The sequence below is a fragment of the Embiotoca jacksoni genome, unplaced genomic scaffold, assembly GCF_022577435.1.
Source record: "Embiotoca jacksoni isolate LCO1_2020_lvr unplaced genomic scaffold, fEmbJac1.0.p SCAF_10, whole genome shotgun sequence".
Taxonomy (NCBI): Eukaryota; Metazoa; Chordata; class Actinopteri; family Embiotocidae; genus Embiotoca; species Embiotoca jacksoni.
In genome coordinates, this window is record NW_027185230.1 from 8,956,117 (window position 1) to 9,091,615 (window position 135,499).

Below are 135,499 nucleotides of genomic sequence, written 5' to 3' on the forward strand. Positions count from 1 at the left end.
AGTTATTCAGGCTGGTGGTCCACTCCCCCTCCGGTGGGGACGGCCACTCAGGTTAATCAGTTCACTCGGCTGCAGTCGGGGGTCATCAGATGCCAGCTGTTCACAAGTAACAAGACTCCACAGAGCAAAATAAAGCACATTTTATCAGAGTCTGGTGCGCTCACAGAAGCTAGCATTGTCTAATGTGAGTATGTTGCAACCTGCATGCGGTGAAGGGGCCATTTTGCGCCTGAGCGCCTGATGCTGCTCAGCGATTCCTGTGGATGGAGCGAGGACAGACTGGAAACTCGAGGAATAAAGACTCGACACACCATCAAAGCTGCGTACAATCCAGCTGATATTGAAAATGTGTCAGGAACAGGAAAACATAGGGATTTTAACATACACTTAACGTCAAGCAATCCAAAATATTATGAACTGCAACTTGATCTCCTTTATCTGCGTTTACCAAAAGAATATAAAATCACATGATTATGATCCCCAATGTAAGAAATCCACCGTGGTCATTGAGAAAGTCACTTTACACGAGCACAAAATCTTTTTCCGTGTAAAAAGCCATTTAATCGTCAAATATATATCATTGGCTATGCCGTGAGTCTGAACACTGCTTGGACAACAATTTAGATTTGCAGAAAAATTCTAAATAATGAATATACTGTCTAAAACGGCAACGTGCAATCGAGACAACATGCTCACGAGACTTACAACACTATAATGGTTCGATGAGGATGCAAAAAGAGTGTATTTGATGTTGGAGACTACAGTTTCTTCTAAATGAATAGCTGCTTTTTAGCAAAAGCTGCAGTGGTTGAGGGTAAAGCCTGCCTGTCCAGCAGCAGCAGGATCAACCCTATTCAGACACCGCCTCTTCCCCACCCCCTTTTACCCTGTAAATTATAGCAGCACTTTAGCTAATGAAACAGTTGAAGACTGGGCACTAATAAAAGCCATTAAGTGAATAAAGCACTTCCCCCTCTAACAAAATTAAAGAATCTACCCATTTGGAGAGGGAGGACTCTGTATTAATATTTATGAAATGCGGAACCAACGGCCCCCCCAAACTCCCCAACCTACGTCCAATCCCAGCCTGACCAAGTCCTCCTTGCCAGTGCACCTATCCCAAGAGAACATCACCAACCCCTCCTAGCACGAAGGAGGGGCAGGAGATGGGGACTTGAAGGGCTCCGAGGACGCAGTCAGGACAGTCTGTCTCCAGTCGAGCAAGCTGGAAGACCCCAAGACACAGCTCTGAGCGCTCAGCCGGCTTCGTCGCCCAACAACCGCCTGCAACTTACATCAAGCCAGCGGATGGAAAGGTGAGTTTCCTGGAAAGACCAGAAGAGTAGAAGTGACCTTCCAAAGAAAGATGCTGGAAGTCAGTAAAATACAGAGTAAGTTAAAAGTAACTTTAATATTTGTAGTGTTTTATGGACAGTTTGTTCGGTTGGTCACTGTGACCTTTGGTCTGAGGAACGTTTGATGTCTTTTTTTTTTTTTTTTGCTTTAAATCAGATCATGCTTCAGACAGATTTTGAATTGTACCCAAGATTTATAAATGACTTAACGGCAACTCCCGAATGAAGGTGAGCTAAGCGATCTTTGAAGAAAACACAAGGTAAGAAAACATAATATTGTATCATAATCATCTGTGAACAAAAAAAAAAACATCCCACCATCCCATCAGCAACATTGCATCCCTTTGAAACATCTTCATTGTTCTGGAAAAACAGAAGTCTGTTTCACTGCCACCGCCCACCATTTCCACCCAAAGTACTCCCATTTCCGTACCATTTGGTCACTGCAAACGCAGGGTTTCTCTTTGGCGCATTAATATGCATCACGGTGCCATTTCATCACACAAAGTGGTTTAGTTGCCTGAGCTCAAAGTTGATTATCATCCCGTGCTTTGTCATTTTAGTAAGATGTCCCTGGGGAACTCACAGAGACACAAGAGAAGGTAACAAGATTGTCAAACCTTCTGGAGGAGCAGCTCTCTTGGCTTGATGGTATCATGACTCTTGACATTGCACTCTGTGACCGTTAACGCAGTTAGGACTAAAATGTCAGAAGCGGTTGTGTCTTTGCTCTTAAGAGATAGCGAAGGTCCCCAGATGGACAACAGCGATATTGCTCAAACTCTTAACTCTCGAGGTAATTGGTGTCTCAAGCCACCAAGGCAAGCATTTAGTCAATTACTAGCAAAATTTCAGGGACGGGACTCAATGAGATGCTGCAGCTCTTAACAAGATCACAGATCAATCACCCAAACTATGTTTCCATTGATTACTTTGAGAATGCCCAATGGACTGACTAGGAAACAAATTGAATTAAACCACCGCTTCTCAGGACTGAGATAAATCTGTTTTTGATAATGTTGAATATTTAATGTTCGAAGCTCAAAATAGAGGTGAAATTCTTAATTTTTGGTTCAATTGTGTCTGTTAGAGTCGGGCGTGAAGGGCGAGAGGGTGGGGTTTGACGCAGTTTGTGCGCAGGAAGGGTGTAGCCCTTTTTTCCGCAGTGAGCACGACCTATGACTAATCTTTTTTTATTCTGTGACTGTTTTTAATTGCAATTTGTTACAAATCTTTTCTAATCCCCCCCCCGTATAGCCAGTGGTAATTGTTTTAATACAACCTACTCATAAACCTGGATCCCTTCCCTCACAGATTTTGGACTTTTTTTGATCGTTGCATTGCGGATGCTACTGAACGGTCGGGGACCGTTCTTCAACAAGAACTCAGAAAAAACAACGCTGCTTTTCTTTTGGGAGTTTTGATAGTTAACAACACTCAACTGAGGACGAAACGAAAATGAAAAAATATTTTCTGTTTTACTTGTTTTCTCCGCTCACTTATTAACATTTAAACCAAGCCAATAAGCTTTCGAGTCCTTTGGATGCCTTTGACTGTGTTGGGTTTTTTGTCTTTGCCCAGGACCCCATTGTGCTTGATCTAACCATGCAGTGCGTCTTCTGTCCATGGTTGTGCCAAGCACCTTGGAGGCTTGTGAGCACTATCTGCCTTCTGTTGTCAACTGCCAGCATTTGTTCTTTTAGTAAACTCAGCTTTCTATTTTCAAGTTACAGCATTTTTTTGACATTACAAAGTATCAATAAAACTGACCGTAAAACAGGGCAAGAAAACTTGATCAAGTTGATCAAGTAGAAAACAACTGTCCTGTGTGTTAAAGACACGAAAAATATCAATAAATTCTAATGTTGTTTCATTTCATGATGTAGGACTGTGACCAATAAATATCATTGAAACATCTTGCGTGTTTTACTGGCAATATATATATTTTTTTTTTATTAAGAGATTGGGGCTCAAAGGGTTCATCCCATTTATAGGGATAAAGCTGTCGTTTTTCACAAGCTGGATGGTCAGAATATGGCAGATTTGTGGAAACGATCCATTACAGTAAGTGCTCAGTGGCTTTGTGTCGCCTGTAAAGACTGCGGACACATCGCAGACCTGTAAATCAAACCTCGAGACGCCGCACAGTGACGGAAACACAGGAGCCGAAGTGCCTCAGTTTATTTTCTTGAAATGATGATCAAATTATAAACCTCTGTTCTATATCGAGAACTGGGCTATCTATCTTAAATGCAGCTCGTGTTCTCCGATGAGTCAAATCACGTCTAGTGCATCGAACCAATAAATTTGGAATGTGAAAACCAGACTCCTCTTTTCTTTATGACTCTTACTTAAATCAATACTGGGTTGGGTTTTTTTTCCAACACTTCATGTGCTGCGGGTCTTACATGATGATACACTATAATATATTCGGTTAAATGTCATAAATTCCATTACAGCAATCAAGAACACCAACAGCCTTGACTTGTAACGCTAAACTGAATAAGTGGGCTCTAACCTGGAGAAGTATTTATCCATGCATTTGTGATATCTAACATATCTCAAGAAAAGTTCTCCCTTCTTTGAATCATTATGTGCCAGACTTCAAAGGATCCACACTGTCATGGTTGTTTCTGCCTTTCCCACCATGGATGAGGTGGCGTGCTATTCATAATGCCTCGGTTGTAGCCTGCGTGTCAAATTCAGATAATGAAATGCATAGCAGGCTTTTTTTTTTTTTTTTTGTCAGGAAAACCACAGGTGCTACTTGAAACATTTACAATGACAGGTTCTATAAAAGTGTCTCAATAGGCAATAACATGAAGCAGCTAATTCAGTCATCGTGGAATTAAAGTAAGACAAGAATTCATTACTTACAGCTTCCGTTGTCCGATAAGTGAAAAAGCCATTAGAAGTTTCTCTGGTCAGACTGGGCATCCTAAACTGAAAGTCAAAAAGACAATAGCAACCAGAGTTGCTGGCACACCTTTCTGTCAGCCATAAACCACAGTAACACCTTTCAAGGTAAGTCACTCAAACAAAACCCACAAGCAAGAGTTGATCAACACTAAAACGATTGTGTTCACACAAGAAGTGACAGTATAGTCAAATCAGACAGGAAGCACACTACTGTACATACAGCTGATTATGGACAGAGCTGTTAATGCCCACTGTTTTCATACACTGCAGTGTATTAAGGATATGAAGGACCGACTATCAGCTGGCAAACATTAATAATGAATCTTGAGAAGTTTGATTAGCAGCTGCTTTCAAAAGTCAAGACTGATTTCCTTTTTTTATAGAAGAAAGCTTCTTTTTTTTCATATTAACTGCTTCAAAAGTACTAAGACAATTAACATGTAGTACACCAGTATGGTTTTGAGACGGCGTAGTTTTTGTCCCAACATGACCAGTTGGTGCTTTCAGTAAACTGTGGAGCCTTTCTGTGCAGTCTGTCACTCACCCTTAGCCCAGACAGGGACTACAGGGTTTACAGATTATCCCATTAGACTGGACCACAGCGGCTATTTTGCACAAACACAATGCTAATCACCTTCCTCTCCAGCAGTAAAGCATCAAAACCAAGAGCTCCGTGCAGTCAACAGCTGAACACAATTAAGATTCACATGAAGATCTTGTTTATTTGATCCGATTAGTCGCTCTTCCATTTCGATCACTTTTTTAAATCATACGCGTTACATGTGCACACGCTCGTATCCACACAGTCCCTTTACCTGCTCCTGATGTATTTCACGTCTGGTAGCTAATCACAACAAACGTTACACTGCCTGCAAAAAAGGGAAAACAAAGTCGTTTAAGTGACGACGCTTTTGGACTACTGCAGATGGCACGCAGGTGGCTACAAATGACAGCATTAAACCGTTACATTCACACACAAGCGAAACATTAGCGAATATCGCATAATGTTTTATTGGGTTACAATGCTCTCGTAAGTTGTTTGACCATTAACATCAAAAACGAGCATATCCTTTCTCTGTCACATTTTCAACAAGTTTATCTCATCTTGCGCGGTCATTTTTTTTTTTTTTTTTAAATGAAATGTCAAGAAATTCTTCACGAAAGGATATAAATAGATATATTTGTGACACACTGGGAATATACTAATATTCACGTCATAAAAGTGGAACCGACTACACTGGTTTTGAGACAGCTGGTTCACTCTGATGTACCATACATGCAAAGTAGGACATTAAAATTTAGTAGATGATTTTTTTTTTTTTTTTTTTTTTTAACACGAAGGATTTCAGGGTATTTGTGCCAGTCTGTCAGGCTGTAAACAGTTTAGTTTATTAGGCGGTTTTATTCCACATCTTGTGGTGCTTTTTGAACATTCATAACACCCCCCCCCCCTGCGTACAGTTAATTACAAATGCAATAAGGGTGAATTGGAAGGATGGCGTCTGTGGAGTTTCAGTAGGACTCACTTGAACGCAAACTGTAGAATCACAATTCAGGAGAAAAACATTTCAGAGGTTGATGGATTCATAAAAACAGAGATTTCCAGTATTCAGGTTGTGTTTCTATGAATGTACAAGATCTACAGTAACACACAGAAAATACAAACACCCATAACGCCCAAGAGTGCAATCCATGTTGATGAACGCCAGAAAAACAAAACAGACGGAGCTGAAATGGGACGACTTCACTTCTTTAAATCATATGAAATGTTAACGGTTTTATGATGTGGCACAAATGCTCTACATTACTGTGAAAAGGGCATTGGTTTATTAAAAACGTGTCTCGGTGTGATTGCCATGCTAGAAGCACATTAGTACCATTGTATCTGAGGATTTATGTGGTTGTTGTAAGACACTATGCCCCTAATGCTGAAGGACTGGTTTATCTTCAGAAGGCTCGCAGCTTCGACACTCGCATGGACATGGAAGGTCTGAAACGTCAACTGCGCTGACAGCAAACCGATGGCATCACCAAAGCATAAAAGAAAAGCCCTACATTTTTTTAAATATATATATATATATATATATATTCCTTTTTTTTTTTAACATGTATATATATATATATATATATATATATATATACATATATATATATTTCTTTATTTTATTATTTTTTTTAATTCTGTGGATATTTTCTCCAGAACTGGTGTGATTATTATTATTATTATTATTATTATTTTTTTTTTTTTTAATAGTGCCCGCTTTCCAGTCATATGAATCGCTCATGCTGCAAGTTAACGGGATGCCACTTGCATTAAATCTATGAACCCACGAACCATGTTACAAAGTGTTCACATCAGAGGCCTCAGTTCTTCCTCTGTCAGTGCATAATATGGCCATTGCTTTACATTTCAGTGATACTGTCCACCGGATGCCAGGGGTTAAAGTTGAGCGGTCAAACAACAGAATACCAGCCATACAACGGTAAAATGAGAGAAATCGTGCTTTGGCAAAAATATCTCTACAGTTAGGAAATTTGGCTTGATCTTACTAACGGTTGCAAGATTTACATCTTTGCCAAAGAGGGCAAAAATGTAGTGTGGCATCGGCTGAGTAGTAATAGTGTCAGGACCAGAAACCTAAATGATAATTTCCATAGCAATGTTTTCACCAAAGGACAATAACGCTGTCAACAACACGGTCCATTGTTCTTCTGACATCTCATCTCTGACCAGTATCACCACATCTATGGATGGACATGTGTCTTTAAATGCAGGTTGCAACCTTCATTTCCAGTTCATATAAATGTACTCGTACAGTCGGGGTTGGAGGGTTTGATTTGGACTCGAGCACAGGTGAAAAACCACACCAAAGTGAGCCCCGGTGTATAAAAATCTCCATCTCAAGCGTAGATCTGCCCAGGACCACCTGTATGCGTGTTTTCTCCAGTGAGGCGCTCCTGGCTCGGCTGCCGGTTGGAGTCGCTGGATTTGATGACACTTGTGTAGTCGTAAATCCCCACTTCCAAATTCTTGGCCCGCAAGGCGGCAGCATGCAGCTTCTCCAGAAAGTCTGGCATACCTGACGAGTATTAAGGGAGAGCTTTGTCATAATCAGGCTAAAATATGCAGTCGAAAGACGTGTAATGTATACAAGGCCGTATAAAAATACACAGAAATGGAAATGTATGCTAAACATTTGCAGGTTCCAGCTTCCAGTGTGAAGACTTGATGCTTATAGCAATTGTAAATTGAATATATCTGAGGTTTAAGACAAAAAAAAAAGAAGCATTATTTAATCCGTAATTAAATATAATTATGAAAATAAACATGACATGCAGCCCCAAACAATTTAAACCAATGGGAAGAGCTCACCACTTGACACCATCCAGCTCACACAGTATCGGGGAAAGACAGTTTGAGGGTCGTCGCTGTAGGTCAGCAGGTAATCAAATCCATTCTGTGAAGAAAAACACAAAACCAAACTCGGCATCTTCAAAACACAGAACCCTGGATGAAAGTTTAATCGTTTGGGTCGCATCACATTCAGCACAAACCTCATCGAAGGACTTGTGAGGGCGAATGACCATCTGTGACTGGTATGAATGGACTCTGACAAAGTCCTGAGTCTCTGGGACTCTGGGATGCTGCACAGCTCTACATAACAGAATTATACGCAATAAAGTCTTTAGTTTTCCTTATACAACTAAATGTATCAAACACTCAAACATAGCTGGCTCCAAAAACACATCAAGTCCCACCTGGATATCAAGATCATCAGGTTGTTGTTGAAGTCAACATCATAACGGCGCACGTACACATAGTCCCTCGAATACATGGGATACTGTGGAGGGAGATCGAACAAGATTACATAACAGTTGACGGTCTAAAACACAAACTGATGAATATGACGGAACTCTTACTTGCCCTTAACCAAAAGGTAAAGGTCAGTGACACTTTTGCTTGCACAATACAAATTAAAAAGTGCCCAGTGATCACACATTAAGTAGCACATAGAGCCTCCTACCTCGATGTTTAATAACAATCAAGAAACTCACAGGAAAGTGTGTGGCCCAGTGCACAACTTCAGAGCCCGTGTTGACATCTCTGTCCACCACTTCAAGCTTGATAACCAGAGAATCCCACTTCTTCCTGTACTCCGTGTCCAACTGGGGAAAAGGAAACGGAAATAAATATGGCACAGAGTGCTGCAGCTGCTGCTACGCAACACGCAGACAGGAAGTGCAGCTTGGTTATGAAAATCCTAAACAATCTAAAAAAAACAGTCTATGAAATCACATGACAAAGTCTGACTGCCACAAAAACAAAGATGCTGCTTGGTTCAGAAGTTCAGACTTCAGGAATAAAGACATTGCTGCACATCTAAATTCCTGATGAGGACTTACAAGTGCAGCTCTCTCCAACCTTCTCATGACTTCGTGTTGTATGCTGGTAGCCAAGTCGCTTTCACTTAATCTCTTCAATAGTTGAAATTAAAAAAAAGATTTAAGGAGTGTGTACCTGTACATTGAAGAACTGTCTTGGTGTGACATCGTTGTAGGAGCCCAGCACTGCAAGTAAAACACAGAAACAGAGGAGGCTGACTGATCAGAAATCACACCAACTGAGTGTTCAATTATCTGCCTTTTGAAGCCCCAGTAATACGCGTGTGATTGTGAGTGTGCCGACCTCTGTATTCATAGAGGTGACTGTTGGGAATGGGTCGCTTCCACACTCTGAAATCCTTCTTCTCCAGGACAACTTCCCAGCCGGGTACCTGTTGTGCAACCTGAGACCCTGAAGATGTGCCCAGATGTTTGACAGTCTCCAGAGCCTGCAGCTCAAGTCCACACCTTCAAAGGAATGCACATATATATATATATAGGTTTAAGCAGACTGCACAGTTCATACTACAAAGCGGTCGTAACAAAATGCAACGCTGTAAGTGCATACATGACAAATTAAAGGAAAAACACGATATTAACTGTTTTAGTAACGTGTACAGCGACCAGAAGTGTGAAAATGATCCTTTACAAAGACGTAAGACCCTATCGCTCAGTCAAATCATTGATGGTATGTATGAAAGCTGTATTTGTTACGCGCGTGTCAAAGCACAAACGCATCCACACGTGCATTTAAAAAGAGATGTTTCCCACCTGCGTATGTCCTCATCTTGGATCTTTTCGTTCTCCCACATGAAGACACCAGCCAGGGCCGCGATGAGTTTCCCAGTGGGGGCGTGCTTGCTCTGAAACCTGCGCCAGATGTTGACAACCAGGGTCCTCCTGGTTCTCTCGGAGTACAGGTCGGAGTACAGCTCGCCGATCTGGCAGGCGCGCCGAACCCTCTGACCGGTCACAAAGCTGCAGTGGTCCGCAAATATGGAAAGCAAACCTTTCCTCTTCCGCCCGGGTCCCGCGGCCTCGCCGGCACCTGCCCTCTGGAGCCAAGACAGCAGCAGGCCCACGCTCTTGCCCAGCCACGGGACCCTCTCCGGCTTTCCGCTGCCCTCCTCGGCCGCGATCCGGAGGGACCTGCAGCTCCGGAGCCTCATTGCGTTTACGCCGATGTCGCAAATCGGACGACGGGACACGGAGTGAAGCATGGCAGCTGTGACCGCGACGCGCGTTTCCAAAAGACGCAACGAAACGCCAACGGCAAGCAGCGAGGTCAGCTGACGAACTGAGTTGTTATTTACCTCGATGCGGATAATAACGCTGACTTTTAAAGGGTGAAAGTCATAACTTTATTTGGGTTATAAATGCTAGCTCTCTGCCAAACACGCGACATTAGCATTAGCTAACGTTGTCCGCTCGCTCGCTCGCGCGCGCGCGCTCACAAAAAAACGACCGCTCTTATCACCGAGTCAAAACTGGAATAACTGCACGATATTATCTATCTTTCTACTTTAACTGTCGACCTGTACAGCCTTCCCAGAGACTCCTTTACGCTTTTCAAACTCCAGCAGTGCATTTGACCTCCTTTTTCATACTGCCTCTCACACACACACGCCCCCCTCCTGAAACCCCGCCTTACAAAATATAACTCGGACGTTCATTGGTTGTTGTTTTTCCCCCCCGAGACATTGTCATTGGTCCGAGCCGGAGTCTGTCTAATCCAGCAGCTCAGGCATCAGCAAGTGCGGTTGCACAGCTTCACGCCGCTACCAAAACTCACCGAGGACAGGAAGTTGGTGTCGCCCTCTAGTGGTGCCACTCGGAGACAACGTGGTGGCGGAGGTGGAAACATTTAAGATAAACATACCTGCCATCTCTCGCGGATTCAGACGAAATCACACCGCAGTCGTTGTCTTTACATTTCGTATACGTTGATCTTGTCAGACGACCTCCCTGGTTATAAAAAACAAAACTCAAGCAGTGCAGAGCAGCACTTTGGAAATGGCTTGGAAGTGACTGCGGGTTAAAATGTCGTCTTAATGGGCCCCGTTTCAGTCACTATTTCAAACTCATCCTGTGGTCTGTCAACAGAAACAGAAAAATATGTGAATGAGCACAGCATTATTGGATGTTCGGCTGTATTAAAATACGTGAGGCTATGCTTTAGGCAAGCTTGATTTCAGAAGACAGCGGTGTAAAAAGAAACGATTTGCTGTAATAAACATGGTTTCTATTGACTAAAGTTATTATTAGGTCATCTTCCTTCATGTGAAAATGAAATGGCTATTTATTAGCTAAACCGTTATTGCCTATTATGACTTATTGTTCAATTTTCCTTTTCTTTGTTTTGTAATCGACCCGATGTCATTGTAAATGAGGGTCGCCCTCAATGATCTCTCGGGTAGCTGAATAAAGCCTTAATCAATTAATGAAAAGGAGTGATGACTTCTATCTTTGATGTAGGAAAGAAAGCCTAAAATGTAAGATGTTATTAGAATAATGTTCGCCAGATGACGCTATTTAACCACGCAGAGCGTGATAGTGTTAGATAAGTCCAGAAGCCTGGATACCTGATTCATCTGACTTCTTTGTTCAAAGTTAGAAATACAGCTGAAAAATAGGCTTATGTAGGCTACACCCGATAATCTGGCTGCTTAAATGAGCAGAGAAATTGTAAGCACTGGACTCAACCAAGAAAAGGCCCTGTGTGCTCCCCAAGGAACCAACAGCACATGTATTGTCCCCTTTGTCTGACGCTGTCACATTCAGCCATTCATTAAAAAAAAAAAAAAATTTGTGCAAAGTCACATCAAAAATATGTATTAAAATAAGTCAGAGGCTATGATATAACCTCAATATAGGCCCAAGTAAGCTATATTTACTAGTGATGAAGTAAGTGTATCAGAATCAGAAATTCTTGATTGGGTCATTTTACAATTGCTCACATAGCAAACCAGCAGAGAAATTATAAGCATATTAGAAAATAATGAGATAAAGAGATATATAAAAAGTAGGCGCATTATATTACGATATACAGCAACAATATAGAAAAATAAGAAAAAAATTATATATATATATATATATATATATATATAGATAGATATATATCTATCTATATATATATATATATATGTGTGTGCTATGTAAAACATAAGCTACAAAAGTGTAAAATAATGAAAATGTGATGTGATTTGTAAATATGTGTAAATACAAAGCACACTTAAAAGCATAAGCATACTTAAAATATACAATAGACAACGTACTAACTGTAACTGGGGAAGATACTTAATTTAGGTAAAAACAGATCCTGTCTTACTTGTGAAAGCTGTGAAGGATTTAAGTAGGCTTATCATAAAACCATGAGACAAGATGTTTTTGGAGAACAGATCCCTACACAAATAGTGGTTATATCCCATCACATGTCTGTCCTGGGAGTCTGACATTTGATCATTGAACAGAAAATCCCACGTAGTATTAATTCGAATATTTTTCTAATTAGATCTGTGTAACAGCCTATCGGATATACGTAGGAGTCGAGGCTGTTAAACAAACAGCTGTAACATGACCTCCTTGTCCTTTCCTGACATCGATGGCTCCACTGGTCACCTTACTGTAACAGATATCGTGTTAAGGGAGTAAACAAGGATGACTGCTGGGTTTGGCTGAGGTGGGAGTTAAAGAAGACGCAGATGACATCTTTAGAGGTTACGGTTGGACATCTGGTTTAAAAGTCCTGGACTGCTAAGTTTTGATGTAACCGCCTTTAAGAAATGCTGCCTTCAGGTGCTATAGAACAATAATTAAAATGACCACGACCGATCCTAAAAATTGTCCAATACACAGGGGACCGCCGAAATTTTCCATGACTTTCAAAGAGGTGACGTCAAACAGGCAGAGACAATAAAGGGAGTGGGCTCCAGTGGTAATAATGTAGCGTCTGTGCGTCTGTGCAGTATTGTCATTAACACCCGGTCAGCTACGCAAGTGACGTGTTTAGAGAAGCCTCGCTGTTTTCTACATCGTGGTTGACATGCAAACACAAAAACACGTTTGTCCCAAACTATTTATCGGACCCCAACATACTTTGCTATGCTTATCGAGCACTTCTTCCATTCAGCATATCACATCTCTCGATTAACATAATAAAAGAATGGTGACCAAAGAAAACGACTTTTGTTCGAGGGTGAATGTTGTTATCCGGTCGGGTGCACTTCAATGTGTGACAAGTCGTCTGTAATGCAGTTAACATCACCACCACCGGCTGTTTTCCTGCAATGTTTTGATGCGACATTGTTTCCCATCGTTAGGAAAGCTGAGTCTATCATTTGTGTCTGTTTCTGTGCAAGGTTTAAATTGGTGATAATTTATGCAATGATTAAAAAAATGTACTTCATGAGATAGATAGATAGATAGATAGATAGATAGATAGATAGATAGATAGATAGATAGATGGATGGATGGATGGATGGATGGCTGGATGGATGGATGGATGGATGGATAGATAGATAGATGGATAGATGGATAGATAGATAGATAGATAGATGGATGGATGGATGGATGGATGGATAGATAGATGGATAGATGGATAGATAGATAGATAGATAGATAGATAGATAGATAGATAGATAGATAGATAGATAGATAGATAGATAGATAGATAGATAGATACTACCTAAATTGGCCTATAAGTGCAGTTTCTGAATAGCCTACTTTGTGACATGTATATGCTGGTATGTTAAAGTACAGACATGTATCTACTGGTAGTAGAACTACATATTATTTACTAAAGTAAACGTACAAATATGGAAATGTAAAAATATTCCATATCAAGTAAAGTCCTGCATGATCTAAGTAAAAGTAAGACAGCAGATCAATCTGAGCTGTCATCAGATGATGAGGTTAATGTAAGAGGAAAGAAAAATTCTGATCCACAAATCTTTTTTCAGTTGTTGGACTTTTTTTTTTTCTCTCTAATCCTTTTTAGTTTTGGTGAAATATGGGATCATTTATGTGGAATCAAGACATGTGAAATGTGACCCCAACTAAACACTGCTTTGTAAACTACTGATTTAATCTTTAACAATGTTTTGTATTTTGAAATTTGGTGGTATTATCAATTGTGTCAAATATGTATCTGAGAAGTAATTAAATGTAGTCGAGGAGAAAGCACACAACGTCTCCTGAGATGTAGTGGACTGGAAGTTTAAAGTAGCATGAAATGGTAAAACTCAACTGCAAGTACCTCAAAACTGAACTCAAGTAGAGTATTTAAGTAAATGTACGGAATTGCTTTCCACCACAGAATGCATGTTCTTAATATGCAGGCATCCAAATCATTTACTGCTTAATCAATAAGGTCTGATTCTTGTTGTGCACTTATTGTAAGTCGCTTTGGATAAAAGCGTCAGCTAAATGTAATGTACAGAAGAAACAGTGAGCATTATTTTAGTGGTGTTGTATTACACTCTGTAGTGTTTGTAGGTTGTCAGCTTTACGTATATAAAGAGAAAAGAAATACTATGAAAGGAAAAAAAAAAAAAAAGACTCCTCAGTGAGTTTTTTCGACGAGCACCACGCACTGATCACATGACGAGCTTTTCTAACAGCTGGGGAGGTGGGGGGGGGGGGGGGGAGGGGCGGGGCTTATCGAAGGGTGTATCCAATAAAAAAAAAGAAACTCCTCCAGTTCCGTTCAGCCGGAACAGAGACTTCTACACACATGCGGCTCCGACGCGTTCATTCAAACTGAGACCTTCACGGACTTACTTTACATCGAATTAGACAGTCGTAAATACCGCCTTTGACGTAGTCACTTTGTTGTTTACTCGAGGCAGCTTCTTTTTTTTTTTTTGGACCGGGATCTATTTCATTATCAGTTTTATTATTATTATTGTTTTTTTTATTATTATTATTATTATTATCCCGCGCGCGCTACCGTACCGTTACGTCGTGTGGGCGCGCAAATTAGCTTCCCGGCTAACAAGATCTATTCTCCACAGGAGTGACAACTGCAAAGGCTGGTAAGTTTAAACCATTTTGATTTTGTATCTAATTAAAGAGCTAAGTTTTTTTTTTTAATTTTTTAATTTATGAACACCGTAATTAAAGGCTTGCATCGTAAATGTTCGTGCAAAGCTAAGGCTAAAGAGTATTGTATTTACGTTTAATTCAAACTACGACTGATGTGTTTTTACTGGGTGAAAATACAAAACACGGGGAGTTTAAACGTGTTTATTAATTCAGGGCCGATTACGGTCGTTGATTACGGGCTTCCGTGAATAGGACTCGGTAGTTCACGTAATGTTTACGGCCCGTGAAAACGATGTCCTTTTACATTTTAGTGGTCCCCTAATTGTTTAGCGGTACCGACCACATGCCTACCCGGTGTCTTTGGGACATCGTTAAAATTGGGAGCACGCGAAAACGACGATTGACACCCGGCGGTGCCGCATCTGTGGCGTGGGTTCCCTAAACTGAGTCACATCCGGTTGCGTCGACGTTTACGAGGAAAAAAAAAAAAAAACCCACACGATCGAAAACAGCGCTTAAAACGTACGACAGCTTTAAAACACGGCCGCTGTTACGTTGACGAGACATTTTAAAAGACTTTCGTCTCGGGTCTTTAACATGTCCTTCTGCTCTACAGGCGCGCGAGAGCCGTAGTGGACAGGAGGAGCTCGTGGTCAGGTCCGAATGGATGACGACACGTGCAGACGTAGGAAAAAGTCACGATGTTTTGTGCCGATGACGGCACTCCTTATCACGCGCAGCGCCCCCTTTTTTTTTTTATTTATTATTATTTTTTTTATGTTCACGAATAATCACCAGGACGGTAAACCGATGAAAGGAGCGAAGCGTGTGGGTCAACATAAAGGACGCCGGTTTAATAATAATCGCGGTCCTTCGTGCGCCATTTACTAAAAAAATGGCCTCGCGTTGACATCTCGGGAAAGACAGCAACAAGAGGTCCTCCCTCCGTTTCAAGCGTTCACTACTGATCTCCATCGCTTCCTTTTCCGCTTTTGTTGTTGACGTGAATGCCGGCCATTCCTCGTGTGAAACCCTCTTCGTCCTTTCCTTTGTGTTGCGTTGACGTGTCCTTATTTTATTTATTTATATATATATATTATTTTTTTTAATGAACCTCCACGTGGAGGTGAAATGAGGAGAAAGTAGTATTAATACGAGCCTTTTCTGTGTTTTCTTTCCAGGATGTACACATCCGCAGTCACGGTTGCACAATGGCTGGCTGTTCACTCCGCTTGAAGGCGAAGCTCCCAAAGAACAACAACAGATCTAGTATAATTACAGGATAGCAATAAATCTGCACTATACCTCTTGTTTACCTTAATTGTTTTCTGGTCATATCCAGATAAACCTTTTTTAAATATTTGCACTGCTGAATTCCTGAAATCCTGTTAAGACAGGTGGGCCTAAGGAATAGCTAATTATTTATTTTTATTTTGTACCTCTATTATTTTATTAGCTGCTGTTTAGAAGTAGTATTATATAATAAGCTATTTAAAAAAAAGAAAAGAAAAGGCATTCATTCCCTTTAAGATTGTGAAGCAATTCCTATATAGTCTACAATCATGGTTTCGACAACTATGACCGCAATAATACTGGCCGCCACGGTGGCAGCCCCCACTGCTCTCACAGAGTACATGTGGCTGCTCATTGTCGGCTTCGTCATTGCCTTCATCTTAGCCTTTTCAGTGGGTGCCAATGATGTCGCGAACTCGTTTGGCACAGCCGTGGGCTCAGGAGTGGTCACCTTGCGACAGGCGTGCGTTCTGGCCACGGTGTTTGAGACGCTAGGCTCCGTGCTCCTGGGTGCCAAAGTGAGCGAAACCATCCGCAAAGGTATCATCGACGTAAACATGTACAACGGCTCCGAGCACGTGTTGATGGCTGGATCCGTCAGTGCCATGTTTGGTGAGTATTTGCGGCTTCTCTCGCATTTAGTTACGCCTGCGGTCACTGAACCCTTGCAGACAGATCTTGGCGTGGGCTTGTCTCGCATGCTTGAAGTAGAAAATTGAGATGTCAAGCCGACACCTTGGAGTTGGGCGTCTGCCTATCGTTTCATGAAGAATTGCCCAACTTACTCTGCTTTTTTTTTTTTTTTTTTTTTTCTTCTTCCCCCTATTGAAACAAGAGCTTTAAACACTTTAAAACGTTTACCAGTTTCTACGCCACTTTTTGACCGCTGATCGCAATTTGTTGATTTATTGTGGCGTTTAAAAAAGCTGCGGTGATTTCAGCGTGTTGACTAATGTCATCAATTCATTTGTTCTAATTAGGTTCTGCTGTGTGGCAGCTGGCCGCCTCATTCCTTAAGCTCCCCATTTCTGGAACACACTGCATTGTTGGTGCTACTATTGGCTTCTCGCTGGTTGCCAAAGGCCAGCAGGGAGTCAGGTGGTTGGAACTCCTCAGAATTGGTAAGGAAGACACAAATCAGCTGACCTAGAAATGCCCTTGCAACAAAGACTGTGTCACTGTAACGACGGGTTGTGATTGGTAAAACAGCGTTATAATAACACTGCAGCCAGTGTTTTGTCTGTGTGAGGACTTTCAATATACGGGTTTAAAAAAAAAATTCATAAACAGCCTTTGCAGGTTCAAAGCTACATTCAGAACATAAAAAAATGTGGCTTGTATAAATTGTGAGGGATTCTTTTAGTCGCTAATGTTGTGGAAGTTTGAGTTGGGCTGCACTGATGAAAAAGACTTTGACAAGCTTGCAACACTACCCAGAAAATGTGAAGCAGTTTTACAATTTGGGAATATACAGAAGCAGACAGAATTTCACCATTTATTGCACTTGATGGTGTTGTTTTTTTTTTTTTTTTTTTTTTTTTAGGTTGACAAGATTTAGGCCAGTTTTTGCCCTTTTTGAAAAAACAACCTAAAAGAAGTCACAAATTATAAAGGGTTGTGCGCGAGACATGGAGATATCAACGAGAAACCATATTGACTGATCAGTTGAGTGTCAAATGATCCATCTTTACTGTCCATGAATGTCCACTTTATCAGGAAAATGATTCTAGCTACTATTTAGTACAAAATAGTGACTGTGACGGAAACTGAGTCAAGATTTCCTGTTTAGACCTGACATTATTATTGTTAATAACATGTGCTATGGGGGGGGGGGGGAGATCAAGGAATAGTACAAGACACTTTCAGTTTTTTTTTAAATGTCATCACAGTTCAGATTAAAAAGGTGAAAAGGAAAATGTTTTTTCTTCGAATGAGGTGTATAATTTCAAGAGTCGCATGCCTCCGTCAAGATGGCTCTCTGTTTAATTTTTGTGACAGAAAAGTCCGATATTACAGTTCCACTAAATAATAATGCTCCTATTTATTCCATTTGCAGTTAGTTCCTGGTTCCTGAGTCCCCTTTTGTCTGGAATGATGTCTGGCGTTGTTTTCTACTTTGTGCGCATATTCATCTTACACAAGGTAAGCCTGCTGTTATCAGATTGAACACAATACAGGAACTCTCTGGAGCAATGGGTTTAGCGTAGTGTCAGTGCTGCCCCGGTCCGCGCCCAAAGTGAAATTGAAGACATTTTTTATACATGGCCATAAACAGCTACTGTCCTCTGAAGCAGCCCCTTGTCCACGCGTGGCTCAGATTACCGCCATGCTCCTGTTGTGCCGCCAACTGTAACCTGACAGCGAAATGGGGCTCTTCCGTTTGTACAGTGGAATTTGTCTTTCTGAATCGGTACTCTGTTTGGTCCCTGTAGAAAGACCCGGTTCCTAATGGACTGAAGGCCCTGCCCGTCTTCTACGCCATTACGATGGGAATCAACCTGTTCTCCATCATGTTCACTGGCGCTCCGAGTGAGTATCATTGTTTCATTCTGGTCTGCATGCCTGCCCACAGCCACAGCTTAAAATAAACTGCTCCCTCAGACAGCCGGATGCCCGCACATATTCCAGACCGAACCAGACTGTTTACCGTTTTTCACAGAAGCCGTGTTTATTTTCACATGTTTTTTTGGGGCTCTCTTGCTTGTGGTTCTATGTGGGTCATAGCTGGAATGAAGTTTTTTTTAGAGTGGAGCACAACAGGGAGATGGAAATAAGAATTCACTTAACTCCTGACGTCACTGTCTGTCGTTCAGACATGGAGGAGGAAAAGAGAAGTAAAGAGGATGTTGTTGAAATAATTGCCTGTTGCTAAGTTGTTGTACTGCTGCTCAGAATTTGCGTAGTATTTGTGAATACGTGTTGGTTTTCCCAGAAACTCCCTATTAAACGAGCCACTTTTGCTCCTTCTGTTTTCTTCTCTCTACAGGGCCTAACTGTTCAAGATGTTAGCTGGCCTGGGCCTTTAAATGGCGGCTACAGGCCAGAGTTTGACCAGATATGGTGCGCTGATGTGTGCATGCACATCAGCACACAGCACAGAGAGGAGATCACTTGCAGTTCCAGCATAGCCCGTAACCCTGCTTAGTCAGGCGCATTCTGTAGAGCGGTGTGACGTCCCTCACGCCTAAACGTACAGGAGGACCTGTAATTGGGTGCCTCGCATAAAAAAAAGGTGCGAGATTATTCTGTAGACACCTTGGTGTTTTTTTTTTTTGTTTTTTTTTGTATTCACACTGACAACATCAATACATTCGAGCCAGTTTAACCTTTTGGATAATCTTCAATGGGTCCTCTGATCATCATTTGATAACGAGTTTAAATGAGGGTTTTGTTTTTAATCCTCAAAGTCATGTGGTGAATTCAGGTTCTGTTTTGGATACTATGCTACTCCGGCAGGCGGGGCCACGGCAGCTCATTACTGCTGATATATGCGCTCTAATGCAGCAGTATCTACTGCAAGCAGAGTACAGTGTGTTTGGATTCCTGTGATAGGACTCGCCGTTCCCCTGATCTACATGCTAGCGTAGTGGTGCGATTGGACACCAGGCGTCCCGCAGCACATTCCCATACTCAATATATATATATATATATATATATATATATATATATATATATATATATATATACACACACACATACACACCAGTGCCAGAGACCTCAAGTCAGCATGTGCAAAAAATTATTGCAATTTGAGTGTCAGCTGGCGAACCTTTGCCGATGAGGCTCGGTGTGACTTGGATGTTCACACCCCGTAAATCACTCGGCTGCTGCCACGCCACTGCAGCCCCTTTCATTTATATAATGAAAGCCTACCCTGAAACACATTTAACATTTGATTTCGCAGTCTTTAAATGTTGGTCGTCTGACTATGAAGGCGGGTGGTTTTCCAAGTCGGTAGACAAATTGCTGTCAACTCTAGCGTGGCATGTCAGAGAGACTAGAAAATGTTTCCTACTTCAGCCGAGTTTACCGTCAAGCCTATCCATGTGGCTGCCATCAGAGAAACGTCCCACCGCCTGCTTTGAATGCAGGTCTAAACTGATTTCTTTTGTTGCTGTTGTTGCATAGTAGAGTGTGTGTGTGTGTGTTTCAAAGTGCTGAGTGTCACAGTGACGGTACATTTTGGCCTCCTCACTCCAGCCTCAATGGACAAACTTCAATGTGTTTAGCTGGATACAGATTTTCTGCCTGGGTTACCCCTCTGAAAAACAAACACCCCGTGGCGTCGGTTACTCCGGCGACGCCAAACAATCGGCAGCATCCCATTCATACACGATTTGTTTTTAACCCGAGCCGTGGACCTGAAACAAAGTCTTCAGCGGCCGCTGTCGTCAACTGTAGTTTCATGAATATTTATTAATTGTCAGGAGTGAATGTTAAGCTCACGGATCTCGTCGGTACTTAATGCAGCTGTCGCTTAATCCTAATACTGTTGGTAGGTGCGCGATTTAGCTCGACACTAAAGTAAGGACAAATAACCGAGGGCTCCTCCCCAATTGAGTCATAAACGGACACTTTTAACTGTCACGGTGATGGAGGTCGGTGGTGAGCTGCACGGACACCACTGGGGGAGGCGGGGGAGGATGGGGGGGGGGAGAGAGAGACAAACTATGTTATTGTGTAATGTAGTCCAGGGGATACACAGGTTTCAGGGAGGAGTTTGGAACGCAGCTGCGGTTGAATTTTATTTCCTGTGCAGACCCACTCATCCCACTGCATGGTTGTGGTAGAAACTCACCCCTTTGTGTGGGAGTGTTGATCAGAGTTCCAGACCAGAGTAGTTTTTTTTTTTTTTTTTTTTCATTCTTACTTGAAAGTCTCTCGCAAACAAGTCGCCACGCATGTGGATGCTCTCATGGAACCTCGGTCAGCTTCGGGGAGGGTTTTTATATATATATATATATATATATTTTTATTTTTTATTTTGATGAATCGTGGCGAGCGTAGCTGCTTGGTGACGTGTAGCCGAACCACACCTGTCTCTGAACGTCTCGCCACACGTGAACCGGTGCACTCCGGGAGCCTCAGCTGTTACGGAGCCGTCTCCGGGGGTTTTTTTTTTTCCTCTTATGCCTCTCCCGTCCTCAAAGGACTGGGCTTCCATTGCGTAACTAAATAAACATCAGTTCGGTGCTCTGCAGTCTCATGCTGCAGCGTGACTCAGTGGAGAGAGTGCACTGTGGACTCTGCTCTCAAATGAAGACGGCAACCTACTACCCATATCGCCTACCCTTGACTTCTCATTTCCCATTTGTTTATCTTGAACTTCCGAAACACTCCCAAGCTAGTGGACATGTTGTTGTTTTTCTTCTTTAAAAAAAACAACAAAAAATGATATATGGTCAAGGTCACTCCGCCAGAGATGGTGTTTTCTGCAGCTGCTGTTTTGTTTTCATCTAACCACACTGTTGACTTGAATTGTGTCAATATACGAAGGTGACCGCTTCCCCAGGGAAATTTGAATAGTTACTTTCAGCCAGCATGCACTGTGCTACAGCCACCTCTGCTGCACTAGCTATGCTGCAGTGTTGGCAAGAGGGTGCCATTATTGCTAGGTCAAACACCCACCCCCCACCCCCACCCTCGCCTTTTCTCCTGCTTTTTCTACCCAAGTTATGTCTCCTTATACGGAGCTCATTGTCCACATTGCGGTTGTTTGCCGGACACCTGGGGGCGGGGGGGGGCCACGGTGACATTCGCGCTCTTTCATCTATCAGGTGTTACATAACCGTTTACAACTAGGGGTACACTCGCTTTCCTTTTTTCTTTTTAACTACGTGGCACAAAGAAAGCGACGCAGTCGAGCTTGTTGTTAACAACCAGAGTCGGAAGATGGCACGTTGAAATGACTGCCCTGTAATTAACTTTCATTTATTGGTGCCGTTTATGTGGTTTCTTTTCAATGAGGAAACCTGTTCCTCCTTATATGACCTCATGTGGACTTGTAAATACTATTTTGGCCGACGTTTTTACGAGTTTATACAACTTTCCACTTGTATTTGGGGTTATTCCAGTCTAAATTCAGTGTGTGTTGTCCGTCAAGAAAGGTAGCACCTGCTGCCTTGTGTTTTAAAACTGCCTCTCTCTATTTGCTTTTGTGTGTTGTGTGTGTGTGGCACCTGGTGATCCTTCAGTGCTGGGACTTGACAAGGTCCCTTGGTGGGTCATCCTGCTCATCTCACTGGGCTTCTCTCTGCTGACCGGCCTCGTGGTCTGGTTCATTGTTTGCCCTTACCTGAAGAAGAAGATTGAACGTAAGTATTATTTATGTTTTTAAACCGTACAATGACTCGGGTTTTCAAATCTCCGTCACCAGTTGTTTTTAAAAAGAAAAAAAAAAGATGGCTTCCCTCCTTAAACCATTGGACAAATGAGGGATGTAGTGTTGCACATGTAACCTCTTTACCGATTCACACAGAGGGATCATATTAATCCAGCAAATGGAGCTCAGTGATATTTTATCATGATGAAAATCATCCAAAAATACCGTTTTTGTTATTTAATCCTGGATTAAAGTTGAAATCCAAGATTTATTTGGATTTACGCACCAATAGCGTTATTGTCTGTTGAAGGGCATCGCCATTCGTTTTAACCTCTGTGAATGTGTTGTAGCACAATGCTATTATACTCACAGATTCTCATGACAGCTCTAGTCTCGCTACTTATTCTGTTACTTCATTAACAATCTGTTAGGGCAGATTACAGAATAGCTGTGTCTGACCCTATGAAGGGAATCAGGCCTACAAATTCCCATTAGTTTTTTTATTAAATTTGACACAACCTTTGGATTCCAAACTTGATTAAAAAAATGTATCGTCAGGGATGGACTTTAAAATTGTTTGAGTGACACTGACCTACTTTTCACTCCGATTCTCTTTTTAAAAGCAGCAGGTTTCTCTGACCAAGCACAATGTTTCTAGTTCAGCGTCTGTCCAGGAGACCGGCTGACTAATTGGGTCACAGGGATCCACTAATTGGTCTTTACCTCCTTGACTAAAATAAGCCAAGGTTGACTTAAGGCATTGACATGGCATTTGGATAGAAGGCCGTCTGCTTCAGCTCTGGCCTTGACCAGTTGTGATGATGCAATGCGGCTAAACGGCCAGAGCACTCCCAGGATTTATTTATCAAATTAACAATATTGGCACCGAGTGTCTGCTTCACTTTAAAACCACAAACAAATGTTACGTGAGCCTCCGGTTGTGTGGAGTCTTAACATCTTCCATAACTTAAGCTGCTAGCGGTAGTGTAAATATGTTCCTTGTAATCCCATTTATCTGATCCTGTGAACGCAGCAGCTCACTTCTGAACACCGGTAACGTTACATTTGTACAACAAAAGGTTTTCCGAGTCTGGTTATGCAATTCGTACGACTCCCTGCAGCTGTAGTTGAGAGGAAAAACGCGTGCCGTGCCAGGATTCCTCTGCTGTACTGTGTAAACGTTTGGACATGACCCGAGGTATATCTCGCTTCCCAACTCCTCCCCTACTAGGAGATATCAAGTCTTCCAGCCCCTCGGAGAGCCCCCTGATGGAAAAGAGAGAGCTCAGAGAGGCCCAGTGTCCAATTCTGAAGCCGACGGCCAAGGAGACGTCTACACCTATCGATGCAGCTGTCAATCAAGACTCCCCTGCTCAGCCTCAGGCTGCCCCTGAGGAGCGCAGGGTCGCGTTTAACATCGGGGATTCTGACGACGCCGACATTAATAAGGAACAGAAGGTGGCATTTGACATTGGAGATTCTGACGACACGGACTACAGCAGTGCAAGTGACGGTAAGTACGCCAAAAGACAACACTGGTAATACTTTTATGTGCAATTAAAATTACGTACTGACAGCTAAATGGTTATGGGGTGTAAAATTCCACAATGAAGAGCATTTTTCAAATGCAACTCTGCTGCCAACTGCTACAACTGACTGCAAGTTGTAATCAGTCTTTTCTTGTCCTTCCTTGCAGCCCCCAAACAGGTTCAGTCAGACAGTCAGGTCAGCAACCAACAAGTGCAGCAGAGCAATGGCTCCACAAACGCCACCAATCAGGTCCAGTTCAACAACCATGCTCAGTTCAACAACAGGCCGGCACAGCTGCCAAGTAACGGTTACAGCCAGTACCACACGGTCCACAAGGACTCGGGCCTCTACAAGGACCTGCTGCACAAGCTCCACCTGGCCAAGGTCGGTGACTGCATGGGCGAGGGCGGCGACCGACCCATCCGGCGCAACAACAGCTACACCTCCTACACCATGGCCATCATCGGCATGCACGGAGACTTCAAGCACAAAGAAGGGGATTTCCGCGCCAGCGAGGACGGCGACAAGGGCCCCGGGTCGGGCGTTCCGGAACGGAAGCGTGTGCGCATGGACAGCTACACCAGCTACTGCAACGCTGTGGCAGAGCACACAACCCCGGAGGCTCTGGGAGAGGGTGACGTGACGCTAGAAATTAGGAAGGAGGATGCCGGCAGCAGCCGTAGCTCTCTGGATGACGACCGGCTCGAGGCCGACAAACCAGAGGTCTCGACCCTGTTTCAGTTCCTCCAGATTCTCACCGCCTGCTTCGGCTCCTTTGCCCACGGAGGCAATGACGTCAGGTACGTGCTCTCCCTAAATGAGGCTCGTGTTTGTTATCGGTATTCAGGCTGTTGGGGACATTTTTTACTTGCCACAACTCTTTTGGCCACTGAAGTAAACCCCGTTCTCACCTCCTGCAGCAACGCCATTGGACCATTGGTGGCTTTGTACTTGGTTTACCAAACGAGCAACGTGATGACGGATGCGCAGACACCCATTTGGCTGCTGCTCTACGGTGGTGTGGGCATCTGCGCTGGACTCTGGGTGTGGGGTCGCCGGGTGATCCAGACTATGGGCAGAGACCTTACCCCCATCACCCCCTCAAGGTACAGACTCCACAGACGGCACACAATCCGTTTGTCCCGGTCATTCAAACCACATCTTTCTCAGACACTACCCAGTCTTTGAATTTATCAGGCTGCTCAGAAACATCAACCTGAGACTGTTGTGTTTTTTTTTTCCCCTGCAGTGGTTTTAGCATTGAACTGGCCTCCGCCTTGACTGTTGTGGTTGCATCAAACATTGGCCTGCCTGTCTCCACCACCCACTGCAAGGTAAGCACTGTGGTCTGGGGGAGGGGGGGGGGGGTCTTTTTAATAGGCTCCAGTAAACAGTCTAGTAGGAAGTCCAAACGTGGAGCAAGTTTGTCCTCAATAAAACTTTCCAGTTCAGATGTGCAGGCAGATAATTTGGAGGAGGACGAAGGGGTTTATCGGTGTACCCCTGTGTTTCCCAGGTGGGCTCCGTGGTGGCAGTGGGATGGCTGCGCTCAAGGAAGGCCGTGGACTGGCGTCTGTTCAGAAATATCTTCATGGCGTGGTTTGTGACGGTGCCCATCTCCGGTCTGATCAGCGCCGCCATCATGGCCATCTTCATCTACGTCATCCTGTGAGCGTTCGGCCGCGCCCCAGGCGGGGGAAGGAGAAAGAAGCCGCTCCAGTGCGCACCAGGAGAAGAGGAGTAAAGTTGGAAGGCCAAAATATATCGCTTACCTCAAGCCAACAACTTCGGAAGAAAAAGGAAGGAGGAAAAAAAAAAAAAAGGTTTGAAAGGACTTGTGACATGGGCCTGTGGTTCTTGACTGCATCACTTTCAACCTAGAATTTGCTGTTTGTTCCATTTGGTTCACATAACTTCCAGTTGGAATCTTGTATTTCTTTGTTCTTGACTTGCTTTTTTTTTCCATATCACATCATTCTGTAAAGATTTAATCTAAAAACATCAGATTTTTTTTCTAATACTCATTTTCCATGTTTTTTTACTTTACAATTATGTATATACAAACATGCTGTTGTTAATTTTGTTTTACACATTAGACAGAAACGAACAATTAAAATGCAGTATTAGCCTTCTTAGAGATGTAACTCTCCCATCATAAAACACGCTGAACGTAACGTAGACGCACAAGCAGTATTTTTAGGTGAAAACAAGGTTATTGGTGTGTATGTGTTTGCCCGTGAAATTCCAAGAGTTTGTTATTGATGATTTTGTATCACCAAAACTGGGATGTCATTTTGTTTTTTTCCCCCCACTCTGCTAAAGAACAAAATGGATTTTCAGCCGAGGTTGGTGACCATGTTTTCTACCATATTCTGCGAAATGATTCCACCATGCTCAAAGCGTTGCGGTTTCATTAACTACGGTCGAACTAACTACGAGAAATACTGTATAATTAGTCCCTAGTCGGTGGATTATCCGTCTACACATCCGGTTCTTCGTGTAAATCTCCTGAGGCTTTACACTCGTCGGTGCAGAAGTAAACTGCCCGAACTTCAGTTTGAGAAATGAAACGGCAGAAAGTCAACCAGAGCAAACAAAAGTGCTCACAAGCAAGACCGTAAGTCTCCTGTTAAAACTTGATTGCATCATCCTTGATGGTTAAATGCTTTTCTAGTTCACCATGTACCAGCTACTTCCAGTATTTTTTTGTTTTTGTTTTTGGGTTTGTTTCCGTAGATTGCACCTGCCGAGGCAGTTGGCTCGTGCTACCTTTCCTCTTTCTCTGAATATCATTAACTAAGGAGGAACAGGGACCTTTTTAAAACTGGAAGTTGTCTAACCGGGTGGTTTGATGTTGAGCTGATCTGTTCTCTCGTTTTGAATGAGCGCAGCTATAAGTTGCATGCCACCATTGTGTGGTCATTTGGCTGCAGTACTAAATGCATTTCAGACCTATAGATGCTGTAGTTGCCTTAATTGTTTTATTTTCCCTTTAGGTACCAAAGAAATGGTTGTTTTTTTTAAAATGCACATCAACATAATCTGCTCCACATTTGTGGATGGAAAAAATGGAAATAAAAAAAATGGGAAAATACTGGTTTTTGAACTGTTTTTTTTGTGGTAAAATAATGTACAACTGTGTTGCAGCAAATGACATGAAACAAAAGGAGATACACAGGTTATACAGACAGGGGGGATCGCTCCCTTTTTTTGTTTTATTGTTGGTAAGCAGCTCAGGCACCGGGTGATGAGTGAGCGCCGGCGTCCGAGTGCTACTGGGCTCTCTCACTCCAGTACATCTGTGATGCAGAGACACGGGGAAGGATTCCTTTACGCTAGCTTTACATTGCAAACACAACACAATGCAGTAGTTTTCCAGGGCTCTCGATGAATCTCCCGAGTCTTTTTTTTTTATGATATGACTCACTCCTCCTGTGCAGGTACTGATGAATGATGGCCGCACCGGTGTGTAATTTTACAGCCATAAAGCACAAAAGCACAACTCCCTCCCCCCCGCCTACTTCATCCCCAAAGGATCAGGATTTACTACCACAGGTTGAATTTCTCTTTTTTTTTTTTTTTACTCAATGAATTCATTGAATTAGACTTTTCTAACCACAGTTAAAAATGAGCTTTTCTGGCGCACCAATACCCACTGGACCAAAATGCCTTGAAAACAATTCTCTCAGCATCTTTTAGGACAGGGACAATGCATCCTTGGTCCTAAAATAACCAGCAGCAGATGATATAGTATAAATCAAGCACAATAAGCACCTGGGGACAGGCGTCTCGGAGTGCCCTGGATTTTTTTTTTTTTTTGTCCTACATTTTACACACATACGTTCAAATAAACAAATCTTTTGTTTTTTTAGGTCAAGCTGAAAACTCCTCTCTGCGGTGAACTCTTCAGAACAACATTGTTTTGACTGAATTAAAGTGATAAAAATATCACTTCGAGGACTTTTTACAGGTCGTAAATTTTATAATTGGACTTGAAGCATTTTACTGCCGACTTGATTGAGCAGACAGTCTATAAAGGGTTTTGACACCGTTTAAGGCGAGCCGAGACCGGCTCTGACTGGCTCTGGTTTTCACAACCCGACTCATTGCATAACCTACAATTTAAATTTCCCTCTTCCTCAAAACAGTTCACCACATCTTGCCTCAGCAGGTACTTTCGAGTCGGCCTCAAGAACTCTGAATCATCTGAACTGGGCTCATCAACTGTAACAGTTGATGATACATTCAGACTTGTGTGTATATTTTTATAGTAAATATTGACATATGGAATAATTTAGAGGTTTTCACCTTGTTGCTTGGTTGAATCCTGACTGACTTCATCTGCAAGGGACAAATGAGAAATTACAGCAGGCAGTCGCACTGTTGAATTCACGCGTAGTGTTTTTTTGGAATACTGAATCTTACCCAAACTGCTCACAGTCTCGGTCACGGCCTGGTCGTGCTCTAGGAAGACATTTACATGTCCTTTATGTCTTGACTTAAATTCACACATTTGTTTACAAACAGCCAACAACAAAACTAAAAGCCTACAGCGCGAATTGAGTTCATGAAAATTTTGGTTGAAAAAAAAAAAAAACAATCAGACTTCCGTTTAGTTCAAAGTTCATAAAGTAGTGTTGGATTTACTACGAGGTGTTGTAGTAACACTTACCCCGCCTCTGTCTCCCTGTCGGAGTGAATAAAACAGAGATTAACATTGATTTCAGGACAAAAGCTGATTTTGCAGCTTTATTGTACTAAAATGAGCCACCTAAAGAAAAAAAAAAGAAAAAAGCACACCTTCAATTTCCTCAGAGGATTCAGACTCAGATTCTGGTGAAAGAAAGGTATGCATTTAGTGATATAATATTGCACATGTGACTGTACTGAGGTCTGGTCCTGCAGAGTTTTTCCTGAACTGTCCTTTGCTGCCATCTACAGGCTCCTTTAGTAAAACCTGCTCACCCTCAGGATCTGCAGCGTTCCCGCCTCCCTCTGCTGGAGGAGGAGGAGGAGTTCACAGTTATGTAAATGTTGAAGTTCAGGGTTGACAGATCACGTGTTGTCTGTAAAGGCCAACAGGATGTTTTACTTTTCTATTTTTTGTTTTGTTTTTTTGTACACACCTGTGTTGTTCTTCTCAGCTTCAGCGTGCTCCTCCTCCACTGTGGAAAACATTAGAACAGGTGATTCCGGTGTTGGTGACAGTCAGCTCAGGCGCTGATCACACGATGAAACCAGAACTTACCAGATCCATCTTGAACAGCCTCTGTAATGTGAAAAGATTAGAGAGATTTCATTACCCAGTGAACCCGGATCAGCCGTTATTAATTTTGGATGAAGTCACTTTTTGCTGCATCTTCTCACCGAGGTAACGGGTATCTTCATTCGGTTCCTCCGTAACTTGATGGGAAAGTCAAATTATTTTAAATTCTGCACTTCACAAAATGAATTTTAAAAAAGTGTTCTTCAAATCATCGTTTTTTTGTGTTTTTTTTAGGCTCGTCGCGCTAAACGTTGATCACTGTTTTACAAACTTACCATTCATCTGAGCTGCCTGGTTCTTCTGAGCAGCCTCAAACTCAACCTGATCTGAAGAGACAAAAGTGATAAAGTTACAGAAAACAAGATACAATAACGTGGACAGTTCCTGGAATACTGGAAAATAAACATTATACAGATATATATATATATATATATTCATAAATAAACCAGCAAAAAAAAAAAAAAAATGAATTAAATGAATGGTGAAATAAATCTTAAAAATTGAAACAGCTGGTTCCTAAACGGTAAAAGACTGGACTGGAGTGCTGTACCGATTTTCTGCAGTTCAGCTAGCCCATCTGCATGAAGAGAAAAGAAAAAAAGTTTGAGGCACGCAACAACCATCAGCTTTAACAGATTCAGCATTACTGATTTAATATTGATATAAAAACTAAAAATCCTCACCGTACAGAACAACCTTTTCCTCTTTCTCCGCAGATCCCAGAGATGCTGACAGCACTAGAAGTCATCACAAATACATCAGTCGGGCTTTAGATAACTACATGACGGAAGTCAGTAAACAATTAGCAGCTGGTTTCTGTGCACTTACAATCATACGTATTATCTAACAGATATGTATAAAGACAAACACATTTTGACCTCTCAGTCTCCATCATTGGAGAGAAGCATATTTTGTATTTAAAAATTATTTTTTTTTAAATCAGGAATTGCTCTTACCCGTGTGAAATGCTGCCACAGCAAGGAATACAAATAGAGGCACAAGAAATCTCATCTTGGCCGCTGGTCTGGTTTGCGGATGATTTTGGGTGTCACTCCAAACAGCGGTGTGGTGTGTTGTTTGTCACTTTGCAGCCTCTTATATCTTCAGTCACATCACATGTTCTGCATGGACAGGCGGCTCTGGTACCATTGTCCCTCCCTACCTGAGAGGACAGCTGGGTGACACATCACCACACAGACGTATCCTTATTCAGCCCCTCAATGTTACCCATTGTTGACTCCTCAGTCACATGGGCCTCTATTGGGGATGTTTGATGGAAAAAAAAAAAAGGGACTCCATGTGTCTGAGCTGAAAACAATGTTCGCTTCCTTTTAGGAATTGGAAGTGGTGATTTCACCGAGCACACTTGGCTGATGAACGACGGGGTCACAACGCAGCTCGGCGAGACAATTGCTCAGTTAATCACACGGATCAAAGAGATCCCGAACAACCTTATAGTATTCATCGTCGACCAACAACCACCGAGCACTATGTTCCAGAACAAGCGTTTGCGCTCTTGAAAATGTTCACACAACGTTCCCTGGAGAACATTCGCAGAGCATTCCCTAAAGAACATTTCTTATTGAATGTTTTCCCAGAGAACATTCAAATCCCCCGAGGAAATCCTGGGTTGTCACATTCACAAGAGTGGCCAACACTGAAGGCATAATAACATTACAAAAGGAGTTCAAGGTTTCATCACTTTATTGTGATTGTAAACACTTTTGAAACAGTACGGTTTGGGAAGTTTCAGTATTGTTTGAAATCAAATATATTCTGACATCAATGTGTACACCGGATTTGTTTTGTTTTTTTTGTCCATTAGAGTGCACAATTAATATTCTTAGTTTTTGTTTGATGTAAAAAAAAAAAAGCACACTTCTAAATGTGCTTAAGGAACCATTAGTAAACTATATATATATATATATATATATATATATATTTTTTGTTTTTTTATCCCAGAGTAGAAAGTGGTATTAGGAGTGCAGTTTCTTTAAGCAACATGACATCTGATACATCACAGGTACACAATATTTAAATTCTCCTCCTTACAAAATCCAGAAATGCATCACACTGGTTGCAGTTTGGTCCCGGTGGTCAGACTGCAGAGGACATTTTGTCTTCAAAAATGACACGGGAAGACCAAAAGACAAAAGAATTTACAAAAATTACTCTTTATCGTTTCACATGAGCCAATTACTCTTGATGTATTTAAGGCACAATCATAGTTTGAAGAAGCTGAATTTATCCATTTGTTACCTCGTGTGTGGCGTGCTTACACCGTTCAATTAGTGAAGTTAAATAGCGAGAAAGGGACTTTTCATAACTGATGCCGGTATCGTTCAGTTTACAAAGAGAATGTCTCCGCAGCAGGACTCTCTCGCTGACAGCTGCATGTCCTCACTTACAACGTACGCAGTAGTCTGCTGAGGAGGTAGAGAGACCAGGAAGTCATCAGAGGACACCAATCAGCAAAGGGATATCATTGAACACTATGCAATAATCTGGTTAAAGGGTAAGACGAGCTGATTTAAAAAAAAGAAAAAAAAAAAAGATGTATACACTGTTGTATCACTGTTGGTCAGTAGAGGAGCAACACACAATAAAAAAATAATCAAAAATTTGCTCAAGACACGTATAGACAGAGGGACAATTGTGTGTCTGCCCTGCAGTGCAGCGTTGGTTCACAGTGACTATAAAGTTCAGCAAAGTACAATGTTGTTCCAACTTGTACGGTCGTTTGTGCTGCTGTTGCTGGTGATGCATTCAGTGTCAACACGGAGAACAAACTGTGGCTTCTGTAGCGCTCGGTCGTTCTTCTTTGCTTACCTGTCGGTAATAATAACAATTGTAGCTGCTGAGATCCGGGAGATCAGCAGCTTCACCAAAAAGTAGCAGTCAAATAGGTTTTTAAACAAACCCCCATAGGTTAGATCAAACCGGAAAAAGTACTGCCCAAACTGTCAGTTAAAAACATCCATCAGAGCACGGAACAAGATTGAGATGCAAGCCTACGACTTATTTAAATTCGTGGGTCTCCATTAAATGTTTTTCTGTGCAATGAGGATCATTATAAACATTTCAGGAGCACTCACTTCTAACTTTTGGTTTGATCTCCAAATAAAGCTGCTTTAGAGAAGCTGGTGAAACCGCTGACTTGTTTGAAAACTCTTCTGACTGTTCGACTGCTCGTGTTTGTTGCCCTGGCAGACTGTGTGTCGCATCGTCACCCGCAAATAAAGATGATCCATTAATCTGCATTTATGGGCAGTATATAAAACAGCCCAACGATATATATATAAAAATTTTTTTTTTAAAAAGTCAAGTTTTGTTGAAACCCGATGATATTCAATTTACTATGACGCAAAAAAAAATAAAAAATAAAATCTAAAATCATTTTAGAAGCTGAAACCATCAAACATTTGGCATCTTTGCTTCACAGTTGCTGTAACGGGGCAGTGTGTAGGATTTAGCGGCATCTAGTGGTGAGGTTATAGAATGCAACAGACTGAGCACCCCTCCCCCAACAGTCCTCTTCCACGTGCGCAAGAGGATCGCATGAAAAATGTGAAAGGCCCTCAGGAGAGCCGGGGTCTGGTATGTCCAACATGGCGTGCTCCGATCCCTATTGGTATTAGTGTTGGGACATGGTTTTCAAATAGTCATTGCATATATAAAAAAAAACAACAACAATAAGTATAAAGCAACTGCCGTCCCTCTCAATTTACCCTGTTTTTACCGATGCCTGGCCGTAATGCGTCACTCCCGTCAGAAGGTGGCGGTAATGCACACAAAAGCTGTCTGCCAGAACACGTTGCTACCAGACTCCGTTACCACTCGACCAAGAGTCGATTAGGTCGTAGTGATTTTCAAATAGTACTTTTGCTTGAAATGTCAATCTCTTACAGGCATGAAGCGCTCATTCCAAGGTAACAAAAACACAACGATTCTTAGTTTCAGGTTATTATAACTAATGAAAACATCATAAATACTCCATTTCTGCCAAAAGATCCTCCTAAATCCCACGTACGGGTCCTTTAAATGATGAATCCATTCATAAAAACAACTGCAGGTGAATTTTCTTTTTGATAGATTACCGGACTAACGTTGCGGCTCTACGGTTGTCATGTTCCCAGAACAGTTACTTTGCCGAGTACAATGTTATTAGTCCGGTGGAAACGATCGGCTCGATTGGTGGGGGTTTTATTGCTTCTGATTCCCGTTTCGGGTGGCTCTCTCTCTCTCGAGTTCTCACTTCTCAGAGTTCCCCTCTCAGCCGGGTGTGCAGGTCTTCCTGGTCGATCTTGCCGACCTGTTGGTGCCAGCGGTGGTGCGCCAGCAGGGCCACGTTCCTGGCAGAGATGGCGCTCATCTCCATGGCGCTGGCTGCCCACTCCACGGCGTTGAGGTAGTACAGCCGGTTGTGCAGGATGAAAGGAGGGGTCTTACGGTGCGGCGGGCGGTAAGCCGGGTAAGCCAGCCACGGCGTCTCGGACACCGAATCGTAGGAGAGGAACATGTTCTCCAGCTGCGCCTGGGACAGAGGCTGCGGGGAGAACACCTTCCAGACTTTGGCCTGGTCGGCCGCGGGTCGCTCGTACCCGGCGGGGATGTGCACGGGGTCGATGGAGCTCAGGCTGTTGATGACGGAGTTTTTGGAGTCCATGGTGAGGACATCGGACACGGAGAAGTCGGAGGCCGGCTCGGCCGTCCCCAGGTAGGACACGTTCAGCAGGCCGTGGACCAGAGTGGAGACCGTCTGGTGGTAGCGACCGGGGTAGTGAGACGGCATCGGAGGGGAGAAGCCCGAGAAGGCGATGTCAGATTTTCCCGGGTGAAGTGGTGTCGCTATTACCACGATGTCGTACAGAGAGTGTGCCGAGCCGGAATCACCAACGTAGTTAAGCTCGTAAAAAGTGACCGCGTCGCCTGAAATTGAACGGAAGCGGGGATGAAATGAAATGTGGTTCATTTAAAAAAAAAAAAAAAAAAAGGTGCGGAAATAAAAACACGAGAAACAAAAGAAAAAGAGAAAATGGGTGGTTCCGTGGATAAAAGAAGAAATGAGAATGTTACCCGTCTTGGATGGTCGAACCTTGACTGAAATGGAGGTAACTCTGGCGGCGATGAGCTCGCTTTTGCTGTGGTACAGCAGGCCCGAGCACACTCTCTTATTGCCTCCGTCCACTGCCCACAGGGTTGAATCTGCCCCCGCTAGCGACACCGCCCCTACGCAACAAGACCCGCGTTAGCTCGGCAGCAACAACAACAACAACAACAACAACAACAAAAATGGCTACGTGATGAACTCTCCTGTTGTAAAACATACCCACGAAGCCATTGATGCGGACGCTCTGGCCGTAGTTGACACGAGTGATGGGTGCCACGATGTTGTTGAGGAAGACCTGTGAGAATCCTTCTCCCATCATGGTTTCCTCCAGAGTCTGATTCATCAGGGTCAGAAAACCATCGCCCCCCATAGCGTGCAAGAGCCTCTCCACGCTGGAGAATGAGTAGCCAAACTGCTGATACTGGTAGATTCTGCGAATGAAATTCACACGGTCACGAAGAGGCATTAACGGGCATGAGGAACGGCGAGTCCGTGTTGACATTCCTTGATCTGGAGACTGCTTCTCCTCCTCACCTCATGAATTTGTCCAAAATACTCTCCACCCACATCTGCATTCGAAGAAAGTTGAACCCGTATCGCCACAGCATGCGCAAGAAATTAACTATGAACCAATTACTCTCTTCAAACACGAGCTCCTTCCCATCGAAGATCGCCATTTTTGACGGGACATCTTTCCTTGGAGGAATACCTGAAAAAAAAACACAAAAAACAAAACAGGGAACATAAGCTGAACTCGAGTTTCAAATATACTAAACTACACGCTAATCACGGTTTTAACCACTGAATGTATTTGAGCATTTCATATCTTTGAATGCAAGAGGTTCGGGATGTGTTGATGTTACCTAATTTTTCAATGAAGTGCTTCATGTGCAGGTTCAGAGAATGGATCACCGAGCCTCCCGTCTCGTACTCAAAATCTCCGATCTTCACCGTCCCCAGCCGCCCGCCGACGGAGCCGGGTTCGAACACGTCGATCTTCACCCCAGCTCCAAACTCCTGCCTCAGGTAATACGCCGCGGCGGTGCCACCGATGCCCGCTCCGACCACAGCTTTAAAAAGTAGCGAGGAAAGCAGAGTAAACCAACGAGAACTCGCACGCATGCCCAACCCACAATGTCTCCTCGCGTCAGGAAAGCTGTTATTCCTCCCTCTTTCCCACCCGCGACGTGGGACGGATGCGTTATTATCAACACCGGAAAATCTGCGGTGGAAAAAGCGGCCCCGTCGTTACAGACGTAGCCCAAATGCACAACGGGGGGCAAAAGTTCACAAAATGTGAGTCAATATTCACGTGGATGAATTTCTTCATCGGTACCCCATAGGACAAAAAAATATGGCCAACACGTCAAGATCCTCTAAGAACTGACAAGTCTGAGACAAATGACAGTATTTTATGATGTTATTTGGATCATTATATCACATCACATTTTCTGGATTTTTTTGTTTTGTTTTGTTCAGATAAACTGTAGTTGAAAGAGAAATAAAAATACCCACGAATAGACGCAAAACAATTTCACGACTAAAATAAGAATAAAAAAAAACAAAAAAACAATTGAAACGGACGTAAAACAACTGGAAACTGATTCTAAAAATGTAGAAACACAATGACGCAAAACAACTTGTTAGGATGTCGAACAACCAAAGACAGCTAGAAACAGATATACAACAACAAAAGATATAAAATAATGAAAAAAGGCCCCAAAAAACATTAAAAAGACATTACAAGGACAACGAAGAGACACAATTATGCAACATTTAGTGTTCAGATGCCAATTCACTGAAGACATTAAAGAACTTTAGAGACGATCACAAATTAAATGACCGTGAATTGTAAAAAAAACACTTTAAATCAGAGCTGCCCAAATGAAGGGCCAAAAGTTCATCTGGACGGTCACAGGCCAAAATAAAAGGGTCATGTTATGTGAAATTACATTCCATTAAAATGCGATATATTTTTACAGAAAGGTAATGTAAACCTAAAATAAAATCTTCAGAATAATTAAAACACTAATCTTTAATCTCAAGTCGTCCTGCTAATTTTTTTCTAAATTTTTTTCAATGACGAAGGACATGGGCGTTAGCAGGAAAGAGGATATAATCATTTCTTCTCTCAATGACACACAGGCCTACGACATTTAAAAGTGAAGCCCGAGAGCACCGTGCTGTAAATTGTTTGTAAAACGCATTAATGTACTTTTTAGCTGCACAAAATCTACGGTGAGGATTTTATAGCAGTTAAAGAATAAGGAGAATAATCAACGAGCTTGTCCAAATGCCAAGGTGAGCAGAGATGAAGAAGGTCGAAGGCCAACCTGGGTCCACGGGCCACAAAAAAAACAAAAAAACAAGCGTAAATAGACAGGATGTGTAGTTTATAGTTGTTCGGCGTCTGTGTGGGTCTGTCAGATATGCAAAAGGCTTGCCGGACCTGCCTTTACCTATCTTCTTGGGCTGCTCCTGCAGCTGTGGAGCCGAGGCTAGACTTCTCCTGCCGGAGTGCCAGATCCCCAGGAACAGCAGCGCTCTCAGGGACAGGCGGTGGAAATTCATCGTGGGCATCTACAGCTCTTCACCAAGAAGCATCTGCACAGGAAGAGCAAACAAAAAAACAAACAAACAAACAAACACGTGACTCACCGAGAACTCAAAAAGTCTCTTATCAAGTCGGGGTCAAAGGTCGCAATCGAGGTTTCAAATAAATACCGAAAAAGGGGCAAAGGAAACGTAAACTTGAAACGTCGTGTCCGTCTCGCGTCATGTTTTAAACTTCAGAGAGAAAGTGTTTGGTTTCAGCGTTGGACTCACTGTTTCAAAAAAAAAAAAAAAAAAAAAAAAAAATCACTGTAGGAGTGCTGCTGTGGTCCCGGAAGTAGCCTTCACACTTTCAGGATCAATTTAAAGCTTCCGAAAACTTCCACCTGAGTGCTGAAACAGAAAATGAACCCTTGACAGACGCCTGATTGAAACCTAGAAGAGGAACTAACTAAACCAACTCAACCAACTCAACTCGTTTAACAGTCGAATCACGTCGGCGCACCGTGAACGTCGCCAAATATTGTGACGCGCTTCCGACCACGCGGATGCTCACATCGACTTCCACAATAAAAGCATAAAAAAAAGTTCATTTCAAATGCAACTGAGAAACGTCTGCAAAAGAAAAAACGCACAGAGCAAAGGCTTCATTAAAACCTTTAAACACACATTCAGTCAAGATCTCAAGAGTTAAGACACGGTGTCAATTTTACTGTGGTTTTCCTGTTTTCAAGAAAGGAATATAATTTGTTTTTGGTTTATGTCTCAGGTTAAAGAGTGCGACTGCTATCTTACCAATTTCCAAGATGTACTTTTTTAAATTATGTTTTATTTCGAAAGGAGAATTAATAGTGCAGCAGGCCCTTCAATTTTTCTATTGATATATTTTTTATTTTTACAAAAACATAAATGTATATCGAGAATAGTTTAGTTAAAAAGCAGTGTTCTACTACAGTATATATTTCATATTGTGGACTCTTTTCAACCCTGTTTATGCCGGAAGTTTATTTAGAATCCGTGAACCGGAAATCTTTTTTTTTTGTAAAGTCGGTTGCGGAAGAAAATCGGAAGTGACGCAATCATCTGTCATCTTGAACCATGCTTAAATGGAGGTGACCTTAATTATTAGAAAATCGTAAAGTAAAGAAACAGCTCGGCCGTGGACTCCGCTGGCACATCCCCCGACAGTCCGGTCCGGTTTACATGATACACTCGTCCTGAACATTTGTGAAGACGCTTTGAGGGAGCAGCGCGAGCAGGGATGGCAGACGCACATCAGGCACGCGTGCAGGTTGTGATCGAAGGCATGGTCCAAAGCCTGGAGAGGGAGAACATCCGCAAGATGCAGGTAGGTTGTCACATCTGCGGTAAAGTGTTTTGCACACGTGCACCAGCAATGACCGCTGCACAATCGGCACGTGTTCCTGTCTGGATGCTTAACGGTCGCTGTGTTGCCGCTTGCAGGGTCACATGTTCAAGTGCAGCGCAGACTGCTGCCATCGCTCCACAGACTCCATGTCTCAGGTGCATCACTGCATCGAGAGGTGTCACGCTCCCCTGGCCAAAGCTCAGAGCCTGGTGACCGCGGAGCTGGAGAAGTTTCAGGTGAGGGACTCCTGCAGTACCTGTCGACACCCGAGAGTAAAAGTAACGACAGCTTTTCCACAGGGATATATGCAGCGACGATATTCAAATTTGTACTTTGTCGAGGTAGGTCTCCCAAGTTAAGTAATAATGCAGGACCTGTTGTCATTTTGATATTAGTTCACATTGTAATTTAATAATGTGTACAAATCTGTAGAGTATTAAAAAAAAAAAAAAAAGTTGGTGGGTTTTTGGGGGCCTGATTCTCAGGGGTCACTGAGCCCATAGTATACTTTCTCTTCACAGAAGTAACTGAAATGCTGTTAAAACTACAAGTTAAGAACGAGCACCTAATTATACATTAATTGATTCCCAAGGCTCAAGATTTTGAAAGTACTTGGCATGTAAATTGTACCGAGCATCCTGGAGAACTTAACTCAAATTTTTTTTTTTTTTAATTTAACCTATATTTAACCAGGTTAAAAAAAAAAAAAAAAAAAAAAAAAAACAGTTGAGATAAAATCTCTTTCCCACTGGTGACCTGGCCATGAAGGCAGCAAAGTTAAAGTCCTGTGGATTTAGGCTGTGTCTCAGTTGCCTGTCTCTTCATGTAATCCCAGACCTGTGGGTGCCACACCATCTGTTTCAGGACTCCCTTCTTCTTCCTGTGGCTGAAGCCATTTTGTTATGACTCTTGCTGTACGTTTGGGGTCGTTGTTTTGCTGCAGAGTGAATTTAAGATCAACTAGATGCCTCCCTAGATTTTGTAATGCGCATCTAAACATGTAATGTGCCTAAAATCGTTACATTTCCTTGACTGGCTCGATCCTTTAGACATTAAAAAAAACAAACAAAAAAAACTTTTTACTTTCAAGTCACCTTCTCGCCTCTCTAAATCTCCAAACATGTCAACCAAGACTTACCTCCGTCTGTTGTTAGCAAGTCTAAAGCCTCCTCCACTCTCCCCCCCCCCCCCTCAGGACCGTCTGACCAGATGCACGATGCACTGCAACGATAAGGCCAAGGATCTGTTTGACTCCGGCGCAAAGGATACAGCTGTTCGGTCGCTGATGGACCGCTGCGTGGGAAGTTGCGTGGACGACCACGTCAACCTGATCCCCAGCATGACCCGAAGACTCAAAGAGAATCTGGACTCTATAGAGCAGTGAGGAGCAGGACGGGTGGCTGTGCTCCGTCCTGGGCTCATTAAACGCATCATGCGCAGGAATAGTTGCCTGACGAATAAGAGGGCTGGAACACCGTAACAAGTGAGGAGAGAGACATCCGTCACTCTGAATGTTCATGTTGTGGAGATGTAAGACAGCCCACTGTGATATTTGCTATTGGAGCTGAAAGGTTTTGGCCCGTTAGGTCTTGGTTTATCTGCAACGTAAAACAAATTCAGCAATGCAGCCAGTTTGAAGACCTGCTGGTGTGGATTTTTTTTAATTTAAATGGTAAATTGATTCATTGTGGTGCCATTACCTTTTCTCAGCCATATTTAATCGTGGAAAACCTTCACCATCGTGAGCCCTCGCGTCCCTCCTTCTTTTTTTGTCATTTAATTGTGAGCTGTCGAGTATTTTCTGTGACCGTCTTACCTCTGAGGGTCAGTGTCTGAATTAAAAGAATGCAAACAGTTTTTGTCTTTGTTACTGCAGTACTCTAGTAATACTATGAACAGAAGCTCTGCATGCACACGGTGACACAGGGTGACGACAAATACCAACACATTTGGGTTTTTTTTACATGTATTTTAATGATGACAGGAATTTTCTCAGTTATATACAAATGACGGTACAAGAAAGGCAACACTGTCAGGTGGCGGCCTGAGTAAATGGTATAAAAATGTACAAGGAAAAGTAAACACGCTGCAGACCGGATGTGAATCCCACAATCAACGTTGGAGGTCCAAATCTACGATATTGTCAGCGCTCGTTTAGCACAGATGCTGAAAGCGGTTTAACTACGCAGCCAGTGTGGTGAAGTGAGAATAAATTCAAGTTTGCAGTAATGACTAACAATGATACTAATAATAAAGCCAACTGTTGAGAGTGATAATTGCGATATGAAACAACTGCGTGGTAAGCTCACAGCTTAGCGTCTTTTGGTCCTTTACATCATATAAAAGTAGAATAACGAGATGAAGGGTACAGTTGTGATAAAATGGTTCACTCTAAACTTAATTAGATAGAAGCTCTTTGGTGGCCAAGATTATTTTTAGACTTTGGACATTTATAATGAATATTCAGACTTTATGTCTGAGACCGACACACTGATCTTTGAGACGTCCTTTAATATTTACTCCAAAGATAAGTCAGTTTTCATCAAACTGTTTTCATCTCTAACAAGCATCAGCTGTTTTCAACAGAGATCAAATGATTCTGAAGTTAATATGTTGTACAGGAATGTTTGTTAAACTTCCTCAGTGACTGATGGATATAATCAATAACGGAGTAATCGGTACAACAGTCGTCTATATATCGAAGCGATATGTGGCAGGAAATGTCACAAAGTAGGAAACGGACTTCAGCGCCGCAACAAAAACTCCATATTCTGTTCAAATTATGGAAAATTATATTTTGGGAGATGCCGCTACAGATAGATAAACACATCAGTGAGAGTGCAGCTGCAGTGGAGACCTCGATCGGAGGAGATGGGATCGTGTGATGGTAATATGGGCAGATAGTAACTGCCCACGTGAAAGGGCAGTTTTATTGGCAGTGGAGAATTTTATATTTTCTTCTGCAAAAATACTTCCAGACAAACACAAATAAAGTAAAAAAAACAACAAAAAAAAAAGGACAAATAAAATCCCCCTTAACTTTGAACTCAATGACAGTTGCAGCTTTACAAGCGAGTCATACCAACCAGAGTGAGCCAGCAGTACGTGTCTGCTTTACAACAGAGAAATCCCAAGATTTATTCATTTTCAAAATAATATGAGGTAACAACAGATTTACAATATCCGCAAACAAATATTGACCAAAATTAATAACACAAAAGGTAGTTCAAGTGTTGATGGAAGCAGTCTAAACAGTTCGGGCCACGTGTGCCAAACAGGAACCGACTCCACTGTCAAAGAAGAGCAGGTCGCTGGCTGAACACCAGTGAATGGACATTTGACAGTGGAGCTGGTAAATACTGCAGAAAACATCAGGAAATCTGAGGTGTATTAATATTTCTGTGAGTCTCCATGAAGTAAAACGGTTTATTGACCTCGTCATTTTGGTTCGCTGAGATGTATCATTTGATCGTGATGTTTTTCAGGTTTTACAAGTTGAATTTTTGTAGTTTAAATGAGGTGGTGGACAGAAGGCCTTAACAGAAGCTGCTCCTGAGGAGAACAACATGGAGACATGACTAAGTGAGACTGTCACAGTGTGATAAAAAGCACACCTGCTTTTACTGCACCTGTCAGTGACGTCTGACTGGTATTGTCATCGGCTGCGCTCCTTTTGACACTTTTTACAGAGCAGCGACGAAGAAGAAGGACGGATGCGGAGTTTACGTTCAACCAGACAAACATAGATGTATTTACTGAAGAATCCAACGGACGTCCACGTTAACACACAGTTCCTGTTGCCAAGAGTGGGTCAACGTCGTGGAAGCACTCTGAAATGTGATGAGACTATTCGGTTTCACTCTGTGGTGCTCCTCTCCCAAGATGCTCCCGTATTCCAAGAGGATAACGCCCCCCATACACAGCGACAACCAAATCCAGGGTGCTTTCATTGACATGAATGTAAAGTCAGACACTTGTTGTGGGCTTCTCAGTCACTGATCCCAACACCATGCAGCCATTCTTTAAAAGTTTATAGGCGCAGAGTCAAGAGCAGATCTCAACCCTCTCCAAACATCTGGAGGTTTTCCATCTTTAAGAATGATCCAGCATCCCGACTATGAACTCCATGTATAAATAGTTATAACGCATAATGCTGAGTGGACAAACATTTTCCCCGAACACCTCGCTGAGTTGAAGCGCATGCAGACGATGTGTCCGGTGTCACAATGGTGTTGACGATATGTTCAATGGTGTAAATGTGGCGGTGGATTGTACGTACAAGTTTGGGTCAGTGTCTCTGCGTTACCAGAGGAGCGGGAGCACCGAACGGCTGCTCGCCAGGCATCAAGACACACTGCGAGGACTGCTGTCTGGTTCTGAGGAGTCTGGACGGTGGTCTGACTGGGGCTGTGTATAGAGGAAGTTACAGCACACGTAGAGGGGGAATGATAACAACCGGCTGTCCAGGTTCATCACCACACACTCCTGAGGGGTTGAAGGGAGAGCAGAGGAGTTATTAGGGAGTTTATGAAGGATAATGGAGAGACAATACAGCGATCTACGTCCGCAGGTTCTCACTGACCTGGTCTTTCTCAAGGATGAGAAGCTGGTAGCCCGTTGAGCGGCTGCAGACCAGCTTCCCACGGCTGTCAAAGGAGGCAAGACGTAACCTTGACAAATAAAAACAGACGGAGGTCATTTAGAGGAATAGAGGTACTCAGAAGGACACATGGCTTCTAGAGAAATAAATGGTCCTTCTGGGGAATTATACATATTTGCTTTTCTTGCCGGGAGTTGAGATGTTTTACATCCCTGAGAGGTAAATGAAGCCTGAAAACAGAAGGAAACAATGGTAACATCTAATCTAATCGTATTAACTCGGCTCATAAACATATTTCTCAAAATGTCAAACTATTCCAAGTTCAGTTCATTATATTTATTTACAACAACCAAATAAGCTCAGGTGCATAATTCAACTATGATCTCAAATGCCTCACGGTTTCTATTTTAATTTCAGTAGACAAGATAACAGACTGCTGATCATTGCTTTATTATTATTATTATTATTATTATTATTATAACAACAACACATCACTTTTAATTCCAATGTAGCTGCTGAAGTTCAACATGCATCCTGAACTTTCTACAGTCAGTTCTCAGCAACTTTAACAAATGTGATGACACAAAATATTTGTTTTGTTTCAGAGTCAGCTTGTAGGCTTATTTATCATATTGATCGTACTAAACGATATCTATAGATAAGGAAATTGATTTGAAGCTACATGTTCCTGTGTGTGGTTGAATGCACCACTGACCTGTAGGCCAGATGCCTCCGAGGTTGTAGGCTCACAGCGCCCCCACATGGCTGACTCAGAGTATTCCTTTTAAATACGATGAAGCGGTTTGTGTAGGTCACCAGCAGGTCGAAGCCAAAGTTAAAGCCCGTCCACCGCCAGCAGTACTGAGAAAAGGAAAACATCACCTTTTTTTTTTTCTGCAGAAATGAATCAAAATACATAAACTGTGTGGAAACAAACATCACTGCAACTGCAAGGCTGTCCAACTCACATCTCCATCCTTCGTCAGTTTTCTGCCACATCTCATGCTGCTACGCTCAAACTCCTCTTTGTTAGGCTCCTGAGGACTAATGACAAAGACAGTAATGTCATTAAAATAGCATTAAATGTTCACTGTATATAATATTAATCCACAGACTAATTACAATGTTTTAGTTTCAGGTTCTCACCCGTTGTCGTTCTCAAATTCTGTCCGGAGCATCGCAAACCACTGTTTTTTGTAAACAGACGTTAGCCAATCTAGAATATAAAGTGTGAAGAGAAAAAACTTTAACAGTGCATAAAAGATAATACAGGGATGTTACGATACATAAAACAATATACTGCAAAAAAAGAGGATGCGGAAGCACATTCATTACAAAACTGTGTCAGACAGAGCCACGTATTACCAGGAGGCAAAATGTTGTCTCTCTCCAGGATGCGAGCGGACGCGAGGTCATTGATGATGTACTGGAGTCGCACAAGCTTGAACACGGGACAAAACGGTTCGCCCTCCTCGGTGTTCAAGAAGGGCTCTTTCTCACACAGGTCTGTAGGTGAGAGACAAACACGTGTAGGAGTAGCAGCAGTCAAACACAAGGTGAAGGTACAATCCGGATGCTTCACAGCACCTGTCCTGCGCTTGCAAAGCCAGGCGTCAGCGTCAGCCAGAAGCTGCTTGATGGGGCCGTCCCACGACGGATTGAGCTGCAGAAACATCCACTGCGGGGAGACGAAATGACGGGGAGTCTGCTTACAACAGAGCTGACAGTACAGTGACTGTATCGGAGCAGGATGACGCGTGAATGATTTCCTACCTTTTTCAGAGCGGTGTACACGTCCATCTCCACCTGCATCACGAACAGGTCCGAGGACTGGATGAGCAGCTCCATCACTTCGCTCCTGTGAACGCGGTTCGGTGACAAACGGAGAGCATGATTATTAAACTGTTACCTTAAAAAAAAACCAAAAAAAAACCCAGTCACAGCACTGAAACTGGTCGCAACAACAACATGAATTTGTGTGCTAAATATATAACAGTAACGAATCGACGCAGAATAATGTTAGAAAGAGCTGTGGACTGACCTCATGACCACGAAGACATAACAATGAATCTACTTGTTTAAGAATCTGTTACTTTTTCCACATTTTCAACAAAATGCTCCAAATGTTTGTGCTTTTATTGCGTCAGTCTTCTACATCATCCGCTGGCTTGGCAATTTCACCAAGTCACGGCAAAAGTCAGAAAAACAGCAAAAACAGTCGGTAAACCGTTAGGAATCACGTTACCAAGTATGGAAAACAGATAGTTTACACGGACAACCAGATTAATAAGGCAAACAACATTGTAGCAAACAAAAGGAACCCTTCATTTACACCGTTTCCATCTGGGCGACGATATTGTCCCCCCTCTACTGACCAATAACAGATCCAGAATTCATGAGGATGCCATTGGTCATTGTGTGACAGTGGCTCAGTGATGTTGTGATGAAATGCCTTGTGATTAGACTGCAAACCAGTTTCACCACGGGGACAAATAAAGTGTCTGTCCACCTCGAAACTGAAGACCCTCACAGACGTACCCAAGTTCTTTCATCAGCTCAACATTTTGGTGGGTCATCAGGTTGTTAAGAAGCCACTCAAGACACCTGCAGATAGAGACACACATCAATACATGTGTATATATAATCAAAGCGATAAGAGTAATTCAAATATATCTCAAATCGGACTTTTTCATGACTGAATCCAGGCCATAGATGCTCGCACAAGCGTAATAGCCACACACAGTCTTCGCACTGATGTTTTCCTTCATGGTTTCTCCGCACTGCTGGATCAAGCCATCCTGTCATAATTAACAGAACGAGAATTAATTAGGTTACTAATCATACGACTGCAGCATATTTTTCACATTACTCATTTCAGCTGACTTCCTTTAAAATGTACTGACCAGCTGTAGCATACAAGCCGCAGCGAGGATACTGACGACTCTGCTGGGCTTGATCAGAACATCGTCGCGGTACAGAGATCCAAATACGACTTGTAGACCTACAAGGACGCAGAGCAGTAAAGAGCCAGCGGCAAAACAAAGACAAAAAGCAACCCAGTTAACATCTTTTTTTTTTTCTGTGATTCTTACCTTCAGTATCGATGTTCTGGTCAGGGATCTCCAAGTTGATCTCCATCATGTTGGACTCCTTCCAAGAGCCGCTGAACATACTGGAGAAATACCCTGACTGAAAGATGCAAGCAAAGAAAAAGGGACAACAAGGAGAAACAGAGGAAGGAAGAATATTAAATGATGAACAACGATTACACGCATGAAAGACTGCATCACCTACTCTATAAGATGCTGAGGTTTCTTGGTTTTACCTGACACAGGTACACTTTGTGGAGGTCCCACTCCTGTCCCAGAGCGCAGATGCGAATGTCACTGTTTTCCCCATTCAGGAACAACGTTTGATAAATGTACTTTGATGTGCTTTTCAGTTTCTTCCTGCTCAAGGTTGGAAACCGCAAAACAAAACCAGAAAGAAGAAACAAAAGCGAGAGTAAGACAAAATCCTGCCACCCTGAAGATACGCGATACGGAACTTATTACTGGTCCTTGCCTGCGAGGTGTATCTAGTATGGCATCGTCCTCCTCTTGTTCACTGTCACAGTCACACTGAGCATTTCGTTTCCTCTTCTTACACTCACAGCTGTGTTTGCGGCTGGTACTTGCACCCTCTGCAGCCTCCTCTGGTCCCAGAGAGGGAGACTGGAACCTGCTGCCCAGACTTCCCATCTCTACCCTTTCAAAGAGACGTGACACAAACAGAGCAGCTCTAACGTATCGTAACATTGCAAAAGAGCTGTAGAAGTCAAAATCATCAGAACAGGTTCTGTGTGTGTAATATTGTTTTATAGCTGGTGTTGCGGTTGTTCAGTTACTTTCCTTTCGGGGTCCAAATAACAGTACATTTATTGCCCAATTAGTCGAGACAAATCATTTGTTTTGTTCAACAATCCAACATCCAAAGTTTAATCGATTAGTTGATCAACAGAGAATTAATCACCGGCTATTTTGATCACGGATGATTATTTTCTAGAAAAGCAGCGCTACAATGTGAATATTTTCTGGTTCCTGTAGTCATTCATGATGATAAACTGTACACATTTGGGCTGTGGACTGCTGGTTGGGACAAAACAAGACCTTTAAGCTACATCTTGGGCTTCGGGAAACACGGGACAATATTGGGTCACCATTCTCTAACATTTTTAAGGCCTAACAGCAAATCAATGAATTAAGAAAATAATCAACAGAGTAATCAATAAAAAAAAAAAAGAAGAGATAATTGTTATTTGCAGCCCATATACAGTTTACAAAAAAAACAAACTGTTTTGACTGTTCATGAAAGGAATAAAAGCCTTGGACATCACACACCACATGTTGGGATACATTTCTCAAAACGATATTGGGATATTTTTGAAATCACCACTAAACATCACCAACATAAGAACAGCACGTGTCCCTGTACAACCACGAAAGTCTTCATCAAATAGGGATGAACTCCAGTTTAGAAGCAGGCAAATGGCATTAGATTGAACTTGTGAGTTTTTCCTGGCCCTACTATTTGTAAGAAAGGCCTGACAAGGCTTTGAGATTTGCGTGTGCTTGTATTTTATTTAGAAACTGATGAAATAACAAGTAAATACCTGAGTGACGTTTATGCGTCCACAACAGAGTCTGATGAAAGGTCACAAACAAACAAACAAACAAACCAACCAGACCCACCGCATTATGACCAAAAAGCGACGACTCGGATAACTCACCTGTTGATTATCGCCGGATGTGGTGAGGGGAAAGCGTCGGCTCCCTTGAAACGGTGACCACCGGCTGATTTGATCCGGTCGGACGGTGACGAGCCAGCTAACCACCGGAGCTAGCTTAGCTGCCAGATTCCCAAACAAAAGCACGTCTGAAACCAGTAACAGCGTCTCTTTTCACCGGCCGCTACTCCACGCAAAGCCCCCGGAGTGCAAAACTCACTCTGGTTCCAGTCACATCTTTCACAATTGGAGCGAAAGTAAAGGCGGAGGCGGGAGATGATGTGTTACCCTGAAAATCTGCGGCTGCTTTTGTTATTCTTCTTCTCCCGGTGGTTACTAGCAACAGTTCTACGTCACACAAGCGGCAGCTGTGCTCAACGGCGCCCCCTACCGTGAGACGGAGGAACTACACCAACCTGGAGAAAGTCGGTCAAATATATGACGAATCAACCTGTTTTGTTAACACACGTCTAATTGTGTTCAGTGTGATAGTGGTACCTTCCATACCTTGGATTTATCGCAAGCCTTTAGTCAGATACTAGTCATCCCATGAGACTTGTAAATATTAAAACCTGTCCTCCAATTCTGCACAATTAAGCAGCTGAACCCTGTTGATTGGTTTATCTGTGTGAGTCCAATGGGCAATACCAAATCAATAAGCTACGGGTTCACTCTGGACGCAAACTTAAAAAATAAAAAATCTGGATTGTATTCAAACAGCCAAGACTCACAACTATCGCTGAAAATGTTTACCTCGACATTTTATCCTGTAAAATTGTGCAAAAATATTTCGTTAAAATGTGTAATTTTCAACTCAATACTTAAAGCAAAAGAGGACCAACAGTTCCGTATACAAAACACAACAGCAAGCATGCTTTGAGCGTTTTTGTAACAATTTAAACTTTCGTTAACGACATAATTTGGTACACAAAAGTACATGTATTTTCTTTCCAACACATGGGTGGTGAAATGGACAGGCAAGTGAAAACTAGTAACACAGTATGTTTAAACACAGCCTGCACGAAAAAAGCAAAACACCATGCAACTTAAATGTGTTACATTGCCTATAAATTGTGTGTGTGTTGTCACATTTTAACTTCATGCCAAATAAAAAAAAGAAGAAGCAACATGTTTCCGTGATGCGAAAAAATCCTAAACAGCCTACACCCAGTTGTCTGTCTAAGAGGTCACAAGTCCACAAGTCCTTTCTGTTTCAGACCACTTCAAAGCCTCTTACATCCACTTACTCTGAATAACCCAGGTAGACTGGAACCTCAATGAATGGAGGCTAATTTAACTTCTGAGTCAGATAAAGTGTTTAGTCTAAAGTCATCTACAACGGCCAAAACCGTCTCTACAGCCAACAGAGACCAAAAGAGATTGTCACCTTTCAACCCTTAAAGAAATAATCCCAAACTGTAAGGGATACAGCATTATGAAACAAAACAAACAAACATTAAAAGATGTATCTACACGGCTTTAAAGGCAGTTCTATATATAACAGGATTTTGCAAAGGATGTGTGAATTATTTTATTCATAAAATAGTATATTATTTTGTTATATTCAAAATAAGGAAATAGCCTAAATATATTGCTAACAACTCTCCAGTGAAATTCTGCGGTGTTCGAATCAAGTCAGGCTTAAAATACTGCAAAAAAAAAAAAAAGCTGTCACAAAAGACATCAGAGTTAGTACCATTGTAAATTTAGTGTTTCACAATTTTTTCATAATTGCAGGAAATTTTGTTGCCAGAAGTCACTACCAGACTGAAGCGTAAGATCCTGTGACCCTGTCTGTCAAAGAAAAATAACTAAGCAGCCTCTTGCCGTATACTATCATAGGTTTTTGGAAGATGAGGTATAACTTCTTTGTTGGTCATGTCATTTTTCTGTGAAAATATGAAGTGCAATTTTTAAAAAAACAACAACAACAACCAATCAGACCAAAGGGTGCACAAGCACTGTTATTAAATAATGTTACTGTTGAAATACCGAGCACTTCTATAATATCTAAGTACATATAAATTATGATTAAACATTACAACCAAATTTGATTAATTTACGGTTTTTTTTTTTTTTTTCAAAAGGAAAACAAGATTCTGTCATAGCTAAATAAATAAAACAGAAACCCAGTACATTATATTTACTTTTCTGCTGATGCTTTGATTATTTCCCATACAGGTGGAAAATATTTTATTTGCGACGACTCAACCAGGATATGACGTAGGAGAAGTGACTTCTGTTAGGTGGGACCGTCGTCGGAACCAGCCAATAGACGACGAGCACCTCTTTCACAACATTCCAATCCCTCCCAAACCATCCTCCTCCTCCGGACCTCTGTGTGGGACTGTGACACGTAAACCTTGTCCGGTTCATTGACTTGACCAGGCAGGACACCTCCGTCTGGGGCAGGGCTACCAGAGAGAGCCCCTGTCCCGAAGCAAAATCCTGCGTTTTTTTTTTTTTTTTAAATCATGGAGGCGAGAGACGCTATTGGAGGTGAGGTTGTTGTTAGCAGCGACAGGCAGAAGGACGCCGTGTTGTTGTTTATTCAAAGCAATAAGCATTTAAACCAACGTGTAACTGGATAAGCTGTTATCGAAATTACCGCCGTATTTATGGTGTAAATAAGAGCTGAACGTTTTGTAAATCGCTTTTTACAATTTTTTTTTTTTTTTTTTTTAAATAGAGCACAAAGACTTCGTCCACAACTTGGTACACCATATGTTGCTTTTAGTCATAAACACTACTTTATATCGTGTTTGTGATCCCTAGGTGCTCTTGTGAGCAGCGATGGAGAGGAACAAACTGCAAAGAAGGATGCAACTCCGAAAGCTGATAAACCGCAGACCAAAAGCAAGATGGAGCAGATCTTTGGGTTCAAAAAGGAGGACCTGACCTCCTGGGAAAGCCTGGTTTCCCTCCTGAACCGCCCCACTGACCCTGCATCTCTGGGCATCTTCCGCTGCTTGTTTGGTAAAAAAAAAAAAAAAAAAAAATCATTTCTTCAGCCTGGCTACTGGGAATGCAGCTTTTCTCCAATCCGTTGCAAAATAGTGCCCCATTTCATCACATGTCTTTCACGCAGGGTTGCTGATGGCTATTGACGTAACACAGGAGCGAGGCCTCAGTCACCTGGACTACAAGTACCTAGACGGGGCCCCTGTGTGTCGCTTTCCCCTCTTCAATTTCTTACAGCCATTGCCGCTGGACTGGATGTACCTCGTCTACGTGGTAATGTTCCTCGGTGGGTCACACTTCTTGTCTCATGGCAGAGATTACAGAGTGAAACGTTCCCACCTCACTGATTACAGAGGCTACACAGGAGAGGAGACGGACCCCGGAGTGTTTTTTTGAGCAGTTATTTTATAGGAAACACTCTCCCTGGGAACACTTGACTGTAGTAAAGATTAAGGCCAGTCCTGCAATTTTCCACTTACCCCCCCCTCCTCCCACACACACACACACACACACACAAAAAGCAAACAGACAGCAGAACACAATGACACCACAAGTAAATCAGTACTGATGAAAAAAAAAATCATTCAGACTACGAAGCTAGTACTTTACTAAGCTAACGCACCAGCCCGAGTACAAATCCATGTTCTACTTATATTCTTAGCATTTCCAGTATTTAGCCAATATCTTTCTCTAAATATTCCACTTTCTTTCTAACAGATAATTAAAGTAAAGCTAACTATGTTGTAAATAGTAGTTTGTTATATAAATATATGTATATAAATCCCTCTATATATGTCACATGCAACTTTTAACTTTATTATATTTCTATTTGCGTACAACAGTGTACATTACAATGCCAGACTAAATTATGTCTGAAAAAACATTTTACGTTCATATCCAAATTGTATGTGTTACACTTTTAGTTCTTTTCTATCGATTATTTATTTTGTGTCAACGGTAAAGCGTTAGTTGGCAAGTTGAACATGCACATTCCTTCCACCTCGTACGTGCAGACTGGATGACCCTTGTTTGTAGAGAGTCGCTGTGATTGGTAGTTACTTGCTGGCCAACCCTGATTGATTTGTTTTTATTCAGACCAGTTCCACTTTTTTAAACACTGAAATTCAGATGGACGGGTGCTCACAGACACGCGTATTTAAAGGAACCCTTCCATTAAATATTGTTAGTGACATGCAGTGGTCAAAATTAGTTATTTCAACTAATATTATAACACGATACTATTGCCTACTGCAGCTTTAATTTGCAAAAAGTACGTCTTAATTTCCCCCACATTTAAACTAAGTGTTGCAGCTCCATAATGTGGGAGGAAATCTAAGACATCTTTAAAACCAGTAAAGGCTGAGATATCCTCACTTTTAACCCCTCATAACAGCAAAACTCCAAAAACGATGGATCCTATGTCACCAACTCCAGGCCCCCAGTTTTATTTATCTTCTTTGTCGTCACTTAAAAAAAGTATTTAACAGTAACAACAACTTACTATTATTATTGTTAACCAACGTTATGTGTTTAATCAAAGGCGCCTTGGGCATCATGCTTGGCTGTTTCTACCGCCTCTCCTGCCTCATGTTCATCTCGACGTACTGGTACATCTTCTTTCTGGACAAAACAGCCTGGAACAACCACTCATACCTCTATGGCCTCATTGGGTTTCAGCTCACACTCATGGAAGGAAACAGATACTGGTGAGGCGATGCTTACTGATCTGCCTGCCTGCGTGTGTGCGCGCTCGATCGTTTCCGTCATTTATATCCGTGTGTATCTGTAGGTCCATCGATGGATTGCGGAGGCCCTCCATAAGAAATGCTCATGTGCCTCTATGGAATTACACGGTGCTGAGGTCACAGGTGTGCACATAACTGACTTTCCTGGTTTCCAGTCAAACATAAAGTCTATTTTTCAACTTGTGAATTATTAACGGACACCTGCGATCTAACCACGTCTACATTTTGTGTTCCTAAAAGATATTTATAGTATACTTCATCGCTGGAGTAAAAAAGTTGGATGCGGACTGGGTGGAGGGATACTCGATGTCATACCTGGCACACCACTGGCTTTTTGATCCTTTCAAGTAGGTATTATTTAGCCGCCTTTAACCACTGATGGTTGTATCTCAGCACTTACGCTCTGATTAAGGTGCACCCACATTTTTTCCAGATTGATTCTTCCTGTGGAGTTAATAAATCTACTGGTGGTGCACGGAGGCGGTCTGGTTCTGGATATGACTGCCGGCTATCTGCTCTTTTTTGATGCCACGCGGCCCTATGCGTTTTTCTTTGTGTCCTACTTCCACTGTATGAACTCTCAGCTCTTCAGCATCGGTGAGTCTGCAGCCGTGTTTCATTCAAAACATAAGGAGCGCTTTTAATTCTACCGTTAATTTATGCTGCGCCATTTTAACTTGTACGTATCGTCCCCAGGGATGTTCTCCTACACAATGCTGGCCACTAGTCCTCTCTTCTGCCACCCTGATTGGCCAAGACGATTCTTCGCCCGTTTCCCATCGTTCCTCAGAGCTGTCCTGCCGTTCACCTCACCGGAGCCCCAGCACAGCACGTCCTGTGTTTACCAGGAGATCTGCAGCACTGAGCGGCAGGAAACCCCAGCTGTTCCCACAGCTCCCAAACTGAGACTAAAGCAGAAGCTGGGAGCCATTTTTACAATTCTCTATATAATTGAACAGTTATTCCTGCCTTACTCCCACTTCATCACACAGGTACGTCGTTCTCGCATGTCTTTATCAGTAAAAAAAAAAAAAAAAAAAAAAAAAAATGCTTCTATAGATTAAATAGACAATGAAAAAAAAAAAACTATTTTCACACATTTCTTTCACTACTTTTCTGCACAGTGATCCTCAGAACAGCCTTTTAAACCCTCTCTGAGTTAACACACGGATAGTTTCTTAATCAGAGTTAACAGTCATTGGTTCACAGCAAACAGCAGCTCTAAAAAAAAAAAAAGTAGAGACTCCATCATTTAGTCTCCAAACATGTTTTTTTCTTCTCCTGACTCATGGTGAATTTAAAGTGGGAAAAGAGTAAAGATGGTGATGAAATGATCCTGATATGTTGTTTGTCTCCAGGGTTACAACAACTGGACCAATGGCCTTTACGGCTACTCATGGGACATGATGGTTCACTCCCGCAGCCATCAGCATGTTAAGATCACCTACAAGGATGGAAAAACTGGTGAAATCGGATATCTGAACCCCGGGGTGAGTTACACGGAAAACACTGACACGGTATAAGAATGACACATGAACTACATATATTCGGCTTATCTTAACAATGTATATAAAGTATATCTGACATATATTCGACATAAATGATAGGTTTTGCTTTTGTGGCAAAGTAATGTTGTTTGGTTTGGACCTTCAGACTTTTCAGTTTGGTCGTAACCAAAGTAGCGGGTCTGAAAGGTGCCTCGGACCTGTGAAAACACTCTTTGGACCAATTACAGGAAGTTGAGGCAGGCTATTGACATCCATTAAACAGTATATAAGAATAAATAGAACTGGAAGAGAAGTGAAAAGGGGTCGCAGTACAACAGGTTTTTGGAAGAAGTGGGTCTTCAGGGTTTTCCGCCTGAGAGTGTTGCGGTTGGTGAAAGTGGAAAGGAGTTGTATTCTGTTAGAGAGCCACGAAGGGAAACTTCTTGTGGTAGCACATTGGGAAAGGAGGAAACAACATATTTAATTGTAGTTTGGTCTGTGAAGAAATCACATGAACACAACGTAACAAAAACAGGAACCCTGGTTCAAATTTCAGTCTAAACTTTCAGGTGTGAAAACATCCTTAAATCACTTTGCTTTTTTAACACAGTTCTTATCACTGCTGTCTCCTCTTTCTGACTTGACCTTTGGGATTGTAATTGCCTCTTAATTTTAGCTAAGACAATTTACAAATAAATTGGGAATAATCTCGTCTGTGTACTGCAGGTGTTCACTCAGAGCCGTCGCTGGAAAGACCACGGAGACATGCTGAAGCAGTATTCTACGTGCCTCAATCACTTCCTGCCTCGCTATAACATCTCTGATCCAGAACTCTACTTTGACATCTGGGTGTCCATCAATGAACGCTTCCAGCAAAGGTACGAGAGCCTTTTGCTTGAGACGAAAAAGCCGTTAATGTTATGTTCTATCCATCATGATGATGGTATTGATGAGTGTTAGTCTTTGAATTTGCTCTGGACTCTTCTCGAAGGATCTTTGATCCTCGAGTGGACATCGTGAAGGCCGATTGGTCCCCTTTCCAACCAAACCTGTGGCTCATGCCTCTGCTGGTGGACCTCTCACCTTGGAGAACCAAGTTCCAGGAGATCGAGGGCAGTTTGGACAATCAGACTGAGATTGTCTTTATTGCCGATTTCCCAGGTTACAAACCTCTCCTTGTTATTTCTCTCTTGCGGATGGAAAAGTGTAGCTGTGAATAATTGCTGCTACACAGGCTGCCTTTGTGTTAACTGAATGTGTTACTTTTTAGGCCTCCACTTAGAAAACTTTGTGAGCGAAGATCTGGGCAACACCAGCGTCCACGTGCTGCAGGGCCAGGTGAACGTGGAGATAGTGGAGGAGAAAAAGAACCACACTCTGCAGCCTGGTGAGCAGATGAAGGTACAGTCACACACCACTATCACTGTTGATGAGCTGCTGTTCAACCTGGACCCACTGAAGTGTTGGTAACACGATGTGAATGCGTGTAGGTGCCTGCGGGGGCCTATCATAAGGTGTACACGGTGTCTGAGGGCCCCTCCTGCTACATGTACATCTACGTCAACACCACAGAGGCGGCGCTGCAGGAGAACTTCACCAAGCTGTTGGACCTCCAGGAGCGTGTTCGCAACGGAACAGGTGAAAACACAGCAGCAGTTCAAAACTGACTTCAGCCGACTTCCTTTAAGACAGGCTCAGCTCTACTGGTACACTCATGCAGCTTTTCAAGGTACTCGGCAGGTGAGGTTGTTCTGAACATCTGGGACCTCAGTTCTTCTTCATGTAATCCCAGACTGACTCCATGGTGAGTTCAGGGCTGCGGAGGGGCCACACCATCCTTAACATACATTTTGTATTTTAAATAGTTATGCAAGTAATTTACTTTCGTTTCCTAAAATGTTCTCGTTGACTTTTCTAACAGAGTTGAACATCGGTCTTTTGGGTAAAAGTGCTGTTTGTTTTACTCAATCACCCCTGACCTCCATCCTATGCAGACTTTGTCACTCTATTTGGTCACATGACTTCGTTATCTGACCCGGTTGGTCAGATAAGCGTTTGATAATGGCAGAATAGAAGAAAGGGCCCTTTGTGCGTATCCCTGACACCAAATGCTTTGACGAAACGGCAGTATCTGACGCCCTGGAAACAAGAACGGGCTGGATCCATGACAATGCATTAACCTGGCTTGATAACTCAAAAAAGATTCATCAGACGTTGACTTGTCCGTTTCACCCACAGAAACTGAGCCTCTTCCACCTGAGCTGCAGCCTCTTATGGCTGCAGAAGGCGATAAAGGGTCGGAGGTCAACGCCACCGACCCCATCGTGCGTCTGTTCCTGAAGAGGCAGCGGCGGATGAAGGAGGTGAAGAAACGCAGGGAGGCTGGTGCTCTGGAACGACTGGAGCGCTTCACTGTGAAGAAATATTACACGATACGGAGAGGGTGAGTTTGTCCGAAAACACAGCAAAATTCCAGGTTTTGCAACCAAAAACTTTTTTTTTTTTTTTTTTAATCCGTAACTCCGGCCCTTTGTCTCCTAGAGTCTTGATGACCGCCATCGCAATGCGAAACCTGGCGGTGGGTCTTCCTCCGATGGAGCAGCTGACGAGGGAAGTCGCCTTCGCCAACATGAGAGAACCTCAGTCAGAGGCCAACCAAGACGAGCGGCTCAAAGATGAAGTTGGTCACGGAGAACTTTAAAGCCAAAAGATTTTCGTTGCTGAATCACACATTTTCATGAAACGTGTGTGCTCTTACAACTGGACTGTTACTACACCAGGACATCGGCACCCAGTGATCAAAGATTTTTTAATTTTTTATGCCCCTGAAATATTTGGGTTTCCAGATAATTTCCAAATGTGAAGTCAGCATTTTGTTTTACAATTTGTTTATGAATCTGAATTTATTGCAGAGGATGAGTTTCTGTTACAGCGGCACATCAGTATCTTTCCCTATGACTTCAAGGCATTATGCAATCTGCCGAAGATTATGTTATAAATATATGCTAAAGTGTTGATGCTGCTTTGTGTTGGATGAAGATGAAGAACCGAGGTGAAAGCATGTGACTGAACTTAGGCTTTATGTTTAAAGGGAACAGATTTCAGTGACCCTGCTGACATGAACGGGATTTTTATTAATGACTCGTCTTTTTGGTACACATTCAGTTTTTAAAGCAGCTCTAATCAGAACAAGTTTGAGATGCCATTATTACAGATTTACAGGATATGTGGAGATTTCATTGAGTTTACGGTTCTGATCTTTTATGTGAAAAAATGATGTTGGCTCGTCTATCAAGCAGCCTTTTCTAATCATTTTTCTAATAAAGAGCCCATGGTGTCCATAAATGTTAAGTTTTTTTTTTTTTTTTTTTAAATTAAAATAAACTTGAACTTCTGAGTTGGACCAACAAGGTTTGTGGAAATAATGAATTTTATTGGTGTCAGTATTTCACACACCGCCCGTCTTAAAGTGCTACAGTAGAAGTTCAGTGTTCCCTGTAGGTTATGGCACAGAAATTACACACACAATATTACACCATATAAATACATATAAATCTACTAGATGGATTCCTAGGAAATTATTTACTTTGTTAAAACATAGAATCATGATCTCTACTGTTTTCATTTCACTCAGCACAGACGTGTAGTTATCAGTGTTGTGTCGTGGAGGTCCAGTCACATAAGAAAGCTCTAAAAGGCATATCACAAAACTGCTGGGTCAACAATTACTGTCCACAAAGTGACACGCAGCGACGTAATGTTTCACGTAGGCTACAAGTAATTTGGAGTGTTGACAACTTTTGTAGTTTTACAGATGAAATTCATCTACAAAAAAAACAACAAAGAGTGTTTGTATTTTATTTCATATTGCACAGTATCTTACTGGCTTTCAGTCTTTTAAATCTCTCTTTTAAAAAGATTCTCTGTACATGATCACCTCAACTGTGTCTGTACATGATGTGTGACTTCAACATTAAGTGTAATACGACTGGTGTGAGATACTGGCATTTACTTTAAGTGTTATCAGAACTAAAGCTTTTGATGTGAAAATCTACTTCACCTGCAGCTTGCTGTCACTGGTCAGTGTGTGTGCAGAGTCTGATGAAAAATTTTGTGAGATTTAATAGGGACAGGCAGGTTTCTATTCAGTTTTGTTTTTTTCTAGTCAGGTTTTGATCGACAGATCAATAATATTTTTTTTTACATTGTTTTGCCCAGATTTGAAATGGATTCAGATATTTTAGATTTTTGGGAGCGGCAAGCCTAACCCTGTGATTAATTCCAATGAAGGCTCATACCTCACCGTGTCTGTAGAGAGGCGGAGCTGCAAGTGAAGGAAGTAAAAAAAAACTATAAATAAGAAATGAAGAGTCAGCCTAAATTTCCACTAATCTTCTCTTCGTCAGCATGTTTTCTAAAACTCCGATGACACCCACTTCTTCTTATTCAGCTGCTCCTCCAGCAGCTCTCTCGAGCACCGCCGTCAAATGCAACAGCCCTTCTCCACAAACGTCTACATCGCTGCCACCATCTATTTATGAAGCTCAAATCACTTCCACCCTTCAATGCAGCACAGAGCTATCAGTGCCACCAGAATGCACAAACACCCTCTTCAACCCCTGGAACGATCCGCTGTGCCACTCAGTCCCTCAGCCGGCTCCAGTTGGCAGCTCAAAAAAAAAAAAAAAAAATGAAAAGAAAAACCCACATCATTGGTGGTATAAAGGGAGGGGCACCTCCCCATCTGCAGCCCGTGATTCATCCAGCGCCAAACTCCCTGCCCTCTGTGCTGTGTCCTTGCAGGCCAAAAATGCGCCTCTGCCTCTGGAAAACTAACCCTCAGGTCCAGCCGCCATCAGCATTTCCTCTATAGTGTCCCAGAGTGAGAAGGTCATTCACCGTCTTGTACTACACACCCACTAAAATAAGAAATAAAAAAATTCCCTTTTTGATGAGCCTCTCAGTTCTATTTCCAATTGACCCTTTATCTTTATTCAACTCATAACCTTCCTAAAAAAGAAAGAAAATATAATTTCATTCAATGCAATGTACTGAGCTCTATTTTTCCTGAAAATAATCTTCTTAATCCTTATGTGATTATTTTAGCTGCTCTACCCCAAAACATCAAAGTTAACCTTTAAATCCGTTTCATTTTATAGCTGACAGAGGTTCATAGCTCATACTATCATGTAACAGTTTGAGATCATAGGGACAAAACATGATTTAGTGTTTATGCTTTAAAATGTGGTTTCAGGTGTCCTTTCTTTCTTCTCAATAATGGGTTTTTGTTATATGTTTTTTTAAATGAGGCTCAGTTGATCTTTGCATGTTATGTTCTTCCTGCTGCACACCTAAAATGGTGTAAAGATATGAAGCATCCGTTTGTAGTGACGTGCAGTCTGCAGCTCTACCTCGGCTGAAGATCTGGGTAGAAAACTCCGTGTACCACACCTTCAATCACGACATTAGAAAACGCATCTGAAAGTAAAGAAGACATTTATTTGTTTTTGTTATAAGAGGTAAGATAAATAAGCCTGAAAAATATCTGTGCAGTAGATTTACAGCAAACTTACAAATATGTAATCATTTTTTTTTAACTGTGCAGTTTGAATGATTGTTTTAAAGGTGGAACAAAAGGGGATTTTAGCCTGAACGCACCGTGTGCAGGGGGCAGCAGGTAGGGGTCTCTCAGGAACAGCAAGACCGGCTGATGGGACAGTTTACTGAACAGAGTCAAGTAGGTTCATGGGCAGCATGTAAAAGAAGAGACAGGCGGCGTCACTGACACGCTGGGTGAAGGTCAAACGCAGAGCAAACAGTCACGGGAGGTTTAACTGGTTAAAGTGCAAAACAAGCACGTAACCTGCTGTTTTCAAAACACAGGAAACTAAACGACTCACCTCGACTCCTCCGATTCTGTATCAAATGACCTGAAAGAGGAAAAGTTCAAAGTTATGCCACATCCACTGTCCTGGGAACAAAATCTGCAACAAACAAAACAACACCACAAATTGTGTGTCTTATTTTGTGAAAAAAAAAAAAAATAAAAAAAAAATCCTGCAGTTTCAACTTACCCGCAGCTTTCTGTTTTTGGCACTGAAGGAAAATGGCGGATATTCAGGAAATCCAGGAATATCTTTGGAAGAACCTCATTTTCCATAATTATAGTCTGACAAAACAAAAGCAGGTTTCAGTGTGTGGACGAAGCAGCGACACAGAACCGAAGAGCTCTGGATGACCTCTTTTTTAGGGAACACTAAACAATCTGTTTAACCTCCCCACATCTGCACTCCATTTTAAATGTTTATACAAAAATTGTATTTGGTAAATGGGGAAATATGTATGATCTAAAATGTTTTAGTTCATTTAAGGGGAAAAAGTCTGAGCAGGTGGGGTGAAGGAGTGTCAGAGTACCTGCAGGTAGAGCTCCAGGCCGTGCTTCCTCTGCTCCAGGACTTTGGGAACCCAGTTTCTCACATGTTTTGAGGGGATCTCAGGCGGCTTTATGCTCTTCTTCAGCTGGAAGAATTGAAAAATGTTAGAAAAAAAATGATTTGGACAGTTAAACTGTCAGCAAATGTCCACAAGGTTCAGACAGATATTTAATCAAATATAAAACCAACCGGTACTTGATCAATAATAAATAAAAAAAAAAAATCAGATTTAACCAGCTGATATTTAGACCTATAATAACATTAACAATGGCTCTGTTGTATTCAGGTGTCCCTGTAAATCATGGCAGTGTGAGAGTGAGGCGGCATGTGCGATACCAGGACCTTGAAACTGGAGCAGTTAAACACACTTCAGCTGTAATTCATTTTTTTACACACTTGCAGTCAAACACAGTGTGCATTAATGAGCAGAGCAGGAAGAGGAAGTCATCTGTAAGACTGCAACCCGAAACAAACTAGCGTGGTCAACATGGTTAACCAATATGAAGCAAATTGAATATCTATTCTCTGCTGTGATTTCCTGTACACACTTCTTAGTTTTACACAGGAATTCCATGTAAATAAATAAAAAGTTAAATGTTTAGTTAATAAAATGTTGGAAAAAGGCCTAGCTCATTTTTTGTTTCACAGGTTAAAATGATGCAGGACAAGCTTCACATCCCCACAGTGAAGAGGCTGAAGTATGACCTGAAATATTACTCGCTTATTAATATAATTGTCAGCTGATTTTCAGTAGTTTGATTAACAGACATTTAGTACTTTATACGCCTGCACAGACGGCGAAATGATGTTGCAACTCAAATATCAGCACCGAACCCAGTGATTAACGTAGAGAAATCGTAGTTTTCATATTTTAAAAGGGAAAAAGTTAGGGATGCCAATAAATCATGGTAAAAATCTGTATTAAATCTCACCATTTTATGCAAAGCGTGGAACTCACTGTAGCGCTTCTCCAAAGTATGTTGTCTGCCATTCATCAGCACGTCAATTTTAAAGACCTGAAAGACAGAAGAAATAAAAAAAAAAACCCTGTCAAGACTGCTTGTTGAGGGAATCTCTCAGTCAGAAACGTCCCCTCTCTGTACAGACAGTTAATGTCGATGTCAGCGAGAGGAAACATCTGTCAGGGTTGATCTTAACATCCCTCCATGGACCGTTTCCCACTTCCCTCACTCAGTTGGTTTCGTCAGTGAAAGATTCACAGTCACTGCACACATGTCGCTGTTCTCACCAGCGAGGAAATTTACCATAAATGACGGCAGTGCTGTCATTGCATTTCTCTACGGGGAACATGAACACAAAGGAAAACAACAAGTAATAATTATCAACACATCCTGAACACCTCAAATCTCAAGTCTCCGTTTCTGGATCCATGAGTGATTATTAAACATCTAATCTAAAAACCATGGGCCTTTTTAAACTGCTGTAACCTGCACTCTTTAAGGAAGGCTGTCATTTCTTTACGCCCTCACAGCTTTGTGCACTGAGCATGGTGACGTTGGAACAGGAAAGAGCCTTCCTCAGTATCCTGCCACGAAGCTAGACGCAAACTATTGCGCAGTGGTTCCCAAAATGGAGGTCAGGGCCCCTCGTTGGGTTCCCAAGATAAAAAAAAACAAAAACAAGAAAAATTACAAGAAAAAGGGGCCACCAGAGCTTCTGAGAGTTCAGACAATATTTTAAGCTTTTACAAGAGAAAACAAGTAGTGTAGTTTACAAACAGCCGCCCAGGACTCTCTGCCTCCCTGAAGCACTGTACGGACTAAAAGTCAGGACATTACAGCCTTTGATTTTGACTTTATTTTATTTTATTTGTCTCTCACGAGTCTCCCAGTTACATAGAAGTTCAATCAAACTGAAAGCCACAGTGTAGCCTTCCAAGAAAAAAAAAAAAAAGGATTTGTGTCATATTTAGGTCAGACTTTCTTTTCTATTGTGTCAGACAGACAGCTGGGGGCCTGCAGGGCTGGCTGGGTTGTTTACACGCCCGGTGGCTCTTTACTTAGACACAAATTCAAATGCCAGTGTGAGTTTCGGCTCTTTAGCTTCTTTGATTTGAATTTGAAGGCTGAAATGTTGTCAGTGTGAAACAACAAGGTGAATTCAGGGCAGATCTGTGAACTCAGTGAGTTCACGATACAAACTGATGACAGCAATAGAGCAGGCAAACACACACACACACACACACACACACACACACACACACACACACACACACACACACACACACACACACACACACACACACACACACAGGCATGCAGGCAAAGGTTATTAGTGAGCAGCTTACCGTGTATCCTTTCTCCACCGAATTGTTTTCTGAACGAAACGACGGGATCGACACTCGGACAGGATGCATTTTCACGTTTAATGTTTTTACTCGATCCTGTGGCGCTCACACACACAAACACACACACACACTCACACTCACTGCTGGTGGTAGTTTACTCCAGTTTGTCTGTCTGACAGCTGCATGATAAAAATCAGTTTAAATTAGATGAACAAAGTGTAAGTGGCGCCACCTGGGGGAGCGGAGGACACACGCGCAGGACAGGATTATAGACTTTATGAAAGGACAGGACCTTAATGTAGGACTTTTTTTTATCCAGTCCATGAACAGAACTAATGGTTTATTTTAATGGACAGGTAAATTATACAATTATTTATTATAAATCTGACTTTATAGACATTGCAAATCTTCTTTCTCTTCTTTATTCAATTATTGATTTAGATTGACTGAGATGATAAACAAGCTGATTTAACATTTAAAAGACATACTAGGCGATTTATGCACATTTGATAAATGGTTTAAAACACACTATAATGTAGTTACTGGCAGCTACACAGACATTTGAGAGTGTTTGTCAATGTAAAATATTTGTCAGTGAAAGTGCTGGAGAACTTTGTTGTTGTTTTTTTGTTTTATATCACTATCACAAATGAAGTGCTGGGCATTTTGAACTGTTTTTAGATATTTTATCCACTAAACAATCAATGGATTCATCCAAAATAATCAGCTGATTCCCCGGTGAAAAGAACAATCATTCGTTTGTAGCCCAACTTGATATTGGCCTTTTTAAAATGATGTGTATGTTTGTGGGTGTTTGTGTTGAGTAAAGACAATAAGATGTTTGAAACAAAGACAAGACAAGGAGAGAGTCGTCACCAAATAATCAGCCTAAAGCAACCATACAATATCACAAAGTTTTATTCAAGTAAGTTTCTTCAAAAGCTTTTGAGTAAAGAGAGATTTCATCAGTTGCATATAAATATAACAAGACATTTTCCTTTAAACAACAGGTTCCTTTTAAAATTGTAATATATTTGATATTGACTTAACAAGAAGGGCAGGCTGGTTTATGATTTTACTTAACTTTTCTAGGATCCTACATGTCATGGATTTCATTTTTTACATGTGGCCTGAAATCTACCAGAAGTAAGAAATTTTCTAAAGAAAAGTTGAGATAAGGAGAAAAAAAACCTGCTCTCCCACGCAAGCAAAGAAGGATTCGACATTATTCGCACCATGATGTCAGATGGTTCCTACTTGTTTTTCAAATCAGGAAGTATTTCAATTATAAAATTAATGTATGTCTTACAAAATCTTATTTTATATTTTTCTATATAGTTTCATATGCAGTCCTCTTCATTGTTATTTACACAGCGTGTCTGTAGAGTCGCTGTAAGTGACCATCGTTTCTTAATATCTGAAAAATGAAAATGGAAAAGCATTAAATAATTATTGGAGGACATGAGAAATCCCAAAGATATATGTGTCACCTCTAACGTGATACTTACGATGACATGTGACAACCTGACACGTAGGCATAGTTGCCCGTGTACCGAACATCACAGCGCACAATGTTGTTGCTGTAGTCTGATTCTGGGACTTGATAGGATGGATTTACACTGACCTGTGGAGGAAAAAAGTATAATACAAAATAAGAATTTGGGAAAATACAGTCTACAAAGTAAAGAGCATGGACTCAAAACATTTTGTTTTTGTACACATTTGTCTACGGTCTACAAAGTAAAGAGCATGGACTCAAAACGTTTTGTTTTTGTACACATTGTGATTCCACTAAGTGTTACTCCTTTTAAAGGGATTAAAGTGGGGACAACATCTGGTATTTCAAACAAACCTTCAGGACATAGTTGCCAGGTTTCACATCTGTGATGTCAATCCACTGGCAGTCGATGTCTGCGTTGTAGGTATCATAACATCCCGGGCTCAGGCCCTGCACATTGGACAACATCCTTAAAAAAAAATCTACTAAACTTCTTATTAAACTATAAAAGGTTCTTTAAGGTAAAAACAGTAGCTAACCGTAACCTTGACAAAGATTTTAATGTTATTACAGTCTGACATCTGATGATAGGAATAATAAAAAAATAAAAAAATTCAGAGCAATAACTATGTTTTTGGTTTAATCCTGGAGGTTATTTTTGATTCAATGTCAACAAAAAGAGAAAAAAATGAAAACAACAACAAAACATCAGGTCAAAATATTGGGAAAAAAAAAATGGATGGAAAATGAATTCATGTACAAAACAACTGAGTGGAAAAGTTCGGGCAGGTGAAATCATCTCAGGAGAAAACGGAAATCATAAAACTATCATCACCACTGGCTCACGCAGAAAGGAAATACTGAAGCTCAAATGCAGCTTCCTCAGTAAAAGAGCACTTGTTTATGTTAGCTCCACTCTCCTTTTTAGAAATTTAGAAACCAATATCTGATCTGACAAATCTGGTAAGAATTATTCCCCGCACTATGGTCTGAAGAGTTTATGGCTATCTTTATAGTTAGATTCCTCGAGGTGACCTGACTTGACATGTTCCTGTACTAAAAGCACCATTAATTAAAGTAAATTAATGTTAAATTGATTAAATTGATTTGAGGCCCTGGTGTTGTAAATGCTGGCTCATGGTCACACTGACTGGGGACACTTGAATTTACTGGAGATGTCATTTCTGGCTGTGCTTTTTCTACTATAAAAAGTCAAAATGTGTTCTGTAAAAAGGGCCCAATAATACAAATATGAAGAACTATGAATATGTGTCAACAGATTAGCCTCGTGCTGGTAATTTATCAAAAATGATGTCTTCTCGTAAAAAAATAATCCAGGTATAATACAAATCAGAGGATATAACTGCTGTTTCTTCAGATAGTGGTGATGTTTTTAGGCTTTAAATGTGCAGTAAATTATTTTCTGGCTCGTTAGAAATCGAGTCTGTGTAGTCACTTAGAACAGCAGATAGTTGGACTCAGAAATACTCTGATACTGTTGCTGTTCTAGCTAACAGGAGCTAACTGGCTATAGAAGCATTTAGCCTCTTGGCGGCAGCCAAAACAAACTGTAAACAGAACACATTTTATTGCCTCATAAAGTTGATACGATGAATTTGTCAGGAAGAAGTTGCACATCCAGAAAATTAGCAAAATAATTAGCATTCGTTGTGTTCCTGTCCACCTGACAAACAAAAGTCCAATATTCACTCTATTTTTTAGCTCTGCTTCTGCTCCACTTTGCCAAAAGCCAAAACAATGACCTGAAGGAAGCTAAAACGCTCCGTGGTGCAGAGGGGAGAGGGTCCCCTTTCCCCTTCCTCTGTGGATTCATCACTGCAAATGACACCTTCCACATACAACTAGCGATGTTTGTGACCCACTGTTAGTGTAAAAATAGTCAGTAATGGTGATGCACTGTCGTTTTCAGCTTTGAGACCTGAGTATGTGCGGTGCAGGCAAACCGCCTGTAGTATCCGTAGTCACAGGAAGTGTCCTCCAAGCAGAAGCTTGCCTTGTGGCCCTCTGCTACCGAGTGCTGGTAGGTGGCATCCAGCAGGTCGTAGTGGCTGAACTCATCCATGCTGTGGTAGTGCCTGCAGATCAGCAGCACAGCGTTCAACGACTCAGGAGACATTTCAATAAGCTCAAAGAACTCCACATCAATTTAAAGACAGTTTAAAGACAGTTTTTTTGTTCACTAGATACAATTACATAAATACTGACTAACATGTAGCCTAAGAATATCTTATTCAAATCCCTGCAGGTCACTGACTGAAAACATCCCAGGAGTTTTTTTTTAATTTGTCATGGCTGTGTGGACCTACCGTGAATCTATCTCTGGTTTAACTCCACTTCCTACAAGAAAGCGTTTGTTTAATGAGACAAAAACAGTCTGGATTTTACCATCAGTTGACTTTCAAAACACACTGACAAACAATCTATAGTCTACATCAACCGTTCACTGGATCTCTGCCAAAGGTGCTCCATCTTGGGCAGTATCGTTCAGCGGCTGCCTGTTTCACGACATAACTATGGACTGAGGTAGTTTCTTTGGAGTTGAGAAAAAAGAGTAGGCACTTTTCCATTTGCTCAAGAGGGACAAAAATACCAGCAGGTTTTGGTTAGGGCTCATTATCATCATCACAGAGCTTTACTTCAGCATGTCTGGATTTTCAGGTGTAAATGAACTACATTCAAACTCAAGTACAGTCATTTTCTTCACGTCTTTTGAAGGGCTGAAGACAGTTTTATAGTATCAACGATGAGATTGTCAAAATAGAAAATTACATATTTAAAAGCCTAAAGATTCAAAGTAAACTCTTAACACATCTCTGGTTCACCAGTTGGTGCCAGGCCACAACAGCAGACTGCAAATGGCAAATAATGATTGTAATGTCTGGGAAATTTGTTCATTAATTATTGGTACATACTGTAACTGAATTACAAACACTTCTGTCTCAAGTTTATAGTCTGAATAAATTCATAATCTTATCATTGTGTTGTTGTCATCTTAGAAAGCGCCCTTCACATCTATATAGCGAAGGGTTGTCTTCTATGGCGTACAACATCTTGCACCACCATGTTTCTACAGTAGCCCAGAAGGGACAAACCAAACACTGGATCAAAGGAAAGACTTTAAGTTTTCTTCAAGTTTTGTGACCACCATATTTTCTTTTTTGTGACTGGAAGCTGAGGGGTGTTCAGTTCGTTGCATTTTGCAACCTCACCACTGGATGCCACTAAATATTTCACACTGCTGCTTTAGAAAGGCACAAAAATGAGTTAAGATGAAAACCACTTAAAATCTAAATATGTAGTATTGTTGTTTGACTTTTCTGCAGAATAAAGAACTTTTTATAACAGTGAAGTGTTCTATAATGATTATTTTGAGGGATTGTCGCTCAAGATTTGTACATTTTTATGAGGCCTCATGTCCTTTTCTTGTATTTGGGGCTCCCTTACATTTTATTTAACTGGTAAATGATAAGTCGGACTTAGGCCGCACAAAGGAAACCACACATGTGGGGTAAAGACAGTTCAAAAGGTGACTAACAAAGACGAGAAGGAGGGAATACAGTCTACCAAAATGAACCAAAATCAAAGCTGACACTGGAGGGTTAAGGCCACGAAAAGTCCAACAGCCTCTTTCTGTGTGTGATGGTGAGGTGGACAGCACTGACATGACATTATTATACTCACTGGTGACAGCTGTGCCACTCCCAGGAGTAACGTGGCCTGCTGGGGAGGAAGTCGGCCGCCCCTTGGTTCTTGACTCTCTGAGGAAACCTCAGCAGCATTCGAGTGTCGTAGTCCCTAACGTTTGATCTATAAGCTGAGCTGCAGGCAGGATGCAAAGACAAAAGACATGTTTGCAGAAAAACCACACGGTCATATGTGGACACAATGACACCACGAAGGCTGTTTTGCTTCCTACATCCCCTCCTCTTAGTGGAGCAGACTGTCAGTGTCTGAGTGAGGCCAGTCTGTGTAAATGGTGGGTGGAAAAATCCTCTGGAGACACGTGGTTGTTTGGGTTGGTTTTCAATAATGTGTTTACCATTCAGGCTTTCTCTCCCGGGGCAAACTATGATTAAACTTTTACAGAAATCCACCACTCCACCCCACTCCACCATCAGTGGCAGGATCTGGTTAATTTGACCTCATCTTAGGCTTCCACTGCACAGCTCTCACCCACAAACACTTTGGATGGTTGTTATGATTCAAAGCTTTCTGAATCACACTCAGACATGGCTGCAAACCCACTTTTTTTTTTCTTTCTAGTCTTGACAGAAGTCTACCTTGACAAACAGTTTTCCTCAGCTGCACATCTCAGGTTATACATCGGGACTCTCTGGACATAGGCAGAGGCCTGAATGTAGTATGGATCAGGGACCAGATCAGGGAGACCTACAACAACATAATAAAAGTAATAAAAAGATCAATAAGACAATACATGAAGCTGGTAAATAAAACAAACAAAATAAATGAATACTGATAAATAAATCAATAAATATAGGGCTTAATGTTTCCCATAGCTTAATTTAACAGATAGATTAAGTAAACACACTAAATGATCAACTTATTTATTGTTTGTTTGACTTCAAGCATTTTTCCACCATCATAAAGACAACTTTTATCTGAATATCTATTTATTTATTCTGAATGAGATGTTGTCTTGAATACTTTTTCCACTCTTACCGTACTGATGATACCTTGTGCCATATCCGGGTCTCGATCTCGGTCTCGGTCTCTCGTAAGCGTCATGGTAATTGTAATATGGATTATCACTGTCGCTGGATTTGTAGGGGTCGTATGGATCATCCCCGACCATCATGTCCTCCCTCCTGGGCAGAGGTGGACTGACAGTGACCTTCTCCTCGGTCTCATTGACCCTGCGGGTCGTCTGCATCCCCATGCGCTCACCGGGACGGTCATTGTGATGCTGGCGGTTCTCGTGCACTCTCACGAGCCTTTGGAGTGGCGGCGGGAGGCCGTGAGAGTTGGACGCGGGTTGGGGAGGCTGCTGCTGCTGCTGCTGCTGCTGTTGGTGCTGCTCGGCCGCCGGCTGGCTCTGGGCGTCCGGATGCCTCACGTCCGCATCACGAATGATGGTGACAGGTCGCGTCTGCACTTGCTCCTGCTGAGCACCCCTCCGCCTCGGCGGCTGATACTCCGAGCCGTGACTTAAAATGCTAAAAATCTTGCCGTTGTGTGACCACTGGAGCGTCTGCCGGAGAGCCGCTCTTTGCTCGTTTCCTTGTTGTGTCCCCGGAGTCCTCTGAGAGTGGGCACCTTGCAGGATAAAAATAAATAAATAGACGCACGCGTATGCGTAACGTGGTGTGCCAAACACGCGTAATCCCATTATGAGCGCAATTAAAGGAGACTGAATGTGACAGAACGAATACAAAAATAAGCAGGGGTGCCACTTAAATATCCTTCATCTCTGTTTGAAGGATATCCAGTGAACAATGAAGAAAAGCTAAGTTTGAGTGTATCCTTGTAAACTCATATGGCTGTGCTCCTGCAGCCTGCAGATGCGCCCTGCGAGATGATGAGGAGGAGTAGGAGGAGTTCAGCATTTGTAGTTTCTGATTCTGTTATACAAGTCTGCTGCTGTTGTTCATATAACCAGTGGATACGGGATGTCCAGCCAACTGTGTTTGATAACTGCTCAGTCTGGCCCTTTAAAATGTGCTTTAGTAACACAGACAGTGAAACTTCTTTTCTTCATCAGTAACAAAACAGACAGTAACAGATGCAAACTTCTTATGAAACCTACTTTACTTTGTCAAAGTTTACAAATATGGCCCATTTCTTATAAATGTCTGTATACTTTCCTAATTTTTTCGTTTTCTACCAGATCAACAACATGTCATGATAAATAGCTTTCCCCTTGACTGTTGGATGAACTCCCAACCAAATTGCAACACCCTTCGCCAGAAATCTCAGCACTCATCAACTTTTTCAGAGGAAGATCTCAAGAACTTAAACATAACTCCCCGATGGTACTGCAACATTTTCAGATTTTTCTGGGAAACGTTCTCCCACAACCCCCCTTCCACCTCCACCTAAGTGCCGTCTGCACTGGAGCTTTGCTGAAAATGTGAAAGGCTCATCACATGCATCACAGTATTCTCCTATAAGGTCATAATTACTCTGAGTAAAAAACAACATGAGGCTGTGGTGATACTTGATATCTACTTTACTGCGTCTGGTGCAGACGGTCAACCCCAAGAACTTCTGCTGATAAATCAAAGTCATTTGCTGCAGCCCAGTCAAATCACTGCTCTTCTGCTCCCACCACATGTATAATACATAGCTTGGGAAACTTAATCCAAGGTTTTCATTTTCATCTGTCTGGCAAACCAGGAAATTCTTTCTAGCATGTACACAATTGACCATAGCACGGCTGCTAAACCACAGCAAGGATTTTTACTGATTCTCAAATCACAAAGATTTGTGAGAACTACCGACTTCAAAGCAAAGAAATTGGATTTTATAGGAAGCACCAAAATCAATAAATAGAACAATAAATAGTAAGCTTCATTGGTTATAAAACACATCTTGATTAATTTAGATGGAACTGAAGAGAAAATAAAAATCTAAACGAGGCATTTACTGACAGATAAATGACCTCGTGGCAGATGTAGGATAATAAATACAAGAGAAAATTAAAACTGCAAGCAGGGATATACGGGCCCTCGCACTCTTCGCACCGCCTCCCCGAAGCCGGCTCCCCAACGTGCAGCGCACGAGGGACCGCATGTCCCCGCTTAAAGTTGCTATTTTTTTCTCATTTCCTGTCTCCAGCAGGGGACGCTATGACTATGACGGAATATTACTATCAGGTGTCTTCAGGGCGGGACTGCAATCAAAGATTTAATGTTTGAGGAAGATCGGAATATGTATATAAAAGTTACAGTCAGTTGCATGTTCATGGCGAGACGCTCAAAATGGCCACCACGACACGGTCACACTGATCGACGAAAACAAATTCATGATGCCGAGACACTTTTCGGTACATCTAAGTGTGATACGCGTGTCCAACGAATTTGGTGCATGTAGGTGAAACTAGGTGCCGGAGCTGCAGTTTAGGGGGCGCTGGCGAGCCGTTTGGCCACGCCCACTCGCAAAACACATCAGATGGATGGTCTCACCACGTCGGACATATGTCACACGTTTCGTGAGGTTTCAAGCATCCTTTGACCTTAAACATCAACTTCCTGTGTCACGGCGAGACATCAAACTTTGCCGCATCGTCACGGCGACGCCCATTGGCAAAGTCAAACGAATGTCTCAATATATCATCAACTACATGTTCAGGTTATTGTGACCCGACTTTACGTTCACGTGATCAACCAGCTTGACGCAGAATGTGAAAGTATGAAAAGTGTAATTTCCAGTGTCCACCAGGGGGCGCTATGACTATGAGCGAATATTACCCCACAGGGGTCTTCAGGGCGGAGCTGTTATCATACCTGTAATGTTTGGAGAAGGTCGGTCCATGTACATAAAATTTAAAGTAACTTGTAATTTCATGGCGAGGCCCTCAAAATGGCCGCCACTTAATGGGCACACATATCTACGAAAACGAATAATTTGGATAAATTTTAATCCCAAACATGTTAACTATCCATAGAACAAATTTCAAGTCGTTTTGAAAAAATCCCTCGGACAAGTTCGACAAAGTACAACATGTGAAAATCGCCCAAAATGGCGACTAAATTCAAAATGGCGGACTTCCTGTGGAGTTGACGTAATGGTGCAATGTAACTTTTTTGTGCGTCTAGGTGTGATACACGTCCACTGGATTTCGTGAATTTAGCTAAATGTGGCCATCGGGGCATCTCTTTAGGGGGTGCTCTCGAGCCACTTGGCCACGCCCACTCGCGACTCCACTAGAATACGAAATCTTTCGCCGGGAGACATGTGTCTGTCAACTTTCATGAGTTTTTGAATACGATAAAGCCTCCAAAAAGGCAAATCACTTTACGTCAGAATAATAATGAACGAGAAAAATAATTCCTTGAATAACAATAGGGCTTTCGCACCATCGGTGCTCGGGCCCTAATGAAATAGAGATCGCCTGTGTGATAATCCCAGATCTATGACAGTGTCCTATATTCTGACACTAGGAGGCAGATGACTGCAAATAATACTGGAGTGCTGTGTGACATTTCCTCAACAGTTGAGTCATTTAGAAAGCAGGTGATTATGGCCGCACCTCAGACAAACTCCATGCTCTTATTTATTTCTTTGGATTTTTCTGTGAATGAATGAGTCCAGAATAAGATCCTGAGAAACCAACATTTTTCCTGAAGCCAAAATTGACTGCTGGTACCTTCAACCGTATGAAGTTAAGTGGCTCTCATTATCTAGAAATATGAAACAATGGTAACAGCCCCATTTAAAGCATTATTTTATTTTTTTACTTCAGGAAGGCTGTGATCAGAGACATATATTTAGCCACATTTATAAACTGCAGTGGTCTGATCTATTTGCAACTGAGCTCAATGATGATGAGGGAGGGGCAAGCGCTGCTCTTTTACTTTCACTACTCAAAATTTTACCCAATTAGTGCTGTGGTTTAGGCGTTAGTATGCTTCATACTTGACCTTTTCAGATAATCAAACTTGATCTTGAACCTCCTTCTAACACTGCTGTGTGAGAAAGTGTATTTAAATCTCTCTCTCTCTGAAGATTTGTATTCTTTCGTCCCACAATCATTCATGTCACTTGTCACGTGAAAAGGAGTCAAACATTTTTCAGAGAAAGATTGTCCTATAGTGCCATCCACATTTTAATGATTATCGTGTGCCCCCATTCTCCATAACAACCAACATCAACCAACCCCCAAACTTTAAAAGATTGCACTCGTAGACTGTATATAAACGTGGACGTAGCTTCTGGGTTTGAAAAATTAGGCCGATGTGGAAGTGCCAAAAACTGCAATACCACCGAGGGCTGCTGGAGGTTGGATCCAAAGAGCCTCTGGCTCCATAGACTCCCAAACTTCTTTTATGAAATACAGTGCCGATCATTTTTTCCATGAGTTATATTGGTGTTGTGAGCTAAAGTCCCTTCTTCTTATTTGTTTTTCTGGCGGATCATCTGCAAGTAATCCCATTAGAAATTAAGCCTTAAAAAACTTGTGTTTTTGGCTGAGAGTCCTGTTTGAATGACAGGCCTATAGTGCAGTCAGGTTTCTGGTGTACGTGGACAGGGCATAGTGTCCTCAGGTTCCCAGTCAGATCAAGTCAGAGCCACCGCTCGCTCTTCCCCAGATCGTCCAAATATGGTCACGTCTGGCTCCAGAACAACAACATGGTGACGGACAAAACCTGAACTTGAGGCTTCATCACAGCAGCACACAAACCAATGGGTGATGTCACTGTAGGTTGCCCCTTGGGTGCACTCTCGAGGTTTACTGTACACAAAGTTTCGGTTTACATGTACAATGTACATTCTCCTGCTGCAACAGTTTCAAAATTAAACTGAGATCTACAACCATCAGGACACAACTGGAAACAATTTACCATCGAGAGTACTCAGACCCACATACTCACGTAGTGAATTGGTATTGGTCTGGAAACACCAGGCAATCAACTCTTACAAAAATATGTAATAGTTACTTTGGTCCACAGCACAAAAAACAAACAATTCACAATAATGGTGCTGAAATTTTGAGAAGCCCATGTTTGTCTTGGTCTAATCTTTTTTATCGGCGTGTGTCCACGTCACATGACTGTCCGACCGTTCTCATTGCTCTATCAGGTAACATCCATCATTAAAAAAAAAAATTTGTTTCAAACTCAGGGATCTCACAATTTTACACTTATTACTGTGAAACTTGTAAGTTTTGCCCTGTGGACCCTGTGAAAGAAACATTTACATATTGTTCCAGTGAAAATCGAGTCTGCCTCAACAGTAGCTGAAAAAGACATCAAGAAAAAGAAAGCATATTTTATAACGTGAGAATGAGTTCTTTTTAATGGTAGAGTAAACTGATTAAACCATGCTGTAAGTTACAGTTGAGCCAGTTGTATTGTTCTTGGACAGCGGAGGGCACACATCATCTCACAGTCACGTGAGGTCACATTGATGCTTGTGTAAACTGTGAGGGCGAATCAGAGCCAAGTGGACTTTTTTCAGCTCCAGAAAATACAGCAGATCCTCCCTGTAGATTTACACGAGAGGCAAAGATATGATGTTTCATACAAACACTAGATGCCAAAAGCCTGTTAATCCAGACAGACTTAAATGATGCATTTGTAAAACCAAGACTTGGTTTGGCAATAATCATTTCCTGAGGATCAAACAAGATGAAAATAAATGAATAAAAATTCAAAACTCTTTCCAAACCGAGTTACGGCAATCATCAGCAATGAAAGCCACGACTCTTTTGCAAGTGTTTCCTGTTTTGTCTTCAGTGATGCCGTAGAGCACTTTTATTTTGAACTACTTTTACCAGTATAAAACAGCTATGGATGCCTCTTTTTTGGCCACAGCAAGATTCTGTTTTTGCTTTGAGGCTGACTAATGCAGACGACTGGGATTCTGCATACCAACAGTTCCTCCAGAGAGTGAAAACTATGTGCATGTGTATCTTGGTTTGCCTCCTCTTTCTTCACTGGAACACCAGACAGACAGTCAGAACCAGCTGTACTGGGTCACTGATGTATTTTGCTCGTAATTCATTGAACCTTTGCCATGCGGAGTCCTCTGTCTCCAGCGAGGGCAGCACAGTGTTCCTTCACACAGCTCGGAGACACATCTGCAATGAATTAGCCGAGTTCTTTTGTCCACGTTGCTGGAATTCACCCCAGTTCCTGAGTTTTTGGGCACTCGATTGAGCAAAAAGAATTTGAATAAATCAACGTCTGAGATGCAGAAAAGGAGAGAAAACAGTGACAAGGTCTCCTGCATGAGACACGTCATTAAGTAAAGAGTAAAAAAAAAAAAAGATAGCCATCCTTTCATAGTGCTAAATTTACCATAAAACCAACACCAATTTTTTGTGCCATTATTGAGTCAACATCTGGCAAACATTTGCCACTTTGCTGGGGACGTTAAGCGTATAATTAAGCATTTACAACGCCCTATGTCTTGATTGAAGGCAGCTATAAACATTTTAATAAATATACTTTTATAGGTGAGTATTGCTATGATATAAAACCCACACTGCCACAAATTTGGTGGTTTGAATGGCTCCTTCAAACCTGTTCGAAATCCAGCTTCACTGTGAGAACAATTAGTATTATTTTTTTCCAGTTTTTTCCATTTGCAGTCGATTATTATTTCAATGTCAACATTATGATCTCATCACATTAAAACAGGACCACACACATCTTTGAAAACATCTGTGGCGAAACCTTCTTCCTCTGATCTATTCCCAGGACTTTCACATTGCATCCCCAAACCTTAACCCCAATCCTTTATAGATCTGAATAGATCAGATTTACACGCTGACGTTTCCTTTTAGTAGCACATTTTCCCTCAACTCGCTTTCATAACGCCGCCTATTCCAACAAGGTTCAGCTCAGCTCAAACCTCTATAACAGAAACAGACAATTCAAATATTTTCTCCTCTTTCATAAATACTGGGTTTCCATTACTCTTGAAGCACCCAAGCTGAAGCTTGCACCACACACACACACACACACACACACACACACACACACACACACACACACACACACACACACACATACAGTCTGGTGGACTACGTGGCAATCTGCACATGCACTGTAGTTTCTGCAACCAGGAGGAGGAGCACTTTATCACGACGGAGCCCAGTAAACTTTACATTGTGCAGTGAATCATGAGGATTTACCACATTTTCTCACACTCCCTGTCTCCCTTCTTATCCCACAACCGAAGAGATACAGGGAGAGATTCCAGTTACTCCAATAATCTCTTTATTCACCAAGACAGTAACAAAATAAGCAACATTGAAACTCCACTTCAGATGATTTCAATGTTCTGTCTGGAACTCAGATTGTGATTTGCCTGTTGCATTGTAGACATAACCATGCAAAATTGTGAGTTTAAGAGAATTTTTTGTTTTTGTTTGCCCTTTTGGAGGCAGTGACATATTACCACCTTTTCTCTGGTGACCTGGCAAATCTAAGTCCAAAATAAATGTTCTTGTCACTCTGTTTTTGGTGTCCACCAGTTAATGAGGAAAATATCTGTCTCTTTAGCTGCTAAATGCTCTACCGTATCCACCAGCTGATCACTAACTACGTCTGGCTGCTGGTTTGGGGGCTAAACAGGTGGTGTACGGTGAGTTTTTTTTATAGCTTTTTCCTTGAAAACAGCTGCCCACTGTGGCTAAAAACAAAACTATGAAAGCAGTGTGAGTGAACCGAGACAGTAAATTTGTGGGCAGGAAAACAAAAACAAAAAGCTCAAAGACGCTGTTAAAATCTGTAAAGCGAAGAGCAGGGCAGTGTTGGGTCTCTATGACAAGTGACAAGTAGTCATGTAATCCATCGTTAACATATAAATACAGAATATGGAAAGCAGCTTCAACTTTGTAATCAGAGAAGAGACAACCGGCATTCATTTGCCATCCATCACACCACGTACTGTTTCTCTGGGAAATGTCAGAATAACACGAGTGAGTAGAATATATTTGGTATGCTTGTCATGTGCTTGAAAAACACTGTTGAAAAATTTGAACTGGACACGGTTTCACTCTATGGTCCTTCCACAGTGTGAACACATGGAGCCCAGGTGGGCTGGAGAACATACAGCAGATAACCACAGGTGTAGATGTTAGTGTGTTAGTTTGTCTATTGGTCACCCCCCACATCCAGCTCATTGTGGGCAGGTTCAAAGCTCCTTCATACCTTCATCATTATGAAAATGCTGAAAACAGTTAAGACACTGATGAATGTTCAAGTGCATCAGAAAGTAAACTGAGCTTCATCTTAGAAATAGAACTTTAGAAGATGTAGGTCAGATTTTCACCCCAGCGACAGAAACAGACTGAGAGAGAACTTTTATGTTTTTCCAAAAAGTTGCTTGATGTAGTTTGAAATTTTCAATGTTGGGTTTTTGCTTGTAGGAAATGCTTCAAAATGTACAGAACAACAACAATTTACTTTCAGAGAGGGGAACGAATTGCAGAGACAGAAATCGTAAATTTGATGCAGCACAAGGACTTTAGAGTCAAGCTCTGAGAAAACCCCTAAAAAATTAAAGACATTTTACAAGTTTTCAAAGGCTTATTATTACTCTGCTTAATGAGTAAATTGACCTTGAGTCTTGACCTTGAAATCTGTGAACTGCTCCTTTAAGAATGAAAGAGTTAAAAACAGTGAAACAATGACTTTGATAGAAATATTAGACGCAGTGCTTTTATATGAACCACTTATTTCACTTCACCTATCGTACATTTATTCTGTTTAAAATGGCTCCATCTACAGGAGACATACAGTTAAATCATTCTCACTGATCACTGACCTGAGCTCTTTTCTTATGATGATCTGTAGTTTAATGCCACTGCTTGAAAGAATAATTATGAAGCAAAGCTCGATCTTCCTTCAATAGTAAAATGAATACTGTATCGCCACTTATGAGGACTGAACATGAAGTACAAAGAGAAAACCATTAGGCGAAAAAGAGAGGAACGGCAGGTAAGAAAAAAAGACCACCGGGTTTGTGGTGAATTTCTTCCTGCAGTTAAAGCAAAGTTTCTTTAAAGGAATCCTGTAGCCGAGGATGATTTTAACAAACACAACTTTCCTATTTTAAATAGTTTCCAACTTCTTTCAGTTTCTTTTTGGCACAAATGGAGCCAAGAAGACACTGACACAAACAATTTCATTTTTGGCTATATTTCTCTTTTCTTGCAATTCACACAATAAATTACTTGCTATGGCTCACCAATAAAAGAGTTGAACACAAGGTTTGGTGTAACTCACTTTATTTATTGAATTCAAAATGCAACACAAGATAAGACAGTTGCAGTGAAACGAGGCCTGCACAAAAAGCACCACACAACATTTTCAAGGCGCACTCACAATTCATCTGTGCATAAAATATTCATAATAATACTGGAAAATCCTACAATCAAAGTTGACAAATGACCAATTTTCAGTCCAATAGATTGCATGTTGTAACAAAACTCAATAAAGTCGCAGCAATCGCACTTCATTTTTTTTTAGGTGAAATTTAAATTTTATAATTTTTCAGTAAAACATAAAACATTAGACAAAAGGAAACAAAGGAATTTACTAACAATGGATATGACCTGATTACAGTAAAGTGAAGTTCAGTACAGAGGCTGAGAAATGAAAACAGATCCTGAAGCCAACAGATTACTGGTGTAAAAGGTGGCAGCTCAGTCAGGAGAGGAAGTGTTCACACAGCGAAGAGCAGGTGTCCTGAGAAGAAGCTTGTGGTGGTCAGCCCGGTGATTCCGTCAGTGGCCTCCAGCCACACTTTGTCCCCCGTCTGCAGCCGGAGCACCGCGTCCCCTGATGACAAGTAGCGACCTCCCTCAGAGACCTTGAAACTGTGCTGTACCAGTTCGTTGTTATGCAACAGCTCTGCACTTCCTACGTCAACGAAGGCGCTGCAGAGGAAGCTGAACTGATAGAGACCGGGGATGACGCATGTGAACAGGCCCGTCTGAGGGCTGTAATGGTTCTGCTCGTTGTAAACAATGTGACGGAAACGAATGATTTTATCTGAAGATGGGTTGTACTCTCCCAGGCGGACTGAGAAAGCAGACTGAGGCTGCATGATGCTGATGTTGAATGCTGGTGGTCCAGGAGGGCCTATGGGGCCGGGGGATCCTACTGGACCTGCAGACAAACAACAGTTACTTCAAAGGGCTGAGAAAAGCTATTGGAGGCTTGTATTTATTCACATAAAATACATTTATGAGCTCTCAGATTAGTTTTCTGACCCTCTTCAGGGTCAAAACTCAACACTGAATTGTATATATTCAGTTTCTTAACATCTCAGTTAGAAAAGAACTTCACTTCTGCTTCAGCTTACAGTTGTTTTCAATGAGGCCACAAATCTAATTTAATTACTGACACTACATTTCATTCAATTAAATATGGCACTATTTATCTATTTCTCTCACTACACTGACTAAAACTACCTAAGCTGAATAACTCACTTACAGAATCCTGCTGCTGTTAATAACTACCATGTAATTAGGCCTTTACAATAAATAATTATTGAATTCAGCACTATTATCATGTTGTACATGTTTGGAGGTCATATCAAACATTTTCAACAATTTAGGAAACACTCAGAACTATAAATAATGTAGAAAACGATGAACAGACAGTATGGTAATAAATTAGGTGAATAGACTACCTCGTTCCCCTGGAGGTCCGGGAGGTCCTGCTGGTCCTGCTGGTCCAGTTGGTTCACATTCTGTATATCAAGAGAATGTGTGTGTTAAATTAAGCCTCATAATTTACATAATTTTTCAAAATGTGCTGATATCAGTTAATAATGGATGATTTTCTATTAGACCAAGGAACACCATCACCAAAATGATAAATGTTAGGATCACCAAGACTTGCATGATTTTAATTTACAAATTGATCTTCACTTGTTTGTGCTTAAAACCAACCTCATCTTCACTGAAATCCACACAGATATCACCTCCACCTGCAAGATTAAACACCTCATATGAAGAAGTATTTTCACACCAGTGGTTAGGAGAAGGATTTAAAACTACTGAGGAAGAAAAATTCTGCGGATTAAATGAGATGATTGAGATTATTCCCTGTGGTTAATAAGTTTGTTCCGGTGTTGTCTCACCTGAGCAGGGTCTGTCTCTCCAGGCCGACAGGTTGAGTTTTTGGATGCTGGCGCACCGGACGCGCCGGTTCCTGTTTGAGATTACGTCGAATGTATTGGTGGGGATAGACATGATGCCGGTGTTGTCACAGATGATGCTGGACAGCGTAACAGAGGACAGAGCATTCCTCTGCCTCGGGGTGAAGACACCCGGTTTCTCGTACCACAGCCTGAGAAAGAAGGGAAAGAAACACACATTTGTATTTATGGTAGTCAGTCGAGTCTGCAGCTGCCGTTTGATATGTCAGAAAGACCTTTGAAGAGCACAGATTGCAACTGTTTTCACTGTGATTATAATTTTTTTTCTAAAAGAATCCCACATTTACATTATGAATTCTACATACATTAGTGTTTATATCCACTCATATACTGACCTGTCACCTTGGCGGACCTTCTGGAACTGGTTTGCGATGAGGCAAGAAAACAGAGCCCCCACACGGCCGCCCTGGACAAACGGCTCTGCCACGCCACCAAGCCACACATCAATGTTGTCGGGTGTACCGTAGAGCTGCAGCAGCCGGCGGGCCAGGTCAGTATTGTTCATAACTCGGCCCAGCTCTGCCTGGTTCCTGGGCTGAGACAGGCCACAGAACTGGCGCCAGGCGTTGTAGCCTGGACAAGCAAACGACATGAAGACAAGAAAGGTGAGGACAATCAGGAAAGGGATGAAGCATTGGAAGGAAAAAGCTGAAAGTGAGAGAGGGGTGTACCAGGAAGGGCATGGTCACGTCCCCTCTGCATGTTGAGAGCGCCCAGGTCCAAGGCCAGATGCTGCACAAACTGGAACAGCCTCTCCCTCAAAGAATCCACCATCATGTGGTCCTGGGTGCTGAGCTTAGCAGGGCTGCCGATCAAACCACGCAGCAGAGGGTCAATGCCGCCTGATGAGGGAGAAAAGAAAAGTTAGGGCAATAGTTGAAGAAAAAAATAGAAATAGAAAGATTGCAGCGGTTTTCTTTGAGCAACTCACCCTCGAAGACGATTCTCCAGGGGGCGAAGAAGGCCTTGTGCAAGGGCACAGAGGGGAACTGACTGTGCTCCCTGTAGTTTTCATCCAGACGGGATAAAACCGGCTGGATCGCCAAGTGGGCGAAGCGGTAAGCTGCTGTCGCAAAGACGTTGGAGATGCTGGGGTCGACGTTGGGATTGTAGCCGGGGTAACGGCCGAGTTGCCTGCGCATTGCGGCGTTGCCCACAATGTGTGGCAGATAGTCTCTGAACACAAACACCTGAGAGAGACAGGGGCAGGTAATGTGAGTGAATGACGCTTGCTTTGTAGAAATATGAAAGATGACCGACTGTCAGGTTTATCTACCTGTGTGTAGGCACCCATGATCTTGCGGGCCTCCTGGTAGAGCCTCTCACTGCCCCAGTGCGGGTTCAGTCTCTTCAGCTGACGAGCCAGGCGGTTATGCTCACGCATGAAGAGTGTGTGGAGGGATGTCAGAGCGATGTTCTCGTCCACGCGGACATCACCTTACGGGGAGAAATGAAGCAGCCATCAAGCAGACGGACCAAAGCGCTCATTTTCCTGTTTGGATTCATATGATTGGAACCACTTTCTATTTGGGGCTGCTGCAAATAGGACCTTCAATAATATTTATCAACGCTTTATAGATCAGTAATAAGCCGTTAACAAGAACATTTGAATTGCTATATTTATTCTAGTGTAACTTGCTTTCTCTTTTAAATTACTTAATATATTGCAATGCCCTGAAATAAAGAGAATGAAAACCATTTTTATGATTTTTAAAATTTTCTCATATATATGAATATACTTTATAATAAAGAGAAAGAAATATCACCCTCTATTTCACAGCTTAGCTCACAGTTATAAATGCAAATCAAGTTATTGGTAACGCCTCACTCTTCCCCTCTTTTTACTATCTATAAGTAAGTGGGAGTCAGAAGTACCATTTATAACTAGAAAAACAATGAAAATGTTTACTTTAAACAAACCAAAATGTGGTTTTGTGTATTAAGACATATTTGACATTATTATTATTTTTGTATTATTCATTATATATACAACAGAAACCCGTTATAGCTGCTTAATAGGAGTTATAGATGTTGAGAAATGGTCCTTAAATGGCTGCTTCCTCCTTCATCATACTGTCTTATTAAACAATAATGAAGTTTGTATGCTGCTTATAAGTGTTATAACATTTATAAAGCTATTATTTAAAAATTAAGTTCAAAGATGACCAACCTGCAATGAAACACGGGACCTCCTTGGCGTTTGTAACGTTGGTGGTTCTACTGCGTGTTGCACACATTTGCACCTGGAGAGGGTGGAAAGGCAGCAACTCCCGCCCGTTGTCTCTGAACTCTGTGTTCACACGTAGCAGGCCATCGTCGTTGGTGAGGTTGCGAAGATACAGGGCGAGCTTCTCCTCAGAGCCGTACACCTGGCCGAGATCCAGGAAGGCCGTCACCGCGTTGATCTGCTCCCTTTTGTTGGGCTCTCCGCCGAAATTGTAGGCCGAGAATCCTGTTCCACAAACGGGGGCGGATCTGAACGAAGGGATGCAGCTGTCGGGGCCGGAGGGCAGGCGGGGGTCACCACGAGGAATCTGTAGGTAGAAAAGAGGATGTGAATGAGAGCGCCGACGGTTACGGAGAGACTCGCAACAACATGTGAGTGTTCGGGTGTGTGATACCCACCGGGATGGGGATGCATGGCTCAGTATGCTCACAGCTCTCTTCACAGTTGACCCCGTTGCTGAAGGAGCGGATGCTGGGTGAGAAGGGTGTGAAGGTGAGATCGTGGTCATTCCACTGGCCGAACAAGGTCACCATGTGAGTGAACTCTCTGTCATTGACCACGCTTGCATCCGTCGTGCTTAGGATGTTGTTGGACACTTGTCGCACCTGAGCACGGAGGAGAATTGGATGAATAAAATGTTAAACATGCACTTATGTATGTTTATTATTCAAGACGACTATCTGGGATATCGAGCTCGTACCAGTGGGAGCAAGAAGTTGTTGAATGTTCGGTTTCTGTCCCATCCTTTCGGCAGGGAGATGCCGTCGTCATACTCGGCAGGCAGCCAGCGGGCGAAGGGAGTGTTGGTACCTCCGAGACGAGGGTTGTTCCTAAAAGCAGACGAGAGGTGTCAATGTTGGGACACACGCCTTGAGAAATCCCACAGAAGTGTTCACATCTTGTGTGGTAAGTTGCTTAAGATTTAGGTGCATTTCACAAGTATTTCCTCTGTTTTCAAGCGCTACTCAGACTCAAAGGCACTCTGTCACAAAATCAACAAATTTCGGACAAGTTTCTTTCAATTCAATACAAAATCCTTTTTTTGCAAAGTAACCATACAGTTGTTTTTGTCCTACATATTTGTTTGTAAAGTAATTGGAGGGCAAGAAATCAAAATAGGCTAATAATGCATGAGCTCGGTTGCCCCTATTTGTAAGAAAAGGACAAGTAAACTTTAGGTTTAATATAGTGAAAAATGTGTCAAGAAAATTTTTTAAATGAGCATTTTAGACTGCGTTTAATCACACTTTAAAGTCTTTCTTACAGGTTGTTGCAGACGCTGGTGACTGTGCGATACTGTTCAAGGTTTGGTGTGGCGCGGCATTCTGGAAGACTGACTCGAGCTGAACATCCAGTTATTTCAGAAAGTTTCAAAAGGTCTTCTCTAGAGAGCAAATCTGCAAAATATGACAGACACATTTCATGGATTCAGTGTGTGCATGTCTGTCTAGTAGTTAATTACAGCTTTGAAGTGCTCCGCTGTGCCACATCATGAAACCCCAAACCTTCACAAAAAGACAATATGAGCAGTGTTTGTGTCGTCTTTGTGCGGGTGGTGCATGTCTGACCTGTTGCGTTAAGTGAGCGTTTGTGCACATGATGCATCCTGTCGTGCAGCAGACGCAGGGTTTGTGCCATGTAGTCTGCGGATCTCACGGCTGAGCGGGTGTCACCACGAGGCTGCTTCAGGAGACGAAGAGCATCGTGAGGCCTCACCACGTCCTTGCGAACCCGCCTCAGACTCCTGGAGGACACAAAGCCACACAGTTGAATAACAAATTTGATAAGATTAATTTCTACATTTGATGACTTCTTTCAACAAATACCGAGCTATGAAGTTACGGTGATGAATGGCTTGAATAGCAAAGAAATAGCTTTTCACTGCACATGAATGCAGGATTAATTTGAAAGAAGAACTCACTCTTCTCGGGAGTACTTGTACGCATCATCCACGATTTTCTTTGCCTCCTCAAAACATTGTTGAAGGAGAGGACTGCCAAGAGGTTCACCTGCTAAGAAATAAAGAGTTTTGATAATCTAGTGATGTAGCAGAAAAGAAATGGGGCCCGAAAATGGGATTTACTGCGGAAAAATGTCCCCAGAAGGATGTAGTTTACCTGGTGGATTGGAGTGAGCGGGCACCAGGCAGATGCCCAGCACAACAAGGACAGACAAAAGCATTTCTGAAACAAATAATTAAACCTAAGTCAGTTTTTCATTTGTCAAAAGGCATGCACAAAAATGATTTCTCAAGCTCTGTTTAACATGAAATATATCTATGTATGAAAACAAAAAAAAGATTCTTGTTACCTGCGTCTGTGAAGAGGCTTGTGAAGGTTTCAGATGCTCTTTGCGACCTGGAGTTAACGATGTGGTGTTCAGCCTCATCAGCCTGTTTATATTGAGGTTGAGGGACCGGAGCCTCGCCCCCGGGGTTGAGCAGGTGAAGTTGTTGTCAGTAAAGAACACTTCCTTCTTCCTTGTCTCCGTGTTGAAGGAAATGTTTTTTCCTAATCAGTAACCACTTCTGGACAACCGATAACACAAATGACTTTATTCAGTAAATTATATAATGAATACCTTTACACATGCTTCTTGTGGAGGCGGTCGTCATGGTCACAGCCAACATTGTCAGTAGTTTCTTTTAGATATTTTAGTATAAAAACCACATTTCCTTATTTATTATAACTTCAATGTCAATGTGTTTAGGGAGCATTTTGTCCAAAATTTTTTATGTTCTTCGACACATGGAGTGTGTAAATCATACACACTATTTTGATATTGTATAGTTTGTTGACAGTAAATGGGAGGATGACAAAGGACCCCCACCTGGACCTTGTGGTTAATGGCTGTCACCTCAGCCACAAGGGAACCTCTCAGTTTCAGAAATTTTGCATTGTTTTTGGTTTGTTTTCATGAATACATATATATATATATATATATATTTTTTTTTTTTTTTTTTATTATTTTTTTTTTTTTTTTTTTTTCATTTGAATTGGCACAGCAGGTTCTGGTACTTCACCAGAGGAGATAGCATTGGAAGAGATTTTAGTGTTGCCTCATTAATTCAGTATTTATAAAGCAGATTGGGACCATTTTCAAGTGTTTTACCATTTCACTATATTGCCATGCTGTGGCTGATGGCCTACAGTGTTACAGCACTGATGACACTACAACACTACAACTGATGAACTTGAGAAAGGCTTTGAAAAGAGTAAGCAATTACTAATAGGAAGAAATCAAAATATTAATCAACACTAAAATTAAAAGTAGAGCTTATTCATCATTAAAATGAACAATAATTCATTATATCACCTGTTTTCCATTTTGACAGGTTGATGTATGAAGTTAAAACAAGTGCTGTATTAACTAATGATGCTTCCAGACAGCAACAGTAGGTTGAGGTTGAGAGACATGGCTGCATCATGAGGAAACGAATGGACACGTGGTCAAACAATCATTTCACTTTGAAACAGTTGAAACCTTTTGACATAACAAGTGAGACAGGTTGAAAGACTTGAAAACAATAACAAGCTGATTGCCACCAATGACATGAGTAACAAGCTCAACATGTCGTGACATCATCATACTCAAAACACAACTGAAGACTGTCTATGAAAATATTATTATTTAATGGGAGATTGTAGCTATGGACTAACACAGGGAGTTCATATTTCGGTTGTTAACCAGCTCTGACTCCAAGATATATTTACAAGGTGGTCCAGTTATGACTCCTCTGACTGCATGTTTTGAATCTAGTGGCGAGAAATTTTACTCCTAAACTCCCTGCAGATCCATTACTCATCCCAACAACCAATCAAAAAAAAATACCTTGAAGGTCATTTTAAGAAAGTGAGGAGTGGGGTAAAAAAAAAGTATTTTCATATTGCTGTTGTCGCCCTTCGCCAAACAGTCAAGTTGCAGTTCACGTCCACAATTCGATGTGGATGTATGAACATATGTAGTGAAGACTTTTGAGGATTTTGGACAATAAAGCTGATTCTGACAGAATGCAAAGTTGTATTCAAGCTTTTGCTGAATTTGAAGAATTCCTGAGATATTGTGTTGACGATAATGGGACATACGCATGAACAACCCAAAAGCATAATGCCTCTGCAATGACTTCAACTGCAGCCGCAGGCATTATGTTTTCAGACCCATGCAACATTTTACCCAACATGGTCTTCATCAGGCAAACATTTAAAATTTTACAGTGTAGACAACAACCTTGCTGTTTGTGTCCTGCACCTTTACCCGAGTGAGGTTGGACCTACAAACTAACCACCTGTTCTGTCACAAAAAGTCACACCTCTAACCGGTATGGCTTTTCCCCCAGCAGGGGTCACTTGAAAATGTTGTGTATAGGTTGCACATTAACTGCATTAACTTCTGTGCAAAAAATGAAAAGCAAAAGTAGGACATTTTTTTTCACATTTTATTAACAGGCGCCATGAAAAAGTTAATTTCGTAGAGGTGATTGACGCTGTGTGGGATTCTCTGGACCCTTCACATGTACAACAACCTAAAATTAACCAATTTAATGAGAGTTCCGTTTGTCTGAGTTCTCTTTTCTTTAAGGTCATGGTTTCACAACATTTACTGAAGAGTTGCACTTGTCGTGTCCAAATCTCTCTTTTTTTTAAAATCGTTAATTTATCAGCAATAACTGAAGTATCGTGAGTCAACCTTAGTGTTTAGCAAGAAATCCCATTTCACCACCGGGTCAGCTAGTGAGCACGAAGCTGGACTGTTTTTACAATCAGGCATCAAGACTGCACAATCAGAAGAACGTGCAGAATTAAAACTAGACTCAATTGGAAAAATAGCACATTTTTTTACATAAAACTAGTTCACAAAGATTTTGTCCTGTGCAGAAGAATACCTGTTTGGTACAGTATGTGTTTTTGAATCCATATTACATTACATTACAGTACATTTCATTTAGCTGACGCTTTTATCCAAAGCGACTTACAGTAAGTGCATTTCAACCATGAGGGTACAAAACCCAGAACAACAGCAATCAAGAAAATACAATTTCTTCAAGAAAGCCAAACTACAAAGTGCTATCAGTAAGTGCCATTTTAAATGCTACTAAAGTTCTACTGTTCAAGGTAAAGTCGGAAGAGGTGTGTTCTTAGTTTGCGGCGGAAGATGTACAGAGTTTCTGCTGTCCTGATGTCGTTGGGGAGCTCATTCCACCATCTAGGAGCCAGGACAATAAACAGTCATGATTTTGTAGAATGTTTAGCTCGCAGTGAGGGAGCGACAAGCCGATTGGTAGAAGCAGAGCGGAGTGAACGGGCTGGGATGTAATGTTTGACCATGTCCTGGTCAATATGTTTTCCAGTGTTAGTGTTAGTGTTTTTTTGTTCCAATAAATTTACATGGACACAGAAAAGCTGAAATAAGGGAAGTGAAGCTCCTCAGTTGTGCCTGTTGCTAGACACTAAGGAGGAAAATCATACATTTGTACATTTTAGAAGTAAGTTTGTACATATTTGACTAAAAACAGCATACATTTATGAATAAGTAATGTAAACTCTGTCTACAATAAAGGGCCACCTATTTTAGTTTGTGCGACAAAAAAGGAGTTACGGTGTGATTCATTGTTCAGTGGAATCATTGCATGAAATTCAACAATGCACTGTAGTTTTTTTTGCTCATTTGTGTAAATCCCCTGGTCCAGGAAGTATAGATATTCTGGACAATGCATGAGTCATTTAGTTGAATAATTTACTGCACAAAGTCAGTCCTCACCTTTTCTGTGAACACAATAAGGAAGCAGAGCACTACTTGAGACAATAAATTCAAATCACACACGATGTCTTATCTTAACCCATCATTAAAGTGGCCTTTATCAGTTTCATGCAAATGTTTAAACCACATTAACTCCATTTATAAAAGCAAATAAAAACTGGAAAACAAGCACAGGAGTTTGTGTCTATCTATAAAGAAAAGTGAGGGCTATATGAACGTCATGAAATTTACATAAAGCAAATGAAGAAAATATGAAACGTGTCTAAAATAACATCAGTTCTGCAGAAAACTTCCATGGATAAAAAAACAACAACAACTCGACAGACTTGAGAGGGGAAAAGGCAGGTTTCTCATTTGATGGACATCCTTTCTGAGTTTGTACAGCAACAATGATTGAAGTTGGAAAATATGAGTACAAGCTGCCAGACGTGGTTGTGTCAGTTTCACCATAAACACATATCTGTTTGTTGTTCTTAGACATGGCAGGTCTTTGTGCAACCATCCTCCTGTCATGTTTATAGAAACTTAAGTGTTGCTCCATTGTGCTAAACTAAAAAAACATTTTGAGGAACAAACTCAAGTTTCTTTCATATTTATTTCCTCTTTTTTTTTTTTTAACAGAGAAAATGTAGTTCAGAGTGGAATATGCCTCATGTAAAGACATAGTATATGTAGAGCACTTACACTTTGAAATACTTAATTAAAAACACTATAAATCTGACAATTACAGAAGAAAAGAACATATTTCAGCCTCACTTTACCACTGTGTCCCTTTTTCACCCTTCTATACCAGATCCTGGTTATGCTTCTGGTAATGGCCGACCCAAACACGTTTAAAGCTACTTTGTAATCAGTATTAGTTTACAATAGTAGTAAAGCTGTTTTATATGCATTTAATGATGTTAAGAAATGTGGATTATTATGTATTGCACTTGGCCATTTAAAGCATAGTGAAGCAGTCTATCCGTTTGACTTTTTATGTAATACAAAAACAGTTTGCAAGTGTGTGTTGTCACACCACATTTTTTTGGTTTGGTTTTTAAGATGCGGCGCAGTTCATCCAAGGCCTCTATGCTATATTAAACTTAGTGACAGAGCAGAAGCTTCATTAAGCTTGTCCACACATTCAACAACTGAAACTAAACCCTATGTCCTAATTGCTTTAACATGTGGATGTTGCCTTAAAACATCCATTCAGACACTCGGAGAAGGAGTTTGGTCGTATCTCAGAAACACGTGGGGATTATGTGGGTAAACATGCAGTGTACGATTATGTTGAGCATAAACAGTAATTTCTTGGCAGCTTTAATTTTGTGGTAATTACGGTCCTCAGCCCAGTCTAAAGGCATCAGCAGACAAGAAGTCTTCAGTATCCCCTGTTGAGGGTGAGCTACATCTAGCAAAGAGATACCCACCTTTGAATTCAGCATGACAAGATAAACAGATTATGTCACAAAGGGCAGCAGATGTGCAAAATGTCAAGGTGATTTCATATGCCGAGCAAATACAAAGAAAAAGCCCCAATTTAGATAGTTAGAAGGAAGAGACAAAGACAGCAAAAGAAAAGTGTTGTAATGTCAGAGTATCCCGCCTACTTTGTCTATTGTGACACGAAGTACCTCGAATCACTCAGCAGTGAAGCATGTGAAGACAATGCTAAAACGTTTTACTAGGTAGGTAGGTAGGTATTTACTTTATTAATCCCTGAGGGGATTTTTTTTTTTACTATTTTACTATTGTCTACCAGCAACTCCAGCCTGTTTTTACTTCCCGTTACGTGTTACAGCCTACTTGCTTTACTAGTTGCTCCACAAGAAGCATCATTTTATGTCATATGAACAACTTTCAACCTCAATATAAGTTTATAATACACAAATCCAACAGGCCGACACTCATCTGAAACCTGCTGCCAGTTTTTATTTTAGTAGAATGACCCACATCCTCTGCCATAAACTACTTCTCAGAAAGATAAGTCCGGAGGCACCGACTAGTCTACAGTGCTAATTTAGGGCAAACATTTCTCTTCCTGCACGTTGACTTTTCAAATCAAGAGTTAATCTTTTTGATCAAGTGATTGAGCATTGCACAACAGATATTCTCATCAATCCTGCCAGAACTCACGGCAGGACTACTGGACTTGACTGTGAAGAAAAGGGCTTATCGTGATCTTATACTGATATTCTAGGTCACGAGGTGAAATGTTAGATATGGAAACCATAATAATAATCTGTATGATATGAATGGACAGCACAATAAAAAGAAGTTGAACGGTATCTTTCTCAGCTGGTGTTACAGACAGTTCCAGAAAGAAATATCTAACCAAAAAATATTATAAATCATGATTTACAACATGATTAGCAAATGTCCAGGCTGCGACCTTCCGAGGCTAAACAAACAAGAAAACAGTTGTGCGAAGATGGTTTTTATATTTTTTTTACCATGTAAAGCTGAGGTTCAGCCTGTCAGGGGCACCAGAGAAGGCACACTGCAAAATATTATACCTATATTGTTACACATAAATATTTCTACTCTTTAACGAGGCCAATTTAGAACAGCACATATTAACATCCCGTTTGAATGAAACCCCGAGATGGAGAGATAAAAGACGAGTAAACAAATACTTACTGTAACTTACTGGCCACAGATTTTTTTTCCCCCCTCAAAATCTTGCTTGTTTGGGAACGTTAGGTGGGGAATGGACGCTCTGGAATATGAGCTGCACCCAATGTTACATCCACAGATCTGAGGAAGGAGAGTAATGAACTCAAATCCTCATAACAGGAGATAATGGCCTCATTCAAAGTTTTGTTGCTTCACGTTATTGGTCTCCAAAAAATATATTTGATGAGAAAACCTTCCGTGGATAATTCTGATTACTAACGCTGATGTTTTTCCCTGCAGCTGTGACTTCAGCTGTTAAAACAGGTGACTTCAAAAAGTATCAGGACGCTCTGAAAAAAAGTACGTGAATTTTTCTTCTCCAACAAAACTGTGTTTTTAATTGGAAACTAAATTTTGAAATATAAGAAATTATGAGTGTGATATGTATTATTTCAAATAACCTGATTAGGACCTTTTGACACATGATATAAATCAACTGTCAATACAAGAGAAAAATTAGTATTGATTGCTGTAATAATAATAAACCAGGAACTAACTGATAACTAGGCACGTGTATGGGCAAGCCATTAACTTGGATAAAAAGACTGCACCGCCTTGGAACGCCTTGCTGACCTGCTTTTGAACAGAGACATCCATGTGAGTGCCATCGCTTACTATTTCAGAGGATCACTATTTATTTACAATTATCATTTAAAAAATATTGTATTTAACCAGTGTATGTTATTTTTTTAATAAGTCACAATTGAAGGACAAAGCACTTGCTAAGATCTGTGCTTGGAAGGTTTTCATTATTTGGAAACTCTTTACACCTGTTCCCATCATGTTTATAGGTAAAAGCATAATGTAGCTCTAACTGTGGACACCCCCGAAGGTACATGTGCGCACACATACACACAATCACAGCAAAGTCCCTTCCTCTTGTTCATGCAAAGCCTGTGAGCACAGGTTGAGATTAAAGTTCACAAGCAGTTTCTGTTTCACAACTGACCTCAAAGATCCTCTTTCCTCCACTCTGAAAAAAGTGTGCTGATTTAATAAAGACATGACAAATACTCATGAAACATTTTCTTAATTATAAACATTCACTCTCGGGAAATAAAGTCTCTGAAATAATATTTAAACATATCCAGACAAACAAAGAAAAGCCCATAATGGTTTCTACAGTGGTTAGCAGTGTAGGTCCGACAGGCCGTGAAACGACCTGCGGACTCACTGCTGTCGGCATTTGCGCTCTTAAAATATTCCCCCCAACCACTCGGCTGTTAGGTCGCCCCAATAAGCTTTAACCTCTGTTCTGTCTTCTTCTGTAGGATGTGGTAACGAAGTCCCCGGAGACGGTTTGCCGTCTTTTCACCCCGGCACTGAACAAAGGTGTCAGCAAATAATTGAAAAGCACTTTTAAGCAGTTGGTGGACATTCTCCTGGACAACGCTGCACCTCCTGTCAAATGCTTTGCTATCCGACTGTGTCCATAACAGTCCAAAACCCAAGAAGTATTTAATGTCCAGTATGACGATGTAAAAGAGTTGCATTTTTTGAAATGTGTGTTCAAAATTTGTTCTTTTTTTTTCTTTGAATGAGTTTCCTGATTCATCGTCTATCAACATGACTCATACCCCATATGTTTTGTAAAAATATCTTTCATTCAGTTGTTTGTTGAATTTTATGGCAACTTAAGAAAACAAGATCATTTATGAAACACTATATTAAATATCTCCAGATTTCTTAGTATGGTATGTATGGACTAAAGAATCTTTGTCAACCTTGATGACCGCGTCCTGGTCTCTCAAGATCAAACTACAAATATTTCTCAAATGTGATTCTAATACAGATTTGGTATCTTGATGCAATTTACAATTTAGCATCGATGACATAGTGTGCATTAGCCTGCACTTAAAAATAATATAAAAAGGATCAAATTAGTACCTACACTTAAAATTAAACGAATGACAAAAAAAAAGAATATACTGGAATCAGCACTGACAGGAATAAAAAAAAACAAAAAAAAAAAACGTTTTGTCAATTACTCTGCATTGTGTGTAAAATAAGTGTGTCTCAGACCATTATTTTATCATTAGGGGTAAAAATTCAGGTGAAAATCATAAAAACCAAAAATATTCATTACCGACTATGTAAACGTGTGTACAGGAACAGCTATGGTCTGTCACTCTTTATAACACAAACACATTGAAAGTACAAGTGAAAGCCACAATAGGAACAATTCTCATGGTTTTCAGGCCAAAAATGTGATCATTTTTAGGACCTCTTCCACTGAGACCTGCAGGCCGGATATGATGGTGTTTTAAATAACTACAGCACAACTGTGAACACATCTTCTTCAAATGAGATGTGTTTTTTAGGTTAGATTAGGTAGTTACTTTATTAATCCCCGAGGGGAAATGTTTTTAAATCTGTGTGAGGAACTGAATATGAAACTTGGCTAATGTTAGTGTACTGAGAGGAAGAGAAAACAAAAAAAACGGTTCTGCATACATCTTATCAAACTAGCATGAGGTTGTTTTTTGCAAAAACCTGGTCGGTGGGGGCTGCAGCTGGCAGATGGGCCATGTCAGATATAAGCTGTAGTTGCAGATCCATCACACATGTGAGGAGAGGACTTTCAGCTACAAGCCTGAAATTAACAGAAGATGGCCTTGCTTACATTTGCTTTGCTTATTTCCGCTGGCCTCCAAGGTTATGGTAAGACAATTCAAATATCAGCAATAGTAATAAGATAATGAATTTATTTCTGACGTGTAAAGTATAAACTACTCTGAGGATTGTTAGTGATGAACTTTTTCCCCTTCAGCTCTGACTTCAACCAATAACGTCTATGGCGTACAAGGTGTTCCTGATGTCCTGAAGGTAAGATGCTTTTTCATTTATTACAAAAGAAATATGTTTTGCATGCAAACATAAATAATTAAAAAAACAACATTTTGATTATGATGCGATGGTTTATAATATGTGTCTATTATACATCCTGTATATATAATATTAGTAATAACTTGAACTGAAGTAGCACCAACTAACAACAAATGTTAATTCAAGAGATGTAATTATGAAGGAACTCAGGATTTATGAATAGATTCTGTGAATTGTGTGATCAAATTGTATGTTATAAAGCATTTATAACCTTATTTTGAAGGCCTGAAGGTGACACTTCAGGATAGGATGGTACTTTCACATTATTGTTCCATTCGCAATGAAAATAGAAAGTAATATGACAAATGACAGGAGATAGTGAAAACTTCTTTGAGACAGAACTGTGATTTGCATTTTCTTCAAAAGCAGGAAGTCTCTTGGCATACTTCCACTTCAAGAAGATTTCAAGTAGAAAACTTTCACAAGTTTTTATTATGTTTCTGTCATGAAAAGTGAAACTGATGCAGCTACAAATGAGATTCTTACTGCTGAAATACACTTTAGGTGAACAATAAACAATTTTTTTTTTTACCACGAGAAGCAACGTTGAAGTCCAAGTTCTCTCATGCATGTAACAACTAAGAAGTAGACACCTGGTGTGCATGGGTGTTGATGTACTTTCATTATGTGGTTTTGACTTCATATTTAGACTGGGGATGTCTGCAAGGACTGCACCCAAATATTTGAACTTCTCGCTGACATGCTTTCCAATGCAGACCTCCAGGTGAGTACAATAGTCGACTGAGCAGCGGACACATTCCTGAATATTCATATTTGCTCACTGATAATATTGTGAATACTGTGTAATATCTGTATTCATAAGTCAACATCCTCAAGTGTCTGCTAAGAACTGAGGTCAAATAGTTTTCATAAAATAATAATAAAAAAAAAAAGACTTCCTTATCAATTGAAGCATTCTTCAAATCCAGAGATGCAAATAATCTGTAATCAGTTATGCTTGCAGTGACACACACACACACACACACACACACACACACACACACACACACACACACACACACACACACACAATAAAGGAAAGGGCTCTTTTTCTAGTGCCAAGTCACTACCTGTTTTCTGTTTAACAAAAGTTGAAATGAAATTCTCACCCAGTCTTGAAAATCCTCTTTTTCTGACCCTTATCTGCTTTGTGGTGAGTCACATCCGAGTCCAAAGACAGAAAGCATAAACCAGTTCATTTTCATTTCCTTCATTAACTATTGTGAGCCACACATCTGTACAGAATAACAATTTACCACTCACCTTTATTTTAGCGAAAAGTGTGGGCTGCGACTGGATATCTTGCTGTGAAGAAAGCAATTACTTTCAAAAATTACAAAAAGGGTATGACATGAGACCTGTTATCTCATGTGGATAAAGGTTTGTTGTAATTTCATGAATACATCAGTATTCTTGCATGAATTATATTCAAGATTAACAGCTCGAAACCATTGACAAATGAAACGGTGCCAACACTGCAGATTAATCTGTAAATAGTGTTCATGGCTGGCAGCAAGAATCAGATATCTTGAGTCCTGGACACATAAAACTGGATCTCCCACACAATAATGGTCCTCCAACATTAACACATAAATAAATAAACAGATAACTTATTATGACATAAATAATTATGCGCGGTTTCTCAGTAGCTTGCCGGGCTAACTAACAGTCAGCTGATGTCCCTGTTAGGAGGCTTGTGATTGGCTGAAAGGCGACAGCAGCGAGAACTGCAGGTTGCCCTGTTGTTGTGAACACAAAGATTAAGTGACGTGAAATTTTACAAACGATAAAACTCTTAAGAAACACACAGGAAAATGTTTTAATTTCGGTAAAATATCGAATGACTGATCAATTTCATTGATGTAGCCTATGTTTTTTTTTTTGAGCCTTTCTGTTTTCGTCTGCAGATAACCTACCTGTTGCGCTAAGATAACATGGTATTGTTCGCTCACTCTGAATTTACGGTAAATACAGGATCCAAATTAAAAGATTAAAGAAAAAGAGAACAAGGATTTAGAGCGTGCGTTCAAGCCTTTCATAAACAGGTTCACACACTGCTAATTAGGCCAATCATTGCCAGGTAAATCTTTTCTTAAAATATGGTGTCTGGTGAGACATTCCCACGCAAGCCGGATGAAAACACATGGGGCATCCTCACCAGAGACTTCTCATTTAGCACCAATGCTAATTTGAATGGAAATAAAAGAATTCAATCATGTGGCTCTTAGAAACACAATTAATGCACCATTTAACAGCCACAATGATGGAGAGTACTCCTCTTAGGTAACCATGCGCACAGTGTTATGTAATCATTGTCACTGACAAAACAGTGGAGACAAAAGGTCTGCACGACAGGTTTAATGAAGGAAACAATGCAATAATTCTTTTAGGTTGACCTTTCATTGTGTTTAGCAGAGGAGGAAATGTTACACCTGTCCTTGAGTTGATAATTGTAGTCACCACTGTATTATAGAAAAAGATCATGAATGGCATTGAGACCCTGTGTGACCACATCCCTGGGCCAGCTTCTACCGCCAAACTCTGCAAAGAAGAGGTGGAGAAGATGCTCCCACTGGCCATCAACTTTATTACTGGAATTGTAGTAAGTTGTACAGTTAAAATTTGACAGATGTTAAGTTTCCGAGGATACCGAGCGGTCTATTCTCAAAACATATTGTTCTCCCCTTCTCTGTAGAAACCCGCGGAGGTCTGCAAAATCCTTGGGCTCTGCAGCTCCTGTGAGAAACAGGAGAAAATGCTGAGCTATTTTGCCAAGGAGGCCCTGCAGGCTGCTGCGACAAGTGAAAATGTCAGTGATGTACAAACCTGGAGAGACACAATTGAAAATATGACACATGAAAAGGTCACAGTGTAATCTCCTGGTACTTTACTCCCTTTTGTGTGTCAATCAGGTGCAGCCCACACCACAATGCACCTTCTGCATTTTTCTCATCAAGACTTTGGAAAATATGCTGCCTAAAGAAAGGACTGAGGTGAGTCATGTTTGTACAGTGACGAGAGACACTCTTGTGAAAAAAATACAATATGTCTTTGTACTGGCCGTAGACACCTAAATACCACCAGACAACAGTTGCTGACAGTGTTTTTTTTTTATTTTTTACATCCTGCTCCCCTTCTACAGACGGCTGTGATCAACCTGCTGGAGGAGATTTGCCATATTCTGCCCTCCTCCTACCGTAACCAGTGTGAGGCCATCATCAGCAAGTTTAGCAAGACGGTGCTGGAGGCATTCCTCGCCTTCGCCACCCCTCAGAGCATCTGTGCCCTCATCCACTTGTGCAACGGACAGGAAGCGCCTCTTCTAGGTCAGTCTGCCTCTCCTCGTTTTCATAACAGAGATTTCTAAGTGATGACTTACCTGCAGCTCTGACGAACACAATGTCTGAGATGACGAGTGTCATCTTGTTGTTTTTTTCCATACATTACCACTGCGGGCTTAAGTACTTCGTAGATTTTAACATGTCATACTAGGAATAGCAGAGGTGCAACTCAATATCTACAATTCCTCTGTTCCACTTACGTATCCCAGCAAAGCTCTGGAGCTTTTATACCTAAACTGAATGCAGCTATTGTCAAGGTCATTGGCTTGGCAAGTTGAAGTGGCCACTGTGAGCAAGATCTTTACAATAATATTAAACTGAACGCATTTTGTCACGTTTTAAATGATGGAACCTGCACATTTTTTCTCGTTAAAGGGTCCATTTAAATGAATACTGTTTGGGCGGGGCGTTTTAACCATATCAATTTTAATTCCGGTATCTTCTTTCAGATCCATGCACTTTGGCAGCGTACAGGTGCAGAGACATGCAGACTGCCCTCAAATGTGGAGTAAGTTAACAGCTGTCAAAATGAAACTACCCGTTTACCTTGTGGATGCTGGTTACATTTGATGTGTGTCTACTCTGTGCAGACGGTGTTCTACTGCCAGAAGTTTGCCTGGAAGCCTCTGAGCTACAACACAATCTAAAACGTTATGGTTGGTGAAACTTCATCAGAGCTTGAATCTGTATTAAAAAAAAAAAAAGTATCACACACGATTATCTGCAAATTCTTTTCCTTCAAGGTGGGACCGATAATAGGAGTCGACCTCGCAGCTGCCCCTGAACCTTTAACATCAGGCTTCAAATATTTCTGCACCTGCTCAACAGTTGTTGTATTATGCCTGATTGTATATCTTTCAGATCCTGGTTTGATATCTTCCTGCGTTTTTGTGATTTTGCATTACATACCCTGTTTGCACTGAGTGAAGAAATCCAGAACTCAGCTTGACAAAATATTGGTCACAAAAGGCTTATCTGGACTTCAGTTGTAAAGAATGTTGCAAAGATATGAAAGCTGTACTGGATCAAAATGTTACATGATTAATGTTTTACAATGATTCTATATACATGGTGTTGTTTTTTTTAGATTTTTGTACTACCCAAACCTCTATTATATCACGTTTCCTGGCCTAATAAAGTGTGTTCTTGTCAGCTTTTACATAATGATTTGAAATAAAAATGTGATACGGTGGTGAAATGACTCCTCTTTTTTTCATGATGGAAGCATTTCCAACAATTTCTAACTCTTTTCAGTGAAAATGTGTTGGACGCTAGCACATGTCATTTACCGTTTCATATCAGCTCTTTGTTTTGTCGGCTCTAATCGATCTAAATCCTAATTCTGATGATAGTTCAACCCCAAATTGAAAGGTTATGGCTTCTGAACCCAAATGTAAAAATAAAGTGAAAAAAAAAAAGTTACTGGGTGTGACAGTGAACATTAAACTGTGACTGCTGTCAACCATCACTTTTTTACAAGATACATAGCAGAAGTAATTGTGAAAACCAGAGTAGAAACCGTTTCGGTTTGTGTCAACAACTTCATATTCTGCCTGAGGAAGTGCTCATTCGACTGAGGCCTACTTCTGCTTTCATGCGTTATCATTTATATGTTTTGCCAGATCCTCCACATAAATAGTATTAAATAATTAAGGTTAGATTCAATCCACATAAAGACAACCAAAAGTACCGCCTATAAGCACAAAGCAGGTTTGCAGTTTATTTCAACGGTTTAAAAGAGAAATTCAACAACAAACTCATCCGTGAGAGAAAAGGGATCTTTGTGACCGAAGGGTAGAAGAAGTGGTGGTGGTGGTGTGTGTGTGTGTGTGTGTGCGCAATATGCAAGAAGTCATGTATTTGAGCGGGAAGGAGATGGGGGCATTTGCAGGGAATGAGAAAAGGCACTTTTACACATTTAGCAACCACACTGACAGACTCGCTCTCGATGATTTAAAAAAAAACACAAAAAAAACAACAACAATAATTCAACAGAAACAAACCGCTCTTCAACCCGTCCCACAGGAGACTATGTAAACAGGCTGGTTTCTCTGTACAACACCAACCAATCATTGATCCTGTCTGCAGGAGAGATAGAAGATGCAAACATACTGTGGAACGGTCTCTGTGAGGTTGAGAAATTTAACCGGATAATCACACAGATTAGTCTAAAACACTCTTGAGGTGATTCTGTAGGACACGCCAGAAACCACCAGGTGGCACCAGAGGAGCCCAAATAAAAACGTGTTCAGGCAGAAAAAAAATGTCAAACTCTTTCAGTGTTATTCACGGGGACACAGTGCCATCTAGATACAGGATGCAGATATATTCAAGCTCACTTATTACACACAGTTCTGACCAGGGACCAACTTTGCTGGCTTTAAAAAGGTAAATTCTAATCTCACTCAGGCTTACAGCTGTCCTGTCTAAAGCAAAGGAGAGGGGCAACTGGGGAAGCATTCAAAGGCATATATTGTCTATTCATAAATGTCTTGGGTTTAAATCTAGCCAGCGTCTCTGGTGCAGATCTCTCCACACTTTCCTGCAAGTAAACATCACTATGAAAAAGAAAAAGAAGAGGGGCAATATTGGCAGACCTGGGCTGTTCCATGTGTAATTGTCAGGAAACATTTAACTTGTGCCATACATAACCCATGGGCTATGAGGTCAAGAGTTTTTCTTTAAACAAATAAATAAATAGTTTAAAAAGGAAAGCTTCAGGCGTAAGCTCAACATCCATTTGATAACTACTGTACATGAAACATTCAAAACAGAAGCCGCTTTCCTTTTTGGATCGGACTAACTCTGCTGAGAAGAGGCGAGCAGTAATACCATGTCTTACAATCACTATGCTGACTGTGCGCTGCTTCTCATCTCTCTGCTCTCCATGTTCCTCCCAGTCCACTTTGACATTGTGTCCAGGTGAGACTGAAGGTGTCACGACACTCAACGTGTGCAAATGAGTGAAAAACAGTTCTTAGATACAAAAACTTGTGTCACGTGTTATTTACTTCCTTGCTGGTCAAACTGTTAGGTCCCACAATCGGTCAACCGCATTTATACAAGTATTTCAAGTACAGTGTTGCCATGGGATAAAGGCAGCCTCTGCTCTGAGGGTGTGACGGAGCCTGGATTTCTCTGTTTCTACACCCAGAGTCAGTCTCAGAGAGGGCGAGGGTGCCTTTATCTTGGTCAGCAGAACATTGACACATAAAACATTCACAAGACATTTAAACCTACAAAAAAAAAAAAAAAAAAAAATTACAAAAATGGAGTGATTTCATGGTGCAGCCCAACATAACCGTAAGGTCATTAGCAGCTTCTGACTTCTTTGTAAAACGTCAGAAAAAATAATGGCCTGAAGGGACAGCACAAATAAAACAATGTCGAGTTTGACCCTATTTGTGCCTTCAAAATTCCTTAAACAGAGAAGGAGAGGAGTGTGACGGGAACAGAGAAGATGTTTTTGCAATGTTAAATTGCCAATAACACAACAAAGTTGGGTAAAATGGGAAACAAAGTGTAGCCATTGAAAGACAATGGAACAGAGGATGCCAACCACTGATCAGCTCTACAACTAAACTGCAGTGAGACTCTGAATTTAAAGGCTGTTAAATTCTAGAAATGTTTTCATGACTGGTTAACGCGCACATTATCCTGTCATATATGTAGTTTTAATATAAACTGTCAATAATACTAATCACATTTGCTGGCATACAATTTGGTCCACTCTTTACTGGCAGTGTCAGGAAAACTAGATGATCATCAACCGTGCAGAGAGCCATCAGAAAATAGAAGAACAGCTGGCAGCTCAAATCTGTGCATGTTGGCAACTGAAAAAGCAGTTGTCATCTCTTTAAGGATCAGTAGCAACAGGTGGACAAGCAGCATCATTTAATGTGGCAGAGGCTGTCTTGATGTGGCTGTGTGTGTGTGTGTGTGTGTGTGTGTGTGTGTGTGTGTGTGTGTGTGTGTGTGTGTGTGTGTGTGTGTGTGTGTGTGAAGCGAAAGAGGGAGGAGGACGAGAAGGACACGGAGGAGGAGGAGGAGGAGGAAGGTCAACAAACACACAGAGTTAGCTGCAGTACACCTAAGGCCTGCTAAGAGAGAAGAGGGATTCAGTATTTCAGCTTCTTGGGGACCTCCCATGAAAAGATTTCACGACCAAAGTGACCATAAGCTGCCGTGCGCTGGTAGATGGGCTTCTTCAGGTCAAGATCCCTGAGACACAAATACAAATGTTATTTAATAAAACCTGAAATGTGTATGACGGAGATTTTAACTACATGAAAATACGCGTGACGGGATACCTCACAATAACTCCTGGACGGAGGTCAAAGTTCTTCTTCACAATGTCCAGCAGCTCCTGTTCACTCTTCGGGGAGGTCCCATAGTGGAAGATGGAGACAGAGAGCGGATGGGCAACTCCAATAGCGTAGGCCACCTAAACAATGATCAAAGACCATAAACACGCTCAAAACTTGCAAAGCAGACACAATTTTAAACAAGTACTCAACATGTGCTGCATTCACAAGCTGTCACTTGTAGGACAGACAGGACTACAAAGAATATTTGTCTCATTGTTAATAAGACATAAGGAACCAATCAAACAACATGATACTGACACTGATGAATGTCTTTGTAGAATCAGACGAGTCGCCTGCAGACGGGTGTTAAAATGTATTCAACGGGAACAAGTTCTCACAGGAAAACGAATCAAAACATCTAAAAAGAAACCTCTCAAGCCAACCAGCACAATGTGACAGGTGCCGGGGCCGGTGCACGAGTCGACCACAAGTCTCCGCTTCTGCTGAACAATGAAACTACCGACTGGTAACGACCGCCTTTAGGCCTACGGGACGAGTCTCGTGTGCAGATTCTGGATGGAGGAACAGTGACACACCGCATGCTCACCTGAACCAAGACACGCTTGCAGAGCTGAGCTTTCACGAGAGATTTGGCCACCCAGCGGGCAGCGTAGGCTGCGGAGCGGTCCACCTTCGTGTAGTCCTTGCCAGAAAAAGCTCCGCCTCCGTGGGCTCCCCAGCCCCCGTAAGTATCGACGATGATCTTACGCCCAGTCAGACCAGCGTCACCCTGTGGGAAGGAACACACACACACAACTGAGGTTCATGTACTTTTGGGACAAATATACATGTATTTTGTTCTTTTCAACGAAATCAGATATTTCAGTATTTTCTGAAGAAATGTACCACATCGAAATATTTGAAGAGTGGGAATACGGCGCGTAACAACGTGCTGACTGAAATATAAATACTTCAAACTGATCAGTTTACATGCGACTCGACATTTCAGTGACCTTGGTGTGACTAGTGTGGGTTTTAAAGACGTTCTTGTCTCACCTGCGGGCCTCCGATGACAAAGCGGCCACTGGGCTGCAGGTGGTAGATGGTGTCATCATCAAGGTACCCGCTGGGAACCACAGCTTTCGCCACCTGCTCCTTCAGACAATGACGCATCGCATCCAAACTCACACCCTCGTCGTGCTGCACCGAGATGACAATTGTGTGGACACGCAGCGGCACCATGGCGCCTCGATCCTGCCTGTATTGAACCGTCACCTGAGGTGGGAAACAAACAAGCAAAGAGGCCTAAATATTGACAAAGTAAACAGTACTAAATCTATTTATCCCTCTTTAGATTTGTTTTCCCTCCAGGTAGTATGTACATGTTTCTTTCTAATACATGCAAAACAGCTTGTAGAAACATTTCCTTGCCTTAACTCATGTAAATATGTCATCGTGAATGACATTCATCATAAAGGCATTTTAACCTGCCCGGAATTCGTAATTTATTTCATATATAATTTCATGTATTGCCTTCTCTGCCGTGTCACTTATTTTATGTCACAAAAAATACCAACAGATCAATTGATAGTGATTATAACCGCTAGTGTAGCGCTCATCTGCAGCAGCGGCAATATGTCTTGGTCTTTAAAAATGTACATGTGGAAAGAAACATTCAAACCACATATTCCAGGAGGTAAAGAAAACAACAACAACAACAACAACCTGCAGTACATCGTTTTCATGGATTGGATTGTGTCGAAGTGGAGAAGCTGTTTCCTAACCTGAGTTTTGGAATCGGGTCGGAGCCACGGCAGCGTCCCATTTCGGCGTAATTCAGCCAACTTGGCATTGAGCTTGTGAGCCAGGACGATGGTGAGGGGCATACACTCCTCGGTCTCATCGGTGGCGTATCCAAACATCAGGCCCTGTCACGCATCACAGCATGAATAAATGTCAAAACAACACCAGGAACCACGTTACTACCACGTGTCGGGCTTCAGCCACTCAGCTGGACACCAAACCTAAACGATAAAGACATCTATGACCCGTCTGACCTGGTCACCAGCTCCCACGTCCTCTTCTTTGCGATCCAGGTGAACACCCTGAGCGATGTCGGGGGACTGCTGCTCCAACGCCACCAGCACATTGCAGGTCTTATAGTCAAAGCCTGTGAAACACATCAACGGAGCCTCAGACACACGGTTCACAACTTAACGGGGCACTTTGATCGACAAACTATTTGCTTTGCAGCTCAACTAAATTTGGAGGGAAAATTTTAAAATCATCAACTTGACTGGTGAAGAGTTTAAGACGTTTCCTCAGTCAGCCACGGTGGCTTCATTATAGCAGCGACAGTCGGCCTGATTCAAGTAGTAAAGGGACATAACTTTCAGCACCTCCAACGTGCCTCAGTCCCATTATCACTCACTACATTTTGCGATCCATGGTGGAATAATTGAAATCCAATATGTGGTATAATCTTCAGCAGACATTCGGAAAGTACTGCTATTACTTTTAGAAATTGTGATGGACTTTCCACAATTAATAGACAGAAAGAGAGGCTTTAACTACATGAAATTGGACCTGAACTGAACTCGCAACCGCCTGCTGTCATCACTGTACCTTTGGAGGAATCGTCATAGCCGATGTGCTTGATTGTGTCTCGGACAATCTTCTGGTAGTCGACGTTGGCCCTGGAGGTGATCTCACCCGCCAGCAGGATCATCCCCGTCTTAGCGACGGTCTCTGTGGACAAAATAATGTGCAGTGTCAGCGATAGGAGTAAGACCCAGAGTAATATCCAGCTGATCCTCCCTAAATTTATGTTTTAAGTCATTTTACTTGGAGAACATGAAGAAAATATAATTCATGTTTAGTTACAAGTACTTACAATATGCAAATGATATATATAATTTGCAACATACACATCGAGTGCATTGAAGAATAACTTTCTAAAACCTGACAGTTTTTTTTTTTCAAGCTTTGCGACACCAGCATCTCTGTATTCAGGTATAAACAGTATGGTCATTTAATGGAACCAGAGAAAATTAAAAACATATAAAGCGGACTTTTTGGCTCTTGTTAAAGTTTAGTTACAGTCGCTCCTTAGTTTCTGGGGTTATATTTGACAGAATTATTATCTCTCAAAAGAAGAACCAAAGATGCAATGAGTAACATGAGTGACACAGGGTTGGACATCACCCCTACTGTACATCCAAGCTCAGTTTACATTTTAATATTTCATTCACAACTAAACCTCAGAGGTTCAGGCAATAGAAGCCTTGATTTGCTGCACAGAGACTTACCACATGCTACTTTGGCATCAGGGTCTTGTACGACATGTGCGTCCAACACCGCGTCACTGATTTGGTCACAAATTTTATCTGTGAGGCAACATGAACAGTTTCAGAACACGTCAGAACAATGCATTGCAACTCCCTTTGCTTTGCTACATGGTCAAATATTCACACACTGTTGGAAGACTTGCGTGATGTGAAAGAATAAAATGAAATGTACATTTATTAATTATTTATTAAAATAAATACACGATCAACCAAATGAAGCTTCACCACACTGAAAACTATAATAAAAGCATTTAGAATTGGTTGGCACTTTTTTTGGTCTGGGTTATTGGGGTGTTAGGTTGGTGAAGAGACAGATAAAACAATTATTACAAGTGACATTTGTTTCAAGAATTTTTTGGGGGGAAAATACTTGTTTTACTAAATGGACCCGCTAATGTTTAAAACTGAACTATATTGCAATGAAAAGCTGCTGAATAGTTCTGCAGGTAAAAGGTTGTATGTTACATATATTTATGATCGTATAGTACCATATCATGGTACTAGAGTGCCTATCTCGGGAGTGCTGGCCTGCTTGTGGTTTCGAGAGTTTCCAAAAGTAAAATGGGAGGCAGAACCTTCGGCTTTAAGAGCCATACTTTATCATTATTATTGGCAGGTACGCCCGGACCTGGAGCGGCAAGTTTCAGGTCCGCAATTACTGGCCTCAGCAAAAGTTGATTGCCTCTCGTATCTCTATGCTGTTCTTTTCTATCTCCGCTCTCCTTTCACCGCAACCAATTGAGGCAGACGGCTGCGAGTCCGGTTCTGTCTAAGGTTTCGAACCTATTAAAAGACCGGTTTTCCTTCCAGCTGTCCCTCACGTAGGAATTATTGAATTGTTGAGTTCCTCTATATGATGACTGAAATGTTCCTTTGTTAGGACTTTACTGTGTTAAGTGCCTTCAGAAAACTGAAATAAATAAATAAAACTGAATTGAACTGAACATGGTATACCATGAGTCGGCAGCTCAAGTAGATTCACCAAACTAGCATCCATATTGGATAATCCTGACCAGCCTCTCCACCACCTGCTGCAGGGACAGCGGAGCACTTTCTCCAAAAGACTCGTCCAGCTCCGCTGTCACAAGGACAGATACAGGAGATCGTTCCTGATACAGGAGATCGTTCCTGATACAGGAGATCGTTCCAGATACAGGAGATCGTTCCTGTTACAGGAGATCGTTCCAGATACAGGAGATCGTTCCAGATACAGGAGATCGTTCCTGTTACAGGAGATCGTTCCAGATACAGGAGATCGTTCCAGATACAGGAGATCGTTCCTGCCGACCGCAATAAGACTCTACAATAACTCACCTCTGGCAAAACCCATCACACAACAATTTCACTGTTGTCTGTGTTTCTTGGTTGTTTGTATATAATATATATAGATATATACTGTACTGTATATACTGTGCATTTTACATTTAATATTTTTTTTTTACTGCTATTTTATTGCTTTTTATTATTCTATTATTATCTTATTGCTTCCTGTATGCTGCTGTGGCGGGGAAAAAAAAGTCCCCTCGGGGATTAATAAAGTGACTACCTAATCTAACAAGTCTAACTCGTAGTCTGGATGATAATCTTCCGTTTTAGTTTCAGCTGCTTCAGAGAGGTGTTTGTGGTTTTATGATTAAGTACAACGTCACTAACATGAACTCCTTTGTAAACATGAACTCCTGACATGATGCAACATTGCACATGATCTGGTTATCCAGAGCAGGCTGCTCCCATCAGACATCTTGAGTTAAAACAGTTCAGCACTGGTTAAAGTCTGACTTTTAGTTATTTGTTGTTGTTGTTTTGTTTTTTTTACCTGTTTTTAATGTTAAAAACTTTATTCACACATCGTGACTCGTATGCTTCGACTATGTCCGTTTTGCTTGATAATTAATGTCCCTGTTTTATCAAGCGAAATGACGCAATAACTTCTCTGAGTTACAGATGAATGAACGTGACCGCTGAGTGAAACAGTAACAAAGTCACATGACCTTGTTTTGAGAGGCTAACAAGATGCTAGGCTAATTACTTTGGTCAGTGGAGAGAGAGAGAGAGAGAGAGAGAGAGAGAGAGAGAGAGGGTCTAATTAACAAACAGGCGATGACAAAGTCAAACTTACCGGGATGTCCTTCTCCGACCGACTCCGAAGTGAAGAGGAAGCAGTCTTCATCATGGAGCGAGTTGTTATGGAAACCATTCAGATGGCCGTTCATTTTTTTTTTTTTTTTTTTTTTTTTTAAACCAGCACACGCGCGCGTTGTTAGCCGACAACAAGGCGGTTAGCTGCTCTCTTCAGCTCAGACAGGTGTGTGTGTGTGTGTGTGTGCAGGGTCTTTACAGCCTTTCACCTGGGACTCCGGCTCACTCTAGACACGAAGCGACCGCACCGTTTTTCAGCTTGGGGAGAAAGTCCCTCTGAGGACCAGACGGCTGTATTTATTTGTCTCGACAACTTACTCCCAGACCCCTTCAAGTCATTTCTCGACAGCCAATGTTGTTGTTGGAGCTCAGACCACGTGGTGCTTGGTGGGCGTGCAGGAAAAACACAAACTCTCCCCCCCCCTCCTCCTGAAGAGGATTTATTAGCGTGTAAAAAGAAAAAACCTCAGGGGACTTACTTCGACAGGCGCTGCATCTTTGGCATCTTTCATCTTAAAATGAAGCACGTACTTGTGTTAACAGGTTATGGCCTGAGAGGGCAGAAATATTTCCTTCCTTGAGGTGAAAGCATTTAGTATTTCATAAAATTAAAGGCTTGTTATGAAAGTATTTCACTTACTTGAGAGATTTTTTTTTTTTTTTTAGAGGCTTTGTGCTTGCAAAAGAGTATTTTAGTCATTTATTAAGGAATTTATGAATTTTTAGAGGCCCAAAGAGGTGAAAATATTAAGTATGTCATATTTTTTTTATTATTATTATTTTAGAGAGCTAAAAGGGTTCGAGTATCATTTACTGATGGAATTCCAGAATAATTATAAAGTGTCTGTACTTTATTAAGGGCTTGTCAAGTGCCAAAGAAGTGAAGGTATTCAAGATTCCTCTGATAGATTTTAAAAAGACCTAAACAGAAAAAGAGGTCAAGTAGGCCTATTTCACAAATTTTAAGTGTTTTTAGAAAAAAGGTCAAAGTATTTCATTTATTTTGATGATGATTGGAGGTTGACCCCTTAACTTTCTGCAACCAGCTACTTGTGCCTCAGATGAAATGTATCACTCAGGGGATGACTCCTCTCAGCTTGTTTTGCCTCGCCTCTCTGTCTCGCCTGTCTCTGGTTTTAGATCTGTTTGTAATCCAAAGAGTCATTATCTTGATTATAAACATCGGGACAAGCCATAAGCTGTGTACACTTATCCATGCCTCTGTAGAGACCTCAAGACCTTCTTTGTCTAAACTAACAATGAATGTTTGAAGAGATTTCCATGTATTTTGTTGTTTTCATTTGTTAGATATCTATGATGTCTGTTTGAAGCATTATTCACATTTTACTGAATTCATCCTCAAAACTACAAATCTACGATCAAGTAGAAAGTAACACAGTACATTTACTAAAATACTGTACTTCAGAACAACTTTAATGCAGACTACTTGTACTTGAGAATTTAATTTGATGCTACTTTATACTTCCACTTTACTACATCTCAGAGGGAAATATTGTAGTTTCTACTCCACTACATTTATCTAACAGCGTTCTTTTCAGATAATATAACAACCTTGTCAAATACAACTCATTGTTGAAGATTAAATCAGTGATTTCATCTCAATAAATATTTAAATAGTCCAATATCTCATCAAAAATCAAAGATGAGAGGAAAAAGTGCAAAAACTGAAAACAGATTTGTTGATCAGAACTTAGTTTTTTCTTCTTTCCTCTCCCAGTAATCATCTGTCGTCCCCACAGGTTTATCTGCTGACATAAAATTGGATAAAAAGTCATACAAACTAGCTCCACCTGCAGAAGCTACAACAGTAACACGCTGCCAAACACTGATGCTTCAGTATTAATAATCTAAAGGTGTCATAGGTGTAATAACATAAGTCAGAGGGACCAAACCATGACTTTTACTTTAATACTGAAACAAAATGTTGTTGCTTATGTTTCTGATTTTACTTCAGTAGGACTTTTCATGCAGGACTGTTGTATGTTTACGGTGCTGTGTTGACCCTTTTGCTTAAAAAAAAAGGATCTGAATACTTCCTCCACCACACTTCTATCCCCTGCAGGGCAACATGTTCAGTACACACATACACAAGTGGTGCTCATTGTTCTGTAAGTCTCAAGTCTTGGTCAAGTCCAAGTCATCACGATACCCTTACAAAATTCAACTCCCTTTTAAAATTTTAAACAGACGAAGGTACAGTAAACATACAGAAATATAAAATGATATTAAAAAAATTTTTATTTATAACATTTTAAAGAATCTTGATCAGGTCTCCCTTTCTTTGTTATCCTTGTGACACAAAAATCATTTGTTATTTACACATTGACAAATGATTTTAACTGACTGCAGCATCATCTGAATGGGATAACTGAGTTAAATGCAATACAATACATACAATATGACGTGTGTTTTGCGAAGCACACTTTTCTCTATTGCTCTGGCAGCATGTGTGGCTGCTGCTGGATTGTTTTACAGGACATTGGTTGTCAGGAGGAAAAAAAGAGTCAAAAGACTGAAGTCTAATTGAAGTCACAAGCTATTGTTGCTAAAGTCAGGCTGTAAGTCTTTTTTGAATTTTGTCAAGTCCACTCTGAACTGTAGTGTGACTCGAGTCCACACATGTACATTTCTCCTTGACGGTTTAAAGTTGTGTTTATCCAATAAACAGCCTTTGTTAGTTTGCTTTTCCAGTTGTTCATGTTTTATTTGCACACTCACACAGTTAAACAACACTGTTTCCTTGAAGCGAAACAACCACATTAGCCTAAACATCCAATCACTGAGCTCCATAGAACAGGGGCTGTATTCACAAAGCCGCTAAGAATAAGAGCATTGGTCTGGGATTACTGGTCAAGTTCACACAGTCACGTGTAAATGTCAGATTGACTGGTGATAAAATGCTCTATCTCTACTGTTGGATACATTAGATTCATCTCATGAATACAGACCAAACCCTATAGAGTTAAAACCATGATGTGGTCCAAAATGCATGTTTGACACATATATGTTCTAACACATAGGCCTACACAAACAAACACACACGCACACGCACACACGCACACACGCACACAAACACGCTCTCTCTCAGTGTCGTGACCTATGGTACCATCAATACTGGTGTTCCAGCGTCCTTATTTTGATACCGTCCACCTGGATCCATACAGCTGTCAATAACACCCGGTCACATCCATCACAGGTCAACTCTGACTTTGGTTTCACATTCAATATGTTTGTTTACGTATGATATACCTTATGAACCTAAAAAAGCACTTGTCATCGAGAGTCCGGTCACATTTTTGACTCACATACAGTAGTGTATGAGACGATGGTAGACTGAGAAAAAGGGAACTGCAGGGCTACAATGTGGAATGTTTGCAAACTACGTTAGGAGTCATTAAATGTGCTGCTTCTACGAGCACAGTGACAGTGTGGGGTTGGATCAGACCCTGAACGCATGGATATTGCCATTGTTCGCCTTGCCCAGTACTGCATTTTAACTCTTGATCTTTATGTTCTTTGAGGTCTCTGTTTCCCCTGCCTTCCTGATCTGTTTGACCCCTGTGGGGCTAACCTGAGCTGATCTGTGTTCACCTATGATGGCAGCAATCAGGGCCTCCGGCACAGTCACCCCACCGCCTGGAGACACAGGGCTGCGAGGACTGAGCGGGCTGATGGCGGGAGACGGCACGGTGTTAGGGGACACCAGCCGCTCCTTCTTAGCAGCACAGCAGGGAGAGCGGCTTCGTGTCTGGCTGTCTTTGGAGCGAGGGCAGAGGCTGAGGCCCTGCAGGGAAGGGATGGGGTTGGACGAAAGAGCGGGAACAGCAGGGCTGCGACTGCGGCGGTGACGATGGTGGTGTTTGCCGTTTTTAGGGCTCGGGCTGCGGGAGTTTGGAGCCAGCAGAACCAGAGTGCTGTCATCCTCTGAGCTGACCTCTGAGCTGTCAGAGCGGCACACAGTGGGGCTGTGGATGGGCATCTTGATCTGTGGAGGATGGAGGGTTGAAGAGAACTGATAAAAAGGAAACTACTGGACAAAATGTACGTAGGCACACCCTTCCATACACTGTAAAATATAAATAAAAGTAGCAATACCGCAATGTAGAAATACTCCAGTACCGGCAAAAGTCCTGCATCTAAAAGAGGACTTCACTAAAAGATCTGTACTCATCGTACAATAGAATGATGGCTGATAGATCAGTTATGCTGTCTGTTGTATTATCACATATTCAGTGAATTAATGAAATAGTGATACATGGATTTTCCAGAAGCATTTCAATATTGTACCTATAGCTGCAGTTACATCAGTTGATTAATCAATTAGTTGATTGGCAGAAAATTAGTCGGCAACTATTCTGATCGTCAATTGATGGTTTTAAATCATTTTTGAATGAAAAATATACCAAAGTTCTCCGATTCCAACCTATGAGATGTTAAGATTTTCTGGTTTCATGACAATAAACTGAACACCTTCTAGTTGTGGAGCATTGCAAATAATATTGAAATAATAGACAGAATAATCAATAATGAAAATAATTGCTAGTCGCCGCTCTAGTTGTAACTGGTCAAAGTGGAGATTATTTAATTGCTTATATACTGCTGGCAGTTTAAACTATTTTGTTATAGTTTGAAAACAGATCATATGCTTTATAATCTGAATTTGTAAAAAGACTAGAAACTATAACTTGTGATTATTTTCAAATATCATAATTTTCTCTCTGAAAAGCCCAATTGTCTTATTCATATATGTTGTTTTGTCTGACCAACAGTCATATTGTTCAGCTAACGGTTTCCTCTCAGAAGACAGTTGGATCAAGAAAATATTCACATTTTAAGAGTTGGAATCAGATAATTATTGCTTTTAAAAGGATTTATAATCAATTCATTAATTAATTGTCAAAATAGTGACTGTTTAATGGGTGACACAGTGGTGCAGTGGTTAGCATTGTCGCCTCACAGCAAAAAGGTTCCAGGTTTGAATCTGGGCCTGTCTTTGTGGAGTTTGCATGTTCTCCCTGTGCCTGCGTGGGTTCTCTCCGGGTACTCCGGCTTCCTCCCACCATCCAAAAACATGCACCTCAGGTTAATTGGGGATTCTACAAATTGCCCTTAGGTGTGAATGGTCTTTGTTTCCATTTGTCTGTAAGTGTTAAGTTGGGTCTATAAGTGGCCCTGTGACAGAATGGTGAGCTTTTGGTCTTAGGTATACTTATGAATACTCAATAATGATTTTAAACAGATATATACTTATGTGTGTGTTTTTCCATTCATAATTGTATAATAAAAAGGAGTACGATTGCTTGTTTTGTTCTTTGAACTGGGTTACCTGAATTATTGACGACAGTCCAACAATACTGTTCATGTTATGACTGTAGTAACCCAGGATGTATTCACAGTCATCTCTTGGCAAATCCTCCTCTGAAAATGTCACCTGGAGAGAGGAAGGCAAACAAATCAACTTTGAGTTCAGTTGTGGCTCAAAATACATTTGTGAATATGAGTCTGACACACCTGTGTTGCATGCTCTCCTTTGGCCCACACATACGCCTGGTAATCTTTGTGATGTCTGAATCCAACCTGCACAGAAACAAGTCATGGCTGTAAGCGTAGACACTCTGGGGACAAACTGTTAAGAGTCTGTTTTAAGGACTACCTCAGGATTACCTTGTATATTGCCACCCAGTCCCATGAGCTGCGCTGATAAGTTGATGCAACAGTGAATCTGACTGTAGCATCTGAGATTTTGCACCACACCTTGTTTACCTGCAGCTCCACCAGAGGCATGCCCACTCTGAATGGGAACTACAAGTAAGAGCGTAGCACAATGAAATAAAACACAGGAAAGCAAAGAAAATAATACAAACAGACAGCTGTCACAGTGTATTTGAGTTCATGTGTCAAATATTTTCTCACATGCAGGGAAAACAGGGCAGAAACAGGCTTGTGGTCACTGATGGTGTAGCCCATGTGGCTTCGGTACACGTGTTGCGTCACTTTAGTCGCCCCGCCCAGCCATGAGGTCAGACCCCGCTGCAATGCTGCATTGTGGGTAGGAACTGGGGAGCCAGTGCGACGAAGGCGCCAGAGGATACGATCTGTCCAGGCTGGTTTCCTTTTCTTAGCACTGAGACAAATGAAGATGGTCATATCAGTGAGCAACAGCTGAAGAGGTGTGAGATTTGCTTTCTAAAATGTCAAATCTATGAGAGTGAGTTTGTAGTGGAGGCAGCTGGACGAACCTGGTGTCGTACGTATGAGTGCCCACATCAAATTTATAAGTAGGTGGAAATTTGAGTGGTCCCTCCATGAAGCCTTCCAGGATGGACTCTGTGATTTTAGCCATATTGAGCTGTAGAGTAGTCAGACAACGGGGGAAACACAGAACCGAAGAAGGTGTTTGTTTATTTTGCGAAACAGCTCCCTCTGTTGGCCGTGGTCGGCGATCAACGGACAAACAGGTGGTGTAAAGCCTTCCAGAAAAATCCATCTGTCTCTGTGGATATTTTAAAATGCTTAAGGAGCCTCACCTGATCCCGCTCCCACAGCAGAGGCAGCTTATTGCTGTCAATGGCACATTTCACCACATGGATGTCGTAGTCTTCAATACGGAAATTTAAATCCCCAAACCAAAACACGACACTGCGGGGACAGAACAAATAGGCCTTTTATTTACATGTGGAACTAAGCAGAGACACAAATTAATACAATATAAATGAAATAAACATAGCAGAATATTATATTATGTTTTTTATAAATCAACGTACATAATGATTAGTGTAATATCCTCAAAAAGATCTAACATCATTGGTGAAATAAAGTGTTACTTAAAACTCAGAAGACATGAAATATCAAACAGAAGTGCTTTAGATGCTTTATTATGTAATATGGCCTCATATGATTTTTGAGCAGCAGTTGCAATTTATAACTCCGATCAGGTCTCAAACATAAGGGACAAGTTCCATGAATGAAAATGTTTACGTGCAGCTTGTATTCATTATTATGACTGAATGATGGAGATAATTCTTGAGTTCATTCAAGTTATATGTAAAAATGTCACCCACTCATGGTCCAGTAGACCGGTGGCAGTCCCTCCTTCAAACTGCTGCTGCTGAAGGATGCTCTCAAAGTCCTCCATGCGCTGCTCCAGGTTCCTCATGTGAGCCGGCAGGTGGCAGTTGAGAAAGCACACCGGGTGGCCGAACACCGTCATCCTGGCGCTGACACCACCTTTATTCCCCTGTGAGTGACAGGACAGGGCAAAGAATACAGTGACAAACGAAAGACTCTTCAGAATGAAACAGAAAAACAGCAGCAAGTATCAACTGGATCGATGTTCAGGGACAAGGTTGTGGTGTTTTTTTTCTGACACTGAGTCACAGAATCAGAAAGCCAGACAGCCTGCTGCTGCACTGACCTCGAAGAGAAGGAGACTGCACCAGCAGCAGCCAGGGGTGATGCTGACATCAACACGCACGGGAAGGTCACGCACTGACATACGCACCCACGCATGCATGCATGCAGACAGGAGGGAGCACGAGCACACACACACACACACACACACACACACACACACACACACACTACCTCTGACCACCCCGTCCCACTAACACAAGTCCATCGCAAATGTTGCAACATCATAAATCTCAGCTGGTTTCAGAGCAGCACTTCTTGGATGCGTAGCACGTACCCAATATCCCCCAAGTCCTGTGCGTGTGCTCTCTGTCTGCACACCTCTGAGGAATGGAAGATGGCAGAATTTAGAGAAAACCAGCAGCAGCACTCCCTGCATTCGCTGGGATGCCACCTAAACAGATGACATAGATGAGAAATAAGATATCAGTGAGGTAAACTACAATTAATTATGGCACAAAGATATCAAGGGCAACAGATCTGACTTCTTACTGACCAAAACATATCCAAAAGGACTGAGCATGTCCATGCAGAGCTCACTCCACTGGTCTGAAAAAAGGACATCCTTCAGCCTCTTGTTTATCATGGAGTTGACTTCCTGGAGTCTGGACAGTGCCACAAAGTAGAGAAATGTCATTAACAAGTATAAATGAAACTATAAATAAAAAGGACAGTGATGGGTAAGAGGAGGGGATGAGTCGAAATGACCACAGATGACTGAGTGGGCACTCACAGCTGTCTCTCTGTCACCGCTGAGCTGCACAGAAACACTTGCTTACCCGATGATGAACATGTCAATGTTCCCATCTGAAACATTTGGTCCAAACAGAGAAGTGATGTCATCTGGCGGGACAGCTGATCCCACGTTCCATGTGACAATGTACACCCTTTCAGAGGATAGAAACAGTGGAAATGCTGCATTAGATTTAAGTACTATATGGCGTAGGGCAAAAGAGGACATAATCCCTGCTGTAATCCTCAGGGAAATAACTTTCATCAGGACTTCTGGATATAGAAAAAAAGATAAGCACAATTAAGCACCTCTGTGTACCTCAGTGATGACTAAGTATTGTGTGCATGTGTGTGTGTGTGTGTATGTGAGCACTAGCAGAGAAAAAAGAAAGTAATGTTTGCCAACTAGAGAAAAATGATGAGACTATTTGTTCCATGGATCATTTAATTTTCTCAATGAATGAACGAATTGTTTTGTGTATAAAATGTCAAGAAATAATGAAAATTTTCAATCAAAAGTCCAAACTGAAAGAGATTAATTTTACTTTCCAATAAGATGAACAAGAGCAGAACATCCAGATATCTGAGATATTGGAAGCAGAAAATATTTGACATTTACTCAAATTCTTCACAGATTATTAAAAGAGTTGCCATCTTTATTTCTTTCCATAGAATAATGAATTACTAAGATGATCATTTTAGCTCTGCACCTCTTCACATTTCACTGGATGATATGTAGGTTTGTGCAATTACAACAAAACAGTTTCATCAAAATAGATATGCGAAGCATTATTGATTTAAACATCCATGCTGCTGTTTATGCATGTTGAGAACAAAAACTAGCTGTCATGTATTCACTATTAAACACGTTACAAAGTATATCATCAGCCATTTGCTTGTATTCATTTCAGTCTACAACATAAAAATCAATATCAAGGAATTTAAAATTAGTTTGAGAAATAATCCATTCAGCCAGATTGTCTTTATGAATAATTTGTGTTCTGTGTTTCAAGTTCTGCCATAATAACATTATTCTTATTAATACTGACTGTTATAAAACTCTGCCTGTTGTTCAAGGACACTGTAATATTTAGAACAGCAGCATTTTAATGTCACAATTAATCTAATTTACATTTTTCTATTCAAAATGGTATTACTGTCTTTTTGTTTGTCTACAGCATTTAATTTTCAGACAACAGAGCCTACAACTCAGAACAGAGTTCATGTGAGGGATTCCATTTTCTATGTAAATTGATTTTCATATCATGCCAAAACAAATGAAAATGGCTTCCTGAAACTAAGTTGATCGATACATCTATAAAATGACACCTAAAGTATGCAAATGTGATTTGTTGTGATCTGTAAGAAATGTGTGTTGCGTGACCATAGGGCCTGTTAACTGAAGACTTTTCTTAATTTTTCATATAAACAGTCTTCTATAAATTTAAACAAGCAGCCCTTGTTTAGGAGCGAGGAACACAACAAAAGTGCCTCTGGGAAATCTGCCAACAAAATGCGTATGTGCCACTCTGTCAGGTTCATGAGGCTTTTAGTGAAATTTGCTGTTGTGATTCAGTTGACATGGCCTGGCTCACATCAGCTTTCTTACAGCCACCGACTGCAGCTTTACAGCTGCTGCAGCTTTATTAGGCACAAGGAATAACAATGCCGGTAGTAGACAACAGAATGATTTAAATACCCTGTGGAAATGACTGAGTATTGGGAGAATGTTTTAATAGAGGTGGTTATTTGTCTCACCTGAAGTTGTTGTTCTCTCCTCCTGGCTTCTCAGACTGAGCCGGGCTCTGCGTTGAGCTCCCAGGTGAGGGGATCCTCTGCGGCTGAGGACTGAGGCTGAGTTTGGGGCTGAGGCTGGAGGGCAGGCTGGGAGTGGGGCTCAGGTAAGGCTGAGGGCTGTGGGGGCTGTGGGGACTGTGGGGGCTGTGGGGGCTGTGAGGACTGTGAGGACTGTGAGGAGGGAACGAGGACTCTGTCGGGGAATGTGACAGGATGTTGGCACTCTGAGGTCCAGGGATGCAAACAGGGATTAGATCTATTTCGTTGGAGGGCTCCACTGAGATCCTGGTCGGTTTTGGAGCTAGTTTGCTTCCAAGAACAGTCGGTCTTGGCCGGCTTATGCTTGCCAGTGTTGCAGGCGTGGACCCAGACTTTACCTGCCCGGACTGCCTTTGGTCTGTCACTTTCGTAGGTGCAGCACTGGCCTGCATGGGGCTCAACCCAGACGTTTTTTTGAGCACCTCTGACGGGCTGATGAGTGGTAGTTCCTGGATTGCGAGCTGTGGAGGTAAACCTGGACTGGCTTCGGTTAACACACAGGGTCCAGGATGCACTTTAGGACCACAAGGGTCTGCGCAGACTTGTTTCTGCGGCAGGCGATCCATCAACCTGCAACAGTATGTGGATAACACCATTTTTTTTATTTTTTTTATCATAATGCAGCTAGCAGGGAGCATACAATTACACAAAACCTCAACATCACTGAATCGTCAGGTGAAAGAGCAAAAGATGAGAAACTGCATCAATTATATTGGCTGGCTGATATTGAATATCTGTCTACATCAGGCTCCCCAGACTCCATTTGATGATGTTGTCATGCGAGGCAATTGGGCTGAGGAACTAACTTTGGACCTGCGTCCTGGATTACATCCTTACTGCCTGGCAACAATAATTAGCCCTTGACCCTTTTACAAAGCTAAAGAAAGAAAAGTTGCTGATCATTTGGTTAGTATAACACTGCAAAGTGCTTTTCCCCTCACCGGTCAACTACCATTTGATCTGCAGGAGCCCAGTCAGTCCACTGCTGCACATAATGGAGCACATCAGACAATGTCAACAGATACTGTAGGTCACAAGGAAGAGGATGCCTGACATGATAGCAGGACAGGGTCCATTCCTCCATTTTGTTTATATGCCCTCCCACACAGAAATTATACACCTCTTTTTAATAATTCATGATATGCAAATGAGGATGTCTTTGTAACAGACAAATTCACGTGACCACAACCTGAAAAAACAGAGCTGCGACTGAAAATGTGATCAGTTTGTATTGAATGCACTTTGAAAGTGAAAATGCAACTTTCAGAGCTTAAAACACAGAACAAGAGGGCCTGTTTCACATCTGCAAGTCTGAATGACGGCTCCGTTACCTACAAAGGTAAGAGCCTGGACAGTGGAAAAACACCACAAAGCACAATTTTTTTTTTACATAACATAAACACAGCCTGATGTGTCTCACACACCTCGCAAAGACACGTCTTACCTTTTTCGGCGTTTTAAAAGAAAAAAAATATTTCCAAGGTGAACCGCAAAGGTGATCTCACAAATTCACAGAAGGTGGAAGCATCAGCCGCCAATCAACGCGACCAGACTGTCACGTACAGGTGAGAGTAAAAGATCGATGTATGGTCCGGAGACAGACCGACCCAGGCAGTCTGCAGGACGGATGCGACTCCGGTCGGTGCCGCCGCGGACAGCGGTCGTCTCGTCACGGTGCAGACCGCGCCGCCGGGCTGTCAGGACAGAAGGCGGTCACGCTTGATGTGGCCGGACTCCTGCATGTTGATGTTTCCGCTACAACACAACAGCTGATTATACCTCATCCTACTTATTATCGCTGTCTCCGCGCCGTCCAGTTGGTCGGAGCAGCCGTGCACTTTTCGGCAAGCATCCCGCTTGCGCCTCCCTCTGCACACCGGCTCTACACCGACCCGGTACACCTACCTCCCTCCCTCTCTCTCTCTCTCTCTCTCTCTCTATGGGTGAACAGTTGGAGGCGGGTAGAGCAGGGAAGGCAAAACAAAAATCAGCTGCCAAAGTCTAACCCGCCAGAGATAATTAAGCACGTGTCCCATCAGTGACGCATTAATCTGGCATTAGTGCGTCACTGATTGGGGTAATTGATCAGCATGCCAATAATTACAGTTCACTTTGGTAAAGCACCTATCTGCGCCCTCTGATATTTTTTTTTTTTAATTCAGCAACAAAGAAGATATTTCTTTCCTTTACAGAGGGCGGGAATGTACACACCCTTACAGAAAACTCGAGTAAAAACTCATCTGATTACATGTGATTGTACACCTGTCACATTTATTTTGCATGTTGGAAACGTGGTTTTGGAACAATTTAATGGCGGAATATGTGAAGGTCATGTACCGGTAGATTCCCAGGTGAAAAACGGTCGACATATTTTCCCCATGTTATCATATCTACAACATGTGGTAAATATGTCATACGTGTGATCACGTGTAGAAAACACGGGAAACCCATGTTTTTTTTCCCCTGTAAATTCATGAGGCACTGCATGGCGACAAAAACATTGTCGATGTCAATTTGCAACCTCATAATTACTATTATTAGGCTACTATTTATTTCAGGGCTATTAAAATTGTAATTAATATCAAAATAGCTCGAATTTTGCTCATTTGCTTTAACTCTAAATATGCATTAGAAACGTTTTTGCTATATGTATTCCAGCAAATCAAGTTTGATGCCTAAACAAAGACGAAGAGGAACATCCTAAACCACTGGATGCTGTAGTTTACAGTATGCCCTTCCTTACAGTAAATGCTACATCTTTTAAACTCCATGACACATGTTGGGTGCATTTTGTGAGACTGCAGGCAGCTCCCTCTAGAGGGACATCAAATATCACCAAATTCATGTCAGTAGAGTGTCCCTTTAACTGCACACATTTTTAGTTACGTACTGTGACCCCCGATTCAATGACTATAGGCGAGCTACGCCTTTAAGAGCTGTCGCTATTGGGTCACATTCATACAACAGAAATCTTCACCATTCAGACTTCAGAAGTTTTGAATAAATCATGAGGACTATGGCATCAGGCAAACAAACTGCTTTGACATCTCGGCCCTTTTTCACTCATCGGTTATAGTTACTGAATAACAGAATGTATAACAAACTGGATATTTATTACTCACACTCTCAGGCCCTCAAACATCATCATCATAAAAGTCGTTCCCAGAATCTCTGTGGCTCTGACCTGACTAGGATTAATACAGATGTGTAATCTCAGAGGAATGTACTGATCCTGAGCACCAGCTGTCCACTGAGAGCTCATAGACACACATAAGTCCCTGCCAACACACAAAGCAATGCAAATACTGCACATTAGGCGCTGCGCATTTATATTCAGAAGATGCTTCAAATAGTCTTGGATCAAAGACTAGATGCAATTATTGCATTGAAAAAGGTGCATAACATTATCTTTTTGACATCAGCATGTGGTGATACAATAAGCCAATCATGAAGGCAAGTGTTTGACTTGTCAGAGTTTACGGCCGCTTTTTGGTCTTGACCAGGCCTTTCTCCACCAGGCAGCGGTAGAACTCCTGGATGTACGTGTACACACACTTCCAGTCGGGCTCTTTCATCCGGACTAAGTCATCAGGGTCCAGCAGAGGAGGGCAGCCTGCCAGCCTCCTGCAGACATACAGCGAGTGTCAATTTAAAAATAATGACTTGAGACAAATAACAACAGAAAATATTCCGTCACAGGTCATTTTGTTCTTAACGGCACTTCACCACTGGAGTGTATTTTAGACTAGACACATCTGCCTCTTCATATAAGGATTGAGAACTCACTCTGCAGTGCTGAAAGCCAGCTGGAAATTTTCCCTGGGCTTGTTAGGGTTCAGGATGTAGTATTCAAATGCATCGGGGAAGAATCGGTGCACCAAGGCGCAGAAGGCTATGCCGTCTTTCCAACTGGAGGAGAAGTTCTGGATGTGCACCCCCTGTTTCAAACCGGAGAGGAAACCATTTAGAAGGTATAGAGGCAGAAAATGGGACATAAGGCACACAGAGTTATTCTTCTGTGAAGATTTTCAGTCAAGTTAAGTTGACAGAGCTATGTATAGCTCCAAAGGGCAATAATTCACAAAGAAAGTTAAGGGCATATTTACCTCATACGGCTCTGTTTTGGCCCTGCACCAGTCCAGAAGCATCTGTTTGACATTTTTAGCATTGGGTGCTGCAGCAGGAGGACATTTCTGGGCTGAGGCTGCAGCAGGACTGGCTTTGCTGAGGAGAGCAAACAAACATACACACTGAGTGTAAAGGGAGTATGCATGACCTCATCTTTTAACTTAGCTAGTGCATGGTCTAATTAAGTATTTTTTTTCATTTGGCAGCTGTGGCCACAATTAAAAAAACAAAAGTGGTCCTTTAAGAAAATGGTTCTTTACTTAAAAAAAAGAAGCCAAAGATGCATATATGGGATTATTTAGATGAGTAGTTTTTAACTGGTGGGTCTTGATCTAAAAGTTAGTCACAGGGACATTTTAAGATGTGTGCGGAAAAATGGGAAAAAGGAACACTTTATTTGCAAAATTCAAAATTTTATTTTGAAACTTTAAATTTAAAGTATATACTAATCAGTTTTATTAACTGCAATGTTTTTTGGTTGATGTTCAAGTGACGTCAACGGTGGACGTTGAAAAGACGTTCAAAGTTGATGTTGTAAAAACGTTCATTCTCGCTACTCAGTGAAAGTGATTTGAACGTTCGGCAAAAACATTGAACTGACATCTGCGTTATCAAGGCTATGATTTGAAAAGCCTTTTTACGTCATATTTCACACATTTCTAAGGACGTCCAGGGGGCGTCAATGTGGGACGTCCAACGAACGTTGAAAAACTTCCTACGTTGACATCCACGTGACGTCGAAGACGTTGGAAAAAGACTTGTTTGTAAAGCATGAGTCTGTAGGTCAAGGTGAGTTTGCCTTTATATTTAAATGAGTTTTGTTCCATTTTTTTTTCCCACGTTTTTAACAGTGCATGAGGGCACCGTGGATTGCTGCATATTTTTTGGAGAAATAAATTTAAGTGGTTCAACATTTGAAGTGTTTCATCCGTTTATAGTTTTGTTTTATCCTGATGTGTAATTGATGAACCCAAACATGGATAACTGAGCACACAAACTGTTCCCCTGTGCTGCCTCTCAGTTTGAAACGTGACTCACCCGCCTGCTGTTCTGCTGAAAGGAGGCTGGGCTGTTGGTCCTGAGAGGATGACAAACTAAACATTAAAACTGCACGTATTAAGTGCTCACAGACAAAAGGGGTAGGAGAGACGTACTGTCTGTTGATGGCTGCTGGTTCATGGATGCTCTTCCAACGCCAACACCTCCGGCTGTCGTTCCTCCTTTGCTCAGGCCCTGCTGCCTCAAGTCCTGCTGCCTCGTTCCTCGCTCCTGCTCCCGTTTATCTGTTGACAGATGGTGCAGAATTCAGAGAAAAAGCAAAGCGTCAAATGAGTAATGGCAACATTACCATGACTGTATTAGACAGCTATCCAAGTTTTCCCCTCAGTTATTACCTCTCTTTTTCTTAAGCAGGTCCCTCAAAGCGGCACGAATCATTCGCCTCTCTTCAAAATTTGCTGTATTGTCCAGCTAAAAGATCATTAAAGGTAAAGAAACAGATTACGAGGAAATATTTTTAGCAAACATCCTACATTACATTATAACACAATTAGATTACGTTATAAAACAGCATTTGCAATGTGCTTCATTTAGAAAAAGAAATAATTCTTTACAGGACAGGGACATGAAAAATAGTCTCTTTGCAAATAATTCCTTCCCGCTGTTTGCATGGTGCATGATGAGGAGAATTTGATCCGATTTTTACATGAAGGACACCCATATCTGGCTCACCATTTTGTTGAGAACTTCTTCATCTTCAATAGCAGCCAGTTCTTCGCTGGTCATCGATGCCGGCGCTCCATCGGCGTTTGACTCCATGTCTGAGTGACGAGTGACTCCAGTTGTGTGAAGCTATCCTGGCACATATTGAAAGTAATGGCACATTTGATTTAATAATATTTAACAGGAGAAGAACTAAAAGGCCGGAGAAAACTGATGAGAAGTAGATGTTTGAAACCTACATCTTTCTGACATAAATGCAACAACTTTCAATCCAAAGTCATCATTCACACAGAATTAAAAATGTCAGCCAGATAGGGCTCGCAGTTCGCCCCAAACAATACACAAAATGACACAAACAGGGCTTAAAGAGCACATCCGTTCTACTTACAATCTGGTAATTGAAGTATAAACACTTGTGTGAGTCTCAACAGACACAAACTGAGCAGCAGTGCAGAGAAATGTTTGCCCTACTGAAGTACCCCTCAGTGTATCTCAGCAACTGGCTGACTGGAGCAAGAACACGTACAAATATAGTAATGTAGTGGAAGGAAAGCATCGCTAAAAGAATCTGATAACAGCGTGAAACTATGTGCTGCGAGACGGGGCAGAATCTCGTGCCACCAGACAAACGATGGGAAGAACAGAGTCATGAAACGGGAACGATTGAAATTCAGATCTGTGATTGGAGGCTGTTGGAAGAGTTGTGAGACTCACCTGTTTTCAGGACGCCGACTGGAGCGTCTTGCGGGTGCCCTTGGGATTCGGCGCTCTTTTCTCCTCCCCTCGAGCCTCCTTCAAAAACTTGTCCGAGCTGTGAGAGATGATCACACCTCACGCTGCATCACTTCATAAGGATGTACGTTTGGAGAGAGAGTGGAGATTGCTTACATGAACCACCCCTAAAAGGGATGAAGAAGGAGGAGGAAGAGGAGGGAGAAACACGTCGGGTCTTCGGTTCATCCATCTCTGTCACCTTCAGCGGAGTCTCTCCTCCTCTTGTCGCCGGATCCTGGATGATTTCAGGTGGACATTTACATCGCACTCCCTCGGATAAACTTTCGTTTCGCTTGGTTGCGCTTAATTTACAAAGCATGACAGAAAAAAAAAAATCATTCAGATGGGAAACGAAGGGTTAACAGTGGCAAAAGTGAGGAGCACTGCCTTATTGAGGCAAAAGTCTGACCACTGAACCGTGTTTACAGAAGTTGAGAATTCTCTTGAAGGGAGGACAGAGGACACACTCGGAGACATAAACACACACTTCTGGCAGAAAACAGCAAGACTGAAACGCTTTCTACTTCAGCAGTGATTATTTAGTTTCAAATAACTCCCGAGGCACATTGAGAGACAGCTAATAAATCAGAGAGCAGACAAATTGCTCCATCCAGTGGTGAACAGTCCTAACTGCTTCGTAAACACTTCACAGTGAACGCTAACAGGCTGTGGATTTCCACCTCCGACATTTTGACTTGTCACAGCAGGAAAAGCGTGCTATTGGGCAGACAAAGCCAGCAATTTTAAAAGCCCGCCTTCAATTTGAAATTGACAGATTAGTCGGTAATAAAAAATAATCCGTACTGGCAGCCTTGCATGCAACTTTATCGATAAAAAAATGTGTTGCTATATATTTCTTCAAATTTTACTGACATGTAAAACAATGACCTTTAAACAATTTACAAATGTGGTAAACATCTGCAGTTTTTAAAAGATGTACTTATCTTGTGTATAGTAGCCAGCTTATTTTTTTTTTTAAAGTCAATTTAAACCAAGTATGAAATTATCTCAAAAACAAATGAAGTAGATGAGTCTCAAACCAAACTTGTGATACAATAGTTACTGTAGTTAGTGGTAACTGTATATTAAATATGCAGGGGATGTAAAGAACAATAACTCTTGATTCAGTCATGAGGTGCTTGGATTTGTTAGTTTATTGTCCAATTATATATTTTCAGGCAATTGCATTTGCATGTATGTGTGAGTCATCATCTTTGCCCCTAAACAGGAGCACCTGTAGCATTCAGAGTTAAAACCAAATCCTACCTCTCTCCTCTACAGTGTCCAAATAAGGCATGAGGCAAATGTTTCATTCTTGAACCAGTAAAGTTTCAACGAGCCATATATGACTATAAAATACATAAATATAATAAAATAACTATTTACATCCGACTAGCTTTGCGAACAATCAAAACCAGTGTGTACACAGGAAGTTTGAAGGCAGAGTCTTCGTACCTTGTCAGTGCAACAGTTGCTTTTCTTTCCACCCTACTAATTTACATACCAACATAATTTCCATGAGAAGCAGCCAAACCTGATATTAGACTGCGGTCATTTAACGGAGACTACAAACCTAAAATAATAACGCTTTTTAAATGATTACATTTTGTTGTTTGTTTAGCGTGCCGATATCCGAGATCAGATTTCTCTACTGAAAACAATAAAGTCCATCACTCGCATGCTGCCGTTTCCTTATGGTTGTTGAGAGGCTGCTTGATCTCAGTCTAACAGTTAATCAATGAACACAAGGGTATTACAAGTCCTATTGAACAGCCGAGAAATTCAATCGTGTAAAAAAAAAAATCTGTAAAACTATCTGCTGTACATGATTTTTAAATGTGTAACAGAGACCGTTTTGAAATATTAAACCAACAAAACCATATATCAAACTACAAACCAAAACTTTCATATCTATCTTGCTGGATTTTTTTTTTTTTTTTACACCTCACTGGGGATTTATCAAAGGCATTTTAGAAATATTAATTGTCAAAATGATATGAGGCTCAGGACAACGAAGTCATGATATAAATGGCACCCCTGTGAAATGTAAATGTGCGACACATCAAGAAAATGTATCAAATGTACAATCTTGCCCGCAGTTAACCTTGCAGCAAAATATGCTGAAAAGATGGTGGGTGTCATAAAGGATCTTTGATTTATGGCTTTGTTGTGTCGTCTTGCGAGACTTCAAACCGTACGTGAGCAGTGGTCATGTCTGGCAGAGCCAGTATAACAACACAAATGCGCTTTCAAAGTAAATATTTGGCATTGCACACATGTCGGAGGGCGTGTAGCAGACATCAGTTAAGATGTTGTCAGGAGCAGCATGCAGCCTTGCGTCTCAACTTTTCTTGTAACGTCAGTTCCATATATGCAGTTGCAAAACACTCGAGGACCAAAATCAACAGCATTAACAGCCAGTGATTGCTAAGGCCCTTAAAAAAAAATAATATATTAAAAAAAAAAAAAAAAAAAAAAAAAAAAAAAAAAGGGAATAAAATATGTTTTGTCACAAAATGAAATCAATAAATCAGCTTTTGAATACCGAGCTAGAAAACACAACACTGTCCAGCAGAAGTCAAAACGTGCTGGTTCACCAAATGTTTGAAAACGTGACAAGACGCAAAGGAATCGATTAAATCCAACAGGTGACGTCGGCTGGGATTTAAGAAGCGACCTTAAAAAGGGCAGCTCAATCTTCTTTTTCCCTAATCTCTTCCGCAGGGAAAAGACGGCTAAAAGTTGAGTGACACTCCTTAGAGATCTGATGGGAGCTAATTATCGAGGTACGAAGCGCAGGAGCGCACCGCTGCGAACGGTGGAAATAATTGGACTTATTCTACAGAGACTGGCTTTCCAGGTTGGTGCGAGAACAAAATCTAGGCCTGAAGTGGGAAGTTAAAGGGGGAGGGGAAGGGACGCACAGAGCTCGGGCCTCTTATTAAATATGTGCTTCAGGAGAGGAAAAGAGGCGTCTCGTTCCACACAAACGTTGGATTTATCCGTCATTGCGACCTCTGCCTCCAAACAAAAGTTGTAGCCCTCTGACAAAAACAACTACAGAGTCCTTATTGAACAAGCTTCCTATGTTACATACCAGCCAAAAAAAAACTAAAGAAAAAAAAAAAAAAGCTGCCAAATAACCCAGTCCCTTACCATGACAGAGCCAGGTGGATATCAGGTAAAAGTACCATAAATATATACTTTTAATACAAATTGTGCCCGTTCAAATTTGAGGCGGAGTGCTTCCTAAGCCCCGCCCACCCTCCGTGTCACGCGAGGCTCCCCGGAGCGGACGATATCCACAGCAGCCACCCAAACCGTCGATTAGAGCCCTCTCGAAAATGAGAACGTTTTCACAGTGGAGTAGTATGAGTGACAGTGTGAATACCTCGTGAGGTATCAAACAGTTCAGTGTGCTCGTGCATGCATATTCCGCTATAGACTATATACGAGGGATTTGCAGATAAAAAAAAAAAAAGGAGGGAGATAAACTGTCACCGTGAAAAAATAAAGGCAACCTTTTCTTCGCCGCAGACTCCAGTCCTGTGTGACCAGAAGAGAAATGAATTGGCACAGTGAGGAAGTAAAAGGAAAAAGAAAAAGTAAATAAAGAAAGCTCTGTCACTCCAACAGTGACGATGGCCTGATAAGGTCACACTCCTCCTGCTCTCGACCGATAAATGACACAAAGGGTAGAGGAAACACATTACAGAGTTATCAAGAGGGGTTGGTTTTTTTTTTCCGTTTTTTTTTTTTTTTTTTTATCATTTCCTCCTTCAACATGCCATCTCCCCTTCATCCTTTCAGTTCAGTCTCTTTCGTCTTCCAGTTTCCCGTCCACCCTCCGCCGACGATACGTTTGTTCAGATGCGCACGCTTTGACCGAGTCCTCTTCCCTCGGCGCGTGCAAAACGACCCGTTCGGACGCTTCGGCTTTGGCCCTGCGCGCGTCCAGGTAGCCGACGATGAACTCCGAGTTCTGATAGATGAGCATGCCGGACAGCGTGAGCACGACGCCGGCGCAGCTGAGGGCGGACAGCTCGCTGCCAAACAGCAGCTGAGACAACAGCAGGTTTCCCACCACGCTCAGGTTGCCGAGGATGTGCAGCGTGACGGCCGAGGTGAGGTTGATGACGCAGCAGCTGGCCAGGTTGTACATGACCGAGCCGAGGCAGCTGAGCAGGATGAAGAGCCACAGGCGGCGGTCGTAGTGCAGCGGCGACTCCAGCACAGCCCAGTTTTCCAAGGCCAGAGCGGCCACGGCCAAAATGCAGAAGCTGGGAATGGACATCAGGTAGAGCAAGAACACGGAGTTGATTTTCTCCTCCTGAAGTAAAATGCCTGCGTAAGACACAGAAATGTGTGCAGCGGTTAGAAACAAAATGCTGTATTTATTTACACACACACACACAAAAAAAACAAAAACAAAAACCTGTGAAAATGTACCTTTAAACATGCGCAAACAAAACACGTCGGAGAAACCGTTACAGCCAGTAACGCAGTGGGCGAAGGCAACGGGACGGTCCCCAGCGGTTCTGAATTAAAATGCATGATTACGCAGTAATGTGTGCAGCAGCTAAAAATGTGACGACGATAAAAAAATAAAACAAAATAACCCTCGGAGACGCATTTCCATTAAAGCATCTGTCACGAATAGGGACGCCAAACGAGCCACAACGTCAGCGCCGAGTCGACGCCGAGGTTCGGAAAACACGGCCGTCCTTGTTGCTGCGGCAACAGAGGATGCCGGACAATAACAGCAGCGTGTGGAAAAGCAGCAGCAGGTGCAGCAACATGTCTACCGAGATTCGTGTACAAAAGATTTTTTTTTTTTTTTTGCATTGGAGCCGGACTATTAGATACGAGACAAGCGGAGCATTTCAAAACGAGAGGAGGAAACGCCTCCAACTTATCTCGGCAGCTCAAAGACGGACATAGCGATCCGTGTACAGACTTCAAAGGGAGAAGTTTTAGCGGTTCATTTTTATGTTAACAGCGCGTCATTAAAATGTTTACACGTGTCTAAAATGTTTAAATGTTACCGCTGCTTGAATTTTGTGACAGCTGCATCTGTTGTAGTAACACGCATAAAGGCCAACGTCAGCTGGTTTCAGGCCAGCGTAACGCGAGCTATGACCTTAACGTAACGATTAACATTCAGTCTCATCGCAATATAATGCTCACGTGTTTATGTCAGCTGAAATTGTAACACGAGTTCATACATTCACATTTTTTTTTTTTTTTTGGTATCAAGTTTGGTGTAAAGAATCAGAGTTTCGGTGATGTTGGGACCGACTACCAGCTTTCTGATGTTGTGACATTATGTCATGAAAGATGATTACTCTGTTTAACACCGTGGGATTAGCAATCTGATTCAGACACTATACTTCTAATCTAAAATATTCTGAGAAACGTGGATTATTTAGCAGACCGTTTCGGTGACATAACAGCTTTTCCCTGTGTTTTTATAGTCAAAATAACAGGAACAGATGGATCAGCTGCTTGGAAGCAGGTTGATATATTTTAAATGTTTGCAGGAAGTAAAACACAAGACAATACTGCTTCACAAACTGTAAACACTTCATACTCGGGGCCTTCAAACTAAAAAGACATGACCTCCCCAAAGTGGGTCATAGAAAAATAAATGCATAAGGGAAACCGTTTCAACAACAACAACAACAACAACAACAACAACGAGGGAGAGAGGATGAAAATAGCATCTTGAAACTTGAGACATCTCGGCACAGAAACGTTTTAGCCAAAATTAAAAATAAAAGTAACGTGCTGAAGCTTTCATCCCCACACACACACACACACACACACACACACACACACACACACACACACACCTCTTCAAATTTGTCTGCAAACACACATTTTTAAGCACATTTGCAGTCTTGAGCCGTTTGTCGCTGAGGGATTTGAGGGCAAACCAACCGAGTACCTGCCTGCGTGTTACGTAACAAATTAAAAACACGGCCTGTATGCTTTCAGAAAGTTGCTGGTTTCTCTTTTTCTTCTCCGACGACTACAATGTTGTGTAGGCTAATTACGTTAGAGCCTAATCTTCAACACACAAACGCTCATCTATGCACACAAACGCTTCAGTGTGAGAACGGCACGTTAGAAGAATGAGCACACTGGATTACAGGAAATACTTGTTCCACATAACATCAGCTTAAGAAAGGAATCTGTCTCTTTATCAGGACACCTAAACTCTAGCCATAAATGTAGTCTTAAAATGTGAAGACATGTGAAGACATGTTAAGACGTTGTTTTTCTACTGAAAGCTGTTACTTTTTCTTCTTTGGATAATCCACTCGGGAACATTACTTCTCACAAATGATAAAACTAATTTTTTTTTGTGTGTGTATTTAAAAAAAAAAAAAAAAGACTTAAATTTGATGGGAACATGTTTTTTTTTTTAAACTTATTTTGAGTGAGGTCACTCTGGTCTGTTACTGAACAGCGTCTACATTTGTTTTGGAATTTCCCAAATACAGAAACACAGATGGCGAATAAAAGAAACCTCAAAAACATCTTTAATCTATTCGCTGACTGAAACGTGACGACTGGTGATATTTATATGCCACTTCCAAGAAGTTCAGCCGTCGGTGAACTTTCCTTTCACTTAAAAACCTGCATAAACAGTCAAGACACCAGGAACCAGCCCGTCTACAGGACATGCCACACGGACGCGTGTTGATGTTTGTACGATGTTCCCTGAGCAACCGGAAAACACACCACAACGCAAAGGCTCCGTCACCGGACTGAGGAGTGAATCACTTTCCAGGACCACAGACTGCCGACGGTGAAAACACTAAAATACGCCGAGACGTCAGCGGCACGAGATGCGAGTGGAGTAATTATCTCACCGAGGTTTCCATCTCTAGCTACAACAGAAACACAAACAAAACGAGGGGTTAATGTCAGCCGTCTGGGGGTGACGAAGAGGACAAAGCTGGTACTCACTCTGCTGGATGGACTTGATGCCCCTCAGCATGGTCGCGGCAAAGACAAAGAAGCAGCCGGTCTGATCGAACTGGACCTCCCCCATGATGCTGAAGGACGCGCCCAGGCAGATGGGCATCATGGCTGTGTACTTGAGGAAGTGATGCTGCTTGCCCAGGATCAGCGTAGAGATGGCCAGGGTAAAGAGCGGCGTAGTGGTGTAGATCATTTGGGCAAACGACAGCTGGACATAGTTCAGGCCCATGTTCCCGAAGGCGATGCTGGCACAAAATGTCAAACTCAACAGGAACACCTTACATTTTGCGCTGGGGGTCAGGTCCTGCTCTCCGGCCCCTTTGCGGCGGACGACCTGCAGCTTGATCAGCCCGTAGTCCACCACGATGGCCGTCAGCATGTGCAGCGCCGAGAGCAGCAGCGGGTACCTGAAGTTGTAAACGGCAAATATCCATTTGTTGAGGCTGGAGATGGTGGTGCCCGTCACCAGCCAGACGACGACAGCCGACAGCAGATGGAGCATCTCTGCGGGTGGCCTCCTCCCGCCTCTCGGTTGCAGAGTCGCCTCGCATTTTGAGACGCCATCGGCGCTGATCATGTTCGTATCATTGTCCTCTCTGTAAGGAAAACACATGTTGAATCCGTGTCTCGCATCCCCAAACGAAACGTGCGCTCAAACCGGTTTAAGTTCAGGGGCGGTGAATTGCGAGAGCAGCCTGCGACACGGCTGCTGCTGCTGCTGCTTCTTCCCCTCCCTCCCTCCTTCCTCCCTCCTTCCCTCCCTCCTTCCCTCTCTGCGCCGGGAGTCAGGCTTTGTTGTCCGGCAGAGCTGCGTCTTTCAGCACCGCCTATGGACGGACACGTGTTTCTGTTTTGTATGACGGCCTCCGGTTGCGTAACCCAGCCTGCTGCTGGCAAAATGACATATGCCCTCAGCAGCAAAGGCAATACAGAGGAGGGAAGGAGAGGAGGGAAGGAGAGGAGGGAAGGGAGCTGGAAAACAGTACGCGCCTTCTCCACCACGGGGACGGAGCGGATTGGTTCGTATCCGAACATGGCAGCTATGAACTGACAGTGACGAGTCGGTGTGATGCACCAAAAAATAAAAATAAATAAATAAAAAAACATCACGGCAACTTAAGACACTCGATGTCCCGGTAACCAAATCTGACATTACACGGCGCAGCAGCTCACGGGACTTCCGTTATAATATGTCGTCACGCTGGCTTTAAATAGCGTCTTATTTTAACGGCCTGCCTCGAAGGTTTTCCTTTTCCCGGTACCGGAACCCGAATTATTCACAAACTCGTTTCTTAAACACCGCGTAGTTCCGTTAACGTTTCACTTCACGGCGCCTCGCGGCTTTGAATCAACGCCAGTTTTTTTTTTTTTTTTTTTTTTTTTTAAAGCAGCCTTGTGGTTGACACCAAAAACGCCCCAACTGTCCCGTTGTCCAAACCCAAATTAAAGGACGAGCCGACCTCTGCTGTGGGACCGGACGGTCTCTCGACACCCGGCAGCGGAAACGTCTCTCAGCTCCGCGCTCGTGCCGTCACGCTAACATTAGCAACCGTTCGTAAGCTAACGGCAGGTCGCGCGAACAGCTGTTATTCCTTCCGACCTTCGCGCGCCGCGTTACGAGACCCGCGTGGAGAGACGTTTTTAATCACAGTGTAAGCTTCTTCGTTTTTGTTGTTGTTGTTGTTGTTGTTGTTTTTACCTTGTGCTTGGGTCACCGGCAGCATCTCCCAAAAAAAACCTCCCGTCAGTCGGCCACGGCGCTTGTCAAGCCAAACAAAGTCGGACGCTTTATAGTGTCGTCGGACTGTTTGTTTAAAGGGCGATGCCACTCTTTTTTTTTATTTATTTATTTATTTTAAAGTGGCGTTGCGCTGCGGATGGTGCAAGCAGGACACAATCTCTTCTGTGTGCAGGAGTTATTTCAAGTGCTGGAGAGTTCAGGTGTAAGTTAAAAAAAAAATAAAAAAAATGCAGGAAGTGACGGTGAAGAGACGTTTGAAAATGCAAATAATTACCGATAAAATATGCACGTGTTATTTGTGAGACTCCACAAAGAGTATTAAACCAAATGGACAGAATCAAATATCAAAATATTTTTTGGGATTACTATTGGTGCTTTTATAATATATATATCATAATAATAAATTATCATAATTTTATAATATATATAAAAAATCTCAATGTATATATATATATATATATATATATATATATATTGAGATTTTTGATACATAATGATATGTTATTTTGATATGACGACTAAGTGGGTGAAGGAAAAGACAACAATTATGACATGTTATGATATCCAAAATCTAAGATAATATCTTGTCTCTCACAGGTCTCATTATGATTTGACAAAATATTGACATATTGCCCATCCCTAAACCAAGACATTGTAATATATTGAAAATGTTTTTGTTTTTTTTCTGAACTAGGAGGTGCAGTTTATTAATCACATCGATTTAGTGCACGAGGTCAACTTTATTAAAATCCATTCATCAATACTTCAAAATCAAAACTCTGATGTGGTTTATGCATGAATGACAGTTGAGCTCAAGGGAAAGTGTCAGTGTAATTTGTCACTGTGAGGAAATGCTGAAAATGTACCTTTTGATTGTTTCGTCAAGGCAAACAAATTAAACAATTCTTAGATTTTTCTTCATTCATTCGTACATCGAGACAGGAAGTGTGCTGTGAATAGGAAGCTGATTAGAAAGCCTTTAATTTGTTGTCTGACGTGAGGTTTCGGGTGTCACGTCTGTTATTTTGGACTCATGACAGCAGCTGGCGTCCAACCTGATCCCAGCCCCCCAGACCAGATACATCATCCTGAGAGAAATGTATTGTTGGCCACGAGGGCCCTGTGACAGCGTCTGTGCGTCTTTGCGTCTTCTTCGTCATCTGTCCCTTGTGAGACAACAGATTAGAACAACATAGGTCTGACAGTAAACAATAGCACAGTGGCAGCTTTATCTTTTTATTTGAGCTCAAAAATTTAAAATTTCTGAGGTAATTGGGCACAAAAGGTGAGTTCACATCATGGTTCAGTTAATAAATACCACAAACAATTAGCCAGGTGAAGAGGCTTCTCACTACAGAAGGGCATAAGCACTCTAAAACCATGCATAGCTATGTGTTGCTATGGAAACCCTAGCTATGTAGCATGTATAATCAAGTAAACGCAACATTGTGCTTCATTTGAACATCTTATTTGCATCATTTATATCATACAGTGTATTTTAGAAACTTATATTTAGGATTGAATTAATCCCACATCTCATTGACTGGTCTTGACTCCATTTAATATCATGAATACACAAATAGAGAATAAGTACTGACCAGAATATAAATATTCAAGTAATGTGAAACAGTATTTTTTTACAGTGATTATAAATGAGGTGATTCTATCTCTATTATATTCTTGCTATATACAGGCCAAAACTAACCATGTGCATCATGCCTTGTCATAATACACAGAAAGCTATAAATAAACAGGTAATTATTGGTCATACAATTTATGTATTTACTACTAATGTACACAAGTGCTTGCTTGCACACAAAAAAGCTTATCAAGTAGAGTGTTAAGCCGTTCCTTGAATGTTTTCTGGCCCTTGGCTGATGTGAATAAATCAAGATTTTTTTCACATAACTATCAGTCATCTAGTTGAATATTGTTACTAATCATTTGAATGCATAAAACAGTGCTCTGACCTCAGAGTACTTTGTTCTCACATGACTTTGCAGCTTTTGTTATTGCTGACATATGCAAATAAAGTAACACTTTTCAAGTCTAGAAATGCCTAAATAGAGTTAGCCATTTCTAACAGTTCAGGGGAAACAAGTTTGCTATTAACCAAGATGATGAACCCTGATATTCTGAGTAAAATATTACAAAACTCCCCCCTAAGTATATCTGTAAGTCCCATCAAAAGAAAAAATAGTCTGCCAGATTGCTTTAATCTGTATAAAATCTTTTGATGTAGTAGTTACTGGGGATTTACTACTTCATTACATAATTAAGGCTAAAATTACCATCAAGCACCAATATAATCCCGAGCTGGAGAAAATCCTGCAGGTTAAGCAGATTTATACTTCAGTGGAACTCTAATGGTTGAGTCTCAAGATAGTTGAAGATATTTATACCTCATGTATGAGTGCACTTTCGCAAAGTTTGGGGGCTTTATGAAAGACTGTGAGTCAGTATTGTTACTGGGTGGACTCCTCCACTTATTACTGTATACTCTGATGAGAACAAAAATTAAAAAAGAATGTCCAGAACACATGCAGCAGAAGCAGCAGTAGCCTAACGTTTAGTCTCTGGTGTGGGTCAAGCTCTAAAAATACTGGATCCTACATTTTCTGTGATGCAACTCAGTAATCTTTTGAATTTTTAAAGTCCCAGCTGAGATTACTCAAGTGATGTTGCTTTAATCATTTTTGTCCGAGTAAACAAAGCTCCTCCAGGGCCAGTGAAGATATTGTTCAAGTGCTTTCACATTGTGCGCAGTGCTGCCTCATTCTCGTGAACTGACTTGAACATGTAACGTCGGTGGAGGGCACCTTTAATAGAGCTGGAATCATAATTTCAGGATCATGGGAGAAGCAGAGATTAACTGTAAATCAACTTTGTGTTTTCAGTCAGTTGTTCAGCCAAAGAGATTTGACATCTACTTTGGTTTTCATGGAGTGGTAACTGTTCTTTAGAGGCCAGTTAACAATAACTTTAAATCCTTCCAGATACATTTGTGCAATTTTAAGAAATAGTGTAATAAAAAAATACCCAAGAATCAGGGGGGGGAGGGGGGGGAATGAATGAATGAATGAAGTTCTGCTGAGGAAGCCTTTAAGCAGAGAAAAAGGCTGCGTCCCGCTACAGTTCTCTTAAAAGCTTGGTGTCTCTGCCAGAGCACAGCGAAGAACGAGTTGTTCCAGCTTTGAGGAGAACAAGACATTCAGTGCTTGTACCAAAACATCCACAGTACTCCGTGCCCCATATGCACTACCATGAAGTGTGTTTCAGTGCACAAATCATTTCTTTGTAAAGCATATGGCAATCACACACACACACACACACACACATACACTCACGCGCACACACACACACACACACGCGCAAGCACATAAGAACTCTATATGCTCTCATGAATTAGTTTTCTACAGTGTTGAAGCGTGAACACAAACCGAGGCCATGCATTCTGGAAACACAGATAGAGCAGAAGCAAGTCAATTCCAAAGTGGAAGCAGGAGTTTTTTTGTGCTTGAAATTCAGAGTATCCTTACGATCACGAGGAATCACCCAGCCTGTCTGATGCCACGGTGTTCAGGGAGATTTAGTCCTAGAATATCTCAGGACACTGGCTCCAGTCTTGTCTTTCTTTGGTTTCCCAGTAGCCGCCTCTGTA

At 41.6% G+C, this 135,499-nt stretch overlaps 17 protein-coding genes across 29 annotated transcripts in view; 4 read left to right on the plus strand and 13 right to left on the minus strand.

The window, feature by feature from the left end:
• Positions 1 to 4,970: 4,970 nt before the first annotated feature.
• On the minus strand, positions 4,971 to 11,659 carry stard7 (StAR related lipid transfer domain containing 7). The gene is made up of 8 exons (XM_069164111.1): positions 9,429 to 11,659; positions 8,962 to 9,125; positions 8,794 to 8,843; positions 8,331 to 8,441; positions 8,034 to 8,116; positions 7,830 to 7,929; positions 7,648 to 7,732; positions 4,971 to 7,354 (listed from the first exon to the last, which is right to left on the minus strand). The coding sequence occupies exons 1-8, from the start codon at positions 9,875 to 9,877 to the stop codon at positions 7,176 to 7,178; spliced, it is 1,221 nt and encodes a 406-aa protein (XP_069020212.1). The 5' UTR covers positions 9,878 to 11,659; the 3' UTR covers positions 4,971 to 7,175.
• Positions 11,660 to 14,300: 2,641 nt separating this feature from the next.
• Positions 14,301 to 26,938, plus strand: slc20a1b (solute carrier family 20 member 1b). 2 transcript variants are annotated; one of them, XM_069164129.1, is made up of 11 exons: positions 14,301 to 15,384; positions 15,881 to 16,604; positions 16,973 to 17,113; positions 18,049 to 18,134; positions 18,425 to 18,521; positions 22,187 to 22,306; positions 23,546 to 23,827; positions 24,011 to 24,644; positions 24,765 to 24,950; positions 25,094 to 25,178; positions 25,361 to 26,938. In XM_069164129.1, the coding sequence occupies exons 2-11, from the start codon at positions 16,262 to 16,264 to the stop codon at positions 25,514 to 25,516; spliced, it is 2,130 nt and encodes a 709-aa protein (XP_069020230.1). In that variant the 5' UTR covers positions 14,301 to 15,384; positions 15,881 to 16,261; the 3' UTR covers positions 25,517 to 26,938. The 2 variants fall into 2 exon arrangements, with proteins under 2 accessions (XP_069020230.1, XP_069020224.1); XM_069164123.1 differs by having other exon boundaries at positions 14,301 to 14,689.
• Positions 26,939 to 27,023: 85 nt separating this feature from the next.
• LOC138207115 (uncharacterized) lies at positions 27,024 to 30,188 on the minus strand. 3 transcript variants are annotated; one of them, XM_069164151.1, is made up of 13 exons: positions 30,067 to 30,188; positions 29,794 to 29,847; positions 29,661 to 29,687; positions 29,386 to 29,436; positions 29,212 to 29,247; positions 29,093 to 29,113; positions 28,971 to 29,009; positions 28,810 to 28,839; positions 28,645 to 28,677; positions 28,517 to 28,531; positions 28,270 to 28,308; positions 28,153 to 28,185; positions 27,024 to 27,143 (listed from the first exon to the last, which is right to left on the minus strand). In XM_069164151.1, exons 1-13 carry the CDS (start codon positions 30,119 to 30,121, stop codon positions 27,130 to 27,132), a joined length of 447 nt encoding a protein of 148 aa, XP_069020252.1. In that variant the 5' UTR covers positions 30,122 to 30,188; the 3' UTR covers positions 27,024 to 27,129. The 3 variants fall into 3 exon arrangements, with proteins under 3 accessions (XP_069020252.1, XP_069020242.1, XP_069020260.1); XM_069164141.1 differs by having other exon boundaries at positions 28,810 to 28,842; positions 30,067 to 30,187; XM_069164159.1 differs by lacking the exon at positions 28,810 to 28,839.
• Positions 30,189 to 30,743: 555 nt separating this feature from the next.
• On the minus strand, positions 30,744 to 37,283 carry pcyox1 (prenylcysteine oxidase 1). 3 transcript variants are annotated; one of them, XM_069164178.1, is made up of 7 exons: positions 36,945 to 37,283; positions 36,680 to 36,824; positions 35,084 to 35,290; positions 34,755 to 34,929; positions 34,440 to 34,651; positions 34,187 to 34,339; positions 30,744 to 34,039 (listed from the first exon to the last, which is right to left on the minus strand). In XM_069164178.1, exons 2-7 carry the CDS (start codon positions 36,798 to 36,800, stop codon positions 33,369 to 33,371), a joined length of 1,539 nt encoding a protein of 512 aa, XP_069020279.1. In that variant the 5' UTR covers positions 36,801 to 36,824; positions 36,945 to 37,283; the 3' UTR covers positions 30,744 to 33,368. The 3 variants fall into 3 exon arrangements, with proteins under 3 accessions (XP_069020279.1, XP_069020272.1, XP_069020287.1); XM_069164171.1 differs by having other exon boundaries at positions 36,680 to 37,283; XM_069164186.1 differs by having other exon boundaries at positions 35,084 to 36,553; positions 36,680 to 37,283.
• Positions 37,284 to 37,837: 554 nt separating this feature from the next.
• Positions 37,838 to 39,998, plus strand: fam136a (family with sequence similarity 136 member A). The gene is made up of 3 exons (XM_069164227.1): positions 37,838 to 38,121; positions 38,238 to 38,378; positions 39,338 to 39,998. Exons 1-3 carry the CDS (start codon positions 38,035 to 38,037, stop codon positions 39,524 to 39,526), a joined length of 417 nt encoding a protein of 138 aa, XP_069020328.1. The 5' UTR covers positions 37,838 to 38,034; the 3' UTR covers positions 39,527 to 39,998.
• A 91-nt stretch (positions 39,999 to 40,089) lies between these two features.
• Positions 40,090 to 47,824, minus strand: gmcl1 (germ cell-less, spermatogenesis associated). 3 transcript variants are annotated; one of them, XM_069164215.1, is made up of 15 exons: positions 47,511 to 47,824; positions 46,307 to 46,489; positions 46,068 to 46,191; positions 45,835 to 45,931; positions 45,646 to 45,743; positions 45,428 to 45,540; positions 45,281 to 45,346; positions 44,516 to 44,600; positions 44,330 to 44,420; positions 44,108 to 44,248; positions 43,889 to 43,958; positions 43,711 to 43,786; positions 43,458 to 43,603; positions 42,725 to 42,812; positions 40,090 to 42,627 (listed from the first exon to the last, which is right to left on the minus strand). In XM_069164215.1, exons 2-15 carry the CDS (start codon positions 46,480 to 46,482, stop codon positions 42,487 to 42,489), a joined length of 1,512 nt encoding a protein of 503 aa, XP_069020316.1. In that variant the 5' UTR covers positions 46,483 to 46,489; positions 47,511 to 47,824; the 3' UTR covers positions 40,090 to 42,486. The 3 variants fall into 3 exon arrangements, with proteins under 3 accessions (XP_069020316.1, XP_069020308.1, XP_069020299.1); XM_069164207.1 differs by having other exon boundaries at positions 44,108 to 44,420; positions 46,307 to 46,484; XM_069164198.1 differs by having other exon boundaries at positions 44,108 to 44,420.
• Positions 47,825 to 49,832: 2,008 nt separating this feature from the next.
• Positions 49,833 to 57,110, plus strand: ggcx (gamma-glutamyl carboxylase). Its single transcript, XM_069164238.1, has 15 exons — positions 49,833 to 50,006; positions 50,283 to 50,483; positions 50,596 to 50,754; positions 52,009 to 52,174; positions 52,258 to 52,336; positions 52,454 to 52,560; positions 52,647 to 52,810; positions 52,910 to 53,205; positions 53,572 to 53,703; positions 54,427 to 54,578; positions 54,692 to 54,861; positions 54,971 to 55,101; positions 55,191 to 55,338; positions 55,939 to 56,143; positions 56,242 to 57,110. Exons 1-15 carry the CDS (start codon positions 49,982 to 49,984, stop codon positions 56,399 to 56,401), a joined length of 2,295 nt encoding a protein of 764 aa, XP_069020339.1. The 5' UTR covers positions 49,833 to 49,981; the 3' UTR covers positions 56,402 to 57,110.
• On the minus strand, positions 56,815 to 62,619 carry snx24 (sorting nexin 24). Its single transcript, XM_069164251.1, has 7 exons — positions 62,443 to 62,619; positions 61,067 to 61,150; positions 60,115 to 60,219; positions 59,775 to 59,869; positions 59,601 to 59,630; positions 59,359 to 59,423; positions 56,815 to 59,178 (listed from the first exon to the last, which is right to left on the minus strand). Exons 1-7 carry the CDS (start codon positions 62,509 to 62,511, stop codon positions 59,108 to 59,110), a joined length of 519 nt encoding a protein of 172 aa, XP_069020352.1. The 5' UTR covers positions 62,512 to 62,619; the 3' UTR covers positions 56,815 to 59,107.
• Positions 62,620 to 63,344: 725 nt separating this feature from the next.
• Positions 63,345 to 69,462, minus strand: loxa (lysyl oxidase a). The gene is made up of 7 exons (XM_069164261.1): positions 68,642 to 69,462; positions 68,242 to 68,350; positions 67,643 to 67,780; positions 65,880 to 66,036; positions 64,295 to 64,390; positions 63,951 to 64,066; positions 63,345 to 63,859 (listed from the first exon to the last, which is right to left on the minus strand). Exons 1-7 carry the CDS (start codon positions 69,306 to 69,308, stop codon positions 63,853 to 63,855), a joined length of 1,290 nt encoding a protein of 429 aa, XP_069020362.1. The 5' UTR covers positions 69,309 to 69,462; the 3' UTR covers positions 63,345 to 63,852.
• An 8,854-nt stretch (positions 69,463 to 78,316) lies between these two features.
• On the minus strand, positions 78,317 to 78,700 carry LOC138204823 (protein HP-25 homolog 1-like). Its single transcript, XM_069160351.1, has one exon. It carries the CDS (start codon positions 78,698 to 78,700, stop codon positions 78,317 to 78,319), a length of 384 nt encoding a protein of 127 aa, XP_069016452.1.
• Positions 78,673 to 84,403, minus strand: mpx (myeloid-specific peroxidase). Of its 2 annotated transcripts, none has more exons than XM_069164282.1 (16): positions 84,357 to 84,403; positions 84,164 to 84,229; positions 83,968 to 84,055; positions 83,615 to 83,790; positions 83,311 to 83,443; positions 82,747 to 82,876; positions 82,445 to 82,651; positions 81,990 to 82,353; positions 81,096 to 81,256; positions 80,751 to 81,009; positions 80,491 to 80,661; positions 80,155 to 80,392; positions 79,742 to 79,950; positions 79,551 to 79,588; positions 79,289 to 79,348; positions 78,673 to 78,762 (listed from the first exon to the last, which is right to left on the minus strand). In XM_069164282.1, exons 2-16 carry the CDS (start codon positions 84,225 to 84,227, stop codon positions 78,754 to 78,756), a joined length of 2,307 nt encoding a protein of 768 aa, XP_069020383.1. In that variant the 5' UTR covers positions 84,228 to 84,229; positions 84,357 to 84,403; the 3' UTR covers positions 78,673 to 78,753. The 2 variants fall into 2 exon arrangements, with proteins under 2 accessions (XP_069020383.1, XP_069020373.1); XM_069164272.1 differs by having other exon boundaries at positions 83,968 to 84,058.
• Positions 84,404 to 93,010: 8,607 nt separating this feature from the next.
• LOC138207212 (prosaposin-like) lies at positions 93,011 to 97,883 on the plus strand. Its single transcript, XM_069164297.1, has 10 exons — positions 93,011 to 93,125; positions 93,235 to 93,290; positions 94,000 to 94,074; positions 95,824 to 95,952; positions 96,046 to 96,159; positions 96,263 to 96,343; positions 96,493 to 96,676; positions 97,141 to 97,199; positions 97,282 to 97,347; positions 97,435 to 97,883. Exons 1-9 carry the CDS (start codon positions 93,074 to 93,076, stop codon positions 97,336 to 97,338), a joined length of 807 nt encoding a protein of 268 aa, XP_069020398.1. The 5' UTR covers positions 93,011 to 93,073; the 3' UTR covers positions 97,339 to 97,347; positions 97,435 to 97,883.
• Positions 97,884 to 98,385: 502 nt separating this feature from the next.
• On the minus strand, positions 98,386 to 106,823 carry mat2aa (methionine adenosyltransferase 2Aa). Of its 2 annotated transcripts, none has more exons than XM_069164310.1 (9): positions 106,465 to 106,823; positions 104,307 to 104,384; positions 103,624 to 103,746; positions 103,056 to 103,168; positions 102,783 to 102,926; positions 102,055 to 102,273; positions 101,606 to 101,788; positions 101,002 to 101,135; positions 98,386 to 100,912 (listed from the first exon to the last, which is right to left on the minus strand). In XM_069164310.1, exons 1-9 carry the CDS (start codon positions 106,556 to 106,558, stop codon positions 100,810 to 100,812), a joined length of 1,191 nt encoding a protein of 396 aa, XP_069020411.1. In that variant the 5' UTR covers positions 106,559 to 106,823; the 3' UTR covers positions 98,386 to 100,809. The 2 variants fall into 2 exon arrangements, with proteins under 2 accessions (XP_069020411.1, XP_069020419.1); XM_069164318.1 differs by having other exon boundaries at positions 100,822 to 100,912; positions 101,007 to 101,135.
• Positions 106,824 to 108,725: 1,902 nt separating this feature from the next.
• On the minus strand, positions 108,726 to 118,407 carry LOC138207229 (inositol polyphosphate 5-phosphatase K). The gene is made up of 13 exons (XM_069164331.1): positions 117,928 to 118,407; positions 116,406 to 117,053; positions 114,695 to 114,802; positions 114,412 to 114,520; positions 114,193 to 114,309; positions 113,567 to 113,742; positions 113,033 to 113,144; positions 112,745 to 112,854; positions 112,419 to 112,629; positions 112,170 to 112,307; positions 112,017 to 112,082; positions 111,832 to 111,936; positions 108,726 to 110,490 (listed from the first exon to the last, which is right to left on the minus strand). Exons 2-13 carry the CDS (start codon positions 117,047 to 117,049, stop codon positions 109,999 to 110,001), a joined length of 2,388 nt encoding a protein of 795 aa, XP_069020432.1. The 5' UTR covers positions 117,050 to 117,053; positions 117,928 to 118,407; the 3' UTR covers positions 108,726 to 109,998.
• Positions 118,408 to 118,622: 215 nt separating this feature from the next.
• On the minus strand, positions 118,623 to 123,558 carry smtna (smoothelin a). The gene is made up of 9 exons (XM_069159719.1): positions 123,222 to 123,558; positions 123,048 to 123,144; positions 122,343 to 122,467; positions 122,006 to 122,081; positions 121,766 to 121,894; positions 121,650 to 121,689; positions 120,590 to 120,707; positions 120,270 to 120,421; positions 118,623 to 120,107 (listed from the first exon to the last, which is right to left on the minus strand). Exons 3-9 carry the CDS (start codon positions 122,427 to 122,429, stop codon positions 119,960 to 119,962), a joined length of 750 nt encoding a protein of 249 aa, XP_069015820.1. The 5' UTR covers positions 122,430 to 122,467; positions 123,048 to 123,144; positions 123,222 to 123,558; the 3' UTR covers positions 118,623 to 119,959.
• A 680-nt stretch (positions 123,559 to 124,238) lies between these two features.
• slc35e4 (solute carrier family 35 member E4) lies at positions 124,239 to 131,995 on the minus strand. Of its 3 annotated transcripts, none has more exons than XM_069164343.1 (3): positions 131,797 to 131,995; positions 130,083 to 130,693; positions 124,239 to 127,451 (listed from the first exon to the last, which is right to left on the minus strand). In XM_069164343.1, the coding sequence occupies exons 2-3, from the start codon at positions 130,672 to 130,674 to the stop codon at positions 126,919 to 126,921; spliced, it is 1,125 nt and encodes a 374-aa protein (XP_069020444.1). In that variant the 5' UTR covers positions 130,675 to 130,693; positions 131,797 to 131,995; the 3' UTR covers positions 124,239 to 126,918. The 3 variants fall into 3 exon arrangements, with proteins under 3 accessions (XP_069020444.1, XP_069020454.1, XP_069020435.1); XM_069164353.1 differs by lacking the exon at positions 131,797 to 131,995 and adding an exon at positions 131,558 to 131,775; XM_069164334.1 differs by lacking the exon at positions 131,797 to 131,995 and having other exon boundaries at positions 130,083 to 131,541.
• A 563-nt stretch (positions 131,996 to 132,558) lies between these two features.
• osbp2a (oxysterol binding protein 2a) overlaps positions 132,559 to 135,499 on the minus strand; it is a 12,900-nt gene continuing 9,959 nt past the window's right edge. Inside the window, exons 14-15 of one of the 2 annotated variants that reach the window (XR_011179015.1) lie at positions 135,378 to 135,499; positions 132,559 to 133,004 (exon numbers count right to left, since the gene is read on the minus strand). The exon at positions 135,378 to 135,499 is cut by the window's right edge and continues 77 nt beyond it. Coding sequence is in view for 1 of the 2 variants with exons in the window: in XM_069164366.1 (XP_069020467.1) it covers positions 135,434 to 135,499 (66 nt within the window). In the remaining variant the exon portion in view is untranslated. The other variant, XM_069164366.1, reaches the window with a different exon arrangement.

What these genes read in the sequence shown, in the direction of transcription:
- LOC138204823 (XM_069160351.1), bottom strand. Translation starts at nt 78,700, where the DNA reads ATGCAGCCTCAGTCTGCTTTCTCAGTCCGCCTGGGAGAGTACAACCCA.
- snx24 (XM_069164251.1), bottom strand. Translation starts at nt 62,511, where the DNA reads ATGCATCCTGTCCGAGTGTCGATCCCGTCGTTTCGTTCAGAAAACAAT. An exon ending in CGGTGGAGAAAGGATACACG is followed by an intron (nt 61,151 to 62,442) that starts GTAAGCTGCTCA and finishes TCTGTCTTTCAG; the next exon opens with GTCTTTAAAATTGACGTGCT. An exon ending in TCCACGCTTTGCATAAAATG is followed by an intron (nt 60,220 to 61,066) that starts GTGAGATTTAAT and finishes CAATTCTTCCAG; the next exon opens with CTGAAGAAGAGCATAAAGCC.
- slc20a1b (XM_069164129.1), top strand. Translation starts at nt 16,262, where the DNA reads ATGGTTTCGACAACTATGACCGCAATAATACTGGCCGCCACGGTGGCA. An exon ending in GCATATTCATCTTACACAAG is followed by an intron (nt 18,135 to 18,424) that starts GTAAGCCTGCTG and finishes TGGTCCCTGTAG; the next exon opens with AAAGACCCGGTTCCTAATGG. An exon ending in CATGTTCACTGGCGCTCCGA is followed by an intron (nt 18,522 to 22,186) that starts GTGAGTATCATT and finishes GTGATCCTTCAG; the next exon opens with TGCTGGGACTTGACAAGGTC.
- gmcl1 (XM_069164207.1), bottom strand. Translation starts at nt 46,482, where the DNA reads ATGGGAAGTCTGGGCAGCAGGTTCCAGTCTCCCTCTCTGGGACCAGAG. An exon ending in ATACTAGATACACCTCGCAG is followed by an intron (nt 46,192 to 46,306) that starts GCAAGGACCAGT and finishes AACCTTGAGCAG; the next exon opens with GAAGAAACTGAAAAGCACAT. An exon ending in CGGCTTGTATGCTACAGCTG is followed by an intron (nt 45,541 to 45,645) that starts GTCAGTACATTT and finishes TAATTATGACAG; the next exon opens with GATGGCTTGATCCAGCAGTG.
- pcyox1 (XM_069164178.1), bottom strand. Translation starts at nt 36,800, where the DNA reads ATGCCCACGATGAATTTCCACCGCCTGTCCCTGAGAGCGCTGCTGTTC. An exon ending in ATTTTGGACAAATTCATGAG is followed by an intron (nt 34,652 to 34,754) that starts GTGAGGAGGAGA and finishes TTTCATTCGCAG; the next exon opens with AATCTACCAGTATCAGCAGT. An exon ending in CCGCATCAATGGCTTCGTGG is followed by an intron (nt 34,340 to 34,439) that starts GTATGTTTTACA and finishes CTTGTTGCGTAG; the next exon opens with GGGCGGTGTCGCTAGCGGGG.
- LOC138207115 (XM_069164141.1), bottom strand. Translation starts at nt 30,121, where the DNA reads ATGAGATTTCTTGTGCCTCTATTTGTATTCCTTGCTGTGGCAGCATTT. An exon ending in GGAAAAGGTTGTTCTGTACG is followed by an intron (nt 29,688 to 29,793) that starts GTGAGGATTTTT and finishes CTCTTCATGCAG; the next exon opens with ATGGGCTAGCTGAACTGCAG. An exon ending in GAACGCTGCAGATCCTGAGG is followed by an intron (nt 28,678 to 28,809) that starts GTGAGCAGGTTT and finishes TTCTTTCACCAG; the next exon opens with AATCTGAGTCTGAATCCTCT.
- slc35e4 (XM_069164334.1), bottom strand. Translation starts at nt 130,710, where the DNA reads ATGTGTTTTCCTTACAGAGAGGACAATGATACGAACATGATCAGCGCC. An exon ending in CATCAAGTCCATCCAGCAGA is followed by an intron (nt 127,452 to 130,082) that starts GTGAGTACCAGC and finishes TGTCTTACGCAG; the next exon opens with GCATTTTACTTCAGGAGGAG.
- mat2aa (XM_069164310.1), bottom strand. Translation starts at nt 106,558, where the DNA reads ATGAACGGCCATCTGAATGGTTTCCATAACAACTCGCTCCATGATGAA. An exon ending in TGATGCCAAAGTAGCATGTG is followed by an intron (nt 103,747 to 104,306) that starts GTAAGTCTCTGT and finishes TTTTGTCCACAG; the next exon opens with AGACCGTCGCTAAGACGGGG. An exon ending in ACGTGGGAGCTGGTGACCAG is followed by an intron (nt 102,927 to 103,055) that starts GTCAGACGGGTC and finishes GATGCGTGACAG; the next exon opens with GGCCTGATGTTTGGATACGC.
- LOC138207229 (XM_069164331.1), bottom strand. Translation starts at nt 117,049, where the DNA reads ATGGATCGCCTGCCGCAGAAACAAGTCTGCGCAGACCCTTGTGGTCCT. An exon ending in GGAGAGAACAACAACTTCAG is followed by an intron (nt 114,803 to 116,405) that starts GTGAGACAAATA and finishes ATCCTCTGAAAG; the next exon opens with GGTGTACATTGTCACATGGA. An exon ending in CTGCCCTGTTTTCCCTGCAT is followed by an intron (nt 112,308 to 112,418) that starts GTGAGAAAATAT and finishes TCTTACTTGTAG; the next exon opens with TTCCCATTCAGAGTGGGCAT.
- ggcx (XM_069164238.1), top strand. Translation starts at nt 49,982, where the DNA reads ATGGAGGCGAGAGACGCTATTGGAG. An exon ending in CTACGTGGTAATGTTCCTCG is followed by an intron (nt 50,755 to 52,008) that starts GTGGGTCACACT and finishes GTTTAATCAAAG; the next exon opens with GCGCCTTGGGCATCATGCTT. An exon ending in ATGGAAGGAAACAGATACTG is followed by an intron (nt 52,175 to 52,257) that starts GTGAGGCGATGC and finishes GTGTATCTGTAG; the next exon opens with GTCCATCGATGGATTGCGGA.
- stard7 (XM_069164111.1), bottom strand. Translation starts at nt 9,877, where the DNA reads ATGCTTCACTCCGTGTCCCGTCGTCCGATTTGCGACATCGGCGTAAAC. An exon ending in TCACCTCTATGAATACAGAG is followed by an intron (nt 8,844 to 8,961) that starts GTCGGCACACTC and finishes TTTTACTTGCAG; the next exon opens with TGCTGGGCTCCTACAACGAT. An exon ending in GACAGTTCTTCAATGTACAG is followed by an intron (nt 8,442 to 8,793) that starts GTACACACTCCT and finishes CCTTTTCCCCAG; the next exon opens with TTGGACACGGAGTACAGGAA.
- fam136a (XM_069164227.1), top strand. Translation starts at nt 38,035, where the DNA reads ATGGCAGACGCACATCAGGCACGCGTGCAGGTTGTGATCGAAGGCATG. An exon ending in AGAACATCCGCAAGATGCAG is followed by an intron (nt 38,122 to 38,237) that starts GTAGGTTGTCAC and finishes TGCCGCTTGCAG; the next exon opens with GGTCACATGTTCAAGTGCAG. An exon ending in CGGAGCTGGAGAAGTTTCAG is followed by an intron (nt 38,379 to 39,337) that starts GTGAGGGACTCC and finishes CCCCCCCCTCAG; the next exon opens with GACCGTCTGACCAGATGCAC.
- mpx (XM_069164272.1), bottom strand. Translation starts at nt 84,227, where the DNA reads ATGCTTTTGTCTGTCCTTGTTGTGCTGGGCATCTGCCTGGTGCCCGCT. An exon ending in ACGCTCACTTAACGCAACAG is followed by an intron (nt 83,444 to 83,614) that starts GTCAGACATGCA and finishes CATATTTTGCAG; the next exon opens with ATTTGCTCTCTAGAGAAGAC. An exon ending in ACGTGACCATGCCCTTCCTG is followed by an intron (nt 80,393 to 80,490) that starts GTACACCCCTCT and finishes TTGCTTGTCCAG; the next exon opens with GCTACAACGCCTGGCGCCAG.
- loxa (XM_069164261.1), bottom strand. Translation starts at nt 69,308, where the DNA reads ATGGGATTACGCGTGTTTGGCACACCACGTTACGCATACGCGTGCGTC. An exon ending in GAGGAAAACTGTTTGTCAAG is followed by an intron (nt 67,781 to 68,241) that starts GTAGACTTCTGT and finishes TCCTGCCTGCAG; the next exon opens with CTCAGCTTATAGATCAAACG. An exon ending in GAGTGGCACAGCTGTCACCA is followed by an intron (nt 66,037 to 67,642) that starts GTGAGTATAATA and finishes GCTGATCTGCAG; the next exon opens with GCACTACCACAGCATGGATG.
- smtna (XM_069159719.1), bottom strand. Translation starts at nt 122,429, where the DNA reads ATGGAGTCAAACGCCGATGGAGCGCCGGCATCGATGACCAGCGAAGAA. An exon ending in AAGAAGTTCTCAACAAAATG is followed by an intron (nt 122,082 to 122,342) that starts GTGAGCCAGATA and finishes ATGATCTTTTAG; the next exon opens with CTGGACAATACAGCAAATTT. An exon ending in TTCAGCAGAACAGCAGGCGG is followed by an intron (nt 120,708 to 121,649) that starts GTGAGTCACGTT and finishes TGCTCTCCTCAG; the next exon opens with CAAAGCCAGTCCTGCTGCAG.
- LOC138207212 (XM_069164297.1), top strand. Translation starts at nt 93,074, where the DNA reads ATGGCCTTGCTTACATTTGCTTTGCTTATTTCCGCTGGCCTCCAAGGT. An exon ending in CGCTGGCCTCCAAGGTTATG is followed by an intron (nt 93,126 to 93,234) that starts GTAAGACAATTC and finishes TTTCCCCTTCAG; the next exon opens with CTCTGACTTCAACCAATAAC. An exon ending in ACAGGAAGCGCCTCTTCTAG is followed by an intron (nt 96,677 to 97,140) that starts GTCAGTCTGCCT and finishes ATCTTCTTTCAG; the next exon opens with ATCCATGCACTTTGGCAGCG.